The sequence below is a fragment of the Leptodactylus fuscus genome, unplaced genomic scaffold (assembly GCF_031893055.1).
Source record: "Leptodactylus fuscus isolate aLepFus1 unplaced genomic scaffold, aLepFus1.hap2 HAP2_SCAFFOLD_112, whole genome shotgun sequence".
In the NCBI taxonomy this organism is placed as follows: domain Eukaryota; kingdom Metazoa; phylum Chordata; class Amphibia; order Anura; family Leptodactylidae; genus Leptodactylus; species Leptodactylus fuscus.
Window position 1 is genome coordinate 39,104 of NW_027439945.1, and position 117,565 is coordinate 156,668.

General features: G+C 44.4%; 1 protein-coding gene across 1 annotated transcript; it reads right to left on the minus strand.

The window, feature by feature from the left end:
* Positions 1 to 25,960: 25,960 nt before the first annotated feature.
* LOC142186662 (uromodulin-like 1) lies at positions 25,961 to 84,266 on the minus strand (the record flags this gene model as incomplete). Its single annotated transcript, XM_075261329.1, has 4 exons — positions 84,186 to 84,266; positions 38,649 to 38,891; positions 26,512 to 26,673; positions 25,961 to 26,082 (listed from the first exon to the last, which is right to left on the minus strand). Coding segments are annotated over exons 1-4 (600 nt in total), but the record flags the coding sequence as incomplete, so codon positions are not given.
* Positions 84,267 to 117,565: the final 33,299 nt, after the last annotated feature.

Genomic DNA, 117,565 nt, shown 5'->3' on the forward strand with positions numbered 1-117,565 from the left:
GTAGTATTATAGTAGTTATATTCTTATATATAGAAGGTAGTATTATAGTAGTTATATTCTTGTACATAGGCGGTAGTATTATAGTAGTTATATTCTTGAACATAGTAGTAGTATTATAGTAGTTATATTCTTGTACATAGGAGCAGTATTATAGTAGTTATATTCTTGTACATAGGAGGTAGTATTATAGTAGTTATATTCTTGTACATAGTAGTAGTATTATGGTAGTTATATTCTTGTATATAGGAGGTAGTATTATAGTAGTTATATTCTTGTATATAGAAGGTAGTATTATAGTAGTTATATTCTTGTACATAGGCGGTAGTATTATAGTAGTTATATTCTTGTACATAGTAGTAGTATTATAGTAGTTATATTCTTGAACATAGTAGTAGTATTATAGTACTTATATTCTTGCACATAGGAGCAGTATTATAGTAGTTATATTCTTGTATATAGGAGGTAGTATTATAGTAGTTATATTCTTGTATATAGAAGGTAGTATTATAGTAGTTATATTCTTGTACATAGGCGGTAGTATTATAGTAGTTATATTCTTGTACATAGTAGTAGTATTATAGTAGTTATATTCTTGAACATAGTAGTAGTATTATAGTACTTATATTCTTGCACATAGGAGCAGTATTATAGTAGTTATATTCTTGTACATAGGAGTAGTATTATAGTAGTTATATTCTTGTATATAGGAGTAGTATTATAGTAGTTATATTCTTGTACATAGGAGTAGTATTATAGTAGTTATATTCTTGTACATAGGAGCAGTATTATAGTAGTTATATTCTTGTACATAGGAGCAGTATTATAGTAGTTATATTCTTGTACATAGGAGGTAGTATTATAGTAGCTATATTCTTGTACATAGGAGCAGTATTATAGTAGTTATATTCTTGTACATAGAAGTAGTATTATAGTAGTTATATTCTTGTATATAGGAGGTAGTATTATAGTAGTTATATTCTTGTACATAGAAGGTAGTATTATAGTAGTTATATTCTTGTACATAGGAGTAGTATTATAGTAGTTATATTCTTGTACATAGAAGGTAGTATTATAGTAGTTATATTCTTGTACATAGGCGGTAGTATTATAGTAGTTATATTCTTGTACATAGAAGGTAGTATTATAGTAGTTATATTCTTGTACATAGGCGGTAGTATTATAGTAGTTATATTCTTGTACATAGGCGGTAGTATTATAGTAGTTATATTCTTGTACATAGGAGCAGTATTATAGTAGTTATATTCTTGTACATAGGAGGTAGTATTATAGTATTTATATTCTTGTACATAGGAGGTAGTATTATAGTAGTTATATTCTTGTACATAGGAGGTAGTATTATAGTAGTTATATTCTTGTACATAGGAGTAGTATTATAGTAGTTATATTCTTGTACATAGGAGGTAGTATTATAGTAGTTATATTCTTGTACATAGGAGTAGTATTATAGTAGTTATATTCTTGTATATAGGAGGTAGTATTATAGTAGTTATATTCTTGTACATAGGAGTAGTATTATAGTAGTTATATTCTTGTATATAGGAGGTAGTATTATAGTAGTTATTTTCTTGTACATAGGAGGTAGTATTATAGTAGTTATATTCTTGTACATAGGAGTAGTATTATAGTAGTTATATTCTTGTACATAGGAGGTAGTATTATAGTAGTTATATTCTTGTACATAGGAGTAGTATTATAGTAGTTATATTCTTGTATATAGGAGGTAGTATTATAGTAGTTATATTCTTGTACATAGTAGTAGTATTATAGTAGTTATATTCTTGTACATAGGAGTAGTATTATAGTAGTTATATTCTTGTATATAGGAGGTAGTATTATAGTAGTTATATTCTTGTACATAGGAGTAGTATTATAGTAGTTATATTATTGTACATAGGAGGTAGTATTATAGTAGTTATATTCTTGTACATAGGAGGTAGTATTATAGTAGTTATATTCTTGTATATAGGAGGTAGTATTATAGTAGTTATATTCTTGTATATAGAAGTTAGTATAATAGTAGTTATATTCTTGTACATAGGCGGTAGTATTATAGTAGTTATATTCTTGTACATAGTAGTAGTATTATAGTAGTTATATTCTTGAACATAGTAGTAGTATTATAGTAGTTATATTCTTGTACATAGGAGGTAGTATTATAGTAGTTATATTCTTGTATATAGGAGGTAGTATTATAGTAGTTATATTCTTGTATATAGGAGGTAGTATTATAGTAGTTATATTCTTGTACATAGGAGTAGTATTATAGTAGTTATATTCTTGTACATAGGAGGTAGTATTATAGTAGTTATATTCTTGTACATAGGAGCAGTATTATAGTAGTTATATTCTTGTACATAGGAGGTAGTATTATAGTAGTTATATTCTTGTACATAGTAGTAGTATTATAGTAGTTATATTCTTGTACATAGGAGCAGTATTATAGTAGTTATATTCTTGTACATAGGAGGTAGTATTATAGTAGTTATATTCTTGTATATAGGAGGTAATTTTTATTAGTAAAAACAAAACAAAAATACATTACATTCCAGCAGAATTAATAACTAATAATAATAATAATAATAATATAACATAAATCAGACATGTCTGTCAGATAACAAAAATGAGAATCACTTTAACTTAAGTCTCCATTGCTGGCAGGATAAAGAGGGGGAAAAAAAAAAAAAATCCATAAATAAATGAACAGACTTATTTGCAGTGTTATCAGAGTATTCAGCAATCGATATATACATTTCTCCACAATTTTACATTATCAGACTTTTTCCTGACCTCCAGAGACTTTATCCACCTCAGTTCAGATATGATATATGTGACAGCGGTCATATGACGGAAGGGCTCTCTGTGTAGGGACTCCTGGGTCCTTGTATGCCAGTGATAATATTTGATGACAGTAATAATAATATACAGGGTCTCCCGGTTAATGTCACCTATATTAGTTGGGATGCCATATATGATCTCGGGGTATTTGAGTGATTGTAATCGGGGAATTTTCAGCCTCCGGGATATTTCCTGCCAGATCTTTCGCCCTCCCCCGCACTCCAATATAAAATGTGCCATGGTCTCCTCCTGCTGACAACCTAATGGACATGCCCGATCTGTCACACTGAGATGCTTTAAGTTACCTCTTACAAAAAGTTTCCCATGCAGAGATAGCCAGGCAATGTCAAAGAACTTTGCAGGGAGCCTCCGACCAGTGAGGAGCCTCAGACTATCCTGCAGGGTTATAGATGTACAGTCCCTCAATGCCGGCTGGAGACAATAGAAGGTCTTACATACCCTGGTGTACAGATCTTTCCTGGTCTTACTCACCAGATAGGTCTTTTCAATTCCCCATTTTTTCAGGCACCTTATGCCATAGTCCAGATACTGGGGGAGGTAGTCACAAGTCGATCGACCCCTCTTAAGGCTGCCGCCTCGCACCCAGGATTCTGCAAAAGGCAATATCCAGTCCCTGATACTATTTACCCACAGGGAGCTGTTATCTGAGTCCAGGCAACCAAAATTTACTTTTAGAAACATGGAGTCAAAAAACACCCTTGGATTTAACATATCCAGCCCACCCTCTCTCCTCTGTAGGTAGGTTATCCCTCTTTTTACTGGGTTCAACCTGTTCCCCCACAAAAGTTGGAAGAACAGGCTAAAGAGCCTAGCGGAGAAAGATTCTGGCAAAGGAAAGACAACAGAGACGTACAAGAAGACAGGGACCAGGTAAGTCTTCAACATTTTAACCCTCTCTCTATAGGTCAGCCTCCAGTTCTTCCATCGCTGAACCTTTGCATTTCCGGATTCCAACTTTTCTTCCCAATTTAGTCTGCAATTATCATCCCTCCCGAATTTCACCCCAAGGATCTTAATATAGGAGGAGGCCTGGGCAAACTGCGGCAGATCAAATGTAGGACCAGTATGACCCGTCCAGAGAGCTTGACTCTTCTCAAGGTTGACAAGAGACCCGGAGGCCCCTGAGTAACTTCTGATGGCCGCAGACAACATCTCCACCTCACGAGGCTCAGATATCACCACAGTCACATCATCCGCGTAGGCAACAACTCTCAGGGGCAAGCAGTGGGGGACCGGCGCCCCCTGAAAATCACACTCCTGCAGTGACCTAAGAAACGGGTCTATGGCAAACACATACAGTAATGGACTCAGTGGGCAACCTTGTCTCACCCCTGCCTCAACCCTGAAAGCATCACCCTGCCAACCATTAATCAGAGGAAAGCTCTCCGCCTCACGGTACAAAGTTCTCAGCCAATCCACAAATTGTCCTGGAATACCGTACTTTGTCAAAATCGCCCATAGATACTCATGGTCTACTCTGTCAAAGGCCTTAGCCTGGTCAAGACTCACAACATATCTCCCACACCTCAGAGCTTTACATCTCTCAAACATCTCCCTTATCGAGATAACTGCTCCAGAGATGTTCCGCCCTTTAACTGTGCCAAACTGTGAGCCTGCCAACAGTGCCGGGGACAAACAAACTAATCTAGAGAACAGAATTTTTGCAAGAATCTTCCTATCGACATTCAAGAGGGCAATCGGCCTCCAGTTCTTGATGTCACTAGGCTCTTTACCTTTAGACAGCAGGATCAGGGAGGACACTCTCATGGATGGAGGCATCAGGTGGTTTTCTAGACTAGTTTTGTATACATCCACGAGAATTGGTGCCAAGAGGTCTCGGAATTTCTTATAGAACTCAGCTGTAATCCCATCTGGACCTGGTGCCTTCTTCAGATGTAACTTATCTATGGCCTTTTTCACCTCCTCCACTGTTAACTCTGCTGTCAAAGGAGAAAAGTCCAAATCATTAGTATCAGGATCCGGAGTTGCCTCCAAGAATTGAGCCACCTTCTCTCTATCCAAAACCTTCTTCTGAAACAAGTCAGCATAGTAAGTTCTCACCACCCCCAGGATACCCTCCCGAGACTCCTGTAAAACACCCTGGGAGTCAGTGAGACCTGTGACCGATTTATTTGCCACCCGCTCCCTGCAATTCTCAAAAGGATCCGGAGCCCCTAAGGACCCATAATCCCGTTCAAGAACCAGGGATGTATACCTGCGGTACTGATACTGACTGATCTCAGATTTCAGCCGGTCAATCTTCTGTTGGTTATCCCCGCCCGCCGAATAGAGTGACTCTAATTCTTTCCACAGCCTGAGATACTGGCTATACTTACTCTTCCCCTTCTTAACTGACAGTCTCCTTAAGAGGGATCTGATCTCCTCCTTGACATCCTCCCACCAGTCTGCCATGTTGTCATAAAACACCACTCTCTCAAGCTGGTTCTGAAATAGAGAGTGGACACAACTCCGGACACAGTCATCGTCCAAGAGGCTGGAATTGAGCTTCCATAGGCCTCTCCCAATATCAGGGCGTTTTGTGGAGCCCAAGCAAAAATACAAAGCCAGATGGTCAGAATAAGGGACTGTCTTTTCACTTTTCTCACTAACATGCTCAGCGGGACTGACCAGAGCTAAGTCTATCCGACTGCATCTACCAGCGCAGGAGTAAGTGAATTTTGGTTTCCTACCACCCTCAGTAAACACATCAGACAGACCAGCCTGTGAAATAATTCTGCTTAAGACCTTGCAGTCCCTGGTGAGAGGCCTACCAGTAGGTCTGTCACTGGATGACATGGTGGCATTGAAGTCCCCTGCCATGACTACCGGAACAGATGTAAACAAGTACTGCTTGACTTCATCAAACAGACGTGCCCTTTCCATCACCGACTGCGGTGGACCATAGATATTAATGAGTCGGAGCCTTCTGCCTCGGATGGTAACTTCTAAAACCAGGCACCTCCCCATCAGAACCTCAGTGAATCTGTGTATGGTGACATCAGGGGTGTTAAACAGTATAGAAACCCCGCCATAAGGTTCCACAGCCAGAGACCAGAAGGACGGGCCAGATTTCCATTCTCTCTCTGCTTCTCGTATTAGTCCTAAAGTATTTAAACGGGTTTCTTGTAAGAAATAGACATCGGCATCAAGATATCTCAGATGTTCATACACTGCGTGTCTTGTCCTCCTTGCTCGGATGCTATTCACATTACTAGAGATAACTTTAAGATAGAAACCTGCCATCAGAACAACTAGGAATATGAGAAACAGAGAGATGGGCCCCATTGTCATAGATCAGAGTCAGAGGTGTCCTGGTGACCAGCTGTTTCCATGTCTGATTCGGACTGCCCCTCATCTCGGTGGGGTCTCCTCTTAGTGGGGGGATCGCCCTCTGGCTCCTCCTCATACTCCGCCATCATTCGTGAGAGTTCTCTGTCTAGTTCTGCTTCTCCGTCTGACTCTGATAGGACACTAAATCTATTCCCCGTTGCAGTGACCTCGCCTGCACTACTTACTCTCATCTTTGTGGGCTTTTCTACCGTGGTCCACTCACCCTCAGGCTTACGGCTGGCTTTATCCTTCTTCCTCCTTTTATTATTGTTGGATGATCGGGCAGGAGAAGAGACGACCACTGAGGGTTGTACAACCTGCTCGACAACCTCCATGGTCGTCTCAATGGGACCTGACTCGGCCTGGTCTTGGGTGGTATCACCTGTATGTGGTTGAGGCTCCGCCTCCGTGACTACTGACCCTGACAATAGCGCCTCCTCCTCCTCCTGTATGTCATCAGCCGCTGCCAGCAAGTCCTCATCAGGGCTATCCTTACAGATGTTATGCCAGGCATCAGGACAATCTCTGTGGGGGTGACCGATCCGACCGCACAGGTTACACCTAATGCTTTGGCATGTGGCACTCACGTGGCCCATTTCATTACATAGGCTACACTTTACCATGGAGCATACACTGGCCACATGGCCGGCCTTCCCACACTTGAAGCACCGGCGAGGCTGACCCGCATAGAAGCAGATCCCTTTTTCTCGGCCTATAAAGAACGAATTGGGCAGATGTTGGGTTATGTTGTTCTGCTGACGCAACTTCACCAGGACCCTCCACCCACCGGTCCAGACCCCGTCTTCATCCCTGTTCTTACTAAGATCGGACATGAGGTCACAATGCCTCCTGAGCCAGATGACTATGTCCTGAGGGGGAACGGCTTCATTCCAAAATACAATTGTGACAGAGGCTGTATCTGGCCTAGAGATGGGGATGAAACTGAACTTATCCCAACCTTCCGTATCTCTCAACCTGGTGAGATTGGCCCAGAACCGGTCCAGATCAGACATCAGCTTAAAACTAACATCGTACCCCTGGCGGTCAGGAAGGTTTATGACGGCCAGGATATCAGTCGGCACAAAGCCCATCTGGGTACATAGGAGCTCTCGGACCACAAACCTCCTATCCGGCAGATCCTCCTTGGCACCTCCGTGCCTAAACCTGACTACATTCCTCCTCCTGAAAGCCTGGCCTGTATAATTGGAGTTTGATGCAAAAGATGGAGCACCGCGGCTCCAGGCATTCCCTGAGGAGGTACGGCCGGATCCGCCATCTTGGCGTGTTTGTGGGCGCTGTGTGGGCTGCTGAGCACCTGTACCATGCGGTTCTGCTACTGCGCGAGTATCTAGAGGGGGAAAGTCCTGCACACTGGACTGTCCTGTGTCCGCCCCACCATCAACCTCTATGTCTGCAATATCACCAGACTCCAGAGACTGGACTGCAGAGGGGTCTGACGCCATAGATCGTGAAGGATCCCCCCCAGAAACACCTTCCCCTGCTGGGCCGTTATCACATACAGGAATATCCATAATATCAGGCACATTAGTCAGACAATCAGCGGCAGCAGAGTCCTGCACAGCAGAGTCCATATTAGTATTATAGTCAGCGGCAGCAGAGTCCTGCATAGCAGAGTCCATATTACCACTACAGTCAGCGGCAGCAGAGTCCTGCACAACAGAGTCCACAACCTGTAACCCCAAATATGTTACTCCCCCAGTACCTTCAGGTAAGAGTCCATAGTCCTGCTGCAATGACTTGTCTCCTGGGACTTGTGGTGTCTGCACAGCTGCTACTTCATTACCATTAGGCAGGGGTCCATGACCTGGTTGCAAAGTGCTGGTTGCTGGGACTTGTGGTGCCTTGCTGAGAACTGCTGCAGGTTTTTGCTGTTGCTGAACACTGGTCGCTTTCCCGTACAAATTCCCTTCCTTAAAAGGGAAACTTGCTGGCTGCAGAACTGGTTTTACATGGGACTGCTGGCTGCCACCTTGCAAGGGTTCAGACCCAGCTTTGGCACAAGGTGATGGTGACTTCTGGTATTCCTGGAACCGCTGCTGGTTTCTGTACGATTCTCCCACCGGTCCCATTTGCTCCAGTACAGTCTCGGTCTCCCGTACGTTCTCGGCGAGCTCTTTCGCCAGTGCGCTCAGCTTCCTGTCCAGTAACACCAGTTTCTCAGGGCATGCAGACTTTTTTAGATTATACGCACATTCAATCTGTCTCTGCAGATATATTTTACTGGCCTTCAATGTCTCCAGTCGCTTGACCAGTGCTGGTATCTCATCTGCCAGGCGCAGTTCTGGTGCTCGCTCAGTAGCTGTGACAGTTTGTGCATTGTTGGAAAGCTTTGCAGGTTGGTTACCCCCAGTATGGCTTCTGGTTGGTGTAGCCTGTGATTTCTGACATGCTACGGCTGTTGTCACTGCCATGGGCCCACAATGTCCAGACTGGGGACTATGTCCCAGTTTATTTCCAGTGACTGTACTGCTGGTACCTTGAAGCTTCCCCGCTGGTCTCCCTTTGATCTCCTCCACTGCCTTCACTACATTTTTGTAGTTACCGCTTCCAGATCTTGTCCGCTCAGACCGTACCAATACAGACTGCTGCATGTTCTCCTGCATGGTCTGCTTCTCCAGGGATGTTCTCCTCTGTCTGCAGGAGGGTGGGGTGGACTGGACACCTGCAACCTGCAATGGAGTCTGCACAGGCTGCAAAGTTTGCTCCTTACATTCAACCATTTTGCTTGGTTGTTGCACCGTACTACTGCTTGCTTCCGTTACTTCTTCCTTTACAACTTTCTTCCCATCTTGGCTTGCTGCACTAGGACTGCTGACACACTGGACACGATTCCCATTACTGGGGACTTTAGGATTTCCATCCATTTTTTTAGTTGTCTGGGAATTGCTTCCCAGAGAAGGCCTTGGAGCCTGGGCCTTGGCAGGGGAACTTCCCCACCCAGGGTGGCCCCGCCCTGGGCTATCTCCAGACATCAGGAGCCTCAGGAGAGCTACAAAAACACGTCCTCACAGCTAGGAGGTAGTATTATAGTAGTTATATTCTTGTATATAGGAGCAGTATTATAGTAGTTATATTCTTGTACATAGGAGGTAGTATTATAGTAGTTATATTCTTGTACATAGGAGTAGTATTATAGTAGTTATATTCTTGTATATAGGAGGTAGTATTATAGTAGTTATATTCTTGTACATAGGAGTAGTATTATAGTAGTTATATTCTTGTACATAGGAGGTAGTATTATAGTAGTTATATTCTTGTACATAGGAGCAGTATTATAGTAGTTATATTCTTTTACAAAGGAGGTAGTATTATAGTAGTTATATTCATGTATTTAGGAGGTAGTATTATAGTAGTTATATTCTTGTACATAGGAGTAGTATTATAGTAGTTATATTCTTGTACATAGGAGCAGTATTATAGTAGTTATATTCTTGTACATAGGAGGTAGTATTATAGTAGTTATATTCTTGTACATAGGAGTAGTATTATAGTAGTTATATTCTTGTACATAGGAGGTAGTATTATAGTAGTTATATTCTTGTACATAGGAGCAGTATTATAGTAGTTATATTCTTGTATATAGGAGGTAGTATTATAGTAGTTATATTCTTGTACATAGGAGTAGTATTATAGTAGTTATATTCTTGTACATAGGAGTAGTATTATAGTAGTTATATTCTTGTACATAGGAGGTAGTATTATAGTAGTTATATTCTTTTACAAAGGAGGTAGTATTATAGTAGTTATATTCATGTATTTAGGAGGTAGTATTATAGTAGTTATATTCTTGTATATAGGAGGTAGTATTATAGTTGTTATATTCTTGTACATAGGAGTAGTATTATAGTAGTTATATTCTTGTATATAGGAGTAGTATTATAGTAGTTATATTCTTGTACATAGGAGCAGTATTATAGTAGTTATATTCTTGTACATAGGAGGTAGTATTATAGTAGTTATATTCTTGTACATAGGAGTAGTATTATAGTAGTTATATTCTTGTATATAGGAGGTAGTATTATAGTAGTTATATTCTTGTACATAGGAGTAGTATTATAGTAGTTATATTCTTGTACATAGGAGTAGTATTATAGTAGTTATATTCTTGTACATAGGAGGTAGTATTATAGTAGTTATATTCTTGTACATAGGAGTAGTATTATAGTAGTTATATTCTTGTACATAGGAGGTAGTATTATAGTAGTTATATTCTTGTATATAGGAGGTAGTATTATAGTTGTTATATTCTTGTACATAGGAGTAGTATTATAGTAGTTATATTCTTGTATATAGGAGTAGTATTATAGTAGTTATATTCTTGTACATAGGAGCAGTATTATAGTAGTTATATTCTTGTACATAGGAGGTAGTATTATAGTAGTTATATTCTTGTACATAGGAGTAGTATTATAGTAGTTATATTCTTGTATATAGGAGGTAGTATTATAGTAGTTATATTCTTGTACATAGGAGTAGTATTATAGTAGTTATATTCTTGTATATAGGAGGTAGTATTATAGTAGTTATATTCTTGTACATAGGAGTAGTATTATAGTAGTTATATTCTTGTACATAGGAGTAGTATTATAGTAGTTATATTCTTGTACATAGGAGTAGTATTATAGTAGTTATATTCTTGTACATAGGAGTAGTATTATAGTAGTTATATTCTTGTACATAGGAGTAGTATTATAGTAGTTATATTCTTGTACATAGGAGTAGTATTATAGTAGTTATATTCTTGTACATAGGAGTAGTATTATAGTAGTTATATTCTTGTACATAGGAGTAGTATTATAGTAGTTATATTCTTGTACATAGGAGTAGTATTATAGTAGTTATATTCTTGTACATAGGAGTAGTATTATAGTAGTTATATTCTTGTACATAGGAGTAGTATTATAGTAGTTATATTCTTGTATATATGAGGTAGTATTATAGTAGTTATATTCTTGTACATAGGAGTAGTATTATAGTAGTTATATTCTTGTACATAGGAGGTAGTATTATAGTAGTTATATTCTTGTACATAGGAGTAGTATTATAGTAGTTATATTCTTGTATATATGAGGTAGTATTATAGTAGTTATATTCTTGTACATAGGAGTAGTATTATAGTAGTTATATTCTTGTACATAGGAGGTAGTATTATAGTAGTTATATTCTTGTACATAGGAGTAGTATTATAGTAGTTATATTCTTGTACATAGGAGGTAGTATTATAGTAGTTATATTCTTGTACATAGGAGTAGTATTATAGTAGTTATATTCTTGTACATAGGGGTAGTATTATAGTAGTTATATTCTTGTACATAGGAGGTAGTATTATAGTAGTTATATTCTTGTATATAGGAGGTAGTATTATAGTAGTTATATTCTTGTACATAGGAGTAGTATTATAGTAGTTATATTCTTGTATATAGGAGGTAGTATTATAGTAGCTATATTCTTGTACATAGGAGCAGTATTATAGTAGTTATATTCTTGTACATAGGAGGTAGTATTATAGTAGTTATATTCTTGTATATAGGAGTAGTATTATAGTAATTATATTCTTGTACATAGGAGGTAGTATTATAGTAGTTATATTCTTGTACATAGGAGTAGTATTATAGTAGTTATATTCTTGTACATAGGGGTAGTATTATAGTAGTTATATTCTTGTACATAGGAAGTAGTATTATAGTAGTTGTATTCTTGTACATAGGAGTAGTATTATAGTAGTTATATTCTTGTATATAGGAGGTAGTATTATAGTAGTTATATTCTTGTATATAGGAGTAGTATTATAGTAGTTATATTCTTGTATATAGGAGTAGTATTATAGTACGAAGAGGAAGACGAGACTCCACGGACTGTTATTATATGGAGTCTCATCTTCCTCTTGTTTGGTGACAGCTGGACACGTATTGGGCAGCGATCTCCACAGTGGCCTCTTCTTCTCCCAGTAGGATGTAGAGTTTCCTCTTCTCCCAGTCTGGGATGTGGGCAGAGAGTCTTTGGTAGTAGACGGCCCTCACAGCTGAGTATTTGGTGCAGTGTAGCAGGAAGTGGGTCTGGTCTTCTAGGGCCCCCTGGTCACAGTGCTGGCACAGTCTCTTCTCCCGTGGCTTGTACGTCTGTCTGTATCGCCCCGTCTCTATCTCTAGGTTGTGGGCGCTCAGTCTGTACCGGCTCAGGGTCTGTCTGTGCTTGGGGTGGCGTATTCTCTCCAGGTAGGTGGCCATGGTGTAGTCGCTTTGTAGGGATTGGTACACGGTGAGTTTCTTGGAGTTATTTATTTCGTTTCTCCATTCTTCAATGTACCGCTCTCTGTTTGCCTCTGTGGTCGCCTTTATTTCGGCCTTGGTTATCATCTGTTGGTGTTTTTGGTTTGGTGGTTGGCTGCTGTTTGGTTGTTGAATGTCTGGTTTGCTCAGGTGGCTTAGCCATGCTTGGTGGTGGTAGGAGTCGCTCCCCTGGATGTGTGCCTGGAAAGCTAGCGCCCTCTTCTGTATGGTGAGCCATAGGGGGAGTCTGCCTAGCTCTGCCCTGCAGGCTATGTTGGTGGTGTTGCGATGGACATGTAGCAGGTATTTGCAGAACTCCAGGTGGAAGTTCTCTGTTGGGCTGGAATCCCACCTTGACTGGTCTGGGTAGGTGGCTGGGCCCCAAACCACACTGCCATAGAGAAGGATCGGGGAGATGACAGCGTCAAATATCTTCATCCAGACCCTCACCGGTGGTTTGAGGTGGTACAGTTGTCTTCTGATGGCGTAGAAGGTTCTGCAGGCTTTTGCTTTCAGGGTTTCTATTGCTGCTTTGAAGCTTCCTGATTGGCTGAGCTCCAGCCCCAGGTAGGTGTAGCTGTTGGTTTTCTCCAGTGTGGAGCCGTTCAGTGTGAATTGTGGGGTGGTGGAGGCTTTATTGTGGCCCTTCTTCTGGAATACCATGACTTTGGTCTTCTTCTGGTTGATGGGTAGGGCCCATGTGGTGCTGAATTTTTCCAGCACTGACAGGCTTTCTTGGAGGTCTTTCTCGGTGGGGGCCAGGAGTAGGAGGTCATCGGCGTATAGCAGGAACTTCACCTCTCGATTGTATTATAGTAGTTATATTCTTGTATATAGGAGTAGTATTATAGTAGTTATATTCTTGTATATAGGAGTAGTATTATAGTAGTTATATTCTTGTATATAGGAGGTAGTATTATAGTAGTTATATTCTTGTACATAGGAGGTAGTATTATAGTAGTTATATTCTTGTACATAGGAGCAGTATTATAGTAGTTATATTATTGTACATAGGAGGTAGTATTATAGTAGTTATATTCTTGTACATAGGAGTAGTATTATAGTAGTTATATTCTTGTATATAGGAGTAGTATTATAGTAGTTATATTCTTGTACATAGGGGTAGTATTATAGTAGTTATATTCTTGTACATAGGAGTAGTATTATAGTAGTTATATTCTTGTACATAGGAGTAGTATTATAGTAGTTATATTCTTGTACATAGGAGTAGTATTATAGTAGTTATATTCTTGTATATAGAAGGTAGTATTATAGTAGTTATATTCTTGTACATAGGAGCTAGTATTATAGTAGTTATATTCTAGTACATAGGAGTAGTATTATAGTAGTTATATTCTTGTACATAGGAGTAGTATTATAGTAGTTATATTCTTGTACATAGGAGCAGTATTATAGTAGTTATATTATTGTACATAGGAGGTAGTATTATAGTAGTTATATTATTGTACATAGGAGGTAGTATTATAGTAGTTATATTCTTGTATATAGAAGGTAGTATTATAGTAGTTATATTCTTGTACATAGGCGGTAGTATTATAGTAGTTATATTCTTGAACATAGTAGTAGTATTATAGTAGTTATATTCGTGTACATAGGAGCAGTATTATAGTAGTTATATACTTGTACATAGGAGGTAGTATTATAGTAGTTATATTCTTGTACATAGTAGTAGTATTATAGTAGTTATATTCTTGTATATAGGAGGTAGTATTATAGTAGTTATATTCTTGTATATAGAAGGTAGTATTATAGTAGTTATATTCTTGTACATAGGCGGTAGTATTATAGTAGTTATATTCTTGTACATAGGAAGTAGTATTATAGTAGTTGTATTCTTGTACATAGGAGTAGTATTATAGTAGTTATATTCTTGTACATAGGAGGTAGTATTATAGTAGTTATATTCTTGTACATAGGAGTAGTATTATAGTAGTTATATTCTTGTATATAGGAGGTAGTATTATAGTAGTTATATTCTTGTATATAGGAGGTAGTATTATAGTAGTTATATTCTTGTACATAGGAGTAGTATTATAGTAGTTATATTCTTGTACATAGGAGGTAGTATTATAGTAGTTATATTCTTGTATATAGGAGTAGTATTATAGTAGTTATATTCTTGTACATAGGAGTAGTATTATAGTAGTTATATTCTTGTATATAGGAGGTAGTATTATAGTAGTTATATTCTTGTACATAGGAGTAGTATTATAGTAGTTATATTCTTGTACATAGGAGTAGTATTATAGTAGTTATATTCTTGTATATAGGAGGTAGTATTATAGTAGTTATATTCTTGTACATAGGAGTAGTATTATAGTAGTTATATTCTTGTATATAGGAGGTAGTATTATAGTAGTTATATTCTTGTACATAGGAGTAGTATTATAGTAGTTATATTCTTGTATATAGGAGGTAGTATTATAGTAGTTATATTCTTGTACATAGGAGTAGTATTATAGTAGTTATATTCTTGTACATAGGAGCAGTATTATAGTAGTTATATTCTTGTATATAGGAGGTAGTATTATAGTAGTTATATTCTTGTACATAGGAGTAGTATTATAGTAGTTATATTCTTGTACATAGGAGTAGTATTATAGTAGTTATATTCTTGTATATAGGAGTAGTATTATAGTACGAAGAGGAAGACGAGACTCCACGGACTGTTATTATATGGAGTCTCATCTTCCTCTGGTTTGGTGACAGCTGGACACGTATTGGGCAGCGATCTCCACAGTGGCCTCTTCTTCTCCCAGTAGGATGTAGAGTTTCCTCTTCTCCCAGTCTGGGATGTGGGCAGAGAGTCTTTGGTAGTAGACGGCCCTCACAGCTGAGTATTTGGTGCAGTGTAGCAGGAAGTGGGTGTCGTCTTCTAGGGCCCCCTGGTCACAGTGCTGGCACAGTCTCTTCTCCCGTGGCTTGTACGTCTGTCTGTATCGCCCCGTCTCTATCTCTAGGTTGTGGGCGCTCAGTCTGTACCGGCTCAGGGTCTGTCTGTGCTTGGGGTGGCGTATTCTCTCCAGGTAGGTGGCCATGGTGTAGTCCCTTTGTAGGGATTGGTACACATTGGTGAGTTTCTTGGAGTTATTTATTTCGTTTCTCCATTCTTCAATGTACCGCTCTCTGTTTGCCTCTGTGGTCGCCTTTATTTCGGCCTTGGTTATCATCTGTTGGTGTTTTTGGTTTGGTGGTTGGCTGCTGTTTGGTTGTTGAATGTCTGGTTTGCTCAGGTGGCTTAGCCATGCTTGGTGGTGGTAGGAGTCGCTCCCCTGGATGTGTGCCTGGAAAGCTAGCGCCCTCTTCTGTATGGTGAGCCATAGGGGGAGTCTGCCTAGCTCTGCCCTGCAGGCTATGTTGGTGGTGTTGCGATGGACATGTAGCAGGTATTTGCAGAACTCCAGGTGGAAGTTCTCTGTTGGGCTGGAATCCCACCTTGACTGGTCTGGGTAGGTGGCTGGGCCCCAAACCACACTGCCATAGAGAAGGATCGGGGAGATGACAGCGTCAAATATCTTCATCCAGACCCTCACCGGTGGTTTGAGGTGGTACAGTTGTCTTCTGATGGCGTAGAAGGTTCTGCAGGCTTTTGCTTTCAGGGTTTCTATTGCTGCTTTGAAGCTTCCTGATTGGCTGAGCTCCAGCCCCAGGTAGGTGTAGCTGTTGGTTTTCTCCAGTGTGGAGCCGTTCAGTGTGAATTGTGGGGTGGTGGAGGCTTTATTGTGGCCCTTCTTCTGGAATACCATGACTTTGGTCTTCTTCTGGTTGATGAGTAGGGCCCATGTGGTGCTGAATTTTTCCAGCACTGACAGGCTTTCTTGGAGGTCTTTCTCGGTGGGGGCCAGGAGTAGGAGGTCATCGGCGTATAGCAGGAACTTCACCTCTCGATTGTATTATAGTAGTTATATTCTTGTATATAGGAGTAGTATTATAGTAGTTATATTCTTGTATATAGGAGGTAGTATTATAGTAGTTATATTCTTGTACATAGGAGCAGTATTATAGTAGTTATATTATTGTACATAGGAGGTAGTATTATAGTAGTTATATTCTTGTACATAGGAGTAGTATTATAGTAGTTATATTCTTGTACATAGGAGTAGTATTATAGTAGTTATATTCTTGTATATAGGAGGTAGTATTATAGTAGTTATATTCTTGTACATAGGAGTAGTATTATAGTAGTTATATTCTTGTACAAAGGAGCAGTATTATAGTAGTTATATTCTTGTACAAAGGAGCAGTATTATAGTAGTTATATTATTGTACATAGGAGGTAGTATTATAGTAGTTATATTATTGTACATAGGAGGTAGTATTATAGTAGTTATATTCTTGTATATAGAAGGTAGTATTATAGTAGTTATATTCTTGTACATAGGAGCTAGTATTATAGTAGTTATATTCTAGTACATAGGAGTAGTATTATAGTAGTTATATTCTTGTACATAGGAGTAGTATTATAGTAGTTATATTCTTGTACATAGGAGCAGTATTATAGTAGTTATATTATTGTACATAGGAGGTAGTATTATAGTAGTTATATTATTGTACATAGGAGGTAGTATTATAGTAGTTATATTCTTGTATATAGAAGGTAGTATTATAGTAGTTATATTCTTGTACATAGGCGGTAGTATTATAGTAGTTATATTCTTGAACATAGTAGTAGTATTATAGTAGTTATATTCGTGTACATAGGAGCAGTATTATAGTAGTTATATTCTTGTACATAGGAGGTAGTATTATAGTATTTATATTCTTGTACATAGTAGTAGTATTATAGTAGTTATATTCTTGTATATAGGAGGTAGTATTATAGTAGTTATATTCTTGTATATAGAAGGTAGTATTATAGTAGTTATATTCTTGTACATAGGCGGTAGTATTATAGTAGTTATATTCTTGTACATAGTAGTAGTATTATAGTAGTTATATTCTTGAACATAGTAGTAGTATTATAGTAGTTATATTCTTGTACATAGGAGCAGTATTATAGTAGTTATATTCTTGTATATAGGAGGTAGTATTATAGTAGTTATATTCTTGTACATAGGAGCAGTATTATAGTAGTTATATTCTTGAACATAGTAGTAGTATTATAGTAGTTATATTCTTGTACATAGGAGTAGTATTATAGTAGTTATATTCTTGTACATAGGAGCAGTATTATAGTAGTTATATTCTTGTACATAGGAGTAGTATTATAGTAGTTATATTCTTGTACATAGGAGTAGTATTATAGTAGTTATATTCTTGTACATAGGGGTAGTATTATAGTAGTTATATTCTTGTACATAGGAGGTAGTATTATAGTAGTTATATTCTTGTACATAGGAGTAGTATTATAGTAGTTATATTCTTGTACATAGGAGTAGTATTATAGTAGTTATATTCTTGTACATAGGAGCAGTATTATAGTAGTTATATTATTGTACATAGGAGTTAGTATTATAGTAGTTATATTATTGTACATAGGAGGTAGTATTATAGTAGTTATATTCTTGTATATAGAAGGTAGTATTATAGTAGTTATATTCTTGTACATAGGCGGTAGTATTATAGTAGTTATATTCTTGAACATAGTAGTAGTATTATAGTAGTTATATTCGTGTACATAGGAGCAGTATTATAGTAGTTATATTCTTGTACATAGGAGGTAGTATTATAGTATTTATATTCTTGTACATAGTAGTAGTATTATAGTAGTTATATTCTTGTATATAGGAGGTAGTATTATAGTAGTTATATTCTTGTATATAGAAGGTAGTATTATAGTAGTTATATTCTTGTACATAGTAGTAGTATTATAGTAGTTATATTCTTGAACATAGTAGTAGTATTATAGTAGTTATATTCTTGTACATAGGAGCAGTATTATAGTAGTTATATTCTTGTATATAGGAGGTAGTATTATAGTAGTTATATTCTTGTACATAGGAGCAGTATTATAGTAGTTATATTCTTGAACATAGTAGTAGTATTATAGTAGTTATATTCTTGTACATAGGAGTAGTATTATAGTAGTTATATTCTTGTACATAGGAGCAGTATTATAGTAGTTATATTCTTGTACATAGGAGTAGTATTATAGTAGTTATATTCTTGTACATAGGAGTAGTATTATAGTAGTTATATTCTTGTACATAGGGGTAGTATTATAGTAGTTATATTCTTGTACATAGGAGGTAGTATTATAGTAGTTATATTCTTGTACATCGGAGTAGTATTATAGTAGTTATATTCTTGTACATAGGAGTAGTATTATAGTAGTTATATTCTTGTACATAGGAGTAGTATTATAGTAGTTATATTCTTGTATATAGGAGTAGTATTATAGTAGTTATATTCTTGTATATAGGAGGTAGTATTATAGTAGTTATATTCTTGTATATAGGAGTAGTATTATAGTAGTTATATTCTTGTATATAGGAGGTAGTATTATAGTAGTTATATTCTTGTACATAGGAGGTAGTATTATAGTAGTTATATTCTTGTACATAGGAGCAGTATTATAGTAGTTATATTCTTGTATATAGGAGTAGTATTATAGTAGTTATATTCTTGTATATAGGAGGTAGTATTATAGTAGTTATATTCTTGTACATAGGAGCAGTATTATAGTAGTTATATTCTTGTACATAGGAGTAGTATTATAGTAGTTATATTCTTGTACATAGGAGCAGTATTATAGTAGTTATATTCTTGTACATAGGAGTAGTATTATAGTAGTTATATTCTTGTACATAGGAGTAGTATTATAGTAGTTATATTCTTGTATATAGAAGGTAGTATTATAGTAGTTATATTCTTGTACATAGGAGCTAGTATTATAGTAGTTATATTCTAGTACATAGGAGTAGTATTATAGTAGTTATATTCTTGTACATAGGAGTAGTATTATAGTAGTTATATTCTTGTACATAGGAGCAGTATTATAGTAGTTATATTATTGTACATAGGAGGTAGTATTATAGTAGTTATATTATTGTACATAGGAGGTAGTATTATAGTAGTTATATTCTTGTATATAGAAGGTAGTATTATAGTAGTTATATTCTTGTACATAGGCGGTAGTATTATAGTAGTTATATTCTTGAACATAGTAGTAGTATTATAGTAGTTATATTCGTGTACATAGGAGCAGTATTATAGTAGTTATATACTTGTACATAGGAGGTAGTATTATAGTAGTTATATTCTTGTACATAGTAGTAGTATTATAGTAGTTATATTCTTGTATATAGGAGGTAGTATTATAGTAGTTATATTCTTGTATATAGAAGGTAGTATTATAGTAGTTATATTCTTGTACATAGGCGGTAGTATTATAGTAGTTATATTCTTGTACATAGTAGTAGTATTATAGTAGTTATATTCTTGAACATAGTAGTAGTATTATAGTAGTTATATTCTTGTACATAGGAGCAGTATTATAGTAGTTATATTCTTGTATATAGGAGGTAGTATTATAGTAGTTATATTCTTGTACATAGGAGCAGTATTATAGTAGTTATATTCTTGAACATAGTAGTAGTATTATAGTAGTTATATTCTTGTACATAGGAGTAGTATTATAGTAGTTATATTCTTGTACATAGGAGCAGTATTATAGTAGTTATATTCTTGTACATAGGAGTAGTATTATAGTAGTTATATTCTTGTACATAGGAGTAGTATTATAGTAGTTATATTCTTGTACATAGGGGTAGTATTATAGTAGTTATATTCTTGTACATAGGAGGTAGTATTATAGTAGTTATATTCTTGTACATCGGAGTAGTATTATAGTAGTTATATTCTTGTACATAGGAGTAGTATTATAGTAGTTATATTCTTGTACATAGGAGTAGTATTATAGTAGTTATATTCTTGTATATAGGAGTAGTATTATAGTAGTTATATTCTTGTACATAGGAGCAGTATTATAGTAGTTATATTCTTGTACATAGGAGTAGTATTATAGTAGTTATATTCTTATACATAAGAGTAGTATTATAGTAGTTATATTCTTGTACATAGGAGCAGTATTATAGTAGTTATATTCTTGTACATAGGAGCAGTATTATAGTAGTTATATTCTTGTACATAGGAGCAGTATTATAGTAGTTATATTCTTGTACATAGGAGATAGTATTATAGTAGTTATATTCTTGTACATAGGAGGTAGTATTATAGTCGTTATATTCTTGTACATAGGAGTAGTATTATAGTAGTTATATTCTTGTATATAGAAGGTAGTATTATAGTAGTTATATTCTTGTACATAGGCGGTAGTATTATAGTAGTTATATTCTTGAACATAGTAGTAGTATTATAGTAGTTATATTCGTGTACATAGGAGCAGTATTATAGTAGTTATATTCTTGTACATAGGAGGTAGTATTATAGTAGTTATATTCTTGTACATAGTAGTAGTATTATAGTAGTTATATTCTTGTATATAGAAGGTAGTATTATAGTAGTTATATTCTTGTACATAGGCGGTAGTATTATAGTAGTTATATTCTTGTACATAGTAGTAGTATTATAGTAGTTATATTCTTGAACATAGTAGTAGTATTATAGTAGTTATATTCTTGTACATAGGAGCAGTATTATAGTAGTTATATTCTTGTATATAGGAGGTAGTATTATAGTAGTTATATTCTTGTATATAGGAGGTAGTATTATAGTAGTTATATTCTTGTACATAGGAGTAGTATTATAGTAGTTATATTCTTGTACATAGGAGTAGTATTATAGTAGTTATATTCTTCTACATAGGGGTAGTATTATAGTAGTTATATTCTTGTACATAGGAAGTAGTATTATAGTAGTTATATTCTTGTACATCGGAGTAGTATTATAGTAGTTATATTCTTGTACATAGGAGTAGTATTATAGTAGTTATATTCTTGTACATAGGAGTAGTATTATAGTAGTTATATTCTTGTATATAGGAGTAGTATTATAGTAGTTATATTCTTGTACATAGGAGCAGTATTATAGTAGTTATATTCTTGTACATAGGAGTAGTATTATAGTAGTTATATTCTTGTACATAGGAGGTAGTATTATAGTAGTTATATTCTTGTACATAGGAGGTAGTATTATAGTAGTTATATTCTTGTACATAGGAGTAGTATTATAGTAGTTATATTCTTGTATATAGGAGGTAGTATTATAGTAGTTATATTCTTGTACATAGGAGTAGTATTATAGTAGTTATATTCTTGTACATAGGAGCAGTATTATAGTAGTTATATTCTTGTACATAGGAGTAGTATTATAGTAGATATATTCTTGTACATAGGAGCAGTATTATAGTAGTTATATTCTTGTACATAGGAGGTAGTATTATAGTAGTTATATTCTTGTACATAGGAGGTAGTATTATAGTAGTTATATTCTTGTACATAGGAGTAGTATTATAGTAGTTATATTCTTGTATATAGGAGGTAGTATTATAGTAGTTATATTCTTGTACATAGGAGTAGTATTATAGTAGTTATATTCTTGTACATAGGAGCAGTATTATAGTAGTTATATTCTTGTACATAGGAGTAGTATTATAGTAGATATATTCTTGTACATAGGAGCAGTATTATAGTAGTTATATTCTTGTACATAGGAGGTAGTATTATAGTAGTTATATTCTTGTACATAGGAGGTAGTATTATAGTAGTTATATTCTTGTACATAGGAGTAGTATTATAGTAGTTATATTCTTGTACATAGGAGCAGTATTATAGTAGTTATATTCTTGTACATAGGAGTAGTATTATAGTAGTTATATTCTTGTATATAGGAGTAGTATTATAGTAGTTATATTCTTGTACATAGGAGCAGTATTATAGTAGTTATATTCTTGTACATAGGAGTAGTATTATAGTAGTTATATTCTTGTACATAGGAGTAGTATTATAGTAGTTATATTCTTGTACATAGGAGTAGTATTATAGTAGTTATATTCTTGTATATAGGAGGTAGTATTATAGTAGTTATATTCTTGTACATAGGAGTAGTATTATAGTAGTTATATTCTTGTATATAGGAGGTAGTATTATAGTAGTTATATTCTTGTACATAGGAGCAGTATTATAGTAGTTATATTCTTGTATATAGGAGCAGTATTATAGTAGTTATATTCTTGTACATAGGAGTAGTATTATAGTAGTTATATTCTTGTATATAGGAGTAGTATTATAGTACGAAGAGGAAGACGAGACTCCACGGACTGTTATACCCCAAACCAACCGCCCTGCCCCCACCCCACCTCCAACTCCCCCCCCATATAGCAGTCACCAACGAAGAGGAAGATGAGACTCCATGGACTGTTATAACCCAAACTCCCCCCCCACACACACACACTTTACTAGCTTTGGCAATGCCAAATACCTATTCGGACGTGCCAATAAAGCATTTTTTGATTTGATTTGATAGTAGTTATATTCTTGTACATAGGAGCAGTATTATAGTAGTTATATTCTTGTACATAGGAGTAGTATTATAGTAGTTATATTCTTGTACATAGGAGCAGTAATATAGTAGTTATATTCTTTGTACATAGGAGTAGTATTATAGTAGTTATATTCTTGTACATAGGAGGTAGTATTATAGTAGTTATATTCTTGTACATAGGAGCAGTATTATAGTAGTTATATTCTTGTACATAGGAGTAGTATTATAGTAGTTATATTCTTGTACATAGGAGTAGTATTATAGTAGTTATATTCTTGTACATAGGAGCAGTATTATAGTAGTTATATTCTTGTACATAGGAGGTAGTATTATAGTAGTTATATTCTTGTACATAGGAGCAGTATTATAGTAGTTATATTCTTGTACATAGGGGTAGTATTATAGTAGTTATATTCTTGTACATAGGAGCAGTATTATAGTAGTTATATTCTTGTACATAGGAGGTAGTATTATAGTAGTTATATTCTTGTACATAGGAGTAGTATTATAGTAGTTATATTCTTGTACATAGGGGTAGTATTATAGTAGTTATATTCTTGTACATAGGAGGTAGTATTATAGTAGTTATATTCTTGTACATCGGAGTAGTATTATAGTAGTTATATTCTTGTATATAGGAGGTAGTATTATAGTAGTTATATTCTTGTACATAGGAGTAGTATTATAGTAGTTATATTCTTGTATATAGGAGGTAGTATTATAGTAGTTATATTCTTGTACATAGGAGTAGTATTATAGTAGTTAAATTCTTGTACATAGGAGTAGTATTATAGTAGTTATATTCTTGTACATAGGAGCAGTATTATAGTAGTTATATTCTTGTACATAGGAGGTAGTATTATAGTAGTTATATTCTTGTACATAGGAGCAGTATTATAGTAGTTATATTCTTGTACATAGGGGTAGTATTATAGTAGTTATATTCTTGTATATAGCAGTAGTATTATAGTAGTTATTTTCTTATACATAGGAGTAGTATTATAGTAGCTATATTCTTGTACATAGGAGTAGTATTATAGTAGTTATATTCTTGTACATAGGAGGTAGTATTATAGTAGCTATATTCTTGTACATAGGAGCAGTATTATAGTAGTTATATTCTTGTACATAGGAGCAGTATTATAGTAGTTATATTCTTGTACATAGGAGTAGTATTATAGTAGTTATATTCTTGTACATAGGAGTAGTATTATAGTAGTTATATTCTTGTACATAGGAGTAGTATTATAGTAGTTATATTCTTGTACATAGGAGTAGTATTATAGTAGTTATATTCTTGTACATAGGAGTAGTATTATAGTAGTTATATTCTTGTATATAGGAGGTAGTATTATAGTAGTTATATTCTTGTACATAGGAGGTAGTATTATAGTAGTTATATTCTTGTACATAGGAGTAGTATTATAGTAGTTATATTCTTGTACATAGGAGTAGTATTATAGTAGTTATATTCTTGTACATAGGAGGTAGTATTATAGTAGTTATATTCTTGTACATAGGAACAGTATTACAGTAGTTATATTCTTGTACATAGGAGTAGTATTATAGTAGTTATATTCTTGTACATAGGAGGTAGTATTATAGTAGTTATAGTATTATAGTAGTTATATTCTTGTACATAGGAGTAGTATTATAGTAGTTATATTCTTGTACATAGGAGTAGTATTATAGTAGCTATATTCTTGTATATAGCAGTAGTATTATAGTAGTTATATTCTTATACATAGGAGCAGTATTATAGTAGTTATATTCTTGTACATAAGAGTAGTATTATAGTAGTTATATTCTTGTACATAGGAGGTAGTATTATAGTAGTTATCTTCTTGTACATAGGAGGTAGTATTATAGTAGTTATATTCTTGTACATAGGAGGTAGTATTATAGTAGTTATATTCTTGTACATAGGAGTAGTATTATAGTAGTTATATTCTTGTACATAGGAGTAGTATTATAGTAGTTATATTCTTGTACATAGGAGTAGTATTATAGTAGTTATATTCTTGTACATAGGAGCAGTATTATAGTAGTTATATTCTTGTATATAGCAGTAGTATTATAGTAGTTATATTCTTATACATAGGAGTAGTATTATAGTAGTTATATTCTTGTATATAGCAGTAGTATTATAGTAGTTATATTCTTGTACATAGGAGGTAGTATTATAGTAGTTATATTCTTGTATATAGCAGTAGTATTATAGTAGTTATATTCTTATACATAGGAGCAGTATTATAGTAGTTATATTCTTGTACATAAGAGTAGTATTATAGTAGTTATATTCTTGTACATAGGAGTAGTATTATAGTAGTTATATTCTTGTACATAGGAGCAGTATTATAGTAGTTATATTCTTGTACATAGGAGCAGTATTATAGTAGTTATATTCTTGTATATAGCAGTAGTATTATAGTAGTTATATTCTTATACATAGGAGTAGTATTATAGTAGCTATATTCTTGTATATAGCAGTAATATTATAGTAGTTATATTCTTATACATAGGAGCAGTATTATAGTAGTTATATTCTTGTACATAAGAGTAGTATTATAGTAGTTATATTCTTGTATATAGCAGTAGTATTATAGTAGTTATATTCTTATACATAGGAGCAGTATTATAGTAGTTATAGTCTTGTACATAAGAGTAGTATTATAGTAGTTATATTATTGTACATAGGAGTAGTATTATAGTAGTTATATTCTTGTACATAAGAGTAGTATTATAGTAGTTATATTCTTGTACATAGGAGGTAGTATTATAGTAGCTATATTCTTGTACATAGGAGCAGTATTATAGTAGTTATATTCTTGTACATAGGAGTAGTATTATAGTAGTTATATTCTTGTACATAGGAGCAGTATTATAGTAGTTATATTTTTGTACATAGGGGCAGTACTATAGTAGGTATACTCTTGTAGATAGGGGTAGTAGTATTACAGTAGGTCGGTGAGTGATCTTACGTTATTATCTATACAAACCATGGAGTGTAATAATCTGGTGTGGTTGATAAGTCCTGGGTCCCGTAGGGTCAGTTCTTCGTAGCCCATCTTTATGATGACTGTGCTGTTGTACCAATATTTGATTGTGTTTCGGTCTAGAGCTGAATATAAGAATAGATTTAGTTCTCTCATTATAGCAGTTATATGAGGCCTCACATTGTGGGAAATGCAGGTTTTTTTGTTCCAGATTTTGCTGCAGCTTCTTGACCCCGGAGAGGATTGAGCAGAAGGAGAAGAATAAGAACTTTCTCTATATTTCCCATTCTGCGCTTTGGCTCATTTGTCTAATATAATCTGGGTTCTGCATTGTGGGGCTCAGCCTTACGGGGGTCTCTACAATTGTTGATGTGTCCTTAGATGATCAGATCTGCTGCGGTGTTAGTGTTATGTGTTGGGCATCTTGTTAGAGACTTAGTGTTATGTAAGAAGTCACACAAGCTCACCAGTATGGGGGGTAGGGGGGGTATGTGAGACGCCCCCAGCACTATGGGGTCAGATATTTACCGTAATTAGATTAGACAGACACTGACCTGGAGGAGCCGGAGAGGAACAGAAAGATCCATTGGAGGACATGCAGCATTTCTTCAGTCCGGGGCAGTCATAGTCACGTGTACACTTGGGTCCGGGCTCCTCGTCTTCTGGATCAGGACAGATTCCGGGTCTCGAGGCACACGTATGGGATCTTTCTAGAGCTGAATTATACACAATGTCAGACTATCAGATTCACACAGTAATGTCATATTCTTACATAGGGTTTCCTGCAGTAATATCTGATCACAGAATAAGTAGTGTCTGATCACAGGGACCCCAAACCCCCCGATTATGAGACCTGGGTCCCATGTTCTCCATTCGCCTGGTGCATAGGTTGTGAGTGTGGGCGGCACTCCATTCACTCTCTATGGGCCAGTGTCCCCCACAGTATAATGTCCCCAGGTCCTATACATTATAATACCCCAGGCCACATAGTATGGGGTCCGGGGAGGTCTGTATGACTCTCAGTACTTACCTGTCCTAGGACTCCATATGCGGGGCAGCGGTCATAGCTGGGGCCTGTGGGGCAGCAGTAGTAGCTGGGGCCTGCGGGGCAGCGGACGTAGCTGGGGCCTGCGGGGCAGCGGTCATAGCTGGGGCCTGCGGGGCAGCAGTAGTAGCTGGGGCCTGCGGGGCAGCGGTCGTAGCTGGGGCCTGCGGGGCAGCGGTCGTAGCTGGGGCCTGCGGGGCAGCGGTAGTAGCTGGGGCCTGCGGGGCAGCGGTCGTAGCTGGGGCCTGCGGGGCAGCGGTCATAGCTGGGGCCTGCGGGGCAGTGGTCGTAGTTTGGGCCTGCGGGGCAGCGGTCGTAGCTGGGGCCTGCGGGGCAGCGGACGTAGCTGGGGCCTGCGGGGCAGCGGTCATAGCTGGGGCCTGCGGGGCAGCGGTCGTAGCTGGGGCCTGCGGGGCAGCGGTCGTAGCTGGAGCCTGCGGGGCAGTGGTCGTAGTTTGGGCCTGAGGGGTAGCGGTCATAGCTGGGGCCTGCGGGGCAGCGGTCATAGCTGGGGCCTGCGGGGCAGCGGTCGTAGCTGGGGCCTGCGGAGGCAGCGGTAGTAGCTGGGGCCTGCGGGGCAGCGGTCGTAGCTGGGGCCTGCGGGGCAGTGGTCGTAGTTTGGGCCTGAGGGGCAGCGGTCGTAGCTGGGGCCTGCGGGGCAGCGGTAGTAGCTGGGGCCTGCGGGGCAGCGGTCGTAGCTGGGGCCTGCGGGGCAGTGGTCGTAGTTTGGGCCTGCGGGGCAGCGGTCGTAGCTGGGGCCTGCGGGGCAGCGGACGTAGCTGGGGCCTGCGGGGCAGCGGTCGTAGCTGGGGCCTGCGGGGCAGCGGTCGTAGCTGGGGCCTGCGGGGCAGCGGTCGTAGCTGGAGCCTGCGGGGCAGTGGTCGTAGTTTGGGCCTGAGGGGCAGCGGTCATAGCTGGGGCCTGCGGGGCAGCGGTCATAGCTGGGGCCTGCGGGGCAGCGGTCGTAGCTGGGGCCTGCGGGGCAGCGGTAGTAGCTGGGGCCTGCGGGGCAGCGGTCGTAGCTGGGGCCTGCGGGGCAGTGGTCGTAGTTTGGGCCTGAGGGGCAGCGGTCGTAGCTGGGGCCTGCGGGGCAGCGGTAGTAGCTGGGGCCTGCGGGGCAGTGGTCGTAGTTTGGGCCTGAGGGGCAGCGGACGTAGCTGGGGCCTGCGGGGCAGCGGACGTAGCTGGGGCCTGCGGGGCAGTGGTCGTAGTTTGGGCCTGAGGGGCAGCGGACGTAGCTGGGGCCTGCGGGGCAGCGGTAGTAGCTGGGGCCTGCGGGGCAGCGGTCGTAGCTGGGGCCTGCGGGGCAGCGGTAGTAGCTGGGGCCTGCGGGGCAGCGGTCGTAGCTGGGGCCTGCGGGGCAGCGGTCGTAGCTGGGGCATGCGGGGCAGCGGACGTAGCTGGGGCCTGCGGGGCAGCGGTCGTAGCTGGGGCCTGCGGGGCAGCGGTCGTAGCTGGAGCCTGCGGGGCAGCGGTCGTAGCTGGGGCCTGCGGGGCAGCGGTCGTAGCTGGGGCCTGCGGGGCAGCGGTCGTAGTTGGGGCATGCGGGGCAGCGGTAGTAGCTGGGGCCTGCGGGGCAGCGGTCGTAGTTGGGGCCTGTGGGGCAGCGGTCGTAGCTGGGGCCTGCGGGGCAGCGGTAGTAGCTGGGGCCTGCGGGGCAGCGGACGTAGCTGGGGCCTGCGGGGCAGCGGTCGTAGCTGGAGCCTGCGGGGCAGCGGTCGTAGCTGGGGCCTGTGGGGCAGCGGTCGTAGCTGGGGCCTGTGGGGCAGCGGTCGTAGTTGGGGCCTGCGGGGCAGCGGTCGTAGCTGGGGCCTGTGGGGCAGCGGTCGTAGTTGGGGCCTGCGGGGCAGCGGTAGTAGCTGGGGCCTGCGGGGCAGCGGTCGTAGCTGGGGCCTGAGGGGCAGCGGTCGTAGCTGGGGCCTGCGGGGCAGCGGTCGTAGCTGGGGCCTGCGGGGCAGCGGTCGTAGCTGGGGCCTGCGGGGCAGCGGACGTAGTTGGGGCCTGCGGGGCAGCGGTCGTAGTTGGGGCCTGCGGGGCAGCGGACGTAGTTGGGGCCTGCGGGGCAGCGGTAGTAGCTGGGGCCTGCGGGGCAGCGGTCGTAGTTGGGGCCTGCGGGGCAGCGGACGTAGCTGGGGCCTGCGGGGCAGTGGTCGTAGTTTGGGCCTGAGGGGCAGCGGTCGTAGCTGGGGCCTGCGGGGCAGCGGTCATAGCTGGGGCCTGCGGGGCAGCGGTCGTAGCTGGGGCCTGCGGGGCAGCGGTAGTAGCTGGGGCCTGCGGGGCAGCGGTCGTAGCTGGGGCCTGCGGGGCAGTGGTCGTAGTTTGGGCCTGAGGGGCAGCGGTCGTAGCTGGGGCCTGCGGGGCAGTGGTCGTAGTTTGGGCCTGAGGGGCAGCGGTCGTAGCTGGGGCCTGCGGGGCAGCGGTAGTAGCTGGGGCCTGCGGGGCAGCGGTCGTAGCTGGGGCCTGCGGGGCAGTGGTCGTAGTTTGGGCCTGCGGGGCAGCGGTCGTAGCTGGGGCCTGCGGGGCAGCGGACGTAGCTGGGGCCTGCGGGGCAGCGGTCATAGCTGGGGCCTGCGGGGCAGCGGTCGTAGCTGGGGCCTGCGTGGCAGCGGTCGTAGCTGGAGCCTGCGGGGCAGTGGTCGTAGTTTGGGCCTGAGGGGCAGCGGTCATAGCTGGGGCCTGCGGGGCAGCGGTCGTAGCTGGGGCCTGCGGGGCAGCGGTCGTAGCTGGGGCCTGCGGGGCAGCGGTAGTAGCTGGGGCCTGCGGGGCAGCGGTCGTAGCTGGGGCCTGCGGGGCAGTGGTCGTAGTTTGGGCCTGAGGGGCAGCGGTCGTAGCTGGGGCCTGCGGGGCAGCGGTAGTAGCTGGGGCCTGCGGGGCAGCGGTCGTAGCTGGGGCCTGCGGGGCAGTGGTCGTAGTTTGGGCCTGAGGGGCAGCGGACGTAGCTGGGGCCTGCGGGGCAGCGGACGTAGCTGGGGCCTGCGGGGCAGGGGTCGTAGTTTGGGCCTGAGGGGCAGCGGACGTAGCTGGGGCCTGCGGGGCAGCGGACGTAGCTGGGGCCTGCGGGGCAGCGGTCGTAGCTGGGGCCTGCGGGGCAGGGGTCGTAGTTTGGGCCTGAGGGGCAGCGGACGTAGCTGGGGCCTGCGGGGCAGCGGTCGTAGCTGGGGCCTGCGGGGCAGCGGTCGTAGCTGGAGCCTGCGGGGCAGCGGTCGTAGCTGGGGCCTGCGGGGCAGCGGTCGTAGCTGGGGCCTGCGGGGCAGCGGTCGTAGTTGGGGCATGCGGGGCAGCGGTAGTAGCTGGGGCCTGCGGGGCAGCGGTCGTAGTTGGGGCCTGCGGGGCAGCGGTCGTAGCTGGGGCCTGCGGGGCAGCGGTAGTAGCTGGGGCCTGCGGGGCAGCGGACGTAGCTGGGGCCTGCGGGGCAGCGGTCGTAGCTGGAGCCTGCGGGGCAGCGGTCGTAGCTGGGGCCTGTGGGGCAGCGGTCGTAGCTGGGGCCTGTGGGGCAGCGGACGTAGTTGGGGCCTGTGGGGCAGCGGTCGTAGTTGGGGCCTGCGGGGCAGCGGACGTAGCTGGGGCCTGCGGGGCAGCGGTCGTAGTTGGGGCCTGCGGGGCAGCGGACGTAGTTGGGGCCTGCGGGGCAGCGGTCGTAGTTGGGGCCTGCGGGGCAGCGGTAGTAGCTGGGGCCTGCGGGGCAGCGGACGTAGCTGGGGCCTGTGGGGCAGCGGTCGTAGTTGGGGCCTGCGGGGCAGCGGACGTAGCTGGGGCCTGCGGGGCAGCGGTCGTAGCTGGGGCCTGCGGGGCAGCGGTCGTAGCTGGAGCCTGCGGGGCAGCGGTCGTAGCTGGGGCCTGCGGGGCAGCGGTCGTAGCTGGGGCCTGCGGGGCAGCGGTCGTAGTTGGGGCATGCGGGGCAGCGGTAGTAGCTGGGGCCTGCGGGGCAGCGGTCGTAGTTGGGGCCTGTGGGGCAGCGGTCGTAGCTGGGGCCTGCGGGGCAGCGGTAGTAGCTGGGGCCTGCGGGGCAGCGGACGTAGCTGGGGCCTGCGGGGCAGCGGTCGTAGCTGGAGCCTGCGGGGCAGCGGTCGTAGCTGGGGCCTGTGGGGCAGCGGTCGTAGCTGGGGCCTGTGGGGCAGCGGTCGTAGTTGGGGCCTGCGGGGCAGCGGTCGTAGCTGGGGCCTGTGGGGCAGCGGTCGTAGTTGGGGCCTGCGGGGCAGCGGTAGTAGCTGGGGCCTGCGGGGCAGCGGTCGTAGCTGGGGCCTGAGGGGCAGCGGTCGTAGCTGGGGCCTGCGGGGCAGCGGTCGTAGCTGGGGCCTGCGGGGCAGCGGTCGTAGCTGGGGCCTGCGGGGCAGCGGACGTAGCTGGGGCCTGCGGGGCAGCGGTCGTAGTTGGGGCCTGCGGGGCAGCGTCGTAGTGCTGCGGGCAGCGGACGTAGTTGGGGCCTGCGGGGCAGCGGTAGTAGCTGGGGCCTGCGGGGGCAGCGGTCGTAGTTGGGGCCTGCGGGGCAGCGGACGTAGCTGGGGCCTGCGGGGCAGTGGTCGTAGTTTGGGCCTGAGGGGCAGCGGTCGTAGCTGGGGCCTGCGGGGCAGCGGTCATAGCTGGGGCCTGCGGGGCAGCGGTCGTAGCTGGGGCCTGCGGGGCAGCGGTAGTAGCTGGGGCCTGCGGGGCAGCGGTCGTAGCTGGGGCCTGCGGGGCAGTGGTCGTAGTTTGGGCCTGAGGGGCAGCGGTCGTAGCTGGGGCCTGCGGGGCAGTGGTCGTAGTTTGGGCCTGAGGGGCAGCGGTCGTAGCTGGGGCCTGCGGGGCAGCGGTAGTAGCTGGGGCCTGCGGGGCAGCGGTCGTAGCTGGGGCCTGCGGGGCAGTGGTCGTAGTTTGGGCCTGCGGGGCAGCGGTCGTAGCTGGGGCCTGCGGGGCAGCGGACGTAGCTGGGGCCTGCGGGGCAGCGGTCATAGCTGGGGCCTGCGGGGCAGCGGTCGTAGCTGGGGCCTGCGTGGCAGCGGTCGTAGCTGGAGCCTGCGGGGCAGTGGTCGTAGTTTGGGCCTGAGGGGCAGCGGTCATAGCTGGGGCCTGCGGGGCAGCGGTCGTAGCTGGGGCCTGCGGGGCAGCGGTCGTAGCTGGGGCCTGCGGGGCAGCGGTAGTAGCTGGGGCCTGCGGGGCAGCGGTCGTAGCTGGGGCCTGCGGGGCAGTGGTCGTAGTTTGGGCCTGAGGGGCAGCGGTCGTAGCTGGGGCCTGCGGGGCAGCGGTAGTAGCTGGGGCCTGCGGGGCAGCGGTCGTAGCTGGGGCCTGCGGGGCAGTGGTCGTAGTTTGGGCCTGAGGGGCAGCGGACGTAGCTGGGGCCTGCGGGGCAGCGGACGTAGCTGGGGCCTGCGGGGCAGGGGTCGTAGTTTGGGCCTGAGGGGCAGCGGACGTAGCTGGGGCCTGCGGGGCAGCGGTAGTAGCTGGGGCCTGCGGGGCAGCGGTCGTAGCTGGGGCCTGCGGGGCAGGGGTCGTAGTTTGGGCCTGAGGGGCAGCGGACGTAGCTGGGGCCTGCGGGGCAGCGGTCGTAGCTGGGGCCTGCGGGGCAGCGGTCGTAGCTGGAGCCTGCGGGGCAGCGGTCGTAGCTGGGGCCTGCGGGGCAGCGGTCGTAGCTGGGGCCTGCGGGGCAGCGGTCGTAGTTGGGGCATGCGGGGCAGCGGTAGTAGCTGGGGCCTGCGGGGCAGCGGTCGTAGTTGGGGCCTGCGGGGCAGCGGTCGTAGCTGGGGCCTGCGGGGCAGCGGTAGTAGCTGGGGCCTGCGGGGCAGCGGACGTAGCTGGGGCCTGCGGGGCAGCGGTCGTAGCTGGAGCCTGCGGGGCAGCGGTCGTAGCTGGGGCCTGTGGGGCAGCGGTCGTAGCTGGGGCCTGTGGGGCAGCGGACGTAGTTGGGGCCTGTGGGGCAGCGGTCGTAGTTGGGGCCTGCGGGGCAGCGGACGTAGCTGGGGCCTGCGGGGCAGCGGTCGTAGTTGGGGCCTGCGGGGCAGCGGACGTAGTTGGGGCCTGCGGGGCAGCGGTCGTAGTTGGGGCCTGCGGGGCAGCGGTAGTAGCTGGGGCCTGCGGCTGTGGGGCAGCGGTCGTAGTTGGGGCCTGCGGGGCAGCGGACGTAGCTGGGGCCTGCGGGGCAGCGGTCGTAGTTGGGGCCTGCGGGGCAGCGGACGTAGCTGGGGCCTGCGGGGCAGCGGTCGTAGTTGGGGCCTGCGGGGCAGCGGTAGTAGCTGGGGCCTGCGGGGCAGCGGACGTAGCTGGGGCCTGCGGGGCAGCGGTCGTAGCTGGAGCCTGCGGGGCAGCGGTCGTAGCTGGGGCCTGCGGGGCAGCGGTCGTAGTTGGGGCATGCGGGGCAGCGGTAGTAGCTGGGGCCTGCGGGGCAGCGGTCGTAGTTGGGGCCTGCGGGGCAGCGGTCGTAGCTGGGGCCTGCGGGGCTGCGGTAGTAGCTGGGGCCTGCGGGGCAGCGGACGTAGCTGGGGCCTGCGGGGCAGCGGTCGTAGCTGGAGCCTGCGGGGCAGCGGTCGTAGCTGGGGCCTGTGGGGCAGCGGTCGTAGCTGGGGCCTGTGGGGCAGCGGTAGTAGCTGGGGCCTGTGGGGCAGCGGTCGTAGTTGGGGCCTGCGGGGCAGCGGACGTAGCTGGGGCCTGCGGGGCAGCGGTCGTAGTTGGGGCCTGCGGGGCAGCGGACGTAGTTGGGGCCTGCGGGGCAGCGGTAGTAGCTGGGGCCTGCGGGGCAGCGGTCGTAGTTGGGGCCTGCGGGGCAGCGGTCGTAGTTGGGGCCTGCGGGGCAGCGGTAGTAGCTGGGGCCTGCGGGGCAGCGGACGTAGCTGGGGCCTGCGGGGCAGCGGTCGTAGTTGGGGCCTGCGGGGCAGCGGTCGTAGCTGGGGCCTGCGGGGCAGCGGTAGTAGCTGGGGCCTGTGGGGCAGCGGTCGTAGTTGGGGCCTGCGGGGCAGCGGACGTAGCTGGGGCCTGCGGGGCAGCGGTCGTAGTTGGGGCCTGCGGGGCAGCGGACGTAGTTGGGGCCTGTGGGGCAGCGGTCGTAGTTGGGGCCTGCGGGGCAGCGGTAGTAGCTGGGGCCTGCGGGGCAGCGGACGTAGCTGGGGCCTGCGGGGCAGCGGTCGTAGTTGGGGCCTGCGGGGCAGCGGTCGTAGCTGGGGCCTGCGGGGCAGCGGTAGTAGCTGGGGCCTGTGGGGCAGCGGTCGTAGTTGGGGCCTGCGGGGCAGCGGACGTAGCTGGGGCCTGCGGGGCAGCGGTCGTAGTTGGGGCCTGCGGGGCAGCGGACGTAGTTGGGGCCTGTGGGGCAGCGGTCGTAGTTGGGGCCTGCGGGGCAGCGGTAGTAGCTGGGGCCTGCGGGGCAGCGGACGTAGCTGGGGCCTGCGGGGCAGCGGTCGTAGTTGGGGCCTGCGGGGCAGCGGTAGTAGCTGGGGCCTGCGGGGCAGCGGACGTAGCTGGGGCCTGCGGGGCAGCGGACGTAGCTGGGGCCTGCGGGGCAGCGGTCGTAGTTGGGGCCTGCGGGGCAGCGGTAGTAGCTGGGGCCTGCGGGGCAGCGGTCGTAGTTGGGGCCTGCGGGGCAGCGGTAGTAGCTGGGGCCTGCGGGGCAGCGGTAGTAGCTGGGGCCTGCGGGGCAGCGGTCGTAGTTGGGGCCTGCGGGGCAGCGGACGTAGCTGGGGCCTGCGGGGCAGCGGTCGTAGTTGGGGCCTGCGGGGCAGCGGACGTAGTTGGGGCCTGTGGGGCAGCGGTCGTAGTTGGGGCCTGCGGGGCAGCGGTAGTAGCTGGGGCCTGCGGGGCAGCGGACGTAGCTGGGGCCTGCGGGGCAGCGGTCGTAGTTGGGGCCTGCGGGGCAGCGGTAGTAGCTGGGGCCTGCGGGGCAGCGGACGTAGCTGGGGCCTGCGGGGCAGCGGACGTAGCTGGGGCCTGCGGGGCAGCGGTCGTAGTTGGGGCCTGCGGGGCAGCGGTCGTAGCTGGAGCCTGCGGGGCAGCGGTCGTAGTTGGGGCCTGCGGGGCAGCGGTAGTAGCTGGGGCCTGCGGGGCAGCGGTCGTAGTTGGGGCCTGCGGGGCAGCGGTCGTAGCTGGGGCCTGCGGGGCAGCGGACGTAGCTGGGGCCTGCGGGGCAGCGGTCGTAGTTGGGGCCTGTGGGGCAGCGGTCGTAGTTGGGGCCTGCGGGGCAGCGGTAGTAGCTGGGGCCTGCGGGGCAGCGGACGTAGCTGGGGCCTGCGGGGCAGCGGTCGTAGCTGGAGCCTGCGGGGCAGCGGTCGTAGCTGGGGCCTGCGGGGCAGCGGTCGTAGCTGGGGCCTGCGGGGCAGCGGTCGTAGTTGGGGCATGCGGGGCAGCGGTAGTAGCTGGGGCCTGCGGGGCAGCGGTCGTAGTTGGGGCATGCGGGGCAGCGGTAGTAGCTGGGGCCTGCGGGGCAGCGGTCGTAGTTGGGGCCTGCGGGGCAGCGGTCGTAGCTGGGGCCTGCGGGGCAGCGGTAGTAGCTGGGGCCTGCGGGGCAGCGGACGTAGCTGGGGCCTGCGGGGCAGCGGTCGTAGCTGGAGCCTGCGGGGCAGCGGTCGTAGCTGGGGCCTGCGGGGCAGCGGTCGTAGCTGGGGCCTGTGGGGCAGCGGTAGTAGCTGGGGCCTGTGGGGCAGCGGTCGTAGTTGGGGCCTGCGGGGCAGCGGACGTAGCTGGGGCCTGCGGGGCAGCGGTCGTAGTTGGGGCCTGCGGGGCAGCGGACGTAGTTGGGGCCTGTGGGGCAGCGGTCGTAGTTGGGGCCTGCGGGGCAGCGGTAGTAGCTGGGGCCTGCGGGGCAGCGGACGTAGCTGGGGCCTGCGGGGCAGCGGTCGTAGTTGGGGCCTGCGGGGCAGCGGTCGTAGCTGGGGCCTGCGGGGCAGCGGTAGTAGCTGGGGCCTGTGGGGCAGCGGACGTAGCTGGGGCCTGCGGGGCAGCGGTCGTAGTTGGGGCCTGCGGGGCAGCGGACGTAGTTGGGGCCTGTGGGGCAGCGGTCGTAGTTGGGGCCTGCGGGGCAGCGGTAGTAGCTGGGGCCTGCGGGGCAGCGGACGTAGCTGGGGCCTGCGGGGCAGCGGTCGTAGTTGGGGCCTGCGGGGCAGCGGTAGTAGCTGGGGCCTGCGGGGCAGCGGACGTAGCTGGGGCCTGCGGGGCAGCGGACGTAGCTGGGGCCTGCGGGGCAGCGGTCGTAGTTGGGGCCTGCGGGGCAGCGGTAGTAGCTGGGGCCTGCGGGGCAGCGGTCGTAGCTGGGGCCTGCGGGGCAGCGGTAGTAGCTGGGGCCTGCGGGGCAGCGGACGTAGCTGGGGCCTGCGGGGCAGCGGTCGTAGTTGGGGCCTGCGGGGCAGCGGTAGTAGCTGGGGCCTGCGGGGCAGCGGACGTAGCTGGGGCCTGCGGGGCAGCGGACGTAGCTGGGGCCTGCGGGGCAGCGGTCGTAGTTGGGGCCTGCGGGGCAGCGGTCGTAGTTGGGGCCTGCGGGGCAGCGGACGTAGTTGGGGCCTGCGGGGCAGCGGTCGTAGTTGGGGCCTGCGGGGCAGGTGAGAAGATCAAATAATCAACAGGGAAGGAAGCAAGATGGCCACAGACAGAACGCCATCTTACTAAGGGACCAGGACTGGCAAAGCAAAGCGTGTCTTCCCGAGTTTGGTGGTTTCCTCCCACACTCTATAGGACACTCCATAGGACACTCCATAGGACACTCCATAGGACACTCCATAGGACACTCCATAGGACACTCCATAGGACACTCCATAGGACACTCTATAGGACACTCTATAGGACACTCTATAGGACACTCTATAGGACACTCCATAGGACACTCTATAGGACACTCCATAGGACACTCCATAGGACACTCTATAGGACACTCCATAGGACACTCTATAGGACACTCCATAGGACACTCCATAGGACACTCCATAGGACACTCTATAGGACACTCCATAGGACACTCTATAGGACACTCCATAGGACACTCCATAGGACACTCCATAGGACACTCTATAGGACACTCCATAGGACATTCTATAGGACACTCCATAGGACACTCTATAGGACACTCTATAGGACACTCTATAGGACACTCCATAGGACACTCCATAGGACACTCCATAGGACACTCCATAGGACACTCCATAGACTCCATAGACGTCCTGACAGGGACTGTAGACTGAGTCCTATATGGGACGGTCACTGACTATGTCTAGAGATGAGCGAATCGAAGCTGACGAAGTGGAATACGATCTGAATTTCAGGAAATATTCAATGGATAATGAATCACATTTTTTAATAAAATCACATGTCAGGAGAAGGGGCAGGAACTCTGGGAACGCGGCGTCACCCACAATGCCAATCGGCAGCCGCCCCGGTGAGGTCACAGCCCTACCAGCGGCCATTTTAGGTGCAGTCATTTCACATCGCTCTTACTGCAGGGACGGAAAACAGAAGTTCAGAGAAAGAGGATTGTATAGGGGAAGTATATGGGGGAATGATACAGGGGCAGAACAGGGGACATATGGGGGGGTGGGGGCAGGTGGGGTAATAGGAACAATCTGACTACTGACTGACATTATACTGTATTGTGTGACTACGAGGCGCAGTGTCCTACACCACTATATATACTATACTGTACACACCACTATATATACACTATACTGTACACCACTATATATACACTATACTGTACACCACTATATATACTATACTGTACTATACTGTCACGGAGCGAAGGTATACGTCTTCCTCCGGATGGTCTTTTGAATCAACACGGACGCAAGAGGTCGGGAGACAACAGCAATTTATTGTAATCCACAAAGTTAGTAGCCGGCGGCGGTCACATCAACCGTAATAACAATAAGTCCACAGAAGTCACAATCCAATGATAACTTTGGCTCCTTGGTCCTGTAACTAAATCCTGGCTCTCTACAGAGCTGTGCACAGGCCGGCTAACACATACTAACAGCTAGCTATAACTATATACTAAGACTGTTACACCTATATCTGTGGGTGGGAAGGGCTGAGTCACAGATCCTTCCCCCCTCACCTATACCAAGGAGAGCAGACTCCCTGTCTACTATGGACAATGCACCATCCAACATCTTCTTGGAGACACTGATCAGATTATCTCCACCCATTGTCCTCACTGGTCCTCACTAGTTAGAGGGATTTGCATACAATGTGCTAACACACTAGACCCGAATCAGCCAACTACACACTGATGTATATAACAGGTTAGAGAATACATTCCACATGAAATATATATTACACATTGCCTATAGTATAGACTAGTATAGTATAGTACAGACCTGTGACACCGCTATATAGTATATAGTACTCATGGTGTACACCCGCTATATAGTATAGACTCTAACATCCTGTGACACTTCTTAGGGCCAGTTCACACGGAGTTAACAGGCGCACATTCTGGCATGTAGACACAAGTCAATGGGTCATTACAGGCACAAGATTACGCGCGTTGTACGCCTGTACGAGCCATTGAAATGAATGTGATTCTGTTTTGAGTGCTCACATTCTGATACGTGTATACATGCCCAAATCTCCGCCCGTTAACTCCGTGTGAACTGGCCCTAACTCTGCTAATAGATGAGGATTCCTCTGATTGTAAAGTGATAGTCAGTGACTAACATGAAATGGCTGATACCAGGGAGCAATGGATGACACAGCGTCACTTACCCGGAGCGCAGTAATGTCCCACCGGCTCGTAGCCCTCACAGCAATGTCTGACCACAGAGGTCTCTGCTACGTATATTGTGCGGTATTCGGTTCTGTATTCCGTCTTGGTGCACGACTTCCATGGAATCCAGGACATGCACCAGCTCGGTTGCTCCCGCGGCTTCTGAAACGCCACAACCTTGGAGACATTCGCTACGATTGTGCGGTTACAGACGTGGTAACTCCAAGAAGGAATCAAGTCACCTGAAAGGACAGAAACCGCGCAGAAGTCATGGAAGTGCTGTCATATATATATATATATATAGCGCAAAGGTGTAGGTACAGTATATATATAGTGCAAAGGTGTATGTACAGTATATATACAGTGTGTAAAGGTGTAGGTACAGTATATATACAGTGTGTAAAGGTGTATGTGTGTATGTACAGTGTGTAAAGGTGTATGTACAGTATATATACAGTGTGTAAAGGTGTATGTACAGTATATATACAGTGTGCAAAGGTGTATGTACAGTATATATACAGTGTGTAAAGGTGTATGTACAGTATATATACAGTGTGTAAAGGTGTATGTACAGTATATATACAGTGTGTAAAGGTGTATGTACAGTATATATACAGTGCGTAAAGGTGTATGTACAGTATATATACAGTGTGTAAAGGTGTAGGTACAGTATATATACAGTGTGTAAAGGTGTATGTACAGTATATATACAGTGTGTAAAGGTGTATGTGTGTATGTACAGTGTGTAAAGGTGTATGTACAGTATATATACAGTGGAAAAGGTGTTGTGTGTATGTACAGTATATATACAGTGTGTAAAGGTGTATGTACAGTATATATACAGTGGAAAAGGTGTGTGTATGTACAGTATATATACAGTGTGTAAAGGTGTATGTACAGTATATATACAGTGTGTAAAGGTGTATGTACAGTATATATACAGTGTGTAAAGGTGTATGTGTATATATGTATAAACAGTGTGTAAAGGTGTATGTACATTATATATACAGTGCGTAAAGGTGTATGTACAGTATATATACAGTGTTTAAAGGTGTATGTGTATATACAGTGTGTAAAGGTGTATGTACAGTATATATATAGTGTGTAAAGGTGTATGTGTATATATGTATATACAGTGTGTAAAGATGTATGTACAGTATATATACAGTGTGTAAAGGTGTATGTACAGTGTCACGGGATGGTTAGAGTCTATACTATAGGCAATGTGTAATATATATTTCATGTGGAATGTATTCTCTAACCTGTTATATACATCAGTGTGTAGTTGGCTGATTCGGGTCTAGTGTGTTAGCACATTGTATGCAAATCCCTCTAACTAGTGAGGACAATGGGTGGAGATAATCTGATCGGTGTCTCCAAGAAGATGTTGGACGGTGCATTGTCCACAGGAGACAGGGAGTCTGCTCTCCTTGGTATAGGTGAGGGGGGAAGGATCTGTGACTCAGCCCTTCCCCCCACAGATATAGGTGTAACAGTCTTAGTATATAGTATATAGCTAGGAGTTAGTATGAGTTAGCCGGCCTGTGCACAGCTCTGCAGAGAGCCAGGATTTAGTTACAGGACCAAGGAACCAAAGCTATCATTGGATTGGGACTTCTGTGGACTTATTGTTATTACGGTTGATGTGACCGCCGCCGGCTACTAACTTTGTGGATTACAATAAATTGCTGTTGTCTCCCGACCTCTTGCGTCCGTGTTGATTCAAAAGACCTTCCGGAGGAAGACGTATACCTTTGCTCCGTGACAACTGGTTGGCAGCGGTGGGATCAACAGCGGACAGCGAGATGGACTACAGCAGCCCAGCGATTAATGGAGCCACAACCTCAGAATACAGGAACTGGACTATGGCAAGTCTACAAGTAAGGGCCTGGGAACTAAACCTGAGTTATCAGGGAAGAACGAAAGATCAACTGATCGAGGCACTGGAGGAGATGACCCTGCAAAGCGACCATGAGGAGGGCTGCCCCCAGGAGACTGGAGAGATACGGGAGTGGCAGGTACAGACCCAAAAGAGCAGATGGGTTGTTTTGTATGAGGAGGAATTGGCAGTGCTGGGGCTAGGAGCAACTGCAGAGCAAAGGAGTAGAGCATTACAGAGGGCTCAGGAAACGGAGAAGGAGGAACAGAGAATGGCGTATGAAAAGGAAAGAATGGTGCATGAAATGCGAATGGCTGAGATAACTACGCGGAATTATAATCAAACGTCGACCCCCAGCCCAACAGTGAGAGAACCACCATATGTCTCCCATAAACACTTCAAGACCTTTGATGAAGCGGCTGGGGATGTTGATGGATATTTTCAGGACTTCGAACACCAGTGCCGCCTGATGGAAGTCCCAGAGAAGGATTGGGTCCGGTATCTGGTGGGGCACCTACGAGATGGGGCTGCGGAAGCTCTCAGAGCCATGGACCCTAGTGATCAGCGGGACTATGAGGCCATTAAAAGAGCGGTGCAGAAGTATTATGCAGTCACTCCAGAGACCTACCGAGTTCAATTCCGCTCTTTGTCTTACAATGGGGGAAGCTCCTTCCACATGTTCGCCCACAAGTTGAAGCAAGCATGCAAGCGCTGGCTAGAAGGAGAGGAGGCTGTCACAGTCGATAAGATCCTCCAAGTCATACTTAAGGAACAGTTCTTTTCCCAGTGCCCCGCTGAGATCCGTGAGTGGGTGCTGGAACGGAACCCAGCCACAGTGGAGCAAGCTGCTTCCCTTGCAGATGAGGGCCTGACCATCAAGCCGCAGTGGAAGAGGTTGTTTGCAGAGGAGCGGAAAACTACCACAGTCCGCCAGACACCCTTCATCCAGCCACCCACCTTTCGTGTCCGGCCTCAGGATTACAATTCCCCCTCTACCCCTGCCCCAGCCCATCGGCCTCCAGCTATGAACAACCCTGTCCCTAGACAACGACCTACTGGAAGAATGCTAGAGCGCAGATGTTTTGGGTGCGGGCGGCCTGGACATTTGCAAGCTAGTTGCCCTGTTAACATGGGGGCACGGGCCACCGTGGCATCCCGGCCTATTCACTACCTGGGAACCACCCCTAGGACAGAAAGTTTGGCCCCATTTCCAGGTGACTCCATGAATGACCCATCTGTTCCACCTCCAGGGGTCTATGGGATTCAGCCTTCCGCCACACATCCCGCAAACCTTCAGCGGAAGCACTTGCAGGAGGTCCTACTGGATGGCCGAACAGTTGTTGGATTCCGGGACTCGGGAGCTTTCCTAACGGTAGCGGACCCCCGAGTGGTTTGACCCGAGGCCCTAGAGGAGGGCCCTGGCCTTTCTATCGAGTTGGCAGGAGGTACTCGGAAACGTATTCCTAAAGCTACCGTGGAACTTGACTATGGTTATGGACCAAAACGATGCACAATTGGTGTGATGAGCGGGCTGCCGGCCGATGTTCTGTTAGGCAACGATGTTGGAAATCTACAGTGCCACTTTGTGGGAGCAGTGACCCGAAGCCAAGCTCAGAGAGACGCCAACATGGATCGACCGGATTTTCTGACAGATGCCAGCCCTTCAACCCTACAACTTTACCATTCAGTACCGCCGAGGGAACCAACACCAGAACGCAGATGGGTTATCCCGGCAGGAGGACATATGAGCTATAGAGACTGATGTGCATTCCCCAATTTACCTGTGTAGGCCAATTGTGTCATGCACATGTTTTGAGAGGGGGAGGGGTTGTCACGGGATGGTTAGAGTCCGGCAATAGGCAATGTGTAATATATATTTCATGTGGAATGTATTCTCTAACCTGTTGTAAACATCAGTGTGTAGTTGGCTGATTCGGGTCTAATGTGTTAGCACATTGTATGCAAATACCTCTAACTAGTGAGGACCAGTGAGGACAATGGGTGGAGATAATCTGATCAGTGTCTCCAAGAAGATGTTGGACTGTGCATTGTTCAAAAGAGACAGGGAGTCTGCTCTCCTTGGCATAGGTGAGGGGGGAAGGATCTGTGGCTCAGCCCTTCCCACCCCCAGATATAGGAAGTAACAGTTTAGTATATAGATGTAGCTAGCAGTTAGTATGTGTTAGCCGGCCTGTGCACAGCTCTGTAGAGAGCCAGGATTTAGTTACAGGACCAAGGAACCAAAGCTATCATTGGATTGTGACTTCTGTGGACTTATTGTTATTACGGTTGATGTGACCGCCGCCGGCTACTAACTTTGTGGATTACAATAAATTGCTTCCGGAGGAAGACATATACCTTCGCTCCGTGACAGGTGTATGTACAGTATATATACAGTGTGTAAAGGTGTATGTGTGTATGTACAGTGTGTAAAGGTGTATGTACAGTATATATACAGTGGAAAAGATGTGTGTATGTACAGTATATATACAGTGTGTAAAGATGTATGTGTATATATACAGTGTGTAAAGGTGTATGTACAGTATATATACAGTGGAAAAGATGTTGTGTGTATGTACAGTATATATACAGTGTGTAAAGGTGTATGTGTATATATACAGTGTGTAAAGGTGTATGTATATGTACAGTATATATATAGTTTGTAAAGGTGTATGTGTATATATGTATATACAGTGTGTAAAGGTGTATGTACAGTATATATACAGTGTGTAAAGGTGTATGTACAGTATATATACAGTGCGTAAAGGTGTATGTGTATATACAGTGTGTAAAGGTGTATGTACAGTATATATACAGTGCGTAAAGGTGTATGTGTATGTACAGTGTGTAAAGGTGTATGTACAGTATATATACAGTGTATAAAGGTGTGTGTACAGTATATATATACAGTGTGTAAAGGTGTATGTACAGTATATATACAGCGTATAAAGGTGTATGTACAGTATATATACAGTGTATAAAGGTGTATGTACAGTATATATACAGTGCGTAAAGGTGTATGTGTATATACAGTGTGTAAAGGTGTATGTACAGTATATATACAGTGTGTAAAGGTGTATGTACAGTATATATACAGTGTGTAAAGGTGTGTGTACAGTATATATACAGTGCGTAAAGGTGTATGTACAGTATATATACAGTGTGTAAAGGTGTATGTACAGTATATATACAGTGTGTAAAGGTGTATGTGTATATACAGTGTGTAAAGGTGTATGTACAGTATATATACAGTGTGTAAAGGTGTATGTGTATATACAGTGTGTAAAGGTGTATGTACAGTATATATACAGTGTGTAAAGGTGTATGTACAGTATATATACAGTGTGTAAAGGTGTATGTACAGTATATATACAGTGCGTAAAGGTGTATGTGTATATACAGTGTGTAAAGGTGTATGTACAGTATATATACAGTGCGTAAAGGTGTATGTGTATATACAGTGTGTAAAGGTGTATGTGTATATACAGTGCGTAAAGGTGTATGTACAGTATATATACAGTGTGTAAAGGTGTATGTACAGTATATATACAGTGTGTAAAGGTGTATGTACAGTATATATACAGTGTGTAAAGGTGTATGTACAGTATATATACAGTGTGTAAAGGTGTATGTGTATATACAGTGTGTAAAGGTGTATGTACAGTATATATACAGTGTGTAAAGGTGTATGTACAGTATATATACAGTGTGTAAAGGTGTATGTACAGTATATATACAGTGCGTAAAGGTGTATGTGTATATACAGTGTGTAAAGGTGTATGTACAGTATATATACAGTGCGTAAAGGTGTATGTGTATATACAGTGTGTAAAGGTGTATGTACAGTATATATACAGTGCGTAAAGGTGTATGTACAGTATATATACAGTGTGCAAAGGTGTATGTACAGTATATATACAGTGTGTAAAGGTGTATGTACAGTATATATACAGTGTGTAAAGGTGTATGTACAGTATATATACAGTGGAAAAGATGTGTGTATGTACAGTATATATACAGTGTGTAAAGGTGTATGTATATGTACAGTATATATATAGTTTGTAAAGGTGTATGTGTATATATGTATATACAGTGTGTAAAGGTGTATGTACAGTATATATACAGTGCGTAAAGGTGTATGTACAGTATATATACAGTGTGTAAAGGTGTATGTACAGTATATATACAGTGCGTAAAGGTGTATGTACAGTATATATACAGTGTGTAAAGGTGTATGTACAGTATATATACAGTGCGTAAAGGTGTATGTGTATATACAGTGTGTAAAGGTGTATGTACAGTATATATACAGTGCGTAAAGGTGTATGTGTATATATACAGTGTGTAAAGGTGTATGTACAGTATATATACCGTGTGTAAAGGTGTATGTACAGTATATATACAGTGTGTAAAGGTGTATGTGTGTATGTACAGTGTGTAAAGGTGTATGTACAGTATATATACAGTGGAAAAGATGTGTGTATGTACAGTATATATACAGTGTGTAAAGATGTATGTGTATATATACAGTGTGTAAAGGTGTATGTACAGTATATATACAGTGGAAAAGATGTTGTGTGTATGTACAGTATATATACAGTGTGTAAAGGTGTATGTGTATATATACAGTGTGTAAAGGTGTATGTATATGTACAGTATATATATAGTTTGTAAAGGTGTATGTGTATATATGTATATACAGTGTGTAAAGGTGTATGTACAGTATATATACAGTGCGTAAAGGTGTATGTACAGTATATATACAGTGTGTAAAGGTGTATGTACAGTATATATACAGTGCGTAAAGGTGTATGTGTATATACAGTGTGTAAAGGTGTATGTACAGTATATATACAGTGCGTAAAGGTGTATGTGTATATACAGTGTGTAAAGGTGTATGTACAGTATATATACAGTGTGTAAAGGTGTATGTACAGTATATATACAGTGTGTAAAGGTGTATGTGTGTATATACAGTGTGTAAAGGTGTATGTACAGTATATATACAGTGTGTAAAGGTGTATGTTCAGTATATATACAGTGCGTAAAGGTGTATGTACAGTATATATACAGTGTGTAAAGGTGTATGTACAGTATATATACAGTGCGTAAAGGTGTATGTGTATATACAGTGTGTAAAGGTGTATGTACAGTATATATACAGTGCGTAAAGGTGTATATACAGTATATATACAGTGTGTAAAGGTGTATGTACAGTATATATACAGTGTGTAAAGGTGTATGTGTGTATGTACAGTGTGTAAAGGTGTATGTACAGTATATATACAGTGGAAAAGATGTGTGTATGTACAGTATATATACAGTGTGTAAAGATGTATGTGTATATATACAGTGTGTAAAGGTGTATGTACAGTATATATACAGTGGAAAAGATGTTGTGTGTATGTACAGTATATATACAGTGTGTAAAGGTGTATGTGTATATATACAGTGTGTAAAGGTGTATGTATATGTACAGTATATATATAGTTTGTAAAGGTGTATGTGTATATATGTATATACAGTGTGTAAAGGTGTATGTACAGTATATATACAGTGCGTAAAGGTGTATGTACAGTATATATACAGTGTGTAAAGGTGTATGTACAGTATATATACAGTGCGTAAAGGTGTATGTGTATATACAGTGTGTAAAGGTGTATGTACAGTATATATACAGTGCGTAAAGGTGTATGTGTATATACAGTGTGTAAAGGTGTATGTACAGTATATATACAGTGTGTAAAGGTGTATGTACAGTATATATACAGTGTGTAAAGGTGTATGTGTGTATGTACAGTGTGTAAAGGTGTATGTACAGTATATATACAGTGTATAAAGGTGTGTGTACAGTATATATATACAGTGTGTAAAGGTGTATGTACAGTATATATACAGTGTGTAAAGGTGTATGTACAGTATATATACAGTGTGTAAAGGTGTGTGTACAGTATATATACAGTGTGTAAAGGTGTATGTACAGTATATATACAGTGTGTAAAGGTGTATGTACAGTATATATACAGTGTGTAAAGGTGTGTGTACAGTATATATACAGTGCGTAAAGGTGTATGTACAGTATATATACAGTGTGTAAAGGTGTGTGTACAGTATATATACAGTGCGTAAAGGTGTATGTACAGTATATATACAGTGTGTAAAGGTGTATGTACAGTATATATACAGTGTGTAAAGGTGTATGTGTATATACAGTGTGTAAAGGTGTATGTACAGTATATATACAGTGTGTAAAGGTGTGTGTACAGTATATATACAGTGTGTAAAGGTGTATGTACAGTATATATACAGTGTGTAAAGGTGTATGTACAGTATATATACAGTGTGTAAAGGTGTATGTACAGTATATATACAGTGCGTAAAGGTGTATGTGTATATACAGTGTGTAAAGGTGTATGTACAGTATATATACAGTGCGTAAAGGTGTATGTGTATATACAGTGTGTAAAGGTGTATGTACAGTATATATACAGTGCGTAAAGGTGTATGTACAGTATATATACAGTGTGTAAAGGTGTATGTACAGTATATATACAGTGTGTAAAGGTGTATGTACAGTATATATACAGTGTGTAAAGGTGTATGTACAGTATATATACAGTGTGTAAAGGTGTATGTATATATACAGTGTGTAAAGGTGTATGTACAGTATATATACAGTGTGTAAAGGTGTATGTACAGTATATATACAGTGTGTAAAGGTGTATGTACAGTATATATACAGTGCGTAAAGGTGTATGTGTATATACAGTGTGTAAAGGTGTATGTACAGTATATATACAGTGCGTAAAGGTGTATGTGTATATACAGTGTGTAAAGGTGTATGTACAGTATATATACAGTGCGTAAAGGTGTATGTACAGTATATATACAGTGTGCAAAGGTGTATGTACAGTATATATACAGTGTGTAAAGGTGTATGTACAGTATATATACAGTGTGTAAAGGTGTATGTACAGTATATATACAGTGGAAAAGATGTGTGTATGTACAGTATATATACAGTGTGTAAAGGTGTATGTATATGTACAGTATATATCAAATCAAATCAAATCAAAAAATGCTTTATTGGCACGTCCGAATAGGTATTTGGCATTGCCAAAGCTAGTAAAGTGTGTGTGTGTGTGTGGGGGGGGAGTTGGGTTGGGTGGGTGGTGGGTATGGGGGGGGGGTTTGGGTTATAACAGTCCATGGAGTCTCATCTTCCTCTTCGTTGGTGACTGCTATATGGGGGGGGGTTGGAGGTGGGGTGGGGCAGGGCGGTTTGTTTGGGGTATAACAGTCCGTGGAGTCTCGTCTTCCTCTTCGTTGGTGGCTGCTATATGGGGAGGTGGGGGTGGGTGGGGCGGGTGTTTTGGGATAAATATAACAGTCCATGGAGTCTCATCTTCCTCTGGTTTGGTGACAGCTGGTCACGTATTGGGCAGCGATCTCCACAGTGGCCTCTTCTTCTCCCAGTAGGATGTAGAGTTTCCTCTTCTCGTCTGCAGATATGAAGTCTGGGATGTGGGCAGAGAGTCTTTGGTAGTAGACGGCCCTCACAGCTGAGTATTTGGTGCAGTGTAGCAGGAAGTGGGTCTCGTCTTCTAGGACCCCCTGGTCACAGTGCTGGCACAGTCTCTTCTCCCGTGGCTTGTACGTCTGCCTGTATCGCCCCGTCTCTATCTCTAGGTTGTGGGCGCTCAGTCTGTACCGACTCAGGGTCTGTCTGTGCTTGGGGTGGCGTATTCTCTCCAGGTAGGTGGCCATGGTGTAGTCCCTTTGTAGGGATTGGTACACGGTGAGTTTCTTGGAGTTATTTATTTCATTTCTCCATTCTTCAATGTACCGCTCTCTGTTTGCCTCTGTGGTCGCCTTTATTTCGGCCTTGGTTATCATCTGTTGGTGTTTTTGGTTTGGTGGTTGGCTGCTGTTTGGTTGGTGAATGTCTGGTTTGCTCAGGTGGCTTAGCCATGCTTGGTGGTGGTAGGAGTCGGGCTTGCTCACCTGGATGTGTGCCTGGAAAGCTAGCGCCCTCTTCTGTATGGTGAGCCATAGGGGGAGTCTGCCTAGCTCTGCCCTGCAGGCTATGTTGGTGGTGTTGCGATGGACATGGAGCAGGTATTTGCAGAACTCCAGGTGGAAGTTCTCTGTTGGGCTGGAATCCCACCTTGACTGGTCTGGGTAGGTGGCTGGGCCCCAAACTTCACTGCCATAGAGAAGGATCGGGGTGATGACTGCGTCAAATATCTTCAGCCAGACCCTCACCGGTGGTTTGAGGTGGTACAGTTGTCTTCTGATGGCGTAGAAGGTTCTGCAGGCTTTTGCTTTCAGGGTTTCTATTGCTGCTTTGAAGCTTCCTGATTGGCTGAGCTCCAGCCCCAGGTAGGTGTAGTTGTTGGTTTTCTCCAGTGTGGAGCCGTTCAGTGTGAATTGTGGGGTGGTGGAGGCTTTATTGTGGCCCTTCTTCTGAAATACCATGATTTTGGTCTTCTTCTGGTTGATGTGTAGGGCCCATGTGGTGCTGAATTTTTCCAGCACTGACAGGCTTTCTTGGAGGTCTTTCTCGGTGGGGGCCAGGAGTAGGAGGTCATCGGCATACAGCAGGAACTTCACCTCTCGATTGTTCAGGGTGAGGCCTGGGGTTGGTGAGGCCTCCAGGGCTGTAGCCAGTTCATTGATATAGATGTTGAAGAGCGTTGGGCTCAGGCTACAGCCTTGTCTGACCCCTCGGGCCTGTTGGAAGTATGCGGTCCTTTTCCCATTCACCTTCACACTGCACTGGTTTCCGGTGTAGGAGCTCTTGATGACGTCGTACGTTCTTCCTCCTATTCCACTCTCTAGGAGTTTTAGAAGTAGGCCTGGGTGCCATACTGAGTCGAACGCCTTCTTAAAGTCCACGAAGCAGGCGAATATCTTGCCTCTTCTGGTGTTGTGGACGTGTGTCTTGATGAGGCTGTGCAGGGTGTAGATATGGTCTGTGGTGCGGTGGTTTGGCATGAACCCTGCTTGGCTCTTGCTGAGGACCCCGTGTTGTGTGAGGAAGGTGAGGATTCTGTTATTGATGATGCTGTTGAACAGTTTCCCCAGCGTGCTGCTGACGCAGATCCCTCTGTAGTTGTTGGGGTCATATTGGTCCCCATTCTTGTAGATGGGGGTTATGAGCCCTTTGTTCCAGTCTTCGGGGAAGTATCCAGCATTGAGCACGAGGGTGAATAGCTTTGCCAGTGCCGCGTGTATTGCTGAAGGGCTGTATTTGATCATCTCTGGTAGGATGCCATCAGGGCCACTGGCCTTTTTGCCTTTCAGCAGGGCAATTCTTTCCTGTATATCTTTTATGGTGATTGGTGAGTCCAGAGGGTTCTGGAAGTCTTTGATGACTTTCTCCATGTCCCTCAGTTTGGTGATTATCTGTTGCTGTTCTGGAGTTAGTTCTTCTTCTGGGATGTTTTTGTAGAGACCTCTGAAGTAGTTGAGCCAGATATTGCCATTTTGGATGTGGAGAGAGTTTTTCTTGGGCTTTGTGCCCATGTGGTGCCAGGTCTCCCAGAATGAGCTGTCCTGGAGGGAGTCCTCTAGTTGCTCGATTTTGTGGGAGAGGTATCTCTGTTTCTTCTCTCTGAGGGTGCCCTTGTATTGCTTGCATAGATTGTTGTAGGCTTCCCTCACCTCCTTGTTGTTGGGGTCCCTGTGTTTTTGGTTGGAGGCTGTTCTTAGGGTATGGCGTAGTGCTCTGCAGTCGCTGTCGAACCATTTGTGGGACTGTTTGTTGGTTTGTCTTATGGATTTGGTTCGTTTCAGGCCTGCTAGTTCTGCTGTGGTCTGTAGGATGTACTTGAGATCCTTCACAGCTCTGGTGACTCCCTGTTGGTCTGGCTGATAGGTGTTTGTATGGAAGTTTGTGAGCAGTGTCTTGATTTCGGGTCGGTTGGTTGCGTTGGTATATTCTATGGCCTGGTGGTTGGCCCATTTGAAATGTCTTGGTAAGTTGTAGAGGCCGGACTGTTGGGGCTCATGTGTGGGTGTTTTGTTCATGGTTCTCATGTATAGTAGGATCTGGTTGTGGTCTGATAGATGGGAGTCAGGTGCGATTGTGAAGTCTTCAATGTCTGACAGGTCTGCGTCTGTAATGGCATAGTCCACCACGCTGTTGCCCACTTGAGAGTTTAGTGTGAAGCGTCCTCTGGGATCGCCTGTGGTACGTCCGTTTATTATGTACAGTCCTAGGCTTCGGCACATGTTCAGCAGTTGTCTCCCACTCTTGTTGACAATTCTGTCTTGGCTGTTTCTTCTTGTCTGTGTGGGTTCTGGGTGGTGGATCTCACTACCGTGCGTATGTGGGTTGTCGTCAGGAGGCAGGTAGTCTATCTCTGTGCCTGTCCTTGCATTCAGGTCTCCGCATACTAGTACTCTGCCTTTGGGTTGGAAGTGGACGGCTTCCCTTTGTAGGACCTCGTAAGTGTCGGGGTCGTGGTAGGGAGACCCTGGTGGGGGCATATATACTGCACAGAGATAGATGTCCTGCTGGCCGCTGAGGATGGAGCTGCTTATTTTTATCCATATGTGATTAGTTCCACGTTTGGTAGCTTTTACGTGTTCTTTGAGCTCCTCCTTGTACCATATTAGTATGCCTCCTGAGTGGCGGCCATGTTTGGTGGTCTTATTTTTCTGGGCGGGCACTGAGAGTTCCTTGTAGCCCATGGGTGTTAGGGACTCGTCATCTGCCCGGGTCCATGTCTCTAGGAGGATTTGAATGTCTATGTTTTTTAGTCTGTCTATGAAGTCTGGATCTTTTGGGTTAGATCTATAGGCTGAGGCGTTCAGCCCTTGTATGTTCCAACTACTGATAGTTAGTGATTTCATCTTCAGTGTGTAAACCTTGTAATGAGCTGTCCTGCAGAGGACGGGCTGGGTTCTTGGTTGGTTGCAGTGTGGCCAGGTATTGGTTTATGTGCATTGCTGTTGTGGCCATTGTAGTGACCGCATGCTCTATTCTCTTTATTGTCTCTATGTTGGTGCTCTGGGTTGCTCTGGTTGGCTTTTTCTTGATAGGTGACATCTTTGGGGGGTTCTGTCTTGGATATTGGCGGTTGTCGGGTATTATTTCCATGGTTCTTTGTCTTGTTTGGTGTCTAGGCCCGGGGGCTCTGTTGAGCACTAAGTCTTTGAATTCCTTCGCTAGGAGGCTGACGCCATGTTTATTGAGGTGTTTGTCATCATATAGGTGACGCTTATCTATGGAGGGGTGTTGTGCCAGGGTGATGCCTGGTGTTTGTCTGATTCTGGTCGCCAGCTCTTTGTTGATCCCCATGATGGTAGCTTCAGAGATGTCTTCTCGTGGGAGCAGAGATGACAGTATATATATAGTTTGTAAAGGTGTATGTGTATATATGTATATACAGTGTGTAAAGGTGTATGTACAGTATATATACAGTGTGTAAAGGTGTATGTACAGTATATATACAGTGCGTAAAGGTGTATGTACAGTATATATACAGTGTGTAAAGGTGTATGTACAGTATATATACAGTGCGTAAAGGTGTATGTACAGTATATATACAGTGTGTAAAGGTGTATGTACAGTATATATACAGTGTGTAAAGGTGTATGTACAGTATATATACAGTGTGTAAAGGTGTATGTACAGTATATATACAGTGTGTAAAGGTGTGTGTACAGTATATATATACAGTGTGTAAAGGTGTATGTACAGTATATATACAGTGTGTAAAGGTGTATGTACAGTATATATACAGTGCGTAAAGGTGTATGTGTATATAAAGTGTGTAAAGGTGTATGTACAGTATATATACAGTGTGTAAAGGTGTATGTACAGTATATATACAGTGTGTAAAGGTGTGTGTACAGTATATATACAGTGCGTAAAGGTGTATGTACAGTATATATACAGTGTGTAAAGGTGTATGTACAGTATATATACAGTGTGTAAAGGTGTGTGTACAGTATATATACAGTGTGTAAAGGTGTATGTACAGTATATATATATATATATATATATATATATACAGTGTGTAAAGGTGTATGTACAGTATATATACAGTGTATAAAGGTGTATGTACAGTATATATACAGTGTGTAAAGGTGTATGTACAGTATATATACAGTGTGTAAAGGTGTATGTACAGTATATATACAGTGTGTAAAGGTGTATGTACAGTATATATACAGTGTGTAAAGGTGTATGTACAGTATATATACAGTGTGTAAAGGTGTATGTACAGTATATATACAGTGTGTAAAGGTGTATGTGTATATATGTATATACAGTGTGTAAAGGTGTATGTACAGTATATATACAGTGCGTAAAGGTGTATGTACAGTATATATACAGTGTGTAAAGGTGTATGTACAGTATATATACAGTGTGTAAAGGTGTATGTACAGTATATATACAGTGTATAAAGGTGTATGTACAGTATATATACAGTGTGTAAAGGTGTATGTGTATATATGTATATACAGTGTGTAAAGGTGTATGTACAGTATATATACAGTGCGTAAAGGTGTATGTACAGTATATATACAGTGTGTAAAGGTGTATGTACAGTATATATACAGTGTGTAAAGGTGTATGTGTATATACAGTGTGTAAAGGTGTATGTACAGTATATATACAGTGTGTAAAGGTGTATGTGTATATACAGTGTGTAAAGGTGTATGTACAGTATATATACAGTGTGTAAAGGTGTATGTACAGTATATATACAGTGCGTAAAGGTGTATGTGTATATACAGTGTGTAAAGGTGTATGTGTATATACAGTGTGTAAAGGTGTATGTACAGTATATATACAGTGTGTAAAGGTGTATGTACAGTATATATACAGTGTGTAAAGGTGTATGTACAGTATATATACAGTGCGTAAAGGTGTATGTGTATATACAGTGTGTAAAGGTGTATGTACAGTATATATACAGTGCGTAAAGGTGTATGTGTATATACAGTGTGTAAAGGTGTATGTACAGTATATATACAGTGTGTAAAGGTGTATGTACAGTATATATACAGTGTGTAAAGGTGTATGTGTATATACAGTGTGTAAAGGTGTATGTACAGTATATATACAGTGTGTAAAGGTGTATGTACAGTATATATACAGTGTGTAAAGGTGTATGTACAGTATATATACAGTGCGTAAAGGTGTATGTGTATATACAGTGTGTAAAGGTGTATGTACAGTATATATACAGTGCGTAAAGGTGTATGTGTATATACAGTGTGTAAAGGTGTATGTACAGTATATATACAGTGCGTAAAGGTGTATGTACAGTATATATACAGTGTGCAAAGGTGTATGTACAGTATATATACAGTGTGTAAAGGTGTATGTACAGTATATATACAGTGTGTAAAGGTGTATGTACAGTATATATACAGTGGAAAAGATGTGTGTATGTACAGTATATATACAGTGTGTAAAGGTGTATGTACAGTATATATACAGTGTGTAAAGGTGTATGTACAGTATATATACAGTGTGTAAAGGTGTATGTACAGTATATATACAGTGTGTAAAGGTGTATGTGTATATACAGTGTGTAAAGGTGTATGTACAGTATATATACAGTGTGTAAAGGTGTATGTACAGTATATATACAGTGTGTAAAGGTGTATGTACAGTATATATACAGTGCGTAAAGGTGTATGTGTATATACAGTGTGTAAAGGTGTATGTACAGTATATATACAGTGCGTAAAGGTGTATGTGTATATACAGTGTGTAAAGGTGTATGTACAGTATATATACAGTGCGTAAAGGTGTATGTACAGTATATATACAGTGTGCAAAGGTGTATGTACAGTATATATACAGTGTGTAAAGGTGTATGTACAGTATATATACAGTGTGTAAAGGTGTATGTACAGTATATATACAGTGGAAAAGATGTGTGTATGTACAGTATATATACAGTGTGTAAAGGTGTATGTATATGTACAGTATATATATAGTTTGTAAAGGTGTATGTGTATATATGTATATACAGTGTGTAAAGGTGTATGTACAGTATATATACAGTGCGTAAAGGTGTATGTACAGTATATATACAGTGTGTAAAGGTGTATGTACAGTATATATACAGTGCGTAAAGGTGTATGTACAGTATATATACAGTGTGTAAAGGTGTATGTACAGTATATATACAGTGCGTAAAGGTGTATGTGTATATACAGTGTGTAAAGGTGTATGTACAGTATATATACAGTGTGTAAAGGTGTATGTACAGTATATATACAGTGTGTAAAGGTGTATGTGTGTATGTACAGTGTGTAAAGGTGTATGTACAGTATATATACAGTGTGTAAAGGTGTGTGTACAGTATATATATACAGTGTGTAAAGGTGTGTGTACAGTATATATATACAGTGTGTAAAGGTGTATGTACAGTATATATACAGTGTGTAAAGGTGTATGTACAGTATATATACAGTGCGTAAAGGTGTATGTGTATATAAAGTGTGTAAAGGTGTATGTACAGTATATATACAGTGTGTAAAGGTGTATGTACAGTATATATACAGTGTGTAAAGGTGTGTGTACAGTATATATACAGTGCGTAAAGGTGTATGTACAGTATATATACAGTGTGTAAAGGTGTATGTACAGTATATATACAGTGTGTAAAGGTGTGTGTACAGTATATATACAGTGTGTAAAGGTGTATGTACAGTATATATATATATATATATACAGTGTGTAAAGGTGTATGTACAGTATATATACAGTGTATAAAGGTGTATGTACAGTATATATACAGTGTGTAAAGGTGTATGTACAGTATATATACAGTGTGTAAAGGTGTATGTACAGTATATATACAGTGTGTAAAGGTGTATGTACAGTATATATACAGTGTGTAAAGGTGTATGTACAGTATATATACAGTGTGTAAAGGTGTATGTACAGTATATATACAGTGTGTAAAGGTGTATGTGTATATATGTATATACAGTGTGTAAAGGTGTATGTACAGTATATATACAGTGCGTAAAGGTGTATGTACAGTATATATACAGTGTGTAAAGGTGTATGTACAGTATATATACAGTGTGTAAAGGTGTATGTACAGTATATATACAGTGTATAAAGGTGTATGTACAGTATATATACAGTGTGTAAAGGTGTATGTGTATATATGTATATACAGTGTGTAAAGGTGTATGTACAGTATATATACAGTGCGTAAAGGTGTATGTGTATATACAGTGTGTAAAGGTGTATGTACAGTATATATACAGTGTGTAAAGGTGTATGTGTATATACAGTGTGTAAAGGTGTATGTACAGTATATATACAGTGTGTAAAGGTGTATGTACAGTATATATACAGTGTGTAAAGGTGTATGTACAGTATATATACAGTGCGTAAAGGTGTATGTGTATATACAGTGTGTAAAGGTGTATGTGTATATACAGTGTGTAAAGGTGTATGTACAGTATATATACAGTGTGTAAAGGTGTATGTACAGTATATATACAGTGTGTAAAGGTGTATGTACAGTATATATACAGTGCGTAAAGGTGTATGTGTATATACAGTGTGTAAAGGTGTATGTACAGTATATATACAGTGCGTAAAGGTGTATGTGTATATACAGTGTGTAAAGGTGTATGTACAGTATATATACAGTGCGTAAAGGTGTATGTACAGTATATATACAGTGTGTAAAGGTGTATGTACAGTATATATACAGTGCGTAAAGGTGTATGTGTATATACAGTGTGTAAAGGTGTATGTACAGTATATATACAGTGCGTAAAGGTGTATGTACAGTATATATACAGTGTGTAAAGGTGTATGTACAGTATATATACAGTGTGTAAAGGTGTATGTACAGTATATATACCGTGTGTAAAGGTGTATGTACAGTATATATACAGTGTGTAAAGGTGTATGTGTGTATGTACAGTGTGTAAAGGTGTATGTACAGTATATATACAGTGGAAAAGATGTTGTGTGTATGTACAGTATATATACAGTGTGTAAAGGTGTATGTGTATATATACAGTGTGTAAAGGTGTATGTACAGTATATATACAGTGTGTAAAGGTGTATGTACAGTATATATACAGTGCGTAAAGGTGTATGTGTATATACAGTGTGTAAAGGTGTATGTACAGTATATATACAGTGCGTAAAGGTGTATGTGTATATACAGTGTGTAAAGGTGTATGTACAGTATATATACAGTGCGTAAAGGTGTATGTACAGTATATATACAGTGTGCAAAGGTGTATGTACAGTATATATACAGTGTGTAAAGGTGTATGTACAGTATATATACAGTGTGTAAAGGTGTATGTACAGTATATATACAGTGGAAAAGATGTGTGTATGTACAGTATATATACAGTGTGTAAAGGTGTATGTATATGTACAGTATATATATAGTTTGTAAAGGTGTATGTGTATATATGTATATACAGTGTGTAAAGGTGTATGTACAGTATATATACAGTGCGTAAAGGTGTATGTACAGTATATATACAGTGTGTAAAGGTGTATGTACAGTATATATACAGTGCGTAAAGGTGTATGTACAGTATATATACAGTGTGTAAAGGTGTATGTACAGTATATATACAGTGCGTAAAGGTGTATGTGTATATACAGTGTGTAAAGGTGTATGTACAGTATATATACAGTGTGTAAAGGTGTATGTACAGTATATATACAGTGTGTAAAGGTGTATGTGTGTATGTACAGTGTGTAAAGGTGTATGTACAGTATATATACAGTGTGTAAAGGTGTGTGTACAGTATATATATACAGTGTGTAAAGGTGTGTGTACAGTATATATATACAGTGTGTAAAGGTGTATGTACAGTATATATACAGTGTGTAAAGGTGTATGTACAGTATATATACAGTGCGTAAAGGTGTATGTGTATATAAAGTGTGTAAAGGTGTATGTACAGTATATATACAGTGTGTAAAGGTGTATGTACAGTATATATACAGTGTGTAAAGGTGTGTGTACAGTATATATACAGTGCGTAAAGGTGTATGTACAGTATATATACAGTGTGTAAAGGTGTATGTACAGTATATATACAGTGTGTAAAGGTGTGTGTACAGTATATATACAGTGTGTAAAGGTGTATGTACAGTATATATATATATATATATACAGTGTGTAAAGGTGTATGTACAGTATATATACAGTGTATAAAGGTGTATGTACAGTATATATACAGTGTGTAAAGGTGTATGTACAGTATATATACAGTGTGTAAAGGTGTATGTACAGTATATATACAGTGTGTAAAGGTGTATGTACAGTATATATACAGTGTGTAAAGGTGTATGTACAGTATATATACAGTGTGTAAAGGTGTATGTACAGTATATATACAGTGTGTAAAGGTGTATGTGTATATATGTATATACAGTGTGTAAAGGTGTATGTACAGTATATATACAGTGCGTAAAGGTGTATGTACAGTATATATACAGTGTGTAAAGGTGTATGTACAGTATATATACAGTGTGTAAAGGTGTATGTACAGTATATATACAGTGTATAAAGGTGTATGTACAGTATATATACAGTGTGTAAAGGTGTATGTGTATATATGTATATACAGTGTGTAAAGGTGTATGTACAGTATATATACAGTGCGTAAAGGTGTATGTGTATATACAGTGTGTAAAGGTGTATGTACAGTATATATACAGTGTGTAAAGGTGTATGTGTATATACAGTGTGTAAAGGTGTATGTACAGTATATATACAGTGTGTAAAGGTGTATGTACAGTATATATACAGTGTGTAAAGGTGTATGTACAGTATATATACAGTGCGTAAAGGTGTATGTGTATATACAGTGTGTAAAGGTGTATGTGTATATACAGTGTGTAAAGGTGTATGTACAGTATATATACAGTGTGTAAAGGTGTATGTACAGTATATATACAGTGTGTAAAGGTGTATGTACAGTATATATACAGTGCGTAAAGGTGTATGTGTATATACAGTGTGTAAAGGTGTATGTACAGTATATATACAGTGCGTAAAGGTGTATGTGTATATACAGTGTGTAAAGGTGTATGTACAGTATATATACAGTGCGTAAAGGTGTATGTACAGTATATATACAGTGTGTAAAGGTGTATGTACAGTATATATACAGTGCGTAAAGGTGTATGTGTATATACAGTGTGTAAAGGTGTATGTACAGTATATATACAGTGCGTAAAGGTGTATGTACAGTATATATACAGTGTGTAAAGGTGTATGTACAGTATATATACAGTGTGTAAAGGTGTATGTACAGTATATATACCGTGTGTAAAGGTGTATGTACAGTATATATACAGTGTGTAAAGGTGTATGTGTGTATGTACAGTGTGTAAAGGTGTATGTACAGTATATATACAGTGGAAAAGATGTTGTGTGTATGTACAGTATATATACAGTGTGTAAAGGTGTATGTGTATATATACAGTGTGTAAAGGTGTATGTACAGTATATATACAGTGTGTAAAGGTGTATGTGTATATACAGTGTGTAAAGATGTATGTACAGTATATATACAGTGTGTAAAGGTGTATGTACAGTATATATACAGTGTGTAAAGGTGTATGTACAGTATATATACAGTGTGTAAAGGTGTATGTACAGTATATATACAGTGCGTAAAGGTGTATGTGTATATACAGTGTGTAAAGGTGTATGTACAGTATATATACAGTGTGTAAAGGTGTATGTGTATATACAGTGCGTAAAGGTGTATGTACAGTATATATACAGTGTGTAAAGGTGTATGTACAGTATATATACAGTGTGTAAAGGAGTATGTACAGTATATATACAGTGTGTAAAGGTGTATGTACAGTATATATACAGTGTGTAAAGGTGTATGTACAGTATATATAGTGTGTAAAGGTGTATGTGTGTATGTACGGTGTGTAAAGGTGTATGTACAGTATATATACAGTGGAAAAGATGTTGTGTGTATGTACAGTATATATACAGTGTGTAAAGGTGTATGTGTATATATACAGTGTGTAAAGGTGTATGTACAGTATATATACAGTGTGTAAAGGTGTATGTGTATATACAGTGTGTAAAGGTGTATGTACAGTATATATACAGTGCGTAAAGGTGTATGTGTATATACAGTGTGTAAAGGTGTATGTACAGTATATATACAGTGCGTAAAGGTGTATGTACAGTATATATACAGTGTGTAAAGGTGTATGTACAGTATATATACAGTGTGTAAAGGAGTATGTACAGTATATATACAGTGTGTAAAGGTGTATGTACAGTATATATACAGTGTGTAAAGGTGTATGTACAGTATATATACAGTGTGTAAAGGTGTATGTACAGTATATATACAGTGCGTAAAGGTGTATGTGTATATACAGTGTGTAAAGGTGTATGTACAGTATATATACAGTGTGTAAAGGTGTATGTACAGTATATATACAGTGTGTAAAGGTGTATGTACAGTATATATACCGTGTGTAAAGGTGTATGTACAGTATATATACAGTGTGTAAAGGTGTATGTGTGTATGTACAGTGTGTAAAGGTGTATGTACAGTATATATACAGTGGAAAAGATGTTGTGTGTATGTACAGTATATATACAGTGTGTAAAGGTGTATGTGTATATATACAGTGTGTAAAGGTGTATGTACAGTATATATACAGTGGAAAAGATGTTGTGTGTATGTACAGTATATATACAGTGTGTAAAGGTGTATGTATATGTACAGTATATATATAGTTTGTAAAGGTGTATGTGTATATATGTATATACAGTGTGTAAAGGTGTATGTATAGTATATATACAGTGCGTAAAGGTGTATGTACAGTATATATACAGTGCGTAAAGGTGTATGTGTATATACAGTGTGTAAAGATGTATGTACAGTATATATACAGTGTGTAAAGGTGTATGTGTGTATGTACAGTGTGTAAAGGTGTATGTACAGTATATATACAGTGTATAAAGGTGTGTGTACAGTATATATATACAGTGTGTAAAGGTGTATGTACAGTATATATACAGTGTGTAAAGGTGTATGTACAGTATATATACAGTGCGTAAAGGTGTATGTGTATATACAGTGTGTAAAGGTGTATGTACAGTATATATACAGTGTGTAAAGATGTATGTACAGTATATATACAGTGTGTAAAGGTGTGTGTACAGTATATATACAGTGCGTAAAGGTGTATGTACAGTATATATACAGTGTGTAAAGGTGTATGTACAGTATATATACAGTGTGTAAAGGTGTATGTGTATATACAGTGTGTAAAGGTGTATGTACAGTATATATACAGTGTGTAAAGGTGTGTGTGTGTATATATACAGTGTGTAAAGGTGTGTGTGTGTATATATACAGTGTGTAAAGGTGTATGTACAGTATATATACAGTGTGTAAAGGTGTATGTACAGTATATATACAGTGTGTAAAGGTGTATGTACAGTATATATACAGTGTGTAAAGGTGTATGTACAGTATATATACAGTGTGTAAAGGTGTATGTACAGTATATATACAGTGTGTAAAGGTGTATGTACAGTATATATACAGTGTGTAAAGGTGTATGTGTGTATATATACAGTGTGTAAAGGTGTATGTACAGTATATATAAAGTGTGTAAAGGTGTATGTACAGTATATATACAGTGTATAAAGGTGTATGTACAGTATATATACAGTGTGTAAAGGTGTATGTGTGTATGTACAGTGTGTAAAGGTGTATGTACAGTATATATACAGTGTGTAAAGGTGTATGTGTGTATATACAGTGTGTAAAGGTGTATGTACAGTATATATACAGTGTGTAAAGGTGTATGTACAGTATATATACAGTGTATAAAGGTGTATGTACAGTATATATACAGTGTATAAAGGTGTATGTACAGTATATATACAGTGTGTAAAGGTGTATGTGTGTATATATACAGTGTGTAAAGGTGTATGTACAGTATATATACAGTGTGTAAAGGTGTATGTGTGTATATATACAGTGTGTAAAGGTGTATGTACAGTATATATACAGTGTGTAAAGGTGTATGTACAGTATATATACAGTGTATAAAGGTGTATGTACAGTATATATACAGTGTATAAAGGTGTATGTACAGTATATATACAGTGTGTAAAGGTGTATGTGTATATACAGTGTGTAAAGGTGTATGTACAGTATATATACAGTGTGTAAAGGTGTATGTACAGTATATATACAGTGTGTAAAGGTGTATGTACAGTATATATACAGTGTGTAAAGGTGTGTGTACAGTATATATACAGTGTGTAAAGGTGTATGTACAGTATATATACAGTGTGTAAAGGTGTATGTACAGTATATATACAGTGTACAGTGTGTAAAGGTGTATGTACAGTATATATACAGTGTGTAAAGGTGTGTGTACAGTATATATACAGTGTGTAAAGGTGTATGTACAGTATATATACAGTGTGTAAAGGTGTATGTACAGTATATATACAGTGTACAGTGTGTAAAGGTGTATGTACAGTATATATACAGTGTGTAAAGGTGTGTGTACAGTATATATACAGTGTGTAAAGGTGTATATACAGTATATATACAGTGTGTAAAGGTGTATGTACAGTATATATACAGTGTGTAAAGGTGTGTGTACAGTATATATACAGTGTGTAAAGGTGTATGTACAGTATATATACAGTGTGTAAAGGTGTATGTACAGTATATATACAGTGTGTAAAGGTGTGTGTACAGTATATATACAGTGTGTAAAGGTGTATGTACAGTATATATACAGTGTGTAAAGGTGTGTGTACAGTATATATACAGTGTGTAAAGGTGTGTGTACAGTATATATACAGTGTGTAAAGGTGTGTGTACAGTATATATACAGTGTGTAAAGGTGTGTGTACAGTATATATACAGTGTGTAAAGGTGTGTGTACAGTATATATACAGTGTGTAAAGGTGTATGTACAGTATATATATGTATATACAGTGCGTAAAGGTGTTACATTGTATTTAATTAAGGTAATTAACCTCTTCAGGGCGAGGCCGGTTCTCACTTTCTACCTTCCAATACTTGTCACTTTATTAGGCCCCGTTCCCATTCTCCATTGACTTCAATGGGTGCCGGTCTTATGCGCGCTGCACATTGAAGTCAATGAGATCTGTTTTGAAGCGCCGCGCTCTGACACGTGTTTACGTGTGTAAATGAGCGGCGCGGTACTCCGCGGGATCGGGGCCTTCATGTTCTCTTTCCAGAGTCTTCTTTTTTGCAGGATCATTTCTATTTCTATTGGCACCGTTGGAGATTTCATAGAAACCTAATAGAGAGAATTCTGCGGGTCAGAGCGCCGACAGCGACGCCAGACTTGGATCATCCTGATTGGGCTTTAATATATTTAAGGGAGTCACTGACGGGACATTTACTAATATCTTTAAGAACATTTTAAACTTTTGTTTTTTTATTTTTTGATGCATTTTAGGGAGAGGAGATTTAGAATTTTTATATTTTTTAAGCTCCTTTATAAATGTTTTAACCCCCAAGGGAACCTGAAGCCGCAGTCATTAGCTCTTATAGAGAGATGGCAATTCTGCTCCATCACTACTGAGAATATGAAGAGACTTTTAATATCTTTAAAATATTTTTTTATTTCAAAATGTTTATTCATAGTTTTTTTTAGCCCTTCTATTGGGCTTGAACCTGTGGTCACTCGACAGCTTGTACCTTAGGCTGCAATATTATTTCATATATATACTACTGTATTTGTATTACAGTCTATGGTAAAATCCCTATATCGCTATGCAGTCTATGGTAAAATCCCTATGTAGCTATGCAGTCTATGGTAAAATCCCTATGTAGCTATGCAGTCTATGGTAAAATCCCTATGTAACTATGCAGTCTATGGTAAAATCCCTATATCGCTATGCAGTCTATGGTAAAATCCCTATGTAGCTATGCAGTCTATGGTAAAATCCCTATGTAGCTATGCAGTCTATGGTAAAATCCCTATGTAACTATGCAGTCTATGGTAAAATCCCTATATCGCTATGCAGTCTATGGTAAAATCCCTATGTAGCTATGCAGTCTATGGTAAAATCCCTATGTAGCTATGCAGTCTATGGTAAAATCCCTATGTAGCTATGCAGTCTATGGTAAAATCCCTATGTAGCTATGCAGTCTATGGTAAAATCCCTATGTAGCTATGCAGTCTATGGTAAAATACCTATGTAGCTATGCAGTCTATGGTAAAATCCCTATGTAACTATGCAGTCTATGGTAAAATCCCTATGTAGCTATGCAGTCTATGGTAAAATCCCTATGTAGCTATGCAGTCTATGGTAAAATACCTATGTAGCTATGCAGTCTATGGTAAAATCCCTATGTAGCTATGCAGTCTATGGTAAAATCCCTATGTAGCTATGCAGTCTATGGTAAAATCCCTATGTAGCTATGCAGTCTATGGTAAAATCCCTATGTAAGCATACAGTCTATGGTAAAATACCTATGTAACTATGCAGTCTATGGTAAAATCCCTATGTAGCTATGCAGTCTATGGTAAAATCCCTATGTAACTATGCAGTCTATGGTAAAATCCCTATGTAGCTATGCAGTCTATGGTAAAATCCCTATGTGGTTATGCAGTCTATGGTAAAATCCCAATGTAAGCATACAGTCTATGGTAAAATCCCTATGTAACTATGCAGTCTATGGTAAAATCCCTATGTAGCTATGCAGTCTATGGTAAAATCCCTATGTGGTTATGCAGTCTATGGTAAAATCCCAATGTAAGCATACAGTCTATGGTAAAATCCCTATGTAGCTATGCAGTCTATGGTAAAATCCCTATGTGGCTATGCAGTCTATGGTAAAATCCCTATGTAACTATGCAGTCTATGGTAAAATCCCTATGTAGCTATGCAGTCTATGGTAAAATCCCTATGTGGTTATGCAGTCTATGGTAAAATCCCTATGTAAGCATACAGTCTATGGTAAAATCCCTATGTAACTATGCAGTCTATGGTAAAATCCCTATGTGGTTATGCAGTCTATGGTAAAAATCCCTATGTGGTTATGCAGTCTATGGTAAAATCCCTATGTAAGCATACAGTCTATGGTAAAATCCCTATGTAGCTATGCAGTCTATGGTAAAATCCCTATGTAGCTATGCAGTCTATGGTAAAATCCCTATGTAGCTATGCAGTCTATGGTAAAATACCTATGTAGCTATGCAGTCTATGGTAAAATCCCTATGTAACTATGCAGTCTATGGTAAAATCCCTATGTAGCTATGCAGTCTATGGTAAAATCCCTATGTAGCTATGCAGTCTATGGTAAAATACCTATGTAGCTATGCAGTCTATGGTAAAATCCCTATGTAGCTATGCAGTCTATGGTAAAATCCCTATGTAGCTATGCAGTCTATGGTAAAATCCCTATGTAAGCATACAGTCTATGGTAAAATACCTATGTAACTATGCAGTCTATGGTAAAATCCCTATGTAGCTATGCAGTCTATGGTAAAATCCCTATGTAACTATGCAGTCTATGGTAAAATCCCTATGTAGCTATGCAGTCTATGGTAAAATCCCTATGTGGTTATGCAGTCTATGGTAAAATCCCAATGTAAGCATACAGTCTATGGTAAAATCCCTATGTGGCTATGCAGTCTATGGTAAAATCCCTATGTAACTATGCAGTCTATGGTAAAATCCCTATGTAGCTATGCAGTCTATGGTAAAATCCCTATGTGGTTATGCAGTCTATGGTAAAATCCCTATGTAAGCATACAGTCTATGGTAAAATCCCTATGTAACTATGCAGTCTATGGTAAAATCCCTATGTAACAATGCAGTCTATGGTAAAATCCCTATGTAACTATACAGTCTATGGTAAAATCCCTATGTAACTATACAGTCTATGGTAAAATCCCTATGTAACTATGCAGTCTATGGTAAAATCCCTATGTAACAATGCAGTCTATGGTAAAATCCCTATGTAACTATACAGTCTATGGTAAAATCCCTATGTAAGTATACAGTCTATGGTAAAATCCCTATGTAAGCATACAGTCTATGGTAAAATCCCTATGTAGCTATGCAGTCTATGGTAAAATCCCTATGTAACAATGCAGTCTATGGTAAAATCCCTATGTAACTATACAGTCTATGGTAAAATCCCTATGTAACTATGCAGTCTATGGTAAAATCCCTATGTAACAATGCAGTCTATGGTAAAATCCCTATGTAACTATAAAGTCTATGTCACGGGATGGTTAGAGTCTATACTATAGGCAATGTGTAATATATATTTCATGTGGAATGTATTCTCTAACCTGTTGTAAACATCAGTGTGTAGTTGGCTGATTAGGGTCTAGTGTGTTAGCACATTGTATGCAAATACCTCTAACTAGTGAGGACCAGTGAGGACAATGGGTGGAGATAATCTGATCAGTGTCTCCAAGAAGATGTTGGACTGTGCATTGTTCAAAAGAGACAGGGAGTCTGCTCTCCTTGGTATAGGTGAGGGGGGAAGGATCTGTGACTCAGCCCTTCCCACCCGCAGATATAGGAAGTAACAGTTTAGTATATAGATGTAGCTGCAGTTAGTATGTGTTAGCCGGCCTGTGCACAGCTCTGCAGAGAGCCAGAATTTAGTTACAGGACCAAGGAACCAAAGTTATCATTGGATTGTGACTTCTGTGGACTTATTGTTATTACGGTTGATGTGACCGCCGCCGGCTACTAACTTTGTGGATTACAATAAATTGCTGTTGTCTCCCGACCTCTTGCGTCCCTGTTGATTCAAAAGACCATCCGGAGGAAGACGTATACCTTTGCTCCGTGACAACTGGTTGGCAGCGGTGGGATCAACAGAGGACAGCGAGATGGACTACAGCAGCCCAGCGATTAATGGAGCCACAACCTCAGAATACAGGAACTGGACTATGGCAAGTCTACAAGTAAGGGCCCGGGAACTAAACCTGAGTTACCAGGGAAGAACGAAAGATCAACTGATCGAGGCACTGGAGGAGATGACCCTGCAAAGCGACCATGAGGAGGGCTGCCCCCAGGAGACAGTAGAGATACGGGAGTGGCAGGTACAGACCCAAAAGAGCAGATGGGTTGTTTTGTATGAGGAGGAATTGGCAGTGCTGGGGCTAGGAGCAACTGCAGAGCAAAGGAGTAGAGCGTTACAGAGGGCTCAGGAAACGGAGAAGGAGGAACAGAGAATGGCGCATGAAAAGGAAAGAATGGCGCATGAAATGCGAATGGCTGAGATAACTATGAGGAATTATAATCAAACGTCGACCCCCAGCCCAACAGTGAGAGAACCACCATATGTCTCCCATAAACACTTCAAGACCTTTGATGAAGCGGCTGGGGATGTTGATGGATATTTTCAGGACTTCGAACACCAGTGCCGCCTGATGGAAGTCCCAGAGAAGGATTGGGTCCGGTATCTGGTGGGGCACCTACGAGATGGGGCTGCGGAAGCTCTCAGAGCCATGGACCCTAGTGATCAGCGGGACTATGAGGCCATTAAAAGAGCGGTGCAGAAGTATTATGCAGTCACTCCAGAGACCTACCGAGTTCAGTTCCGCTCTTTGTCTTACAATGGGGGAAGCTCCTTCCACATGTTCGCCCACAAGTTGAAGCAAGCATGCAAGCGCTGGCTAGAAGGAGAGGAGGCTGTCACAGTCGATAAGATCCTCCAAGTCATACTTAAGGAACAGTTCTTTTCCCAGTGCCCCGCTGAGATCCGTGAGTGGGTGCTGGAACGGAACCCAGCCACAGTTGAGCAAGCTGCTTCCCTTGCAGATGAGGGCCTGACCATCAAGCCGCAGTGGAAGAGGTTGTTTGCAGAGGAGCGGAAAACTACCACAGTCCGCCAGACACCCTTCATCCAGCCACCCACCTTTCGTGCCCGGCCTCAGGATTACAATTCCCCCTCTACCCCTGCCCCAGCCCATCGGCCTCCAGCTATGAACAACCCTGTCCCTAGACAACGACCTACTGGAAGAATGCTAGAGCGCAGATGTTTTGGGTGCGGGCGGCCTGGACATTTGCAAGCTAGTTGCCCTGTTAACATGGGGGCACGGGCCACCGTGGCATCCCGGCCTATTCACTACCTGGGAACCACTCCTAGGACAGAAAGTTTGGCCCCATTTCCAGATGACTCCATGAATGACCCATCTGTTCCACCTCCAGGGGTCTATGGGATTCAGCCTTCCACCACACATCCCGCAAACCTTCAGCGGAAGCACTTGCAGGAGGTCCTACTGGATGGCCGAACAGTTGTTGGATTCCGGGACTCGGGAGCTTTCCTAACGGTAGCGGACCCCCGAGTGGTTCGACCCGAGGCCCTAGAGGAGGGCCCTGGCATTTCTATCAAGTTGGCAGGAGGTACTCAAAGACGTATTCCTAAAGCTACCGTGGAACTCGACTATGGTTATGGACCAAAACGATGCACAATTGGTGTGATGAGCGGGCTGCCGGCCGATGTTCTGTTAGGCAACGATGTTGGAAATCTACAGTGCCACTTTGTGGGAGCAGTGACCCGAAGCCAAGCTCAGGGAGAAGCCAACATGGATCCACCGGATTTTCTGACAGATGCCAGCCCTTCAACCCTACAACTTTACCATTCAGTACCGCCGAGGGAACCAACACCAGAACACAGATGGGTTATCCCGGCAGGAGGACATATGAGCTATAGAGACTGATGTGCATTCCCCAATTTACCTGTGTAGGCCAATTGTGTCATGCACATGTTTTGAGAGGGGGAGGGGTTGTCACGGGATGGTTAGAGTCTATACTATAGGCAATGTGTAATATATATTTCATGTGGAATGTATTCTCTAACCTGTTGTAAACATCAGTGTGTAGTTGGCTGATTGGGGTCTAGTGTGTTAGCACATTGTATGCAAATACCTCTAACTAGTGAGGACCAGTGAGGACAATGGGTGGAGATAATCTGATCCGTGTCTCCAAGAAGATGTTGGACTGTGCATTGTTCAAAAGAGACAGGGAGTCTGCTCTCCTTGGTATAGGTGAGGGGGGAAGGATCTGTGGCTCAGCCCTTCCCACCCCCAGGTATAGGAAGTAACAGTTTAGTATATAGATGTAGCTGGAGTTAGTATGTGTTAGCCGGCCTGTGCACAGCTCTGCAGAGAGCCAGAATTTAGTTACAGGACCAAGGAACCAAAGTTATCATTGGATTGTGACTTCTGTGGACTTATTGTTATTACGGTTGATGTGACCGCCGCCGGCTACTAACTTTGTGGATTACAATAAATTGCTGTTGTCTCCCGACCTCTTGCGTCCCTGTTGATTCAAAAGACCATCCGGAGGAAGACGTATACCTTTGCTCCGTGACAGTCTATGGTAAAATCCCTATGTAAGCATACAGTCTATGGTAAAATCCCTATGTAACTATGCAATCTATGGTAAAATCCCTATGTAGCTATGCAGTCTATGGTAAAATCCCTATGTAGCTATGCAGTCTATGGTAAAATCCCTATGTAAGCATACAGTCTATGGTAAAATCCCTATGTAAGCATACAGTCTATGGTAAAATCCCTATGTAAGCATACAGTCTATGGTAAAATCCCTATGTAGCTATGCAGTCTATGGTAAAATCCCTATATGGCTATGCAGTCTATGCTAAAATCCCTACGTAAATATGCAGTCTATGGTAAAATCCCTATGTAGCTATGCAGTCTATGGTAAAATCCCTATGTAGCTATGCAGTCTATGGTAAAATCCCTATGTAGCTATGCAGTCTATGGTAAAATCCCTATGTAAGCATACAGTCTATGGCAGGGGTAGGGAACGTACGGCTCTCCAGCTGTTACAAAACTTCAACTCCCAGCATGCATACTTGCTCTGCTTTTCTTGTTACTCCCATGGATGTGAATGGAGCATGCTGGGAGTTGTAGTTTCACAGCAGCTGGAGAGCCGAAGGTTCCCTACCCCTGGTCTATGGTAAAATCCCTATGTAACTATGCAGTCTATGGTAAAATCCCTATGTAAGCATACAGTCTATGGTAAAATCCCTATGTAGCTATGCAGTCTATGGTAAAATCCCTATGTAACTATGCAGTCTATGGTAAAATCCCTATGTAACTATGCAGTCTATGGTAAAATCCCTATGTGGCTATGCAGTCTATGGTAAAATCCCTATGTAAGCATACAGTCTATGGTAAAATCCCTATGTAGCTATGCAGTCTATGGTAAAATCCCTATGTAACTATGCAATCTATGGTAAAATCCCTATGTAGCTATGCAGTCTATGGTAAAATCCCTATATCGCTATGCAGTCTATGGTAAAATCCCTATGTAGCTATGCAGTCTATGGTAAAATCCCTATGTAACTATGCAGTCTATGGTAAAATCCCTATGTAACTATGCAGTCTATGGTAAAATCCCTATGTGGCTATGCAGTCTATGGTAAAATCCCTATGTAAGCATACAGTCTATGGTAAAATCCCTATGTAGCTATGCAGTCTATGGTAAAATCCCTATGTAACTATGCAATCTATGGTAAAATCCCTATGTAGCTATGCAGTCTATGGTAAAATCCCTATATCGCTATGCAGTCTATGGTAAAATCCCTATGTAGCTATGCAGTCTATGGTAAAATCCCTATGTAACTATGCAGTCTATGGTAAAATCCCTATGTAACTATGCAGTCTATGGTAAAATCCCTATGTGGCTATGCAGTCTATGGTAAAATCCCTATGTAAGCATACAGTCTATGGTAAAATCCCTATGTAGCTATGCAGTCTATGGTAAAATCCCTATGTAACTATGCAATCTATGGTAAAATCCCTATGTAGCTATGCAGTCTATGGTAAAATCCCTATATCGCTATGCAGTCTATGGTAAAATCCCTATGTAGCTATGCAGTCTATGGTAAAATCCCTATGTAGCTATGCAGTCTATGGTAAAATCCCTATGTAGCTATGCAGTCTATGGTAAAATCCCTATGTAAGCATACAGTCTATGGTAAAATCCCTATGTAGCTATGCAGTCTATGGTAAAATCCCTATGTAGCTATGCAGTCTATGGTAAAATCCCTATGTAGCTATGCAGTCTATGGTAAAATACCTATGTAGCTATGCAGTCTATGGTAAAATCCCTATGTAGCTATGCAGTCTATGGTAAAATCCCTATGTAGCTATGCAGTCTATGGTAAAATCCCTATGTGGCTATGCAGTCTATGGTAAAATCCCTATGTAGCTATGCAGTCTATGGTAAAATCCCTATGTAGCTATGCAGTCTATGGTAAAATCCCTATGTAAGCATACAGTCTATGGTAAAATCCCTATGTAACTATGCAGTCTATGGTAAAATCCCTATGTAGCTGTGCAGTCTATGGTAAAATCCCTATGTAACTATGCAGTCTATGGTAAAATCCCTATGTAGCTATGCAGTCTATGGTAAAATCCCTATGTGGTTATGCAGTCTATGGTAAAATCCCAATGTAAGCATACAGTCTATGGTAAAATCCCTATGTAGCTATGCAGTCTATGGTAAAATCCCTATGTGGCTATGCAGTCTATGGTAAAATCCCTATGTAACTATGCAGTCTATGGTAAAATCCCTATGTAGCTATGCAGTCTATGGTAAAATCCCTATGTGGTTATGCAGTCTATGGTAAAATCCCTATGTAAGCATACAGTCTATGGTAAAATCCCTATGTAACTATGCAGTCTATGGTAAAATCCCTATGTGGTTATGCAGTCTATGGTAAAAATCCCTATGTGGTTATGCAGTCTATGGTAAAAATCCCTATGTAGCTATGCAGTCTATGGTAAAATCCCTATGTAACAATGCAGTCTATGGTAAAATCCCTATGTAACTATACAGTCTATGGTAAAATCCCTATGTAACTATGCAGTCTATGGTAAAATCCCTATGTAACAATGCAGTCTATGGTAAAATCCCTATGTAACTATAAAGTCTATGGTAAAATCCCTATGTAAGCATACAGTCTATGGTAAAATCCCTATGTAAGCATACAGTCTATGGTAAAATCCCTATGTAACTATGCAATCTATGGTAAAATCCCTATGTAGCTATGCAGTCTATGGTAAAATCCCTATGTAGCTATGCAGTCTATGGTAAAATTCCTATGTAAGCATACAGTCTATGGTAAAATCCCTATGTAAGCATACAGTCTATGGTAAAATCCCTATGTAGCTATGCAGTCTATGGTAAAATCCCTATATGTCTATGCAGTCTATGCTAAAATCCCTACGTAAATATGCAGTCTATGGTAAAATCCCTATGTAGCTATGCAGTCTATGGTAAAATCCCTATGTAGCTATGCAGTCTATGGTAAAATCCCTATGTAGCTATGCAGTCTATGGTAAAATCCCTATGTAAGCATACAGTCTATGGCAGGGGTAGGGAACGTACGGCTCTCCAGCTGTTACAAAACTTCAACTCCCAGCATGCATACTTGCTCTGCTTTTCTTGTTACTCCCATGGATGTGAATGGAGCATGCTGGGAGTTGTAGTTTCACAGCAGCTGGAGAGCCGAAGGTTCCCTACCCCTAGTCTATGGTAAAATCCCTATGTAACTATGCAGTCTATGGTAAAATCCCTATGTAAGCATACAGTCTATGGTAAAATCCCTATGTAGCTATGCAGTCTATGGTAAAATCCCTATGTAACTATGCAGTCTATGGTAAAATCCCTATGTAACTATGCAGTCTATGGTAAAATCCCTATGTGGCTATGCAGTCTATGGTAAAATCCCTATGTGGCTATGCAGTCTATGGTAAAATCCCTATGTAAGCATACAGTCTATGGTAAAATCCCTATGTAGCTATGCAGTCTATGGTAAAATCCCTATGTAACTATGCAGTCTATGGTAAAATCCCTATGTAAGCATACAGTCTATGGTAAAATCCCTATGTAGCTATGCAGTCTATAGTAAAATCCCTATGTAGCTATGCAGTCTATGGTAAAATCCCTATGTGGTTATGCAGTCTATGGTAAAATCCCTATGTAAGCATACAGTCTATGGTAAAATCCCTATGTAGCTATGCAGTCTATGGTAAAATCCCTATGTAACTATGCAGTCTATGGTAAAATCCCTATGTAGCTATGCAGTCTATGGTAAAATCCCTATGTAGCTATGCAGTCTATGGTAAAATCCCTATGTGGCTATGCAGTCTATGGTAAAATCCCTATGTAGCTATGCAGTCTATGGTAAAATCCCTATGTAGCTATGCAGTCTATGGTAAAATCCCTATGTAGCTATGCAGTCTATGGTAAAATCCCTATGTAGCTATGCAGTCTATGGTAAAATCCCTATGTAACTATGCAGTCTATTATAAAATCCCTATGTAACTATGCAGTCTATGGTAAAATTCCTATGTGGCTATGCAGTCTATGGTAAAATCCCTATGTGGCTATGCAGTCTATGGTAAAATCCCTATGTGGCTATGCAGTCTATGGTAAAATCCCTATGTAACTATGCAGTCTATGGTAAAATCCCTATGTAGCTATGCAGTCTATGGTAAAATCCCTATGTAACTATGCAGTCTATGGTAAAATCCCTATGTAACTATGCAGTCTATGGTAAAATCCCTATGTAGCTATGCAGTCTATGGTAAAATCCCTATGTAACTATGCAGTCTATGGTAAAATCCCTATGTGGCTATGCAGTCTATGGTAAAATCCCTACGTAACTATGCAGTCTATGGTAAAATCCCTATGTAGCTATGCAGTCTATGGTAAAATCCCTATGTAGCTATGCAGTCTATGGTAAAATCCCTATGTGGTTATGCAGTCTATGGTAAAATCCCTATGTAAGCATACAGTCTATGGTAAAATCCCTATGTAGCTATGCAGTCTATGGTAAAATCCCTATGTGGCTATGCAGTCTATGGTAAAATCCCTATGTAACTATGCAGTCTATGGTAAAATCCCTATGTAGCTATGCAGTCTATGGTAAAATCCCTATGTAGCTATGCAGTCTATGGTAAAATCCCTATGTGGCTATGCAGTCTATGGTAAAATCCCTATGTAGCTATGCAGTCTATGGTAAAATCCCTATGTAGCTATGCAGTCTATGGTAAAATCCCTATGTAAGCATACAGTCTATGGTAAAATCCCTATGTAACTATGCAGTCTATGGTAAAATCCCTATGTAGCTGTGCAGTCTATGGTAAAATCCCTATGTAACTATGCAGTCTATGGTAAAATCCCTATGTAGCTATGCAGTCTATGGTAAAATCCCTATGTGGTTATGCAGTCTATGGTAAAATCCCAATGTAAGCATACAGTCTATGGTAAAATCCCTATGTAGCTATGCAGTCTATGGTAAAATCCCTATGTGGCTATGCAGTCTATGGTAAAATCCCTATGTAACTATGCAGTCTATGGTAAAATCCCTATGTAGCTATGCAGTCTATGGTAAAATCCCTATGTGGTTATGCAGTCTATGGTAAAATCCCTATGTAAGCATACAGTCTATGGTAAAATCCCTATGTAACTATGCAGTCTATGGTAAAATCCCTATGTGGTTATGCAGTCTATGGTAAAAATCCCTATGTGGTTATGCAGTCTATGGTAAAAATCCCTATGTAGCTATGCAGTCTATGGTAAAATCCCTATGTAACAATGCAGTCTATGGTAAAATCCCTATGTAACTATACAGTCTATGGTAAAATCCCTATGTAACTATGCAGTCTATGGTAAAATCCCTATGTAACAATGCAGTCTATGGTAAAATCCCTATGTAACTATAAAGTCTATGGTAAAATCCCTATGTAAGCATACAGTCTATGGTAAAATCCCTATGTAAGCATACAGTCTATGGTAAAATCCCTATGTAACTATGCAATCTATGGTAAAATCCCTATGTAGCTATGCAGTCTATGGTAAAATCCCTATGTAGCTATGCAGTCTATGGTAAAATTCCTATGTAAGCATACAGTCTATGGTAAAATCCCTATGTAAGCATACAGTCTATGGTAAAATCCCTATGTAGCTATGCAGTCTATGGTAAAATCCCTATATGTCTATGCAGTCTATGCTAAAATCCCTACGTAAATATGCAGTCTATGGTAAAATCCCTATGTAGCTATGCAGTCTATGGTAAAATCCCTATGTAGCTATGCAGTCTATGGTAAAATCCCTATGTAGCTATGCAGTCTATGGTAAAATCCCTATGTAAGCATACAGTCTATGGCAGGGGTAGGGAACGTACGGCTCTCCAGCTGTTACAAAACTTCAACTCCCAGCATGCATACTTGCTCTGCTTTTCTTGTTACTCCCATGGATGTGAATGGAGCATGCTGGGAGTTGTAGTTTCACAGCAGCTGGAGAGCCGAAGGTTCCCTACCCCTAGTCTATGGTAAAATCCCTATGTAACTATGCAGTCTATGGTAAAATCCCTATGTAAGCATACAGTCTATGGTAAAATCCCTATGTAGCTATGCAGTCTATGGTAAAATCCCTATGTAACTATGCAGTCTATGGTAAAATCCCTATGTAACTATGCAGTCTATGGTAAAATCCCTATGTGGCTATGCAGTCTATGGTAAAATCCCTATGTGGCTATGCAGTCTATGGTAAAATCCCTATGTAAGCATACAGTCTATGGTAAAATCCCTATGTAGCTATGCAGTCTATGGTAAAATCCCTATGTAACTATGCAGTCTATGGTAAAATCCCTATGTAAGCATACAGTCTATGGTAAAATCCCTATGTAGCTATGCAGTCTATAGTAAAATCCCTATGTAGCTATGCAGTCTATGGTAAAATCCCTATGTGGTTATGCAGTCTATGGTAAAATCCCTATGTAAGCATACAGTCTATGGTAAAATCCCTATGTAGCTATGCAGTCTATGGTAAAATCCCTATGTAACTATGCAGTCTATGGTAAAATCCCTATGTAGCTATGCAGTCTATGGTAAAATCCCTATGTAGCTATGCAGTCTATGGTAAAATCCCTATGTGGCTATGCAGTCTATGGTAAAATCCCTATGTAGCTATGCAGTCTATGGTAAAATCCCTATGTAGCTATGCAGTCTATGGTAAAATCCCTATGTAGCTATGCAGTCTATGGTAAAATCCCTATGTAGCTATGCAGTCTATGGTAAAATCCCTATGTAACTATGCAGTCTATTATAAAATCCCTATGTAACTATGCAGTCTATGGTAAAATTCCTATGTGGCTATGCAGTCTATGGTAAAATCCCTATGTGGCTATGCAGTCTATGGTAAAATCCCTATGTGGCTATGCAGTCTATGGTAAAATCCCTATGTAACTATGCAGTCTATGGTAAAATCCCTATGTAGCTATGCAGTCTATGGTAAAATCCCTATGTAACTATGCAGTCTATGGTAAAATCCCTATGTAACTATGCAGTCTATGGTAAAATCCCTATGTAGCTATGCAGTCTATGGTAAAATCCCTATGTAACTATGCAGTCTATGGTAAAATCCCTATGTGGCTATGCAGTCTATGGTAAAATCCCTACGTAACTATGCAGTCTATGGTAAAATCCCTATGTAGCTATGCAGTCTATGGTAAAATCCCTATGTAGCTATGCAGTCTATGGTAAAATCCCTATGTGGTTATGCAGTCTATGGTAAAATCCCTATGTAAGCATACAGTCTATGGTAAAATCCCTATGTAGCTATGCAGTCTATGGTAAAATCCCTATGTGGCTATGCAGTCTATGGTAAAATCCCTATGTAACTATGCAGTCTATGGTAAAATCCCTATGTAGCTATGCAGTCTATGGTAAAATCCCTATGTAGCTATGCAGTCTATGGTAAAATCCCTATGTGGCTATGCAGTCTATGGTAAAATCCCTATGTAGCTATGCAGTCTATGGTAAAATCCCTATGTGGCTATGCAGTCTATGGTAAAATCCCTATGTAGCTATGCAGTCTATGGTAAAATCCCTATGTGGCTATGCAGTCTATGGTAAAATCCCTATGTGGCTATGCAGTCTATGGTAAAATCCCTATGTAGCTATGCAGTCTATGGTAAAATCCCTATGTGGCTATGCAGTCTATGGTAAAATCCCTATGTAGCTATGCAGTCTATGGTAAAATCCCTATGTGGCTATGCAGTCTATGGTAAAATCCCTATGTAACTATGCAGTCTATGGTAAAATCCCTATGTAGCTATGCAGTCTATGCCAAATATATAACTATTAAAGCCCCCCACAGATAAGCCTTCGGGTGGCTCCTAGCATAAGAGAACATTTCCCTTTCGGAGAGCCATTCCATTACTCAACATAAATATAAAAGTGAAATGTTTTCACCCAGTTTGGACTATGGCACCTGAGTGGTAAATGCTCATCCTGATCAGAGACACCTCTGATCATGGGCAATGCCGCCAAGCCCCTGCTATGTACAACAGCAGAGACCCCGCAGCTATGGTGCCCACTCCGAGCAGTCGCCATTATGTACCGCACATGTCACACAGCCTCAGTCAGTGACTCCGGCCTTGCTGCTTTGTCTACTGGAGTCTCAAGCAGTGTGAAATCCTTTCCTCGTCATGTGATAGCCTTTCAACAATTTTTGCATAAATCCATAGTAGCGGTGAGCAGAGGATACTTGGTGATGTATCTAATCTCATGATGTATCTAATCTGGTTAATCTGCCTCTTTCTTCACTTATCCTGCTCTTTTCCTGCTTCTTTCCACCACAGCCTGACATTCACTCTGATCTCTGCTGAATGTGTCTTGCTAAAGCAAAATGGACTGGACTTACAGAGGTCTCAGATTACAAAGAAGTCAATGGAAAGCTGAGTGAGAGAGGAGAGACAGATCATTCATCTAAGCACCTTCTTCCCACCTGACCCGGTCCTTGCTCCTGTGTCGTGTCCTGTAGGATCCCGCTGCAGCTTCTCAGGGTGAGTCAGAGCGCAGATTCTCCTCTACTCTCTGTGCGCAGTGTATGGCAGACATCAGTCAGTCTCAGAGACAGGCGGACACATTTATGGAGAGAGGGCTTGTATACACAATGTTCTGACATGTGACAAATATTAGGACCTTTTTACCCCCTGATTTTTACTAATGAATGAGGTCCTATAAGGGGTGTCCCTGCTCGCGTCCTCGCACTTTATGCCCCATTGTAAGAAGGTTCACAAGATAAGATAATCCTTTAATACTCCCACCATGCTTTATACTGCAGCGCTGCTTCTCCTGATTTGTTGCTGGTTGTCAGGTGACTGTCATACAAGGACCTGTAAACCCGCACAAATAATCGTACAAATATCAGGCGCAAACAGTCAGAGACGGCCGGAAGCGAGGAGAGAAGACACAAGTGACGCCTGCGATTGTCTCTAATGGTGGTGGAGATTGTGACCGATCACATGATTGTCAGGGAGCTGAAGATATGAGGAAGGGGCCAGACCCAGAGACCCCTCATCCTAAGCACTGCCTTGTCGTAATACGGAACATCCACATAGAGCGCGCCGCACCCACCTAGGCATTGAGGTGTACGATCAGCGCAGGTAACACTACGTATCGGCTCTGGGCAATGAATCATAAGGGGTCCTCCATAGACTGCATTAGCCCCACCTTGGGTCTCCACCCCAGGACCCCTGAATACGAGAGGTGGCACCCGAATAGCTGAGCCTTAGGGTGCAGCATCAAATATTAACCCCCCATCTCTACCCTAGACCAGCAGGGAATATATCATCTATCCATCAATCCTAGCCTGCGCCAAGCATAAGGACATTGCCCGGGACCACCAGGAAAAAAAATACACGAGACCACCAAGGAAGGGGACATTGCCCGGGACCACCAGGGAATAAAATACACGAGACCACCAAGGAAGGGGACATTGCCCGGGACCACCAGGGAATAAAGTACACGAGACCACCAAGGAAGGGGACATTGCCCGGGACCACCAGGGAATAAAATACACGAGACCACCAAGGAAGGGGACATTGCCCGGGACCACCAGGGAATAAAATACACGAGACCACCAAGGAAGGGGACATTGCCCGGGACCACCAGGGAATAAAATACACGAGACCACCAAGGAAGAGGACATTGCCATGGACCACCAGGGAATAAAATACACGAGACCACCAAGGAAGGGGACATTGCCATGGACCACCAGGGAATAAAATACACGAGACCACCAAGGAAGGGGACATTGCCCGGGACCACCTGGGAATAAAATACACGAGACCACCAAGGAAGGGGACATTGCCCGGGACCACCAGGGAATAAAATACACGAGACCACCAAGGAAGAGGACATTGCCATGGACCACCAGGGAATAAAATACACGAGACTACCATGGAAGGGGACATTGCCCGGGACCACCTGGGAATAAAATACACGAGACTACCAAGGAAGGGGACATTGCCCAGGACCACCTAGGAATAAAATACACGAGACTACCAAGGAAGGGGACATTGCCCGGGACCACCAGGGAATAAAATACACGAGACTACCAAGGAAGAGGACATTGCCCGGGACCACCAGGGAATAAAATACACGAGACTACCAAGGAAGGGGACATTGCCCGGGACCACCTGGGAATAAAATACACGAGACCACCAAGGAAGGGGACATTGCCCTGGACCACCAGGGAATAAAATACACGAGACTACCAAGGAAGGGGACATTGCCCGGGACCACCAGGGAATAAAATACACGAGACCACCAAGGAAGGGGACATTGCCCGGGACCACCAGGGAATAAAATACACGAGACCACCAAGGAAGAGGACATTGCCATGGACCACCAGGGAATAAAATACACGAGACTACCAAGGAAGGGGACATTGCCATGGACCACCAGGGAATAAAATACACGAGACCACCAAGGAAGGGGACATTGCCCGGGACCACCAGGGAATAAAATACACGAGACCACCAAGGAAGGGGACATTGCCCGGGACCACCAGGGAATAAAATACACGAGACCACCAAGGAAGGGGACATTGCCCGGGACCACCAGGGAATAAAATACACGAGACCACCAAGGAAGGGGACATTGCCCGGGACCACCTGGGAATAAAATACACGAGACCACCAAGGAAGGGGACATTGCCCGGGACCACCAGGGAATAAAATACACGAGACCACCAAGGAAGAGGACATTGCCATGGACCACCAGGGAATAAAATACACGAGACTACCAAGGAAGGGGACATTGCCCGGGACCACCTGGGAATAAAATACACGAGACTACCAAGGAAGGGGACATTGCCCGGGACCACCAGGGAATAAAATACACGAGACCACCAAGGAAGGGGACATTGCCCGGGACCACCAGGGAATAAAATACACGAGACCACCAAGGAAGGGGACATTGCCCGGGACCACCAGGGAATAAAATACACGAGACCACCAAGGAAGGGGACATTGCCCAGGACCACCAGGGAATAAAATACACAAGACCACCAAGGAAGGGGACATTGCCCTGGACCACCAGGGAATAAAATACACGAGACTACCAAGGAAGGGGACATTGCCCGGGACCACCAGGGAATAAAATACACGAGACCACCAAGGAAGGGGACATTGCCCTGGACCACCAGGGAATAAAATACACGAGACTACCAAGGAAGGGGACATTGCCCGGGACCACCAGGGAATAAAATACACGAGACCACCAAGGAAGGGGACATTGCCCGGGACCACCAGGGAATAAAATACACGAGACCACCAAGGAAGGGGACATTGCCATGGACCACCTAGGAATAAAATACACGAGACCACCAAGGAAGGGGACATTGCCCTGGACCACCAGGGAATAAAATACACGAGACTACCAAGGAAGGGGACATTGCCCGGGACCACCAGGGAATAAAATACACGAGACCACCAAGGAAGGGGACATTGCCCGGGACCACCAGGGAATAAAATACACGAGACTACCAAGGAAGGGGACATTGCCCGGGACCACCAGGGAATAAAATACACGAGACCACCAAGGAAGGGGACATTGCCCGGGACCACCAGGGAATAAAATACACGAGACCACCAAGGAAGAGGACATTGCCCAGGACCACCTAGGAATAAAATACACGAGACTACCAAGGAAGGGGACATTGCCCGGGACCACCAGGGAATAAAATACACGAGACCACCAAGGAAGAGGACATTGCCATGGACCACCAGGGAATAAAATACACGAGACCACCAAGGAAGAGGACATTGCCCGGGACCACCAGGGAATAAAATACACGAGACCACCAAGGAAGGGGACATTGCCCTGGACCACCAGGGAATAAAATACACGAGACTACCAAGGAAGAGGACATTGCCCGGGACCACCAGGGAATAAAATACACGAGACCACCAAGGAAGGGGACATTGCCCTGGACCACCAGGGAATAAAATACACGAGACCACCAAGGAAGGGGACATTGCCCGGGACCACCAGGGAATAAAATACACGAGACCACCAAGGAAGAGGACATTGCCCAGGACCACCTAGGAATAAAATACACGAGACTACCAAGGAAGGGGACATTGCCCGGGACCACCAGGGAATAAAATACACGAGACCACCAAGGAAGAGGACATTGCCATGGACCACCAGGGAATAAAATACACGAGACCACCAAGGAAGGGGACATTGCCCGGGACCACCAGGGAATAAAATACTAACCCCTCTTCTACACAGCAGAGCAGGTACATCTGAATTATACAGCAGATAGGGGGGCCATGCTTATAGTACGGTATTATAGTGAGACTATAGATGGGAGAATGCAGAGGAGGCGTCAGGCAGATGACTATGTCGCACTTTCCATAACTTCATGTCATCGAGCTGCTGCACCCGAAAGCTACATTATAGTCAGTGAAGTGATTGTGTCAGAACATTCCATCATAAGTGTTACTAGAGCGGAAGGGCGGCCTGACCATGGGGAGGAGCGGGGGACGGCCTGACCATGGGGAGGAGCGGGGGACGGCCTGACCATGAGGAGCAGCAGAGGGCGGCCTGACCATGGGGAGTAGCAGAGGGAGGCCTGACCATAGGGAGCAGCAGAGGGCGGCCTGACCATGGGGAGCAGCAGAGTGGCCTGACCATGGGGAGTAGCAGAGGACGGCCTGACCATGGGGAGTAGCAGAGGACGGCCTGACCATGGGGAGCAGCAGAGGGCGGCCTGACCATGGGGAGGAGCGGGGGACGGCCTGACCATGGGGAGCAGCAGAGGGCGGCCTGACCATGAGGAGCAGCAGAGGGCGGCCTGACCATGGGGAGTAGCAGAGGGAGGCCTGACCATAGGGAGCAGCAGAGGACGGCCTGACCATGGGGAGCAGCAGAGCGGCCTGACCATGGGGAGCAGCAGAGGACGGCCTGACCATGGGGAGCAGCAGAGGGCGGCCTGACCATGGGGAGCAGCAGAGGACGGACTGACCATGGGGAGCAGCAGAGGGCGGCCTGACCATGAGGAGGAGCAGGGGACGGACTGACCATGGGGAGCAGCAGAGGGAGGCCTGACCATGAGGAGGAGCAGGGGACGGACTGACCATGGGGAGCAGCAGAGGGAGGCCTGACCATGGGGAGTAGCAGAGGGAGGCCTGACCATGGGGAGAAGAGGAGAGCGGCCTGACCATGGGGAGCAGCAGAGGGCGGCCTGACCATGGGGAGTAGCAGAGGGAGGCCTGACCATGGGGAGCAGCAGAGGGCGGCCTGACCATGGGGAGAAGAGGAGAGCGGCCTGACCATGGGGAGAAGAGGAGAGCGGCCTGACCATGAGGAGGAGCAGGTGACGGCCTGACCATGGGGAGCAGCAGAGGGCGGCCTGACCATGGGGAGAAGAGGAGAGCGGTCTGACCATGGGTAGCAGCAGAGGGCAGCCTGACCATGGGGAGAAGAGGAGAGCGGCCTGACCATGAGGAGGAGCAGAGGACGGCCTGACCATGGGTAGCAGCAGAGGGAGGCCTGACCATGGGGAGTAGCAGAGGGCGGCCTGACCATGAGGAGGAGCAGAGGGCGGTCTGACCATGGGGAGAAGAGGAGAGCGGCCTGACCATGGGTAGCAGCAGAGGGCGGCCTGACCATGGGGAGAAGAGGAGAGCGGCCTGACCATGAGGAGGAGCAGAGGACGGCCTGACCATGGGTAGCAGCAGAGGGAGGCCTGACCATGGGGAGTAGCAGAGGGCGGCCTGACCATGAGGAGGAGCAGAGGGCGGCCTGACCATGGGGAGCAGCAGAGGGCGGCCTGACCATGGGGAGCAGCAGAGGGAGGCCTGACCATGGGGAGAAGAGGAGAGCGGCCTGACCATGGGGAGCAGCAGAGGGAGGCCTGACCATGGGGAGCAGCAGAGGGCGGCCTGACCATGGGGAGCAGTAGAGGGCGGCCTGACCATGGGGAGAAGAGGAGAGCGGCCTGACCATGGGGAGCAGCAGAGGGAGGCCTGACCATGGGGAGCAGCAGAGGGCGGCCTGACCATGGGGAGAAGAGGAGAGCGGCCTGACCATGGGGAGCAGCAGAGCCAGTAAATAATACCACCATACAGTGCTCAGCCAGTAAATAATACCACCATACAGTGCTCAGTCAGTAAATAATACCACCATACAGTGCTCAGTCAGTAAATAATACCACCATACAGTGCTCAGTCAGTAAATAATACCACCATACAGTGCTCAGTCAGTAAATAATACCACCATACAGAGCTTAAACAACACCATCACAGTCAAATAGCCTAACCCTGTGAATTCTGATACATCAGAGATTTGTGCACTTGTAGACGTGTAGATAATAGCGGCTGTGTATCAGGTATAAAGTACCCGAGACGAGAGAGAGGCGAGAGAGAGACGAGATAGACGACAGAGAGAGATGAGAGAGAGAGAGAGATGAGAGAGAGAGAGACGACAGAGAGACGACAGAGAGAGAGACGAGAGAGAGAGATGAGAGAAAGACGAGAGAGAGTCGAGAGAGGCGACAGAGAGAGAGACGAGAGAGACGATAGAGAGAGATGATAGAGAGAGACAAGAGAGAGATAGACGAGAGAGAGAGACGAGAGAGAGAGACGAGAGAGAGAGACGAGAGAGAGAGACGACAGAGAGACGAGAGAGACGAGAGAGAGACGAGAGAGAGAGACGATAGAGAGACGAGAGAGAGACGAGAGTGAGAGAGACGAGAGAGAGAGACGAGAGAGAGAGAGAGACGAGAGAGAGAGAAACGACAGAGAGATGAGAGAGAGAGACGAGAGAGAGAGACGAGAGAGAGAGAGACGAGAAAGAGAGAGACGAAAGAGAGAGAGACGAGAGAGAGAGACGAGACAGAGAGACGAGAGTGAGAGAGACGAGAGAGAGACGAGAGAGATGAGAGAGACGACAGAGAGATGAGAGAGACGACAGAGAGACCAGAGAGACGACAGAGAGACGAGAGAGAGACGACAGAGTGATGAGAGCGATGAGAGAGATGATCGGGGTCCCCAGCACTGATAGAGGCCCAGCAGGGTGTAGGTAGAAGGGCCACATAGAGAGCCGTCCCTTTAAGAGAGCACACAGCCAGGATGCTGAGCCGCGATGAATTCAGATTTTGCAGGCAGGTCACATCTCTGGGGTGGGGGGTTAAGGGGGGTTCATGGTTTCCACATCTCACCCCGATAATCTATGAAGGGAGTGACTGAGACCCCAGTAGTGTCAGCTGAGCCTCGGGCCCCTGTATGTGCTGTATGAGGGGGCCCCCCGGTAGTCACTCACCCAGTATTTGGCCACTGGCCAGGCCGGCCGTCACACACAGCAGGGTCAGGTAAGGCAGAGTTTTCTTATCCATCGTCTTCCTGATCTGACTGGATGTGAGAAGCGTCTTCAAGACATCGCCCAGCGCCGAGGAGATCCCCTGAGAGCAACCTCCTTAATGTCACAGCCCATCCCCCGCACACACCTGCGGCCCTACAAGGTGCCATCTCATGTACTGCAAAGACAGGTGAGACAGGGAGCTCCGGGGCCCCAAATAACTGACAGGGCCCCAAATAACTAACAGGACCCCAAATCACCAACAGGGGCCCAAATCACCAACAGGGCCCCAAATAACTAACAGGGCCCCAAATAACTAACAGGGCCCCAAATAACTAACAGGGCCCCAAATCACCAACAGGGCCCCAAATAACTAACAGAGCCCCAAATAACTAACAGGGCCCCAAATCACCAACAGTGCCCCAAATAACTAACAGGGCCCCAAATCACCAACAGGGCCCCAAATCACCAACAGGGCCCCAAATAACTAACAGGGCCCCAAATCACCAACAGGGCCCCAAATCACCAACAGGGCCCCAAATAACTAACAGGGCCCCAAATAACTAACAGGGCCCCAAATAACTAACAGGGCCCCAAATAACTAACAGGGCCCCAAATCACCAACAGGGCCCCAAATAACTAACAGAGCCCCAAATAACTAACAGGGCCCCAAATCACCAACAGGGCCCCAAATCACCAACAGGGCCCCAAATAACTAACAGGGCCCCAAATAACTAACAGGACCTCAAATCACCAACAGGGCCCCAAATCACCAACAGGGCCCCAAATAACTAACAGGGCCCCAAATAACTAACAGGGCCCCAAATAACTAACAGGGCCCCAAATCACCAACAGGGCCCCAAATCACCAACAGGGCCCCAAATCACCAACAGGGCCCCAAATAACTAACAGGGCCCCAAATCACCAACAGGACCCCAAATCACCAACAGTGCCCCAAATAACTAACAGTGCCCCAAATCACCAACAGGGCCCCAAATCACCAACAGGGCCCCAAATCCCTAACAGGACCCCAAATCCCTAACAGGACCCCAAATCACCAACAGGACCCCAAATCACCAACAGTGCCCCAAATCACTAACAGGGCCCCAAATCACCAACAGGACCCCAAATAACTAACAGTGCCCTAAATCACCAACAGGGCCCCAAATCACCAACAGGGCCCCAAATAACTAACAGTGCCCTAAATCACCCACAGGGCCCCAAATAACTAACAGGGCCCTAAATCACCAACAGTGCCCTAAATCCCTATCAGGATCCCAAATCACCAACAGGGCCCCAAATAACTAACAGGGCCCCAAATCCCTATCAGGACCCCAAATCACCAACAGGGCCCCAAATCACCAACAGGACCCCAAATAACTAACAGGGCCCCAAATAACTAACAGGGCCCCAAATCACCAACAGGGCCCCAAATAACTAACAGGGCCCCAAATCACCAACAGGGCCCCAAATAACTAACAGGACCCCAAATAACTAACAGGGCCCCAAATAACTAACAGGGCCCCAAATCACCAACAGGGCCCCAAATAACTAACAGGACCCCAAATAACTAACAGGGCCCCAAATAACTAACAGGGCCCCAAATCACCAACAGGGCCCCAAATCCCTATGAGGACCCCAAACCACCAACAGGGCCCCAAATCCCTAACAGGGCCCCAAATCCCTAACAGGACCCCAAATCACCAACAGGACCCCAAATCACCAACAGGGCCCCAAATAACTAACAGGGCCCCAAATCCCTAACAGGGCCCCAAATCCCTAACAGGGCCCCAAATCACCAACAGGGCCAGTTATAATACCTGGGAGCCCCCTTGAACAGGAGGCTAATGTAAAACTGCTATGTCTGCACCCTTCCCCCTGGACACACCCCATCCTTAAATCAGGTGCAATCCCCAGTTTTTGCGCGCCCCTCTTTGGTTGGGACTGCAGGAATACAGTTGGCGCTTACTATACAGATTAGCATTTGGTGGGGGATATGTCATCAATCAGCACTTAAAGGGGCGCACTATACGTCACTGGGGTCCTGGCCCAACCTCTGTACAGTCTGTATTCTACAACACCCCATACGGCCTATAGATTGTGGGCCGTACACCAGTACAGCGCTGCGGCCGTATACAAGGAGGCAAGTCCTATTGTTTTATGTTTCCAGCTCCTGCGCAGGCCTATGCGTCTCCATGGTAACAGGAGCCACCCAGACTCACCTACTAAATATCTGTAAGAATTAGAGTGCGTTCACACGGAGTAAAGTGCCGCGTGATGTGGCAGGTATATGCTGCGGGAGATTTTGCGGGCCATATACACTCCCATTGATTTCAATGGGAGCCGGGATCGTATACGCGGTGCTATTTTGCGGCCGCGTAGGTGGGTGTAAACTGGTGTAGGTAGGTGTAGGTGGGTGTAAGCGGGTGTAGGTAGGTAGGTGTAAGTGAGTGTAGGTGGGTGTAAGCTGGTGTAGGCGGGTGTAAGCCGGTGTAGGCGGGTGTAAGTGGGTGTAAGCGGGTGTAGGTGGGTGTAAGCGAGTGTAGGTAGGTGTAGGTAGGTGTAAGTGGGTGTAGGTGGGTGTAAGCCGGTGTAGGTAGGTGTAAGTGGGTGTAGGTGGGTGTAAGAGGGTGTAGGTGGGTGTAAGCTGGTGTAGGTAGGTGTAAGTGGGTGTAGGTTGGTGTAAGCCGGTGTAGGAGGGTGTAGGTGGGTGTAAGTGGGTGTAGGTTGGTGTAAGCCGGTGTAGGAGGGTGTAGGTAGGTGTAAGTGGGTGTAGGTTGGTGTAAGCCGGTGTAGGAGGGTGTAGGTAGGTGTAAGTGGGTGTAGATGGGTATAAGCGGGTATAGGCAGGTGTAAGACGATGTAGGCGGGTGTAAGTGGGTGTAGGTAGGTGTAAGTGGGTGTAGGTAGGTGTAGGTGGGTGTAAGCTGGTGTAGGTGGGTGTAAGTGGATGTAAGCCGGTGTAGGTGGGTGTAAGCTGGTGTAGGTGGGTGTAAGCGGGTGTAGGTAGGTAGGTGTAAGTGAGTGTAAGCTGGTGTAGGCGGGTGTAAGCGGGTGTAGGTAGGTAGGTGTAAGTGAGTGTAAGCTGGTGTAGGCGGGTGTAAGCGGGTGTAGGTAGGTAGGTGTAAGTGAGTGTAAGCTGGTGTAGGTGGGTGTAAGCTGGTGTAGGTGGGTGTAAGCGGGTGTAGGTAGGTAGGTGTAAGTGAGTGTAAGCTGGTGTAGGTGGGTGTAAGCTGGTGTAGGTGGGTGTAAGCGGGTGTAGGTAGGTAGGTGTAAGTGAGTGTAAGCTGGTGTAGGCGGGTGTAAGCGGGTGTAGGTAGGTAGGTGTAAGTGAGTGTAAGCTGGTGTAGGTGGGTGTAAGTGGGTGTAGGTAGGTGTAAGCCGATGTAGGCGGGTGTAGGTGGGTGTAAGCTGGTGTAGGTGGGTGTAAGCGGGTGTAGGTGGGTGTAAGTGGGTGTAGGTAGGTGTAGGTGGGTGTAAGCGAGTGTAGGTAGGTGTAGGTGGGTGTAAACTGGTGTAGGTAGGTGTAAGTGGGTGTAAGCTGGTGTAGGAGGGTGTAGGTAGGTGTAAGCAGGTGTAGGTGGGTGTAAGCTGGTGTAAGTGGGTGTAGGTGGGTGTAAGCTGGTGTAAGTGGGTGTAGGTAGGTGTAAGCGGATGTAGGTAGGTGTAAGTGGGTGTAAGCTGGTGTAAGTGGGTGTAAGCTGGTGTAAGTGGGTGTAAGTGGGTGTAGGTAGGTGTAAGTGGGTGTAAGCTGGTGTAGGTAGGTGTAAGTGGGTGTAAGTGGGTGTAGGTAGGTGTAAGTGGGTGAAGCTGGTGTAGGCGGGTGTAAGTGGGTGTAGGTAGGTGTAAGTGGGTGTAAGCGGGTGTAGGTGGGTGTAAGCTGGTGTAGGTGGGTGTAAGCGGGTGTAGGTAGGTGTAAGTGGGTGTAAGTGGATGTAGGTAGGTGTAAGTGGGTGTAAGCTGGTGTAGGTAGGTGTAAGTGGGTGTAGGCAGGTGTAGGAGGGTGTAGGTAGGTGTAGGTGGGTGTAAGCTGGTGTAAGTGGGTGTAGGTGGGTGTAAGCTGGTGTAAGTGGGTGTAAGCCGGTGTAGGTAGGTGTAAGCGGATGTAGGTAGGTGTAAGTGGGTGTAAGCTGGTGTAGGTAGGTGTAAGTGGGTGTAGGTAGGTGTAAGTGGGTGTAGGTAGGTGTAAGTGGGTGTAAGCTGGTGTAGGTAGGTGTAAGTGGGTGTAGGCGGGTGTAAGTGGGTGTAGGTAGGTGTAAGTGGGTGTAGGCGGGTGTAAGTGGGTGTAAGCTGGTGTAGGTAGGTGTAAGTGGGTGTAGGCGGGTGTAAGTGGGTGTAGGTAGGTGTAAGTGGGTGTAAGCTGGTGTAGGTAGGTGTAAGTGGGTGTAGGTAGGTGTAAGTGGGTGTAAGCTGGTGTAGGTAGGTGTAAGTGGGTGTAGGCGGGTGTAAGTGGGTGTAGGTAGGTGTAAGTGGGTGTAAGCTGGTGTAGGTAGGTGTAAGTGGGTGTAGGTAGGTGTAAGTGGGTGTAAGCTGGTGTAGGTAGGTGTAAGTGGGTGTAGGCGGGTGTAAGTGGGTGTAGGTAGGTGTAAGTGGGTGTAGGCGGGTGTAAGTGGGTGTAGGTAGGTGTAAGTGGGTGTAAGCTGGTGTAGGTAGGTGTAAGTGGGTGTAGGCAGGTGTAAGTGGGTGTAGGTAGGTGTAAGTGGGTGTAAGCTGGTGTAGGTAGGTGTAAGTGGGTGTAGGTAGGTGTAAGTGGGTGTAGGTAGGTGTAAGTGGGTGTAGGTAGGTGTAAGTGGGTGTAAGCTGGTGTAGGTAGGTGTAAGTGGGTGTAGGTAGGTGTAAGTGGGTGTAGGTAGGTGTAAGTGGGTGTAAGCTGGTGTAGGTAGGTGTAAGTGGGTGTAGGCGGGTGTAAGTGGGTGTAGGTAGGTGTAAGTGGGTGTAGGCGGGTGTAAGTGGGTGTAGGTAGGTGTAAGTGGGTGTAAGCTGGTGTAGGTAGGTGTAAGTGGGTGTAAGCTGGTGTAGGTAGGTGTAAGTGGGTGTAGGCAGGTGTAAGTGGGTGTAGGTAGGTGTAAGTGGGTGTAAGCGGGTGTAGGCGGGTGTAAGTGGGTGTAGGTAGGTGTAAGTGGGTGTAAGTGGGTGATGACCATGACGTCAGACTGATGCCATACACATCTAGTGGTCCATGTGCAGGAGGCCTAAAGGACGATATTACTAAGGCCGGCCTTACACACCCAACCTGAGCCACCAGTAGTGACGGCCCACAAGCTCGGCCCCCATACCGCACCCCCTACAATGCGCCCCTCAGGTACAGGCAGAAAGCCGCTTGTCTTTGGCTTGATGTAGACACACGGCAGGAGCGGGGACGTTGGTAACCTAGTTTATGGCTCTCTGGAGACTTCCTAATTAAATTCTCTGTTTTTCCTTCCGTGGCTTTCCCATTGGACTTACAGATTTATAATAAGCCGCGCGGCCGGGCTGTAACAGGTTCAGGATTCCGTGTCCATGAGTATCCTGAGGAATACCGGGAAGGTCTACTGACCACCAATACTGAGGCCAATCCAAGGAGACGCACTTCATCCATGTTCTATTACTCCATATGTCCTTCATACCTGGTACATGATTTATGGGTGTTACCTAAGGTTCCAGGGGTGCAGGACTCAAGGCCGCCATGTTTAGCAGTCCATAATAAGACTTTCCTACCAATGGATGTAAGTTCTGGTGCTCCTGACATTGTCTGTATACCACAGGCGTACCACGAAGCTTCAGGGCCCCACTGCAAAGTCGGTAGAAGCCCCCAACTATAATGTACGGTTTATAGTCCTGGTCTCCTCATATTGGGGAAAGACACCTTATGCACCCCATCATATTACACCTCTACATGTGAATGAACCCCAATTCATCTCACAGCCCTAGGTGTACTGGCCTAGCGAGGACATGGTAACACATGACAGGTCCCAGGAGCACAGAGTATTTCAGAGGAGTATACTGCTCTTGGGGTAGGTCATGGTCTTATGTAATATAAGGAACTCCGGGCTCCCAGCAGCACAAAGTATATCAGGAGAACAGAGAGGATTTTTGGGGAGGTCGATGACTCCATTACATTGTACAATGGGCAGATTTCTGGGCAGTAACTGAGATGGAACGAAACCTCGAGCTGAGAGACTTGACCTATCCGGAACCATCTGATACTGATGAGCTATCCGGAACCATCTGATACTGATGACCTATCCGGAACCATCTGATACTGATGACCTATCCGGAACCATCTGATACTGATAACCTATCTGGAACCATCTGATACTGATAACCTATCCGGAACCATCTGATACTGATAACCTATCTGGAACCATCTGATACTGATAACCTATCCGGAACCATCTGATACTGATGAGCTATCCGGAACCATCTGATACTGATGACCTATCTGGAACCATCTGATACTGATGAGCTATCCGGAACCATCTGATACTGATAACCTATCCGGAACCATCTGATACTGATGACCTATCCGGAACCATCTGCTACTGATAACCTATCCGGAACCATCTGATACTGATGACCTATCCGGAACCATCTGATACTGATGACCTATCCGGAACCATCTGATACTGATGAGCTATCCGGAACCATCTGATACTGATGAGCTATCCGGAACCATCTGCTACTGATAACCTATCCGGAACCATCTGCTACTGATAACCTATCCGGAACCATCTGATACTGATAACCTATCCGGAACCATCTGCTACTGATAACCTATCCGGAACCATCTGATACTGATAACCTATCCGGAACCATCTGATACTGATAACCTATCCGGAACCATCTGCTACTGATAACCTTTCCGGAACCATCTGATACTGATAACCTATCTGGAACCATCTGCTACTGATAACCTATCCGGAACCATCTGATACTGATGACCTATCCGGAACCATCTGCTACTGATGACCTATCCGGAACCATCTGCTACTGATAACCTATCCGGAACCATCTGCTACTGATAACCTATCCGGAACCATCTGCTACTGATGACCTATCCGGAACCATCTGCTACTGATAACCTATCCGGAACCATCTGCTACTGATGACCAATCCGGAACCATCTGCTACTGATGACCTATCCGGAACCATCTGATATTGATGACCTATCCGGAACCATCTGATACTGATAACCTATCCGGAACCATCTGATACTGATGACCTATCCGGAACCATCTGATACTGATAACCTATCCGGAACCATCTGATACTGATGACCTATCCGGAACCATCTGATACTGATAACCTATCCGGAACCATCTGATACTGATGACCTATCCGGAACCATCTGCTACTGATGACCTATCCGGAACCATCTGCTACTGATAACCTATCCGGAACCATCTGCTACTGATAACCTATCCGGAATCATCTGATACTGATGACCAATCCGGAACCATCTGCTACTGATGACCTATCCGGAACCATCTGATACTGATAACCTATCCGGAACCATCTGATACTGATGACCTATCCGGAACCATCTGCTACTGATGACCTATCCGGAACCATCTGCTACTGATAACCTATCCGGAACCATCTGCTACTGATAACCTATCCGGAACCATCTGATACTGATGACCAATCCGGAACCATCTGCTACTGATAACCTATCCGGAACCATCTGATACTGATAACCTATCCGGAACCATCTGATACTGATGACCTATCCGGAACCATCTGATACTGATAACCTATCCGGAACCATCTGATACTGATGACCTATCCGGAACCATCTGATACTGATAACCTATCCGGAACCATCTGATACTGATGACCTATCCGGAACCATCTGCTACTGATGACCTATCCGGAACCATCTGCTACTGATGACCTATCCGGAACCATCTGCTACTGATAACCTATCCGGAACCATCTGATACTGATGACCTATCTGGAACCATCTGCTACTGATAACCTATCTGGAACCATCTGCTACTGATAACCTATCTGGAACCATCTGCTACTGATAACCTATCCGGAACCATCTGCTACTGATAACCTATCCGGAACCATCTGATACTGATGACCTATCTGGAACCATCTGCTACTGATAACCTATCTGGAACCATCTGCTACTGATAACCTATCCGGAACCATCTGATACTGATAACCTATCCGGAACCATCTGATACTGATAACCTATCCGGAACCATCTGCTACTGATGACCTATCCGGAACCATCTGATACTGATGACCTATCCGGAACCATCTGCTACTGATAACCTATCCGGAACCATCTGATACTGATAACCTATCCGGAACCATCTGCTACTGATAACCTATCTGGAACCATCTGCTACTGATGACCTATCCGGAACCATCTGCTACTGATAACCTATCTGGAACCATCTGCTACTGATGACCTATCCGGAACCATCTGATACTGATAACCTATCCGGAACCATCTGATACTGATAACCTATCCGGAACCATCTGATACTGATAACCTATCCGGAACCATCTGATACTGATAACCTATCCGGAACCATCTGATACTGATAACCTATCCGGAACCATCTGCTACTGATGACCTATCCGGAACCATCTGATACTGATTACCTATCCGGAACCATCTGCTACTGATGACCTATCCGGAACCATCTGATACTGATGACCTATCCGGAACCATCTGATACTGATGACCAATCCGGAACCATTTGCTACTGATGACCTATCCGGAACCATCTGATATTGATGACCTATCCGGAACCATCTGATACTGATAACCTATCCGGAACCATCTGATACTGATGACCTATCCGGAACCATCTGATACTGATAACCTATCCGGAACCATCTGATACTGATAACCTATCCGGAACCATCTGATATTGATGACCTATCCGGAACCATCTGCTACTGATAACCTATCCGGAACCATCTGCTACTGATAACCTATCCGGAACCATCTGATACTGATGACCTATCCGGAACCATCTGATACTGATGACCTATCCGGAACCATCTGATACTGATAACCTATCCGGAACCATCTGATACTGATAACCTATCCGGAACCATCTGATACTGATGACCTATCCGGAACATCTGATACTGATAACCTATCTGGAACCATCTGCTACTGATAACCTATCCGGAACCATCTGATACTGATAACCTATCCGGAACCATCTGATATTGATGACCTATCCGGAACCATCTGATACTGATAACCTATCCGGAACCATCTGCTACTGATAACCTATCCGGAACCATCTGCTACTGATAACCTATCCGGAACCATCTGATACTGATAACCTATCCGGAACCATCTGATACTGATAACCTATCCGGAACCATCTGCTACTGATAACCTATCCGGAACCATCTGATACTGATAACCTATCCGGAACCATCTGCTACTGATAACCTATCCGGAACCATCTGATACTGATGACCTATCTGGAATCTGCAGTGGAATTGGAATTGACAGTCCGGTGTCATCCGGGTGCGTTCCATTATGTGCTCACGTTCCAATGACCTGGAGCAGGATAGGACTTGCTCTATAGTCACCTGTGTCATCAGATCGGAGGGCGCCATACTGGTGAATACATCACGAGGGTCTTCCGAGTACATTCCACACCAGAAGCCGCTCCGACATGGGGCCTCAGGAGAGGTCATCAATATTTCAGGAGTAGAAAACCCCTTTAAAGAAAGTAACTGACAGAAGTACCCCAGCAGCACAGAGTATTTCAGGAAAACCTACACTGCAGATAATAGTCGGAGTGAGAGCAGGACTGACAGTGTCATGGCATGAGGAAGGGATTGGAGACAAGTGGGCGGTCACAAGCGATGACACAGAGGTCGTGCATGAAACCTCTCAGAAGTAGAGGCCTGAGCGGTGCCTGTGACAAGCCCTTACACGCACTATATAAAGACACGTCCCTGGGCGCCCCATTAACTTGTTTTTCCTCCTGCAGGTATCGCGTGTGCGTAATGAGAGAAGCTGCAGTAACCAGGGGAGACCTGGCAGCGGTACGGAGGAGTGCGGGCGCTCAGCACAGTCATGGCCACAGGACCATGGACCGACTCAGTGACATCTATGGGAGAGTTTTATAGACCTGCTCTGTGCATGGCGGGGGAGGAGCTAAGCTGTGACATCATCTATTGTCAGTAGTGATGTAATGATGGGGCAGTGGTGTTATCTAAAGAGCTGTTATCTACTATTGTGACCCTGTCTGTGATGTAAATGAAGTGACTACTGCAATGAAAACTCCTATAGAATTGGCAAGCATCAGTCTGTTATTAGGCTTAGTGGCCAGAGTGAAAATTGCAAGATATACAGTGTTGGCCAAAAGTATTGGCCCCCCTGCAGTTCTGTCAGATAATCCTCGCTGTCCCCCAGATAAATGATTACAATGAAAAACATAAAATGAAATAAAGTCACATCATTGATCATTTTACACCAAACTCCAGAACTGGTGCGGACAGAAGTATTGGCGCCCTCAGCCTAATACTTGGTCGCACAACCTTTAGACACAATAACTGCGCACAACCGCTTCCGCTAACCAGCAATGAGTTTCTTACAAGGCTCTGCTGGAATCTTAGACCCTTCTTCTTTGGCAAACTGCTCGCGGTCCCCCCTGAGATGTGAAGGGGGCCTTCTCCAAACTGCCACCAAGAGATCTCTCCCCCTCCCCCACAGGTGTTCTATGGGATTCAGGGCTGGACTCATTGCTGCCACTTTACAAGTCTCCAGGGCTTTCTCTCACCACCATTTTCTAGTGCTGACCTGAAGTGTGTTTTGGGTCCTTGTCCTGCTGGAAGAGCCCTGACCTCTGAGGGAGACCCAGCTTTCTCACACTGGGCCCTACATGATGCTGCACAATGTGTTGGTCGTCTTCAGACTTCATAATGCCATGCACACGGTCAAGCAGTCCAGTGCCAGAGGCAGCAAAGCAACCCCAAACCATCAGGGCCCTCCGCCATGTCTGACTGTAGGGGGCGTCTTCTTCTCTTTTTTCCTGTAATCTCTATGTTGAGGCCTTCTCCTACTTTTGTCTCCTCTGACCAGAGAACATTCTTCCAGAACGGTTTTGGCTTTCTCAGGTAAGTTTTGGCAAACTCCAGCCTGGCTTCTGTCTGTGGGTAAGAAGTGGGGTCTTCCTGGGTCTCCTACCATACAGTCCCTTCTCATTCAGACGCTGACGCTGGATAGTACGGGGTGACACTGTTGTAGCCTCGGACTGCAGGGCAGCTTGGACTTGTTTGGATGTTAGTCGCGGTTCTTTATCCGCCATCCGCACAATCTTGCGGTGAAATCTCTGGTCAATGTTTCTTTTGCGTCCACATCTAGGGAGGTTAGCCACAGGGCCATGGGCTTTACACTTCTTACTGACACTGCGCACGGTAGACACAGGAACATTCAGGGCTTTGGAGATGGACTTGTAGCCTTGAGATTGCTCATGCTTCCTCACAATTTTGCTTCTCAAGTCCTCAGACAGTTCTTTGGTCTTCTTTCTTTTCTCCATGATCAATGTGGTCACACAAGGACACAGGACAGAGGTGGAGTCAACTTTAATCCATTTCACCTGGCTGCAAGTGTGATTTAGTTATTGCCACCACCTGTTAGGTGCCTCAGGTAAGTAACAGGTGCTGGTAATGACACAAATTACAGAAGCATCACATGATTTTTCAAACAGCGCCAATACTTTTGTCCACCCCCTTTTTATGTTTGCTGTGGAATTATATCCAATTTGGCTTTTTGACAATTATTTTTGTGGTTTTCCATTGAAGACAAAATAAATGAAGAAAATACCAAAGAATTTGTGATTGCAATCATTATCTGGAAGAACACGAGGATTATCTGACAGAGTTGCAGCACATCATTCTTGCAGGCAGCAGCCGGGACCCAGCTGGAGCCGGAGGTGAAGCTCCGCCCACCGACAGGCCACAGCCTTCACCCAGCGGCCTGCAACCTGCCTTCTCAGCTGCCATACCACCTGCAGGAGCAGGGGGTGAAGACCAGCCCTCCCGTGACATGTCCCCTGCACATTCTGCCGCTGTGCCCCCTGCAGGAGCAGGGGGTGAAGACCAGGGATCAGGTGAGCTACTGACACCTGGGGCAGGGGTTTGGCAGCCCCTGTCTCCGGCTACGTTGGGGGAGGAGCTGCGGGGGGGGGGGGACTGGTCTCCTGGGATTCCAATAGTTCAGGCATCATACCCTCTACCCCTTCCCCTGCAGATAATCCTTCCATCCCTCCCGCTGCTGACACTCTGCAGGCATTCCCTAATCTTGACACTAGAGGGCACCAGAGCTCAGTCTGGCCAAGGTCTTCGGTACCCCCTTTCCCCGAGGTCAGGGGTCACACGAGCTCAGTTATCTCGCAATCTGGAAGGCCGTAGGTCTCGTGGTCATAGGTCGCATAAGTCCTGTTGCATTGCATGTGGGCGTACCTCTTCCGAGTCTTCTTTCTCCTCAGGTCGCAGCTGCGCTTGTTATCATGACCGTCATCGAAGAAGACATGGCAGGAGGGATAGTCGTTCTTCTTGTCACCGTTGCGCCAGGAGCAGATCCCCATCCTACTGGGCTCACAGTCACCATTCTTTGAGGTCTCGGAGGAGTCACCACCAAAGATCGGTTTATGGTTCTCCGCATCATTCTTGCCGTTTCTCTCAGTGACACAGCCCGTGCTCCTCCGCGCGCCACCTTCCTGCTGCTCATCATCCGGATGCTGGTTCCCACCCTCCTGCAGAGGTGTCCCACCCTCCTGCAGTACCTCCAGCTTCCCGTCATCAAACGCCTGGACTTCCGGTGCCTGGGCCGGTTACGGGGCCCCACCTTGACGGTGAGTTGCATTGCCTCCCAGCTTGGTCAGCCCTCGCCCACCCGGGTCATGGTGAGGACATTGCTACTGTTGCGAGGCGTATGTCATCACCATTGCGTAGCGCTAGTATTCTTAAAGCCCAGGGAGGTGGCTCCGGCGGAGTTACGCTCGCGCCGGTGTCCTTGCCCCTGGGCTTGACTTTTTAAGACTCAATCTACTGTGGGGTCTCCTCGCTAGGCACATGCCTGCGGAAACCCGAGAGAAGATTATCAATGGCAAGTACATTGATATTTGGTCCCTGCTGTCCTGACCATGGGACTGTAGACAAGGAGAGGTCCTTCGAACGTGGTTCCGAAAGAAAGCCGAAGGTCGTAAAGACTTTCGGAAATTGGCTTCGGGCTTTCTCAGTACTTGGTCACATTCTGTGTCAGCATAGTCCTGCGAAAGGTCCTGAACTTTTTGTATATTTAGATTCGGTCTATAGCGCCCACAAGCTGCATGGAGGTACAGCTTGGTGGCGTTATGATGAGGAGTTCAGGCGTCGGTTGCTTTTGACTCCTGCCTTGGGCTGGGCATCGAAGGCGGCCGATGTCTGGATTCATTCTTGGGCAGAAGTCTCAGAGATCCTTTCAGTCCGGAGCCGGGGGTTCTCAATCCGGTACAGGCTCAATCCCCCACAAGCCGACAGGGTCCTGCTGGCTTTACAATGAAGGACACTGTCAGTTCTTCTCCTTCTTGACATGGCTTTTCAATCTGCGGAGGTAGCCACGCCGCGCTCAGATGTTCGCATCGCGGTAAGCAGTTGGCCAAGTTGGGTGCCCCCAGCTCAGGCGAGAACCCCGGTGAGAGGTCCGGTCCTGCGGCAGTGGCTAGAGCTGTACCCGCGGAGGCGGGAGGCAGAACTGCTTGAGGACGGTTTTACCATAGGCTTTGTTATTCCGTATGAGGAATCGCCGGTCGCCTCCTTTTCAGGTAATCTGCGTTCAGTATTGGCCGATGAACCTTGGCGTGGGACAAGGTGATGAAGGAGGTTTCTTTGGGTAGGATGGTGGGCTCGTTTGCCAAGCCCCCATTTCTTAACTTACGGGTTTCCCCGCTGGGTTTGGTGCCCAAGCGGGAACCAGGTAAATTTTGCCTTGTCCATCACCTGTCTTACCCCAGGGGGGATTCGGTCAATGACGGTATTTCAAAGGAGGTGGCGGCTGTTTCTTACGCGTGTTTTGACAAAGCATTGATTTAGTTTGGCGTGCCTGTAAGGGGGCCTTGTTAGCTAAGTGCTCCCCATCCACCCTAGTTGTATTCACCTCCTTGGCTGTTCGTTGCGCAAACAATTTTTCGTTGACATGTGCTTGCCAATGGGGTGTTCGATTTCTTGTTCGTATTTTGAGATGTTTTTGTCCTTTTTGGAATGGGTTGTGCGCTTCGAGACAGGATATCAGTCAGTTTTACACTATCTGGATGATTTCCTTTTCGTTGGGCCAGCCGATTCCCCGGTTTGCGAGTTTATATTACGTTCGTTTCAGGGTTTAATGCGTTCTTGTGGTGTTCCCCTTTCCGTGGAAAAGACAGTTGGTCCAGTGACCTGCCTGTCTTTGCTTGGGATAGAAATTGACTCGGTTGCCATGGTCTTACGCTTGCCGGATGACAAGCTGGACCGGCTGGTGCACGAAGTTCAGACGGCAGAAGGTTCTAAGAAGGTAACCTTGCATCAAATGCAGGTTCTCCTGTAAGGTTATCCCCATGGGACGAACCTTTTGCCGCCGTCTGTCCCTGGCCACCAGGGGTGTCTCTCACCCTCATCATTTTATCTGGATCACCACAACGTTACGGGAGGACCTGAGGGTCTGGCAGCGATTTTTGTCATCTTTCAACGGTAGGGCCATGTGCTAATCTGACTTAGTGTCTAGTAGGACTATCACGTTTTACTGATGCGGCCGGGTCCGACAATTTTGGCGCCATTTTCGGTAACAAATGGTGTAGGGCCGAGTGGCCCTCCTCCCGGGCTGACAAGGGGTTAGTTAGTTACCCTTCTTGAACTTTTTCCTATCCTGGTTGCGGTAGAACTGTGGGGCCAGAGCCTCAGCAATTGTCGTGTCTGCTTTTGGACCGATAACATGGCGGTTGTGCAGGCAGTGAACAGCCTATCGTCTTCTTCTTTGGAGGTGCTAGCGCTCCTGAGACATTTGGTTCTTTGCTGCCTGCAGGCCAACATCTGTTTTCACGCCCGGCATGATCTGGGCGTTAACAACAACATTGCTGATGCTCTGTCCCATTCTAATTTTCGGCTCTTTCGTTTGTTCCACCCGTCGGCAGAGGAGGAGGGAGCACTGTGTCCGGATGCCTTGTGGACTTTGTTGGAGACGGTTTGATGGCGCTTATTCATCGATCAGTTACCCCCGCCACTTGGCGGGGTCACACTGCAGCATGGAGGGAATTTTTGTCCTACTCTGGCGGTTTTTTACCCGCGGAGGATGAGGTCCTGTCTCACCTTCTTTTGAGTTTTTTATCAGTTCTTCGGGATAAGGGGATTTCTGCGGCAGCGGCGACACGCAAGCTGGCGGGGATAGCTTTTGTGCTTAAATTGTTGGGACGGGTTGATATTACCAAATTCTTTGTGGTTAAACAAATTTTGAAAGGTTGGAGGAAGGAATCGGGGCGGCGCGATATGCGTTTCTTTCCCATTACTGCAGAACTTGTTGTAAATTCTTCCTGTGGTGTGCAGAGATGGGAGTGAAGTGCTCCTCTTTAGAGTTGCCTTTTCCCTGGCTTTTTTCTGTGCCTTGAGGATTGGTGAACTCCTTCCATCCAGTAGGTCTTCGGGCGGGGGTTTGGAGGTACGGGACATCTTCCTTTCCAGTTCAGAGGTCCGGGTGTGCATTAGACAATCTAAAACGGATGTGTACGGTCAAGGTGTTTGGGTTCCCATCCGTCCCATGGAGTCCCCTTTTTGTCCAGTGGCTTTGGTTAGGGAATTTGTGTGTCGCCGGGGTCGGTCATCCACGTTCTTAGTTCATGGTTCGGGCTTGCCTCTTACTCGCTATCAGTTCTGTTCTGTCTTTAAGTCCTCTTTGCAGGCTTTGGGGCTGGACCCCTGTGATTTCGGTATTCGCTCCTTCCGCATCGAGGTGGCCACCACGGGCGATCTGTGCGGTTTGGACTCTGAGTATATTAAGAAGCTGGGGCGTTGGAAGTCTGACTGTTGTAGGCGTTACGTGAGACCTGATCTTTTGCCTCTGTAGTTCAGTGTTTTAGTTCTGTTTTTTCCCTGTTTTGGTATTTATTTCCTGTTGTGTTTTTTGCTTTTTTTCAGAATCTTCCCCAATTTCCGTATGGATTCTGAGACGCTCCTTCGTTTTTTGGGCAGAGCGCAGGGCTGCTGTTTGTCCGGTTGGTCACTTGGGTTTACCGTTGGTTGGGGATTAGGGGCATGCGGTGGATTAGAGTCCTTGCGGAGGTAGCAAAGATCAGCAGGTCAGTGATGGGTACGCTAATTTTGGTGGTTCATGCCGGGGGGGGAATGACCTCGGTAAGGTCAAACTAGGGGAGCTCATTTCCGTAATTAAACAGGATTTTACCTGCTTTGTAGAATTCTTTGACAAAATAATTCCAGTTTGGTCTGAGATTATTCCCAGATCGCGGTGGCGGGGTGCTCGTTCCCATAGGTCTTTGGAGCGCTCCCGCAAGCTTTTGAATGTGCGGGTTTCTAAACACGTTCGTATCCTGAGGGGTGTTGCAATACGCTATGCTGAGCTGGACGGGGACAATAGGGACCTCCTGCTGTCCGATGGGGTTCACTTGAACCTCATCGGTTTGGATATTTTTCTGGCTGGGCTGCAGGACGGCCTTGAGAAGGCCCTGGTTTTGGCTGTTGGGGGTTGGTCGGTGCCAGTAGTAGTTACGTTACACTGTCCCCTCCGTGGCGGGAGTGCGCCACATCCCGTAGTGAGATGAGCTGTCATGAGGGGGCCTGCTGTCCACTAGCGGGCTGTTCGGGAGTCCGTCACAGATGAAGAATTAAGTTTGGTTAACTCTGTTGTTTTGGTCATAAATAAAGCTGTGGCCAACCCACTTAAATCCATATTTGGTGTTGATTTGTTGAGGGTTTTTCACACCGGGGGGGGGTTAATTTAAGGGTGAAGGAGGTCGGTCAAAGCACTCTGTTCTCTGATCAGATGAGACAAAAGTAGAGGTTTTTGGGAAAAGGCATCAACATAGAGATTACAGGAAAAAAAAGAGGCCTTCAAAGAGAAGAAGACGCCCCCTACAGTCAGACATGGCGGAGGTCCCTGATGGTTTGGGGTTGCTTTGCTGCCTCTGGCACTGGACTGCTTGACCGTGTGCATGGCATTATGAAGTCTGAAGACGACCAACACATTGTGCAGCATCATGTAGGGCCCAGTGTGAGAAAGCGGGGTCTCCCTCAGAGGTCAGGGCTCTTCCAGCAGGACAAGGACCCAAAACACACTTCAGGTCAGCACTAGAAAATGGTGGTGAGAGAAAGCCCTGGAGACTTGTAAAGTGGCAGCAATGAGTCCAGCCCTGAATCCCATAGAACACCTGTGGGGGAGGAGAGATCTCTTGGTGGCAGTTTGGAGAAGGCCCCCTTCACATCTCAGGGGGGACCGCGAGCAGGAGCCAAAGAAGAAGGGTCTAAGATTCCAGCAGAGCCTTGTAAGAAACTCATTGCTGGTTAGCGGAAGCGGTTGTGCGCAGTTATTGTGTCTAAAGGTTGTGCGACCAAGTATTAGGCTGAGGGCGCCAATACTTCTGTCCGCACCATGTTTGGAGTTTTGTGTAAAATGATCAATGATGTGACTTTATTTCATTCTCTTTTGTGTTTTTTCATTGCAAGCAAAATAAATGAAGATATTACCAAAGAGTTTGTGCCTGTAATCATTATCTGGGGGACAGCGAGGATTATCTGACAGGACTGCAGGGGGCGATACTTATACTGCATATACCCTGTGTCACTTATATACTATATAAGAGTCTGTGCTGTGTAATCATTATCTGGGGGACAGCGAGGATTATCTGACAGGACTGCAGGGGGCGATACTTATACTGTATATACCCTGTGTCACTTATATACTATATAAGAGTTTGTGCTGTGTAATCATTATCTGGGGGACAGCGAGGATTATCTGACAGGACTGCAGGGGGCGATACTTATACTGTATATACCCTGTGTCACTTATATACTATATAAGAGTCTGTGCTGTGTAATCATTATCTGGGGACAGCGAGGATTATCTGACAGGACTGCAGGGGGCGATACTTATACTGTATATACCCTGTGTCACTTATATACTATATAAGAGTCTGTGCTGTGTAATCATTATCTGGAGACACCGAGGATTATCTGACAGGACTGCAGGGGGCGATACTTATACTGTATATACCCTGTGTCACTTATATACTATATACAGAGTCTGTACTGTGTAATCATTATCTGGGGGACAGCGAGGATTATCTGACAGGACTGCAGGGGGCGATACTTATACTGTATATACCCTGTGTCACTTATATACTATATAAGAGTCTGTGCTGTGTAATCATTATCTGGGGACAGCGAGGATTATCTGACAGGACTGCAGGGGGCGATACTTATACTGTATATACCCTGTGTCACTTATATACTATATAAGAGTCTGTGCTGTGTAATCATTATCTGGAGACACCGAGGATTATCTGACAGGACTGCAGGGGGCGATACTTATACTGTATATACCCTGTGTCACTTATATACTATATACAGAGTCTGTGCTGTGTAATCATTATCTGGGGGACAGCGAGGATTATCTGACAGGACTGCAGGGGGCGATACTTATACTGTATATACCCTGTGTCACTTATATACTATATAAGAGTCTGTGCTGTGTAATCATTATCTGGGGGACAGCGAGGATTATCTGACAGGACTGCAGGGTGCTGTGTAATCATTATCTGGGGACAGCGAGGATTATCTGACAGGACTGCAGGGGGCGATACTTATACTGTATATACCCTGTGTCACTTATATACTATATAAGAGTCTGTGCTGTGTAATCATTATCTGGGGGACAGCGAGGATTATCTGACAGGACTGCAGGGGGCGATACTTATACTGTATATACCCTGTGTCACTTATATACTATATAAGACTCTGTGCTGTGTAATCATTATCTGGGGACAGCGAGGATTATCTGACAGGACTGCAGGGGGCGATACTTATACTGTATATACCCTGTGTCACTTATATACTATATAAGAGTCTGTGCTGTGTAATCATTATCTGGGAGATACCAAGGATTATCTGACAGGACTGCAGGGGGCGATACTTATACTGTATATACCCTGTGTCACTTATATACTATATATAAGAGTCTGTGCTGTGTAATCATTATCTGGGGACAGCGAGGATTATCTGACAGGACTGCAGGGGGCGATACTTATACTGTATATACCCTGTGTCACTTATATACTATATAAGAGTCTGTGCTGTGTAATCATTATCTGGGAGATACCAAGGATTATCTGACAGGACTGCAGGGGGCGATACTTATACTGTATATACCCTGTGTCACTTATATACTATATAAGAGTTTGTGCTGTGTAATCATTATCTGGGGACACCGAGGATTATCTGACAGGACTGCAGGGGGCGATACTTATACCGTATATACCCTGTGTCACTTATATACTATATAAGAGTCTGTGCTGTGTAATCATTATCTGGGGACACCGAGGATTATCTGACAGGACTGCAGGGGGCGATACTTATACTGTATATACCCTGTGTCACTTATATACTATATAAGAGTCTGTGCTGTGTAATCATTATCTGGGGGACAGCGAGGATTATCTGACAGGACTGCAGGGGGCGATACTTATACTGTATATACCCTGTGTCACTTATATACTATATAAGAGTCTGTGCCTGTAATCATTATCTGGGAGACACCGAGGATTATATGACAGGACTGCAGGGGGCGATACTTATACTGTATATACCCTGTGTCACTTATATACTATATAAGAGTCTGTGCTGTGTAATCATTATCTGGGGGACAGCGAGGATTATCTGACAGGACTGCAGGGGGCGATACTTATACTGTATATACCCTGTGTCACTTATATACTATATAAGAGTTTGTGCTGTGTAATCATTATCTGGGGACAGCGAGGATTATCTGACAGGACTGCAGGGGGGCGATACTTATACTGTATATACCCTGTGTCACTTATATACTATATAAGAGTCTGTGCTGTGTAATCATTATCTGGGGGACAGCGAGGATTATCTGACAGGACTGCAGGGGGCGATACTTATACTGTATATACCCTGTGTCACTTATATACTATATAAGAGTCTGTGCTGTGTAATCATTATCTGGGGGACAGCGAGGATTATCTGACAGGACTGCAGGGGGCGATACTTATACTGTATATACCCTGTGTCACTTATATACTATATAAGAGTCTGTGCCTGTAATCATTATCTGGGAGACACCGAGGATTATATGACAGGACTGCAGGGGGCGATACTTATACTGTATATACCCTGTGTCACTTATATACTATATAAGAGTCTGTGCTGTGTAATCATTATCTGGGGACAGCGAGGATTATCTGACAGGACTGCAGGGGGCGATACTTATACTGTATATACCCTGTGTCACTTATATACTATATAAGAGTCTGTGCTGTGTAATCATTATCTGGGAGATACCAAGGATTATCTGACAGGACTGCAGGGGGCGATACTTATACTGTATATACCCTGTGTCACTTATATACTATATAAGAGTCTGTGCTGTGTAATCATTATCTGGGGACAGAGAGGATTATCTGACAGGACTGCAGGGGGCGATACTTATACTGTATATACCCTGTGTCACTTATATACTATATAAGAGTTTGTGCTGTGTAATCATTATCTGGGGGACAGCGAGGATAATCTGACAGGACTGTAGGGGGGGCGATACTTATACTGTATATACCCTGTGTCACTTATACTATATAAGAGTCTGTGCTGTGTAATCATTATCTGGGGGACAGCGAGGATTATCTGACAGGACTGCAGGGGGCGATACTTATACTGTATATACCCTGTGTCACTTATATACTATATAAGAGTCTGTGCTGTGTAATCATTATCTGGGGGACAGCGAGGATTATCTGACAGGACTGCAGGGGGCGATACTTATACTGTATATACCCTGTGTCACTTATATACTATATAAGAGTCTGTGCTGTGTAATCATTATCTGGGGGACAGCGAGGATTATCTGACAGGACTGCAGGGGGCGATACTTATACTGTATATACCCTGTGTCACTTATATACTATATAAGAGTCTGTGCTGTGTAATCATTATCTGGGGGACAGCGAGGATTATCTGACAGGACTGCAGGGGGCGATACTTATACTGTATATACCCTGTGTCACTTATATACTATATAAGAGTCTGTGCTGTGTAATCATTATCTGGGGGACAGCGAGGAGTATCTCACAGGACTGCAGGGGGCGATACTTATACTGTATATACCCTGTGTCACTTATATACTATATAAGAGTCTGTGCTGTGTAATCATTATCTGGGGGACACCGAGGATTATCTGACAGGACTGCAGGGGGCGATACTTATACTGTATATACCCTGTGTCACTTATATACTATATAAGAGTTTGTGCTGTGTAATCATTATCTGGGGGACAGCGAGGATTATCTGACAGGACTGCAGGGGGCGATACTTATACTGTATATACCCTGCGTCACTTATATACTATATAAGAGTCTGTGCTGTGTAATCATTATCTGGGGGACAGCGAGGATAATCTGACAGGACTGCAGGGGGCGATACTTATACCGTATATACCCTGTGTCACTTATATACTATATAAGAGTCTGTGCTGTGTAATCATTATCTGGGGGACAGCGAGGATAATCTGACAGGACTGCAGGGGGCGATACTTATACTGTATATCCCCTGTGTCACTTATATACTATATAAGAGTCTGTGCTGTGTAATCATTATCTGGGGGACAGCGAGGATTATCTGACAGGACTGCAGGGGGCGATACTTATACTGCATATACCCTGTGTCACTTATATACTATATAAGAGTCTGTGCTGTGTAATCATTATCTGGGGGACAGCGAGGATTATCTGACAGGACTGCAGGGGGCGATACTTATACTGTATATACCCTGTGTCACTTATATACTATATAAGAGTTTGTGCTGTGTAATCATTATCTGGGGGACAGCGAGGATTATCTGACAGGACTGCAGGGGGCGATACTTATACTGTATATACCCTGTGTCACTTATATACTATATAAGAGTCTGTGCTGTGTAATCATTATCTGGGGACAGCGAGGATTATCTGACAGGACTGCAGGGGGCGATACTTATACTGTATATACCCTGTGTCACTTATATACTATATAAGAGTCTGTGCTGTGTAATCATTATCTGGAGACACCGAGGATTATCTGACAGGACTGCAGGGGGCGATACTTATACTGTATATACCCTGTGTCACTTATATACTATATACAGAGTCTGTGCTGTGTAATCATTATCTGGGGGACAGCGAGGATTATCTGACAGGACTGCAGGGGGCGATACTTATACTGTATATACCCTGTGTCACTTATATACTATATAAGAGTCTGTGCTGTGTAATCATTATCTGGGGGACAGCGAGGATTATCTGACAGGACTGCAGGGGGCGATACTTATACTGTATATACCCTGTGTCACTTATATACTATATAAGAGTCTGTGCTGTGTAATCATTATCTGGGGACAGCGAGGATTATCTGACAGGACTGCAGGGGGCGATACTTATACTGTATATACCCTGTGTCACTTATATACTATATAAGAGTCTGTGCTGTGTAATCATTATCTGGAGACACCGAGGATTATCTGACAGGACTGCAGGGGGCGATACTTATACTGTATATACCCTGTGTCACTTATATACTATATACAGAGTCTGTGCTGTGTAATCATTATCTGGGGGACAGCGAGGATTATCTGACAGGACTGCAGGGGGCGATACTTATACTGTATATACCCTGTGTCACTTATATACTATATAAGAGTCTGTGCTGTGTAATCATTATCTGGGGGACAGCGAGGATTATCTGACAGGACTGCAGGGGGCGATACTTATACTGTATATACCCTGTGTCACTTATATACTATATAAGAGTCTGTGCTGTGTAATCATTATCTGGGGACAGCGAGGATTATCTGACAGGACTGCAGGGGGCGATACTTATACTGTATATACCCTGTGTCACTTATATACTATATAAGAGTCTGTGCTGTGTAATCATTATCTGGGGGACAGCGAGGATTATCTGACAGGACTGCAGGGGGCGATACTTATACTGTATATACCCTGTGTCACTTATATACTATATAAGAGTCTGTGCGGTGTAATCATTATCTGGGAGATACCAAGGATTATCTGACAGGACTGCAGGGGGCGATACTTATACTGTATATACCCTGTGTCACTTATATACTATATATAAGAGTCTGTGCTGTGTAATCATTATCTGGGGACAGAGAGGATTATCTGACAGGACTGCAGGGGGCGATACTTATACTGTATATACCCTGTGTCACTTATATACTATATAAGAGTCTGTGCTGTGTAATCATTATCTGGGGACAGTGAGGATTATATGACAGGACTGCAGGGGGCGATACTTATACTGTATATACCCTGTGTCACTTATATACTATATAAGAGTCTGTGCTGTGTAATCATTATCTGGGAGATACCAAGGATTATCTGACAGGACTGCAGGGGGCGATACTTATACTGTATATACCCTGTGTCACTTATATACTATATAAGAGTTTGTGCTGTGTAATCATTATCTGGGGACACCGAGGATTATCTGACAGGACTGCAGGGGGCGATACTTATACTGTATATACCCTGTGTCACTTATATACTATATAAGAGTCTGTGCTGTGTAATCATTATCTGGGAGATACCAAGGATTATCTGACAGGACTGCAGGGGGCGATACTTATACTGTATATACCCTGTGTCACTTATATACTATATAAGAGTTTGTGCTGTGTAATCATTATCTGGGGACACCGAGGATTATCTGACAGGACTGCAGGGGGCGATACTTATACTGTATATACCCTGTGTCACTTATATACTATATAAGAGTCTGTGCTGTGTAATCATTATCTGGGGACACCGAGGATTATCTGACGGGACTGCAGGGGGCGATACTTATACTGTATATACCCTGTGTCACTTATATACTATATAAGAGTCTGTGCTGTGTAATCATTATCTGGGGGACAGCGAGGATTATCTGACAGGACTGCAGGGGGCGATACTTATACTGTATATACCCTGTGTCACTTATATACTATATAAGAGTCTGTGCCTGTAATCATTATCTGGGAGACACCGAGGATTATATGACAGGACTGCAGGGGGCGATACTTATACTGTATATACCCTGTGTCACTTATATACTATATAAGAGTCTGTGCTGTGTAATCATTATCTGGGGGACAGCGAGGATTATCTGACAGGACTGCAGGGGGCGATACTTATACTGTATATACCCTGTGTCACTTATATACTATATAAGAGTTTGTGCTGTGTAATCATTATCTGGGGACAGCGAGGATTATCTGACAGGACTGCAGGGGGCGATACTTATACTGTATATACCCTGTGTCACTTATATACTATATAAGAGTCTGTGCTGTGTAATCATTATCTGGGGGACAGCGAGGATTATCTGACAGGACTGCAGGGGGCGATACTTATACTGTATATACCCTGTGTCACTTATATACTATATAAGAGTCTGTGCCTGTAATCATTATCTGGGAGACACCGAGGATTATATGACAGGACTGCAGGGGGCGATACTTATACTGTATATACCCTGTGTCACTTATATACTATATAAGAGTCTGTGCTGTGTAATCATTATCTGGGGACAGCGAGGATTATCTGACAGGACTGCAGGGGGCGATACTTATACTGTATATACCCTGTGTCACTTATATACTATATAAGAGTCTGTGCTGTGTAATCATTATCTGGGGACAGTGAGGAATATATGACAGGACTGCAGGGGGCGATACTTATACTGTATATACCCTGTGTCACTTATATACTATATAAGAGTCTGTGCCTGTAATCATTATCTGGGAGACACCGAGGATTATATGACAGGACTGCAGGGGGCGATACTTATACTGTATATACCCTGTGTCACTTATATACTATATAAGAGTCTGTGCTGTGTAATCATTATCTGGGGGACAGCGAGGATTATCTGACAGGACTGCAGGGGGCGATACTTATACTGTATATACCCTGTGTCACTTATATACTATATAAGAGTCTGTGCTGTGTAATCATTATCTGGGGACAGCGAGGATTATCTGACAGGACTGCAGGGGGCGATACTTATACTGTATATACCCTGTGTCACTTATATACTATATAAGAGTCTGTGCTGTGTAATCATTATCTGGGGACAGTGAGGATTATATGACAGGACTGCAGGGGGCGATACTTATACTGTATATACCCTGTGTCACTTATATACTATATAAGAGTCTGTGCCTGTAATCATTATCTGGGAGACACCGAGGATTATATGACAGGACTGCAGGGGGCGATACTTATTCTGTATATACCCTGTGTCACTTATATACTATATAAGAGTCTGTGCTGTGTAATCATTATCTGGGGGACAGCGAGGATTATCTGACAGGACTGCAGGGGGCGATACTTATACTGTATATACCCTGTGTCACTTATATACTATATAAGAGTTTGTGCTGTGTAATCATTATCTGGGGACAGCGAGGATTATCTGACAGGACTGCAGGGGGCGATACTTATACTGTATATACCCTGTGTCACTTATATACTATATAAGAGTTTGTGCTGTGTAATCATTATCTGGGGACAGCGAGGATTATCTGACAGGACTGCAGGGGGCGATACTTATACTGTATATACCCTGTGTCACTTATATACTATATAAGAGTCTGTGCTGTGTAATCATTATCTGGGGGACAGCGAGGATTATCTGACAGGACTGCAGGGGGCGATACTTATACTGTATATACCCTGTGTCACTTATATACTATATAAGAGTCTGTGCCTGTAATCATTATCTGGGAGACACCGAGGATTATATGACAGGACTGCAGGGGGCGATACTTATACTGTATATACCCTGTGTCACTTATATACTATATAAGAGTCTGTGCTGTGTAATCATTATCTGGGGGACAGCGAGGATTATCTGACAGGACTGCAGGGGGCGATACTTATACTGTATATACCCTGTGTCACTTATATACTATATAAGAGTCTGTGCTGTGTAATCATTATCTGGGGACAGTGAGGATTATCTGACAGGACTGCAGGGGGCGATACTTATACTGTATATACCCTGTGTCACTTATATACTATATAAGAGTCTGTGCTGTGTAATCATTATCTGGAGACACAGAGGATTATCTGACAGGACTGCAGGGGGCGATACTTATACTGTATATACCCTGTGTCACTTATATACTATATACAGAGTCTGTGCTGTGTAATCATTATCTGGGGACAGCGAGGATTATCTGACAGGACTGCAGGGGGCGATACTTATACTGTATATACCCTGTGTCACTTATATACTATATAAGAGTCTGTGCTGTGTAATCATTATCTGGGGACACCGAGGATTATCTGACGGGACTGCAGGGGGCGATACTTATACTGTATATACCCTGTGTCACTTATATACTATATAAGAGTCTGTGCTGTGTAATCATTATCTGGGGGACAGCGAGGATTATCTGACAGGACTGCAGGGGGCGATACTTATACTGTATATACCCTGTGTCACTTATATACTATATAAGAGTCTGTGCCTGTAATCATTATCTGGGAGACACCGAGGATTATATGACAGGACTGCAGGGGGCGATACTTATACTGTATATACCCTGTGTCACTTATATACTATATAAGAGTCTGTGCTGTGTAATCATTATCTGGGGGACAGCGAGGATTATCTGACAGGACTGCAGGGGGCGATACTTATACTGTATATACCCTGTGTCACTTATATACTATATAAGAGTTTGTGCTGTGTAATCATTATCTGGGGACAGCGAGGATTATCTGACAGGACTGCAGGGGGCGATACTTATACTGTATATACCCTGTGTCACTTATATACTATATAAGAGTCTGTGCTGTGTAATCATTATCTGGGGGACAGCGAGGATTATCTGACAGGACTGCAGGGGGCGATACTTATACTGTATATACCCTGTGTCACTTATATACTATATAAGAGTCTGTGCTGTGTAATCATTATCTGGGGGACAGCGAGGATTATCTGACAGGACTGCAGGGGGCGATACTTATACTGTATATACCCTGTGTCACTTATATACTATATAAGAGTCTGTGCCTGTAATCATTATCTGGGAGACACCGAGGATTATATGACAGGACTGCAGGGGGCGATACTTATACTGTATATACCCTGTGTCACTTATATACTATATAAGAGTCTGTGCTGTGTAATCATTATCTGGGGACAGCGAGGATTATCTGACAGGACTGCAGGGGGCGATACTTATACTGTATATACCCTGTGTCACTTATATACTATATAAGAGTCTGTGCTGTGTAATCATTATCTGGGGACAGTGAGGAATATATGACAGGACTGCAGGGGGCGATACTTATACTGTATATACCCTGTGTCACTTATATACTATATAAGAGTCTGTGCCTGTAATCATTATCTGGGAGACACCGAGGATTATATGACAGGACTGCAGGGGGCGATACTTATACTGTATATACCCTGTGTCACTTATATACTATATAAGAGTCTGTGCTGTGTAATCATTATCTGGGGGACAGCGAGGATTATCTGACAGGACTGCAGGGGGCGATACTTATACTGTATATACCCTGTGTCACTTATATACTATATAAGAGTCTGTGCTGTGTAATCATTATCTGGGGACAGCGAGGATTATCTGACAGGACTGCAGGGGGCGATACTTATACTGTATATACCCTGTGTCACTTATATACTATATAAGAGTCTGTGCCTGTAATCATTATCTGGGAGACACCGAGGATTATATGACAGGACTGCAGGGGGCGATACTTATTCTGTATATACCCTGTGTCACTTATATACTATATAAGAGTCTGTGCTGTGTAATCATTATCTGGGGGACAGCGAGGATTATCTGACAGGACTGCAGGGGGCGATACTTATACTGTATATACCCTGTGTCACTTATATACTATATAAGAGTTTGTGCTGTGTAATCATTATCTGGGGACAGCGAGGATTATCTGACAGGACTGCAGGGGGCGATACTTATACTGTATATACCCTGTGTCACTTATATACTATATAAGAGTTTGTGCTGTGTAATCATTATCTGGGGACAGCGAGGATTATCTGACAGGACTGCAGGGGGCGATACTTATACTGTATATACCCTGTGTCACTTATATACTATATAAGAGTCTGTGCTGTGTAATCATTATCTGGGGGACAGCGAGGATTATCTGACAGGACTGCAGGGGGCGATACTTATACTGTATATACCCTGTGTCACTTATATACTATATAAGAGTCTGTGCCTGTAATCATTATCTGGGAGACACCGAGGATTATATGACAGGACTGCAGGGGGCGATACTTATACTGTATATACCCTGTGTCACTTATATACTATATAAGAGTCTGTGCTGTGTAATCATTATCTGGGGACAGCGAGGATTATCTGACAGGACTGCAGGGGGCGATACTTATACTGTATATACCCTGTGTCACTTATATACTATATAAGAGTCTGTGCTGTGTAATCATTATCTGGGAGATACCAAGGATTATCTGACAGGACTGCAGGGGGCGATACTTATACTGTATATACCCTGTGTCACTTATATACTATATAAGAGTCTGTGCTGTGTAATCATTATCTGGGGACAGAGAGGATTATCTGACAGGACTGCAGGGGGCGATACTTATACTGTATATACCCTGTGTCACTTATATACTATATAAGAGTTTGTGCTGTGTAATCATTATCTGGGGGACAGCGAGGATAATCTGACAGGACTGTAGGGGGGGCGATACTTATACTGTATATACCCTGTGTCACTTATACTATATAACAGTCTGTGCTGTGTAATCATTATCTGGGGGACAGCGAGGATTATCTGACAGGACTGCAGGGGACGATACTTATACTGTATATACCCTGGGTCACTTATATACTATATAAGAGTCTGTGCTGTGTAATCATTATCTGGGGACAGCGAGGATTATCTGACAGGACTGCAGGGGGCGATACTTATACTGTATATACCCTGTGTCACTTATATACTATATAAGAGTCTGTGCTGTGTAATCATTATCTGGGGGACAGCGAGGATTATCTGACAGGACTGCAGGGGGCGATACTTATACTGTATATACCCTGTGTCACTTATATACTATATAAGAGTCTGTGCTGTGTAATCATTATCTGGGGGACAGCGAGGATTATCTGACAGGACTGCAGGGGGCGATACTTATACTGTATATACCCTGTGTCACTTATATACTATATAAGAGTCTGTGCTGTGTAATCATTATCTGGGGGACAGCGAGGATTATCTCACAGGACTGCAGGGGGCGATACTTATACTGTATATACCCTGTGTCACTTATATACTATATAAGAGTCTGTGCTGTGTAATCATTATCTGGGGGACACCGAGGATTATCTGACAGGACTGCAGGGGGCGATACTTATACTGTATATACCCTGTGTCACTTATATACTATATAAGAGTTTGTGCTGTGTAATCATTATCTGGGGGACAGCGAGGATTATCTGACAGGACTGCAGGGGGCGATACTTATACTGTATATACCCTGCGTCACTTATATACTATATAAGAGTCTGTGCTGTGTAATCATTATCTGGGGGACAGCGAGGATAATCTGACAGGACTGCAGGGGGCGATACTTATACCGTATATACCCTGTGTCACTTATATACTATATAAGAGTCTGTGCTGTGTAATCATTATCTGGGGGACAGCGAGGATAATCTGACAGGACTGCAGGGGGCGATACTTATACTGTATATACCCTGTGTCACTTATATACTATATAAGAGTCTGTGCTGTGTAATCATTATCTGGGGGACAGCGAGGATTATCTGACAGGACTGCAGGGGGCGATACTTATACTGCATATACCCTGTGTCACTTATATACTATATAAGAGTCTGTGCTGTGTAATCATTATCTGGGGGACAGCGAGGATTATCTGACAGGACTGCAGGGGGCGATACTTATACTGTATATACCCTGTGTCACTTATATACTATATAAGAGTTTGTGCTGTGTAATCATTATCTGGGGGACAGCGAGGATTATCTGACAGGACTGCAGGGGGCGATACTTATACTGTATATACCCTGTGTCACTTATATACTATATAAGAGTCTGTGCTGTGTAATCATTATCTGGGGACAGCGAGGATTATCTGACAGGACTGCAGGGGGCGATACTTATACTGTATATACCCTGTGTCACTTATATACTATATAAGAGTCTGTGCTGTGTAATCATTATCTGGAGACACCGAGGATTATCTGACAGGACTGCAGGGGGCGATACTTATACTGTATATACCCTGTGTCACTTATATACTATATACAGAGTCTGTGCTGTGTAATCATTATCTGGGGGACAGCGAGGATTATCTGACAGGACTGCAGGGGGCGATACTTATACTGTATATACCCTGTGTCACTTATATACTATATAAGAGTCTGTGCTGTGTAATCATTATCTGGGGGACAGCGAGGATTATCTGACAGGACTGCAGGGGGCGATACTTATACTGTATATACCCTGTGTCACTTATATACTATATAAGAGTCTGTGCTGTGTAATCATTATCTGGGGACAGCGAGGATTATCTGACAGGACTGCAGGGGGCGATACTTATACTGTATATACCCTGTGTCACTTATATACTATATAAGAGTCTGTGCTGTGTAATCATTATCTGGAGACACCGAGGATTATCTGACAGGACTGCAGGGGGCGATACTTATACTGTATATACCCTGTGTCACTTATATACTATATACAGAGTCTGTGCTGTGTAATCATTATCTGGGGGACAGCGAGGATTATCTGACAGGACTGCAGGGGGCGATACTTATACTGTATATACTCTGTGTCACTTATATACTATATAAGAGTCTGTGCTGTGTAATCATTATCTGGGGGACAGCGAGGATTATCTGACAGGACTGCAGGGGGCGATACTTATACTGTATATCCCCTGTGTCACTTATATACTATATACAGAGTCTGTGCTGTGTAATCATTATCTGGGGGACAGCGAGGATTATCTGACAGGACTGCAGGGGGCGATACTTATACTGTGTCACGGGATGGTTAGAGTCCATACTATAGGCCATGTGTAATATATATTTCATGTGGAATGTATTCTCTAACCTGTTATATACATCAATGTGTAGTTGGCTGATTAGGGTCTAGTGTGTTAGCACATTGTATGCAAATACCTCTAACTAGTGAGGACCAGTGAGGACAATGGGTGGAGATAATCTGATCGGTGTCTCCAAGAAGATGTTGGACTGTGCATTGTTCAAAAGAGACAGGGAGTCTGCTCTCCTTGGTATAGGTGAGGGGGGAAGGATCTGTGACTCAGCCCTTCCCACCCCCAGGTATAGGAAGTAACAGTTTAGTATATAGTTGTAGCTGGAGTTAGTATGTGTTAGCCGGCCTGTGCACAGCTCTGCAGAGAGCCAGGATATAGTTACAGGACCAAGGAACCAAAGTTATCATTGGATTGAGACTTCTGTGGACTTATTGTTATTACGGTTGATGTGACCGCCGCCGGCTACTAACTTTGTGGATTACAATAAATTGCTGTTGTCTCCCGACCTCTTGCGTCCGTGTTGATTCAAAAGACCATCCGGAGGAAGACGTATACCTTTGCTCCGTGACAACTGGTGGCAGCGGTGGGATCAACAGCGGACAGCGAGATGGACTACAGCAGCCCAGCGATTAATGGAGCCACAACCTCAGAATACAGGAACTGGACTATGGCAAGTCTACAAGTAAGGGCCCGGGAACTAAACCTGAGTTATCAGGGAAGAACGAAAGAGCAACTGATCGAGGCACTGGAGGAGATGACCCTGCAAAGCGACCATGAGGAGGGCTGCCCCCAGGAGACTGGAGAGATACGGGAGTGGCAGGTACAGACCCAAAAGAGCAGATGGGTTGTTTTGTATGAGGAGGAATTGGCAGTGCTGGGGCTAGAAGCAACTGCAGAGCAAAGGAGTAGAGCGTTACAGAGGGCTCAGGAAACGGAGAAGGAGGAACAGAGAATGGCGCATGAAAAGGAAAGAATGGCGCATGAAATGCGAATGGCTGAGATAACTACGCGGAATTATAATCAAACGTCGACCCCCAGCCCAACAGTGAGAGAACCACCATATGTCTCCCATAAACACTTCAAGACCTTTGATGAAGCGGCTGGGGATGTTGATGGATATTTTCAGGACTTCGAACACCAGTGCCACCTGATGGAAGTCCCAGCGAAGGATTGGGTCCGGTATCTGGTGGGGCACCTACGAGATGGGGCTGCGGAAGCTCTCAGAGCCATGGACCCTAGTGATCAGCGGGACTATGAGGCCATTAAAAGAGCGGTGCAGAAGTATTATGCAGTCACTCCAGAGACCTACCGAGTTCAGTTCCGCTCTTTGTCTTACAATGGGGGAAGCTCCTTCCACATGTTCGCCCACAAGTTGAAGCAAGCATGCAAGCGCTGGCTAGAAGGAGAGGAGGCTGTCACAGTCGATAAGATCCTCCAAGTCATACTTAAGGAACAGTTCTTTTCCCAGTGCCCCGCTGAGATCCGTGAGTGGGTGCTGGAACGGAACCCAGCCACAGTGGAGCAAGCTGCTTCCCTTGCAGATGAGGGCCTGACCATCAAGCCGCAGTGGAAGAGGTTGTTTGCAGAGGAGCGGAAAACTACCACAGTCCGCCAGACACCCTTCATCCAGCCACCCACCTTTCGTGCCCGGCCTCAGGATTACAATTCCCCCTCTACCCCTGCCCCAGCCCATCGGCCTCCAGCTATGAACAACCCTGTCCCTAGACAACGACCTACTGGAAGAATGCTAGAGCGCAGATGTTTTGGGTGCGGGCGGCCTGGACATTTGCAAGCTAGTTGCCCTGTTAACATGGGGGCACGGGCCACCGTGGCATCCCGGCCTATTCACTACCTGGGAACCACCCCTAGGACTGAAAGTTTGGCCCCATTTCCAGATGACTCCATGAATGACCCATCTGTTCCACCTCCAGGGGTCTATGGGATTCAGCCTTCCGCCACACATCCCGCAAACCTTCAGCGGAAGCACTTGCAGGAGGTCCTACTGGATGGCCGAACAGTTGTTG